This window comes from Rhinoderma darwinii, chromosome 2, assembly GCF_050947455.1.
Source record: "Rhinoderma darwinii isolate aRhiDar2 chromosome 2, aRhiDar2.hap1, whole genome shotgun sequence".
Lineage (NCBI taxonomy): Eukaryota > Metazoa > Chordata > Amphibia > Anura > Rhinodermatidae > Rhinoderma > Rhinoderma darwinii.
In genome coordinates, this window is record NC_134688.1 from 232,415,477 (window position 1) to 232,559,655 (window position 144,179).

Here is a 144,179-nt window from a genome sequence, read left to right on the forward strand (position 1 = left end):
TTTGACCTCTGTATTTGCTCTCATGAAGTTTTCTCTTTATGGTAGACTTAGTTACTGATACACTTACTTCCAGGAGAGTGTTCTTTACTTGGGTAGATGTTGTGAAGGGGTTTTACCTTCACCATGGAAAGGATTCTGCGATCATCCACCACTGTTGTCTTCCATGGACGTCCAGGCCTTTTGGAGATCACGAGATCACCACTGTGCTCTTTTTTTCCAGAATGTACCAAACTGTTGATTTGGCCACTCCTAACATGTGTGCTATCTCTCTGATGGATTTCTTCATTTTTTTCAGCCTAATGATGGTCTGTTTCACTTGCATTGAGAGCTCCTTTGACCTCATGTTGTGGGTTCACAGTAACAGCTTCCAAATGCAAATGCCACACCTGGAATCAACTCCAGACCTTTAACCTGCTTAATTGATGATGGATTAACGAGGGAATAGCCTATACAGCCAATTAAATTGCTTTTGAGATAATTGTCCAATTATCTTTGGTCCTTTGAAAAAGAGGCAGCTACATATTAAAGAGCTGTAATTCTTCAACTCTTCCTCAAATTAGGATGTGAATACCCTCAAATTAAAGCTGAGAGTCTGCACTTTAAGCCCATATTGGTTATATACAGTGAAGGAAATAAGTATTTGATCCCTTGCTGATTTTGTAAGTTTGCCCACTGTCAAAGACATGAACAGTCTAGAATTTTAAGGCTAGGTTAATTTTACCAGTGAGAGACAGATTATATATATAAAAAAAAGAAAATCACATTGTCAAAACTATATATATTTATTTGCATTGTGCACAGAGAAATAAGTATTTGATCCCCTACCAACCATTAAGAGTTCAAGCTCCTCCAGACCAGTTACACGCTCCAAATCAACTTGGTGCCTGCATTAAAGACAGCGGTCTTAAATGGTCACCTGTATAAAAGACTCCTGTCCACAGACTCAATTAATCAGTCTGACTCTAACCTCTACAACATGGGCAAGACCAAAGAGCTTTCTAAGGATGTCAGGGACAAGATCATAGACCTGCACAAGGCTGGAATGGGCTACAAAACCATAAGTAAGACGCTGGGTGAGAAGGAGACAACTGTTGGTGCAATAGTAAGAAAATGGAAGACATACAAAATGACTGTCAATCGACATCGATCTGGGGCTCCATGCAAAATCTCACCTCGTTGGGGTATCCTTGATCCTGAGGAAGGTGAGAGCTCAGCCGAAAACTACACGGGGGGAACTTGTTAGTGATCTCAAGGCAGCTGGGACCACAGTCACCAAGAAAACCATTGGTAACACATTACGCCGTAATGGATTAAAATCCTGCAGTGCCCGCAATGTCCCCCTGCTCAAGAAGGCACATGTACACGCCCGTCTGAAGTTTGCAAATGAACATCTGGATGATTCTGAGAGTGATTGGGAGAAGGTGCTGTGGTCAGATGAGACTAAAATTGAGCTCTTTGGCATTAACTCAACTCGCTGTATTTGGAGGAAGAGAAATGCTGCCTATGACCCAAAGAACACCGTCCCCACTGTCAAGCATGGAGGTGGAAACATTATGTTTTGGGGGTGTTTCTCTGCTAATGGCACAGGACTACTACACCGCATCAATGGGAGAATGGATGGAGCTATGTACCGTCAAATCCTTAGTGACAAATGGCTCGTGGCTGGGTCTTCCAGCACGACAATGACCCGAAACATACAGCCAAGGCAACAAAGGAGTGGCTTAAAAAGAAGCACATTAAGGTCATGGAGTGGCCTAGCCAGTCTCCAGACCTTAATCCCATCGAAAACTTATGGAGGGAGCTAAAGATCCGAGTTGCCAAGCGACAGCCTCGAAATCTTAATGATTTACAGATGATCTGCAAAGAGGAGTGAGCCAAAATTCCATCTAACATGTGTGCAAACCTCATCATCAACTACAAAAAAGTCTGACTGCTGTGCTTGCCAACAAGGGTTTTGCCACCAAGTATTAAGTCTTGTTTGTCAAAGGGATCAAATACTTATTTCTCTGTGCACAATGCAAATAAATATATACAATTTTGACAATGTGATTTTCTGTTTTTTTTAAATATAATCTATCTCTCACTGGTAAAATTAACCTAGCCTAAAAATTCTAGACTGTTCATGTCTTTGACAGTGGGCAAACTTACAAAATCAGCAAGGGATCAAATACTTATTTCCTTCACTGTATATACAGCACTAGCACCAAGCTCAGTACATATATACATCCCCAGAACCAAGCTCAGTACATATATACAACGACAGAACCAAGCTCAGTACATGTATATAACTCCAGAACCAAGCTCAATATATATATATATATATATATATATATATATATATATATATATACTGTACTGTTCAAACGTTAAGGGTCACTTAGAAATTGCCTTACTTTTGAAAGCAAAGCACAGTTTTTTTCAATGAAGATAACATTAAATTATTCAAAAATACACTCTATACATTGCTAATGTGCTAAATGACTATTCTAGCTGCAAACGTCAGGTTTTTAATGCAATATAGGTGTATAGAGGCCCATTTCCAGCAACCATCACTCCAGTTTTCTATTGGTACATTGTGTTTGCTAACTGTGCTAGAAGGCTAATGGATGATTAGAAAACACTTGAAAACCCTTGTGCAATTATGTTAGCACCGCTGTGAACAGTTTTGCTGTTTAGAGGAGCTATAAAACTGACCTTCCTTTGAGCTAGTTGAGAATCTGGAGCATTACATTTGTGGGTTCGATTAAACTCTCAAAATGGCTAGAAAAAGAGAGCTTTCATGTGAAACTAGACAGTCTATTCTTGTTCTTAGAAATGAAGTCTATTCCATGCGAGAAATTGCCAAGAAACTGAAGATTTCCTACAACGGTGTGTACTACTCTCTTCAGAGGACAGCACAAACAGGCTCTAACCAGAGTAGAAAGAGAAGTGGGAGGCCCTGCTGCACAACTGAGCAAGAAGACATTTACATTAGAGTCTCTAGTTTGAGAAATAGACGCCTCACAGGTCCTCAACTGGCAGCTTCATTAAATAGTACCCGCAAAACGCCAGTGTCAACGTCTACAGTGAAGAGGCGACTCCGGGATGCTGGCCTTCAGGGCAGAGTGGCAAAGAAAAAGCCATATCTGAGACTGGCTAATAAAAGGAAAAGATTAATATGGGCAAAAGCACACAGTCATTGGACAGAGGAAGATTGGAAAAAAGTGTTATGGACAGACGAATCGAAGTTTGAGGTGTTTGGATCACACAGAAGAACATTTGTGAGACGCAGAACAACTGAAAAGATGCTGGAAGAGTGCCTGACGCCATCTGTCAAGCATGGTGGAGGTAATGTGATGGTCTGGGGTTGCTTTGGTGCTGGTAAAGTGGGAGATTTGTACAAGGTAAAAGGGATTTTGAATAAGGAAGGCTATCACTTCATTTTGCAACGCCATGCCATACCCTGTGGACAGCGCTTAATTGGAGCCAATTTCATCCTACAACAGGACAATGACCCAAAGCACACCTCCAAATTATGCAAGAACTATTTAGGGAAGAAGCAGGCAGCTGGTATTCTATCTGTAATGGAGTGGCCAGCGCAGTCACCAGATCTCAACCCCATAGAGCTGTTGTGGGAGCAGCTTGACCGTATGGTACGCAAGAAGTGCCCATCAAGCCAATCCAACTTGTGGGAGGGGCTTCTGGAAGCATGGGATGAAAATTCTCCCGATTACCTCAGCAAATTAACAGCTAGAATGTCAAAGGTCTGCAATGCTGTAATTGCTGCAAATGGAACATTCTTTGACGAAAGCAAAGTTTGAAGGAGAAAATTATTATATCAAATAAAAATCATTATTTCTAACCTTGTCAATGTCTTGACTATATTTTCTAGTCATTTTGCAACTCATTTGATAAATATAAGTGTGAGTTTTCATGGAAAACACAAAATTGTCTAGGTAACCCCAAACTTTTGAACGGTATTATGCAAATGTTATTTTTCGCTGATTTTCCTAAATAGTCGATGCAAATGACAGTCAGTATAATCTTCAAGCCATCAACCGTTGGAGTATAATGCGAATTTTATTGAACACATCTCCTAATGATAACCGATTTTTTTTTTAGAAGTAAAAAACTCAAAATGCACTGTTTCAAATTATTATGCACAACAGAGATCAAAACATTTTAAAGGTTGTAAAGGGAACTAAAATGGTAATTTGTTGAATTTGCAGGATCAGGAGGTCATATTTACAGAAATCAAAAGCTCTTTCAATCAAAAAAAACTTAGCAGGCCAAGTTCCATGTTAACAGAGGACCCCTTCTTTGATATCACCTTCACAATTCTTGCATCCATTGAATTTGTGAGTATTCTGCATGAATATCTTTGCAAGATGTCAGAATAGCCTCCCAGAGCTTCTGTTTTGATGTGAACTGCCTCCCACCCCCATAGATATATTGCTTGAGGATGATCCAAAGCTTCTCAATAGGGTTGAGGTCAGGGGAACATGGGGGCCACAGCATGAGTTTCTCTCCTTTTATGCCCATAGCAGCCAATGACACAGAGGTATTATTTGCAGCATGAGATGGTGCATTGTCATGCATGAAGATAATTTTGCTACGGAAGGCACGGTTCTTCTTTTTGTACAACGGAAGAAAGTGGTCAGTGATAAACTCTACGTACTTTGCAGAGGTCATTTTCACACCGTCAGGGACCCTAAAGGGGCCTACCAGCTCTCTACCCATGATTCCAGCCCAAAACATGACTCTGCCATCTCCTTGCTGACGTCGCAGCCTTGTTGGGACATGGTGGCCATTCACCAACCATCCACTACTCCATCCATCTGGACCATCCAGGGTTGCACGGCACTCATCAGTAAACAACACAGTTTGAAAATTAGTCTTCATGTATTTCTGAGTCCACTGCAACTGTTTCTGCTTAGGGGTGGCCGAATAATAGCTTTATGCACACTTTCAAACCTCTGGAGGATCCTACACCTTGAGGTTCTTGGAACTCCAGAGGCACCAGCGGCTTCAAATACCTGTTTGCTGCTTTGCAATGGCATTTTAGCAGCTGCTCTCCTAACCCTATTAATTTGTCTGGCAGAAACCTTCCTCATTATGCCTTTTTCTGAACGAACCCGTCTGTGCTCTGAATCAGCCACAAATCTTTTCACAGTACGATGATCACGCTTAAGTTTTCTTGAAATATCCAATGTTTTCATACCTTGTCCAAGGTATTGCACTATTTCACGCTTTTCAGCAGCAGAGAGATCCTTTTTCTTTCCCATATTGCTTGAAACCTGTGGCCTGCATAATAATGTGGAACGTCCTTCTAAAGTAGTTTTCCTTTGATTGGGCACACCTGGCAAACTAATTATCACAGGTGTCTGAGATTGATTACAATGATCCAAAGAGCCCTAAGACACAATACCATCCATGAGTTTAATTGAAAAACGAATAATTAAATGTTTATGACACTTAAATCCAATGTGCATAATAATTTGGAACACGGTGTATATATACAGCACCAGAACAAAGCTCAGTCCATATATACAGCACCAGAACAAATACAGTTCAGTACAGAGATCATTTGCAAATTCAGTTTAACCCTGCTGTATAAATTTGTACGACATAAAACGACAACTCCCAGTATAGCCTGAACAATGGTTAGGATACACTGGGAGTTGCTGTTTAACAAAAAAGAATACTACCATCCGTCATCTCGCTGCTGATCATACAGTGACTACAGTACTGATCAGTCACAGGGAGAATAAACTTTTACATTGAGTGACTCACAGGTGATGTCTCAAGTTCTTTTTCATTCTTTTTCTCTTTTCTTCTCCATCCGGTCCAGACCTCTTTGATGACTTCTCTCGGGCACGGCCCATTTATGCAGTTCACAGCTCAGATGTCTTTGGCTCCTCACTTTTTCAACATTTCCGCACCTGTAAACAAATATTAAATTCTCATGATGCTACACTCTATGCTTCTAAATATAATAGTATCATACAATGAATATAATAGTACTATACACTGTACTCCTGAATATAATAGTATTATACACTGCGCCCCTGAATATAATAGTACTATATACTGTACTCCTGAATGTAATATTACTACACACTGCGCTCCTGAATATAATAGTACTATACACTGTGCCCCTGAATATAATAGTACTATACACTGCGCCCCTGAATATATATATATATGTGTGTGTGTGTGTGTGTGTGTGTGTGTGTGTGTGTGTGTGTGTGTGTGTGTGTGTGCATGTCTGTGTATATGTGTGTATAGGAGACAGCATATCTATAGCACTACGACCCTATACACTATGGATAGGATTAGATACAGTGGCTCAGCACAGTATCACACATGATAGGATTAGATACAGTAACTCAACAGACAGTATCACATTATAGGATTAGATACAGTAGCTCAACAGACAGTATCACACATGATAGGATTAGATACAGTGGCTCAGCAGACAGTATTACACATGATAGGATTAGATGTAGGGACCAGCTCGCTGACATTGCGGTTCCAACGCTGGACCCAGAAAAGGTAAGTATAAGAATTGCTTTGCTTTTTTATGTGTTAGTAATTATTTTGTGTGTTTGTGTTATTTTACAGGTTCTGTTGTTGGACTACGTTGGATTCGAAGACTACTTCAATGACAGCGTTTTTTCATTCTCAATAAAATGGTTAATGAGGGTTGTGTTCGTTTTTTTATTTCAATAAAATATTTTTTCTATGTCCTTGTATTTTTTTAAACTTTATTATTACCACCTTATTAATAGCTGCTGGCTGATTGACAACATCCATTACTAAGGCGAGGCTTAACTCTAACCCCCATTACCCCGGTACCCACCCCCACCAGTGGTACAGGGAAGAGCCAGGTACAAACCAGTACCCGACTATCTATAGTGATCTGTAGTGATGATCGTGTACTGGGTCAGCCACAGGCTGGTAATATCAGCCTGGGAAAGGACAAAAACAGTGACCCTTCCCCCCCTGGCAATGCTAGGCTGCTGCTGTTGTATCTGGTGGGGTCCCCCCCCCATTTTTCATAACCAGCCAGATACAAGAAAGCAGCAGCAGGTTAACATTACCAGGGGGAAGGGCCAAAGTTTTTGGCCTTTCCCACCCCAATAATACCAGACTGCGGCCGCCCCATTACCCGACCATCACTACAGATGGTCAGGTACTGGATCGTACCTGGCTTTTCCCGACACCCCTGGTGGGTACCGGGCTAATAATGGGGGTTAGTAATAGCCTCTTCACTGGCTAACACTAAGCCTCGCCTTAGTAATGGACGCTGTCAATCAGCCGGCGGCCATTACTAAGGCGATATTAATAAAGTTTAAAAAACAAACAACTTCTCAAAAACTCGGCTTTTTCTCTATCAGTGTATCTATCTAACCATTCATTTAACCGGGGTTTTGTCCTTTTGCATTTGTGCGAAAGGACTGCGCCTTATCACGCCCCTCGAACCTCCTTCCTGTACACGCTACCTGTGGGTGACCCGCCCCACACTTAGGGAATTTGTATGTAAGTTTAAACAATCATGTGCTGCTACAATTTCTCTCATTATATCCCCAACATACTAACCTGCTCCTGCCTGCTACACCCCCCCCCCCCAAATTTTGCTGCCCACGCTAGCTGACTCAAACCGGTCCCTTCCCATCAATATGGACCATAGATCCAAATCTTTCTGGCCAAGATACACCACCTTCTTACCCACCATCTTTTTCCTGAAGGCTTTATCATAATCAACCCAACCTGTGCCCCCATAAAATGCTTGCACATCCACTATAAGGTCCATGTACTTTAGCAAATTGGCGCACTGATCATGTTTTACCTCCACTATCACACATCAATAAACCAAAAACACCCTAATCTATTCCACCAAGTATCTCCTCCTTTCTGTTTGGGTCTGCCCCTCTTTCTTCACCGCTATCGCCTCCCTAGCTCAAAAATGTAAACGTATTTCCCCTTCTTAATCTTTTTTCAACAACTTCTGGGGGAGGTGAGAGTAAGTGGGTGACAGTGAGCATGCACATGTATTCTGCCCCTTAATTGTCATTACTTTATCCACTAACCGCTCCCTGTTCCCCGCCCCTTCCCCCGACCCTCGCCTAACCTTTCTTCTTCTAGACTTTCCCTGCATAGCTTTTAAACATCTGCGAAAAACGTTAAACATTTTACCTACCCCTTTACCCCCTCCTCCCCCCGACTCCCATTCGTCTGTATCAGACTCAGACTCACCCAGTCCATGGACTCACGCCTCCTCCGCTTGCACAGCTCGATTCTCCCCTGTTGCCACCCCGCTGCTTGCTTGGTCACTATCCCACTCCACCGTATTTCCATCTGCTACTGTTCCATTTCTTGCCTGCTCAATTAGACCTGGGGCAGCTCGTTGGGCATACTGTGGCCAAACTACCCACCTTGGGGAATGGGACCAAGCTTATATGACCTAGTAACAGGCCCTCTCTAATCGGTTCCCGACCGCTGGCTGTGTATTTACGGTCGGCGGTTAGGGTCCTTAAAACCCGCGCCATAGACTATTTGTAGTTTTAGCTTGCTGCCTCAGCGATCAGGCAGCTGAATGTCGGGTCTCCGGCTGTCAATGACTGCCGGGAACCCTGAGGAGAGGATAGAAGTAGCTTTCGCTGCTTCTATCTTCTCTTATCTCTTCTACACAGCGCTCAATGAGCGTTGTGTATATGAATAGAGGCAGTGGCAGGGGCGTGGCCAACAGCTAATGGCGCCGGTTGCATAATCCCGGAGCTCCATACCCTGTCACACAGCAACAGTTGCAAATACCACTCACAGGTGCCAACCTATGGGGAAAAAGAGACCCCAAGGGTCTTGACTCACTCCTGCAGTGCCTCATCTGGTCGCTCCTGCTCCATCGACGTTGATTGGCTACTTTTTGCGGAGACAGTCCACTCCACTCCCCCACCTACATCAGCCGCCATCTTTGGCCTCCTCGTGCCAGCAGACGGAGGAGCTTTCCCTGCAGATAGATGTCATCGCTTCCCAGCCTCAGGGTAAGTCACAGGGTCTGAAGGCTCCAGCGATTCCCCCTGGCTCCCCTATATTGGCCAGTGCTTCGCCCGACAGTCAGGGGAGAGACAGACCTCACTTGGATGGGGCTGCAGCCGCCATGCCACGTGGTGCATCACTGCCAGAGGGGGACCCTGCCCTTATGCTGACTATTCCACAAATGTCATAGTCCCCGGACCAGGTAGCTCCTCTATTCTTGGCTGCACCTAAACCCCAGAGGTCCTCAGCCCAGCATAGGGAGATACCGTGTTCCACCTACAGATCTTCCCAGCGGCTGGTGGTGGGGGATTATTTAGGGGCACACCGTATTTAACCCCATATGCTCAGATCCCTCCCGTGTATGCCTCAGATTCGGATCAGGATGATCCTGTTTCGCCACCTCGGATATGCCTCAAATGTGGAGGGAATGCTTTTCACAATTGCCTACTAAAGAGGACTTCAAAAGTATGATACAGGAGGTGAAGGAAACATTTTTGTTCAGAATTGGGGTGGTTTCTCAGCATATGCACCAAATTGCTACAAGGGTGGAGACTTTGGAGGACTACCATGATGCTACTAGGCGCCATGTTTCTGTTCTACAATCTACTATGTCCTCCCAGCTTGCGTCCATTAGAGACATGCAATTACATCTAGAGGATCTGGATAACAGAGGACGTCATCACAACATACGGATAAGGGGTATACCTGAGCCCTCAGAAGCAGAGGGCCTTCATCTTATGCTAGAGACTATCTTTAACGACATTTTGGGTGCACCCCCTTCTCATAAGATACCGCTTGACAGAGCACATTGGGCATTGAAACCGAAATCAATCACATCTCAACCCAGAGATATTATTTGTTGCGTTCAAGATTTCCGTACTAAAGAGTACATTATGCTCAAAGCCAGACAGCGTAAAAACTTAGCTTATGGAGGCGCCCCGATCCAGTTGTTTCCAGATCTCTCCTGGATTACACTACAGAAAAGACGACTGCTTCCTCTCCTTGCTACTGCAAAGGATTTGCCTGACACAGCTTCTGTGTTGACGCCCGTGGTTAATCAGCCTGCATCTGTTCCTAGGTCTGCTAGAGTGACTCGATCTGCTACCACTCAGGCTGGTAGGCTGAGGAGTGGGAGAGCCTATCGCAGCCTGGCCAGACGGTTCTAGCTCCCGCCCTTGGTCTACTTATACCTTCATTTGCTACTTGTCCTTTGTCTGTGATTCTCCTGTTTCCTGGATCTGCTGTTCCTGCTGTTACCATTGACCTCTGCTTCATATTGACCCTGGCTTGACTGACTATTCTCCTGCTCTGCATTTGTTACCACGTACACTCCTGGTTTGACTCGGCTCGTCCACTACTCTGTTGCTCATGGTGTTGCCGTGGGCAACTGCCCCACTTCCCTTTCTTCTGTGTACCCTTGTTTTGTTTGTCTGTCGTGCACATATTGAGCGTAGGGACCATCACCCAGTTGTACGCCGTCACCTAGGACGGGCTGTGCAAGTAGGCAGGGACTGAGTGGCGGGTAGATTAGGGCTCACCTGTCTGTCTCCCTATCCTGACATTACGTAATCACAGGCCCATATACCTTTTCTACCCTGGTCCCTGACACACTATGGACCCCCTTGAGGCCCTGGCTCAGCAAATGCAGGGTCTCTCCCTGCAGGTCCAAGACCTGTCTCAGAGGTGCAACCAGCGTGATGCTACCCAGGTAGTGCCCTCCACCCCACCTTTTGAACCCCACCTCAAGTTGCGTGACCGCTTCTCAGGGGACCGGAAGACTTTTTCCTCCTTTTGGGAAAGTTGTAGGATCTATTTCCGTTTAAGGCCCCACTCCTCAGGTTCTGAGAGCCAACGAGTGGGTATAATTATGTCCCGGCTCCAGGACGGCCCCCAGGAATGGGCCTTCTCCTTGGCCCCTGATGCCCCTGAACTCTCTTCTGTTGACCTTTTTTTTCGGCTCTCGGACTCAACTATGACGAGACTGACAAGACTGCCTTTGCCGAGAGTCAGCTGGTGACCTTACGTCAGGGTAAGAGACCCGTTGAGGAGTACTGTTCTGACTTTAGGAAGTGGTGTGTAGCTTCTCGGTGGAATGACCCTGCCTTGAGGTGCCAGTTTAGATTACATAGTTACATAGTTACATAGTTTGTACGGTTGAAAAAAGACACATGTCCATCAAGTTCAACCAAGGGATGGGAAAGGGGAAGTGGGATGGGAAAGGGGAAGTAAACAATTTCTACACATAGGAGCTAATATTTTTTTGTTCTAGGAAATTATCTAAGCCTTTGTTAAAGCCATCTACTGTCCCTGCTGTGACCAGCTCCAGCGGTAGGCTATTCCATAAATTCACCGTTCTCACAGTAAAGAAGGCTTGTCGCCTCTGTAGGTTGAACCTTTCTTTTTCCAGACGGAGGGAGTGCCCCCTTGTTTTTTGAGGGGGTTTTACATGGAACAGGATTTCACCATATTTTTTGTATGTGCCATTCATATATTTATATAAGTTAAAGAGTACATTGGGTCAGATTGGGTCTGTCCAACGCTCTGAAAGACCTGTTAGTTAGTTATCCCTCTTCTGACTCTCTAGATCAGGTTATGGCTTTAGCGGTACGTCTTGACCGACATTTCAGGGAACGACGACTTGAACGTTTTTGTGCCTTCTCCTCTGGCTACCCTATGATGGCTCCCGAGGTTCCGTTGCTTCGTTCTTCCACGGAAAACTCAGATGAACCAATGCAACTCGGGGCCTCCGTGTCTCCCCAACAACGTAGAGAGTTCCGCAGGAAGAATGGTCTCTGCTTCTACTGTGGGGATGACAAGCATCAAATGAACGACTTTCCCAGGTGTAAGAATAAGAAGCCGGAAAACTTCGGGGAGGTCACTTGGGTGCACAGGTATTTCCCGTATACATGAAACCTGATAAGATCTTGCTTCCCTTTCAGGTCTCTTTTTATGGTAGGTCTGCCACGGGCAGTGCCTTCGTGGATTTAGGGTCTTCTGCCAATATTATGTCTGTGGAATTTGCTATGTCTCTAGCTATGCCATTGATTGATTTGCCTAAACCTGTCCCGGTAGTGGGTATCGACTCCACTCCACTTGCTAATGGTTATTTTATGCAGCATACCCCTGTTTTTGAACTCATTGTGGGCTCCATTCACTTGGAGCAGTGTTCTGTGTTGGTGATGCAGGGATTATCGTCCGATTTGGTTTTAGGCCTTCCTTGGTTGCAGATGCATAATCCCACGTTTAACTGGAATACTGGGGATCTTACTAAATGGGGTAATGAATGCATGACGTCCTGCTTTTCTATTAATTTGCTTTCTCTCGCTGAGGAGGTGAACACTCTACCTGAGTTTATTCAGGATTTCGCTAATGTCTTTTCTAAAAAAGCTTCAGAAGAGTTACCTCCTCATAGAGAGTACGATTGCGCAATCGATTTGGTACCAGGAACTAAGCTCCCTTTCGGTAGGATATTTAATCTCTCTTGTCCCGAACGTGAAGCCATGAGAGAATATATCCAGGAAAGCCTGGCCAAGGGTTACATTCGCCCCTCTACTTCTCCCGTAGGTGCTGGCTTCTTCTTTGTAGGGAAGAAGGGTGGTGGTCTTAGGCCGTGCATCGATTACCGAAACTTGAATAAGGTCACTGTAAGGAACCAATATCCCCTTCCTCTGATTCCTGATCTTTTCAATCAGGTTCAGGGGGCCCAATGGTTCTCTAAGTTTGATCTTCGGGGGGCTTACAACCTTATCCGAATTACAACCTTATCCGAATCAGAGAAGGGGATGAGTGGAAGACTGCGTTTAACACGCCCGAAGGTCATTTCGAATACCTCGTCATGCCCTTTGGGTTGTGTAATGCTACCGCAGTCTTCTAGAATTTCATAAATGAGATTTTAAGAGACTAACTGGGCGTACTTCTTGTAGTATACCTTGATGATATTACTTGTGTTTTCCAAGGACTGGTCCTCCCACATTGAGCATGTCAAGAAGGTGCTCCAGGCCCTTCGGGAAAACAAACTCTTTGCTAAAACCGAAAAATGTGTGTTTGGGTGCAGGAGATACCATTTTTGGGTCAAATCCTCACTCCTAATGAATTCCGCATGGACCCTGCCAAGGTTCAGGCTGTGGCTGAATGGGTCCGACCTGCCTCCCTGAAGGCTTTACAGTGCTTCTTGTGGTTTGCTAATTATTATAGGAGATTTATTGCTAACTTCTCGGTCATCGCTAAGCCTCTTACGGACCTTACTCGCAAAGGTGCCGATCTCCTCCACTGGCCTCCGGAGGCGGTCCAGGCTTTTGAGGTCCTTAAGAGGTGCTTTATCTCTGCCCCAGTGCTGATTCAGCCTAACCAGATGGAGCCATTCATCGTGGAGGTTGATGCCTCCGAGGTGGGAGTGGGTGCTGTCTTGTCCCAGGGTACTAGGTCTCTCACACATCTCCGTCCCTGTGTCTACTTCTCCAGGAAGTTCTCCCCCACGGAGTGTAACTATGAGGTTGGCAACCGCGAACTCTTAGCCATTAAATGGGCATTTGAAGAGTGGCGCCACTTCCTGGAGGGGGCTAGGCACCAGGTAACGGTCCTTAACGACCACAAGAATCTGATTTTCATAGAATCTGCCCGGAGGCTAAACCCGAGACAAGCTCGATGGGCGTTGTTTTTTTACTAGAGTCAACTTTGTGGTCACCTATAGGGCTGGGTCTAAAAATATTATAGCTGATCCGCTGACGCGTAGCTTCATGGCCAGCCCTCCTCCGGAGGAGGATCCTTCTTGTGTTTTGCCTCCAGGGGTAATCATATCTTCTTTTGATTTTGACTTAGTCTCTGAAATTGTGGCTGATCAAGGTTCAGCTCCCGAGACCCTTCCTGAGAACAAGCTGTTTGTTCCCCTGCAATTCCGGCTAAGGTTACTCAGGGAGAATCATGACTATCTGGCCATCCAGGCATCCTGGGTACCAAGCACCTCATTTCTAGAACCTATTGGTGGCCTGGGTTGCTTAAAGACGTTAAGGCCTACGTCACCGCTTGTGAAATTTGTGCTAGGTCCAAGACTCCCAGGTCCCGACCAGCGGGCTTACTATGTTCTTTGCCCATTCCCCAGAGACCTTGGACCCATATCTCCATGGATTTTATCACTGATCTGCCTCCATCCCAAGGCAAGTCGGTGGTGTGGGTTGTAGTAGACTGCTTCAGTAAGATGCGCCACTTTGTGCCCCTCAATAAACTACCCAATGCTAAGACGTTAGCTACCTTGTTTGTCAAACACATCCTGCGTCTCCATGGGGTTCCTGTCAATATTGTTTCTGACAGAGGGGTACAATTTGTTTCATTGTTTTGGAGAGCGTTCTGTAAGAAGTTGGAGATTGATCTGTCCTTCTCCTCGGCCTTCCATCCTGAAACTAATGGCCAAACTGAGAGGACTAATCAGTCTCTAGAACAATATTTAAGGTGTTTTATCTCTGACTGCCAAGATGATTGGGTCTCCTTTATTCCCATCACTGAATTTTCCCTCAATAACCGGGTCAGTAACTCGTCAGGGGTCTCCGCCTTTTTCTGTAATTTTGGATTTAATCCACGGTTCTCCTCAGTTTCACTTGGTGGTTCCAACAATCCCAAGGTAGATGTCGTTCATCGGGAACTGTGCACAGTCTGGGCCCAGGTTCAGAAGAACCTTGAGGCGTCCCAGAGCATACAAAAATTTGCTCCCCGGTATATAGGGCCGTATAAGGTCATTGAGGTCCTTAACCCTGTCTCCTTCCGGCTGGAGTTACCCCCGTCTTTTGAAATACACAATGTGCTCCATGCCTCCCTCCTTAAACGCTTTTCCCCGTCCTTGGCTACCTCGAAGAAACCTCCGGTCCCTGTTCTCACCCCTGAAGGGGTAGAATTCGAGGTGGCCAAGGTTGTGGACAACAGGATGGTCCAAGGCTCCCTCCAGTATCTGGTCCATTGGAGAGGATACGGGCCTGAGGAGAGGACTTGGGTACGCACCCGGGATGTTCACGCTGGGTTATTGCTCAGGAAGTTCCATCTTCGGTTCCCCAACAAGCCAGGTCCACCTAGGAAGGGTCCAGTGGCCCCTGATAAAAGGGGGGGTACTGTAAAGGATTTGCCTGACACAGCTTCTGTGTCGACGCCCATGGTTAATCAGCCTGCATCTGTTCCTAGGTCTGCTATAGTGACTCGATCTGCTACCACTCAGGCTGGTAGGCTGAGGAGTGGGAGAGCCTATCGCAGCCTGGCCAGACGGTTCTAGCTCCCGCCCTTGGTCTACTTATACCTTCATTTGCTGCTTGTCCTTTGCCTGTGATTCTCCTGTTTCCTGGCTCTGCTGTTCCTGCTGTTACCATTGACCTCTGCTTCATATTGACCCTGGCTTGACTGACTATTCTCCTGCTCTGCATTTGTTACCACGTACACTCCTGGTTTAACTCGGCTCGTCCACTACTCTGTTGCTCACGGTGTTGCCGTGGGCAACTGCCCCACATCCCTTGCTTCTGTGTACCCTTGTCTTGTTTGTTTGTCGTGCACATATTGAGCGTAGGGACCGTCGCCCAGTTGTACGCCGTCGCCTAGGACGGGCTGTGCAAGTAGACTAGGACTGAGTGGCGGGTAGAGTAGGGCTCACTGGTCTGTCTCCCTATCCTGACATTACAGCTACCTTGTGTGACCATAATATCTACAGATGGGGTTTCCCATTCTCCCTTACTGCTCGAAGAGATGGTGCCTCTGCAACCTTGCGATACCCGGGGGATTTGCCTCACTTCTGTGATACCCTTGGTATACCTACACCCAAGATGCAGAATTGGGAGACTCCTCTGCCACCTTCTCCTCTGCCTCCAGTCTGGCAATCTGTCAAAAACAAGCGGAGACTCTCTCCACGACAATCACCAAGTCGCAGATCCCCGAGACCTGATCCGAGTTGATGGACGCTATGCTGTTTAATGGCACCTGTGTGATTTATGTGAAGGATTCTGGTCATTTTATGCCAGATGTTCTCTTCACCAGCTGAACTGTTTTAGGCTGATTTAACCCCTTCCCTCTTTAGCCACTTTTGACCTTCCTGACCGAGCCTCATTTTTCAAATCTGACATGTGTCACTTTATGTGGTAATAACTCCGGAATGCTTTCACCTATCCAAGCGATTCTGAGAGAGATTGTTTTCTCATGACACATTGGACTTTAAGTTACTGGCAAAATTTGCTCGATACGTTCAGTATTTAATTGTGAAAAACACCAACATTTAGCGAAAAATTGCAAAAATTAGCATTTTTCTCAATTTAAATGTATCTGCTTGTAAGACAGGCAGTTATACCACACAAAATTGTTGCTAATTAACATCCCCCATATGTCTATTTTAGATTGGCATCGTTTTTTGAACATCCTTTTATTTTTCTATGACGTTACAAGGCTTAGAACTTTAGCAGCAATTTCTCACATTTTCAAGAAAATTTCAAAAGGCCATTTTTACAGGGGCCAGTTCAGTTGTGAAGTGGCTTTGAGGGCCTTATATGTTAGAAACCCCCAAAAAGTCACCCCATTTTAAAAACTTCACCCCTCAAAGTATTCAAAACAGCATTTAGAAAATGTCTTAACCCTTTACACATGTCACAGGAATTAAAGCAAAGTAGAGGTGAAATTTACAAATTTCATATTTTTTTGCAGAAATAAATTTTTAGTACAATTTTTTTTATAACACAGAAGGTTTTACCAGAGAAATGCAACTCAATATTTGTTGCCCAGTTTCTGCAGTTTTAGGAAATATCCCACATGTGGCCGTAGCGTGCTACTGGACTGAAGCACCGGCCTCAGAAGCAAAGGAACACCTAGTGGATTTTGGGGCCTTATTTTTGTTAGAATAAATTTTAGGCACCATGTCAGGTTTGAAGGGCTCTTGCGGTGCCAAAACAGTAAAAATCCCCCAAAAGTGACCCCATCTGGGAAACTACACACCTCAAGGAAATTATCTAGGGGTACAGTGAGCATTTTGACCGCACAGGTTTTTTACAGAAATTATTGGAAGTAGGCCGTGAAAATTAAAATCAACATTTCTTCAAAGAAAATGTAGGTTTAGCGATTTTTTTCTCATTTCCACAAGAACTAAAGGAGAAAAAGCACCGTAAAATTTGTAAAGCAATTTCTCCCGAGTAAAACAATACCCCACATGTGGTAATAAACGGTTGTTTGGAGACACGGCAGGGCTGAGAAGGGAAAGAACGCTATTTGGCTTTTGGAGCTCAAGTTTAGCAGGAATGGTTTGCGGAGGCCATGTCACATTTACAAAGCCCCTGAGGGGACAAAACAGTGGAAACCCCCCACAATTGACCCCATTTTGGAAACTACACCCATTGAGGAAATTATCTAGGGGTATAGTGAGCGTTTTGACCAAACAGGTTTTTTGCATAAATTATTGGAAATAGGCCCTGAAAATGACAATCTAAATTTTTTCAAAGAAAATGTAGGTTTAGCTAATTTTTTCTCATTTCCACAAGGACTGAAGGAGAAAAAGCACCGTAAAATTTGTAAACCAATCTCTCCCGAGTAAAACAATACCTCACATGTGGTAATAAACGGTTGTTTGGAGACACGGCAGGGCTGAGAAGGGAAAGAGCGCTATTTGGCTTTTGGAGCTCAAGTTTAGCAGGAATGGTTTGCGGAGGCCATGTCACATTTACGAAGTCCCTGAGGAGACAAAACAGTGGAAACCCCCCACAAGTGACCCCATTTTGGAGACTACACCCATTGAGGAAATTATCTAGGGGTATAGTGAGCGATTTGACCCAACAGGTTTTTTGCAGAAATTATTGGAAGTAGGCCCTGAAAATAAAAATCAACATTTTTTCAAAGAAAATGTAGGTTTAGCTTATTTTTACTCATTTCCACAAGGACTGAAGGAGAAAAAGTACCACAAAATTTGTAAAGCAATTTCTCCCGAGTAAAACAATGCCCCACATGTGGTAATAAACGGCTGTTTGGAGACACAGCTTGGCTTAGAAGGGAAAGAGCGCTATTTGGCTTTTGGAGATCACATTGAGCAGGAATGGTTTGCGGCGGCCATGTCACATTTGCAAAGCCCCTGAGGGGAAAAAACAATGAAAACGCCCAAAAAGTGACACCATTTAGGAAACTACACCTCTTGAGGAATTCATCTAGGAGCGTAGTGAGCATTTTGACCCCACAGATGTTTCATAGAATTGATTAGAATTGGGCAGTGAAAATAAAAACAATCCTTTTTCTTCAATAAGACGTAGCTTTAGCGCAAATTTTTTCATTTTCGCAACAAATAAAGGAAAAAAAAGAACCCAACATTTGTAAAGCAATTTCTACCGAGTACGGCAATACCCCATATGTGGTCATAAACTGCTGTTTGGGCACACGGCAGGGCTCAGAAGGGAAGGACCGCCATTTGGAGTGCAGATGTTGCTGGATTGGTTTCTGGGCGCCTGTGGGCCCAAAACAGTGGAAACCCCCCAGAAGTGACCCAATTTTGGAAACTACACCCCTCAATGCATTTACCTAGGGGTGTAGTGAGCATGTTAACCCTGCAGGTGTTTTGTAGAAATTAGTGTGAACTCGATGTTGCAGAGTGAAAATGGGATTTTTTCCACAGATATGTGGACAATATGTGGTGCCCGGCTTGTGCCACCATAACAAGACAGCTCTCTAATTATTATGCTGGGTTTCCTGGTTTTAGAAACACCCTACATGTGGCCCTAATCTCTTGCCTGGACAGTCGACCAGGCTCAGGAGTGAAAGCGTACCATGTAAAATTGAGGCCTAATTTGGCGATTTACAAAGTATTGGTTCACAACTGCAGAGGCTCAGATGTAAAATAATAAAAATAAACCCCTGGGAAGTGACCCCATTATGGAAACTGCACCCCTCAAGGCATTTATTAAGGGGTGTAGTGAGCATTTTCACCCCACAGGTCTTTTCCATAAATGAATGCGCTGTGGATGGTGCAAATTAAAAATTTATATTTTTCCCTAGATATGCCATTCAGTGGCAAATATGTTGTGCCCAGCTTATGCCACTGAAGACACACACCCCAAAAATTGCTAAAAGGGTTCTCCCGGGTATGACGGTGCCATATATGTGGAAGGAAACTGCTGTTTGGGCACGCTGTAGGGTTCAGATGGGAGGAAATGCCATTTGGCTTTTGGAGCGTGGATTTTGCTTGGTAGTAGTTTTGTTTGGAGTCTTAGGGTATGTTCACACGGCCTATTTACGGACGTAATTCGGGCGTTTTTGCCCCGAATTACGTCTGAAAATAGCGCCTCAATAGCGCTGACAAACATCTGCCCATTGAAAGCAATGGGCAGACGTTTGTCTGTTCACACGAGGCGTATATTTACGCGCCGCTGTCAAATGACGGCGCGCAAATAGACGCCCGCGTCAAAGAAGTGACCTGTCACTTCTTTGGCCGTAATTGGAGCCGCTATTCATTGACTCCAATGAATAGCAGCGCTAATTACGGCCGTAATTGACGCGGCGTTCAAGCGCCTGCACATGCCGTTACGGCTGAAATTACGGGGATGTTTTCAGGCTGAAACATCCCCGTAATTTCAGCCGTTACGGACCCCCGCCGTGTGAACATACCCTTACTGGTGTTTCCGTTTATAATGTAGGGCATATGTAAGCCGGGCGGAGTATATAAGGGGCATAGTCAGGTGGTATAATAATGGGGTAAAAAAAAACAATAAAATAATCCATAGATGTGTGTTACGCTGTGAAGCAATCCTTTCTGCACAGGCCGGTGTCGCACTGATATATGGCGTCCTTTATTATCCCCCTTTTGATCCACACTCCGCGCCTTTGTAGTTTGGGGAATTTTGCTAGGAAGTGTTGTCCTGGTATAATACGGGAACCGTCGCTTCCAGCGGATATGTTTGGGCCCTCCCTTTCCTGGTTCCCTAATTTTAGGTCCTTGATAAATCGCCTCTTCAAACAGAAGAAATGTTCCCCTCGGGCACAACTGCATATTTTTTTATTTCCTGACTTATTGGAGCCATAACTAATTTTATTTTTCATAGACGTAGCGGTATGAGGGCTGGTTTGTTGCGGGATGAGCTGTAGTTATTATTGGTATCATTTTGGGATACATGCAACTTTTTGATCACCTTTTATCCTATTTTTTGGGATGCCAGGTAAACAAAAAAATGCAATTCTGGCACAGCTTTTTTCGTTTTTTTTTATACAGCGTTCACGACGCATTATAAACTACATGTTAACTTTATTCTGCGGGTCAGTACGATTCCGGCGATACCTAATTTATAGCACTTTTTTATGTTCTACAACTTTTTGCACAATAAAATTACTTTTGTAAAAAGAATGTATTTTTTCTGTCGCCAAGTTGTGAGAACCATAACTTTTTAATTTTTTTGTCGACGGAGGTGTATGAGGGCTTGTTTTTTGCGGGACGAGCTATAGTTTTTATAGGTACCATTTTTGGATACGTGCGACTTTTTGATCACTTTTTATTCTAATATTTGTAGGGCAAAGTGACTAAAAAACAGAAACTCTGGTAACGTTTTTTTCGTTTTTTTTTACGCTGTTCACCGCGTGCAATAAATAATATAATATTTTGATACCTCAGGTCGTTACGGTCGCGGCGATACCAAATACATATGGTTTATTATTATTTTTCAATAATAAAGGACTTGATAAGAGTAAAAGGGGGATTGTGTTTTATTTGATTACTTGAAACTTTTATTGTTTTCAAACTTTTATTATTTGCACTTTTTTTTACACTTTTTTATACTTTTTTTACACTTTTTCTCAAGTCCCACTAGGGGACTTGAAGGTCCAGTGGTCAGATTTTTTTTTTTCTAATACATTGCACTACCTATGTAGTGCAATGTATTAGATCTGTCAGTCATTCACTGACAGCAAGCCGATTAGGCTTCGCCTCCCGGCGGGGCCTAAATCGGCTTCCGTAATGGCAGAGCAGGAGACCATTGTGTCTCCTGTTGCCATAACAGCAGTCGCCAGTCCTGATTGCCTGTCAGGGCTGGCGATCTGCTAGTAACCGCTACGATGCAGCAATCGCTTTCGATTGCTGCATCGAAGGGGTTAATGGCAGGAATCGGAGCTAGCTCCGGTTCCTGCCGTTACAGGTGGATGTCAGCTGTACAGTACAGCTGACTTCCACCGCTGATGACGCCGGATCAGCTCCTGACCCGGCGCCATCTTGCCGGCAGCTACGGAAGCCGATCAGGCTCCGCCGCCGGGCGGATCTTGACATGCATCGGTGCTAGGTATTAGGCCTCCGGTTGCCATTGCAGCCACCGGAACCCCGGCAATTTTATTACTGGGGTTCCGATGAGCTGCAAACACCTTAAGTGCAGCGATCGCGTTTGAGCGCTGCACTTAAGGGGTTAATGGCGGGGATCGAAGCTAATTTCGGTCCCCGCCGTTACAGCCGGATGTCAGCTGTAAGATACAGCTGAGATCCGGTGAAGATGGCACCGGCTCAGCTTCTGAGCCGGTCCCAAACATTCGGCGTACATGTACGGCAAGATGCGGGAAGTCAATGCTTTCCATGACGTACATGTACGGCAAATGTCGGGAAGGGGTTAAGCTTATATTTCTTGTTTCATCTTGTTTTTCTTTATTCCTTTAAAGTAAATTGTGGCAGGGTAGGATCGGCCAAAGACAACTTAGCTCACCAACCTCTTTCTTGGCCTTTGAGTAATTATACGTACTCTTGTATAAGTTTAAAGGATTTGCCAGACACAGGTTCTGTGTCGACGCCCGTGGGCAATCAGTCTGCACCTGCTCCTATGTCTGTGAGACTGACTCCATCTTCCACCACTCAGGATGGCAGGCTTAGGAGTGGGAGAGCCTATCACAGCCTGGCCAGACGGAGCTAGTTCCCACCCACTGTCTATTTATACCTGCCTTTCCTGTTCCTCCTTTGCCTGTGATTCTTCTATGCTTGTTTCCTGGCTTGCTGCTCCTGCTTGTACTACTTATCCTCTGCTTGTTATAGACCTTGGCTTTCTGACCACTCTCCTGCTCAGCGTTTTGTACCTCGCTCTCTCCTGGTTTGACTCGGCTCGTTCACCACTCTTGTTGCTCACGGTGTCTCCGTGGGCAGCTGCCCCGTTTCCCTACCTTCTGTGTACCCCTGTCTGTTTTGTCGGTCTTGCACTTACTGAGCGTAGGGACCGTCGCCCAGTTGTACCCCGTCGCTTAGGACGGGTCGTTGCAAGTAGGCAGGGACTGAGTGGCGGGTAGATTAGGGCTCACCTGTCTGTCTCCCTACCCTGTCATTACAATAAGGTTATTTGATTGCTGGGACCCGACCTCCTCCTTGATTTGGGTATTATTTTTGCAGTTCTCCCTCTGTTTTTGGAGAGAGTTGCAAAGTGTAATATTGTATTGCAAGCTTTTATTTGCTTTAAAAATGCCCACTCCAGGGTAACATACATTCTGTTCTTTAACTGATGTGCATTGATTTCATGTATTTTCTTTTGTTATTGCTGATATTTGTTTTGTTTCCCTGGTTTGTTTCTCTCCCAGTGTTTCTCCCTTCCTTTATACCTCTCTCCACGCTAATAGATGGGATGACTTTGTGTCTTCTGCAGATCTCCTTGGATGAAGGGTATCATAGAGAACTGTTTGCTATGAGACCTGACAGAAACCGGCCTCTACGTACCTGTGAGCTGTATACATTTGCACTTTCTACATTACTTATTTTTCTCCCCTACATCTATGACCATGGTTACATTTGTCACACTTAATGTAAAGGGCCTCAACTCCAATGTGAAGAGACGCTTACTTCTTAGAGAGCTGAAGTTGCTTGGAGCGGAGGTTGCCTTTCTACAGGAGACACATTTAGATTCTTCTGGTTCATTTCGTTTTGCTCGGGGGGTGTATCCTGTTGTGTACTCTGCCTCTTCCGGTCGTAAGAGGGAGGGGGTTGCTATTCTGATTTCCACTACGTGTCCCATACAGGTTCATACCTCACATTTAGATCCTGGGGGTAGATATGTTTTCTTAGAGGGGACTCTGTATGGCCAGCCCAATCTTTTATGTAATGTCTAATCTCCTAATACTGTGCAGATCCCATTCCTACGTAGAATTTTCTCCAAACTACAAAACCTCCCTAGGGGAGCATGGTTGGTAGGTGGGGACTTCAATATCCCGTTTTCCACGATTATGGACAGAGCTTCTCTTACGCACACCACTCCATCTCCCACCCTCGCGGGACTTTCTACTCGCTTCAGGCAGCTGATTAGTGAAAATCACCTCTATGATCTGTGGCGAGTTGATCATCCTGGCGATAGGTCTTATACTTTCTTTTCCCATACACATAACACTCACACACGCCTAGATTATTTCTTTGGTAATGTCCCTGCCCTCCGTTTACTTCAGACGGCGGTCATTGACCCCATCTCCTGGTTAGACCATGCGCCAGTCTCAGTAAATTTGCAGATAGGTAGACCCTCCACGAGAATATGTCATTGGCGTTTAAATGAAACTTTAATTAAATCCCCCACCTTTAGGGACGGCCTGGCCGCTCACATGCGTGAATTTTACGAACTTAATGAGGGCTCGGTTCCATCCATTTCCATTCTATGGGAGGCCCATAAGGCGGTGATGAGGGGGCATTGCATGGCTATGGTTTCCAGACTAAAATGGGACTCTAAGGCCAAAGGGGAGGCTCGCCTTTGGAAAATTACTAAACTGGAGGGGGAAATGGGGATTCAGACAACAGTGCCAACACTGCGGAAGTTGATAGAGGCTAGGGCGCAGCTTAAGGGTTTGAAAAATCACTTTTATACACGAAACAGAGATATTATGACAAGGGCAACAAAGCCCATTCGCTTCTAGCCTGTCTATTGAGGGATCAGTCGACTGCTCGCACTCCGCAGGCGGTTCGAGATAGCACAGGCCTCCTCCAACATCACCCAGACACGATAGCCATACACTTCCATGATTACTATAAATCCTTATATTATTTGCCAACCACATTACCCTCTAATCCTGACCGTTGGTGGGAAACGCTACAAACTTACCTCTCATCATGTAATCTCCATAGATTAAAAGACACAGAGCTTTCTTCTTTGAATGCCTTGATCTCTCCGGAGGAGTTGTCTGATATACTGAAGGACCTCCCTGGTGGTAAAGCCCCTGGGCCGGATGGCTTCACGTATGAGTATTATAAGACTTTCGAGGAGATCCTGGTTCCAAAGATGGTTTCCTTGTTTAACGCCTTCCTACAGGGTTCTCCCATCCCTCAAACGGTCCTGCATTCTCACATTACACTGATTCCTAAACCGGGTAAAGACCACACAGATTGCTCAAATTATAGACCCATAGCTCTTTTGAACTCTGATTTAACATTTTTTACTCGTCTCCTTGCAAATAGACAATGTCTGGCTCCCATCTTTGATTCATAAAGATCAGGTGGGCTTTGTGCCCCTTAGACAAGGGGGAGATAACACACGGAGCCTTCACAAGCAAGAGGAATCAGCGATCCTTCTTAGTCTGGATGTGGAGAAGGTGTTTGATCGCTTGGGATGGCCATTTATGTTTGAAACTATGAAGTCATTTGGGATTTTGGGTCCTTTCTTGACGGCTCTGCGTGGTCTTTACTCCAATCCAATGGTGGTGATTAAACTTCCACACTCCACCTATGCCCCGTTTCAGATTTGGAATGGTACGCGAAAGGGATGCCCCCTATCCCCTCTTTTATTTGTACTCTGTATTGAACCCATTGAAGCTCAAATACGGCAATCCATAGATATAGCAGGGGTCATGATACAAGATAGAGAGTTCAATGTCTCCTTATTTGCAGATGACGTTCTCTTGACTATCACTAAACCTCATACCTCCCTTCCTACCCTTACTACCGTTCTCCATAGATAAGGGCGGCTTTCAGGTTATAAAACGAATACCTCTAAAACGGAAGCGCTCCCTCTTAATGTCCCACAACAAGAACAATTGCTCCTCAAACACAACTACACCTACAGCTGGAAGGAGGCCTCCCTGACTTACTTGGGAGTCCTGCTCACTCCCTCTTACACATCGGTTTACAAGGCTAATTTCCCTCCTCTTTTTGTAGAACTGCGTAGACTTATGGCCAGGTGGGGTTCTCTCCCCATGTCCTTTTTTGGATGCATTGCAGCGGTAAAAATGACCCTGCTCCCAAAATTATTGTACTTCTTTGAGACCCTACTAGTGGCAGTACCTATGGGGGAACTGAAGGCAATGCAGTCTTCCATTATCAGGTTCATATGGCACTCTAGCAGACATAGAATCCCGAAATCTGTTTTATTGTCTGATCGATCTGCAGGGAGGTTGTCTGTTCCTGACATTGTGAAGTACTACTGGGCGTCCCATCTTCGCCGCAATCCAGGAGAAAACAGCTCCGTCGTTTCAGACGTAAATGCTCCTCCTCGCATTTTGCGAGGCGTCATTGACGCCCGTAATCTTGAGCTGTTCTTCATTGAATTCAATGAAAAACGGCTCAAATTACGTTTCAAAGAAGTGTCCTGCACTTCTTTGACGAGGCAGTCATTTTACGCGTCGTCGTTTGACAGCTGTCAAATGACGACGCGTAAATGACAGGTCGTCGGCAGAGTACGTCGGCAAACCCATTCAAATGAATGGGCAGATGTTTGCCGACATATTGGAGCCGTATTTTCAGACGTAAAACGAGGCATAATACGCCTCGTTTACGTCTGAAAATAGGTTGTGTGAACCCAGCCTATAAAGGTGTGACACTGTTTTTGGAAGAAAGCAGCCATGCTTTTCTAATTCTGGACTACCACTTTAACTGTGCTGCCAGCCAAAGCATATTAAACTAAAGTTATAAGGGTATGTGCACACACACTATTTACGTCCGTAATTGACGGACGTATTTCGGCCGCAAGTACCGGACCGAACTCCGTGCAGGGAGCCGGGCTCCTAGCATCATAGTTATGTACGATGCTAGGAGTCCCTGCCTCTCCATGGAACTACTGTCCCGTACTGAAAACATGATTACAGTACGGGACAGTTGTCCTGCAGCGAGGCAGGGACTCCTAGCATCGTACATAAGTATGATGCTAGGAGCCCGGCTCCCTGCACTGTGTTCGGCCCGGGACTTGCGGCCGAAATACGTCCGTCAATTACGGACGTAATTAGTGTGTGTGCACATACCCTAAGATGTAAACTTGAAATAAAGTGAGCAGGAGAAATACATTTAAAAGCCCCATCATGTCTTATGAAATATGTATAATAACACTCATTCGCGCAGAGTTCTCATGTTCCCTTCAGCTTCCCCTCTGCGCACCAATAACACACTGATAAGATGGCAGCTTCTGAGTGAATTCCATCTCCAGCACTGTTGTTAACTGGACAAATAGACAATCCATCAGTTATATCTGAAAGTGCAGGTCCACATTTTATTTCCTGCATACATGTGTAAAAATGTCTATTTGAGTCTCAGTAGTAGGCAACTTAATGAGAAATCCAGAATTATATTTTGAACAGATTTTGACATTTTCTTTGTGTTTTTTTTCTTTTTCTTCCCAATGAGAACATTCAGGTCTGACACAGTATTTACTCAAGAACGCCCTGAGGACAAATGAACAGCAAGATACTGTAGAAGTTGCCTAACTGTTTTAGCAGCATGCCTGTCCAGGTCAACAGAGGCACAAACAGAAGAGAAATGGTTTGGATCCTCAGAAAAGATCACATTATAAGGTATCGTGCACACTTCCTTCACCGTTTTAGCGGCCGTTTTTGACGTATCCGTGTGCCCGTTTTGTTGTCCTTATGGTTTGTGTGTTTCTGTTTCGGAGCGCCGAGCATGGTACTGTCCAAGGTGCTGAAAGAGCATGGTTGTTCAGCGCTAGTCACTGTACAGGGTGCTGATAGAGTTAAAGAGGCTCTGTCACCAGATTTTGCAACCCCTATCTGCTATTGCAGCAGATAGGCGCTGCAATGTAGATTACAGTAACGTTTTTATTTTTAAAAAACGAGCATTTTTGGCCAAGTTATGACCATTTTTGTAGTTATGCAAATGAGGCTTGCAAAAGTCCAAGTGGGTGTGTTTAAAAGTAAAAAAAAACACAGAAAAAGGCCATACTTACAAATGGACACAGCCAGGTCAGAAATAGTGTGTACGTCATGAGGCACAACGTGTATAGCCAGGTAGAAGCCTATTTGTGACGCCTTGATAATTCATAGAGCGGGTGTTTTTGTATATGTCCCTGTGTTTTTATCGGTTCTGTTTGTGCATCAGGAACGTTCTGTTCCAGTTTAGGAGTTAGGGACTCGCAAGTCTGGGGATCCTTGTCGTGGATTGCGAGCTTGCGTCCTTTTGGCCAGAATGATTACCAATACCCCAGGTATTTTTCATTATTATGTATATTCGCTTCTCTTGGACACAGCCGGGTCTTTGATGCTGGGAGAGCTTGGTGTGCTGTTGTTTGGCATAGCAAGCAGGGTAGCCCGCTCTATGAATTATCAAGGCGTCACAAATAGGCTTCTACCTGGCTATACACGTTGTGCCTCATGACGTACACACTATCCCTCCATGTTTCACTCACTTGCACCCCATTATCCATTTATTTCTATTGAGGCACTTCACTCATTACTGCCCCCTATATTTCACTTATAGTATTACACTTGCACACACACTATTCATTTATTATTTCTTACTACACATCCCATGCACCACACACCACTCCCCTCAAGACTAGTGGGAGTGGCTATTATTATTTAAAGCACCTGCTCGCCCTTTCATCAGCATTTCTGACCTGGCTGTGTCCATTTGTAAGTATGGCCTTTTTCGGTGTTTTTATCAGTTGTGTTTAAAAGTAAAAGTCCAAGTGGGCATGTATTATGTGCGTACATCGGGGAGTTTTTACTTATTTTACTAGCTGGGCGTTCTGACGAGAAGTATCATCCACTTCTCTTCAGAACGCCCAGCTTCTGCCAGATCATGCTGTGACGTCACTCACAGGTCCTGCATCGTGTCAGACGAGCGAGGACACATCGGCACCAGAGGCTTCAGTTGATTCTGCAGCAGCATCGGCGTTAGCAGGTAAGTCGATGTAGCTACTTACCTGCAAACGCCGATGCTGCTGCAGAATCAACTGTAGCCTCTGGTGCCGATGTGTCCTCGCTCGTCTGACACGATGCAGGACCTGTGAGTGACGTCACAGCGTGATCTGGCAGAAGCTGGGCGTTCTGAAGAGAAGTGGATGATACTTCTATACACAACGCCCAGCTAGTAAAAGTAGTAAAAACGCCCCGATGTACGCACATAATACACGCCCACTTGGACTTTTACTTTAAACACCCCCACTTGGACTTTTGCAAGCCTCATTTGCATAACTACAAAAATGGTCATAACTTGGCCAAAAATGCTCGTTTTTTAAAAATAAAAACGTTACTCTTATCTACATTGCAGCGCCTATCTGCTGCAATAGCAGATAGGGGTTGCAAAATCTGGTGACAGAGCCTCTTTAATGGGCTGCACTGATCGGCGGTAACTCTTTCAGCACCCCAGCCAGTGACTAGCGCTGAAGAATGACCATGCTCGGCGCTCGCAAAATACAATTTTAATGAAATTAAAAAATCAGTTCTTACCCAGAACTCCCTGCATTTTCCTCCTGTCCGGCGCCCTGGGATGACGTTTCATCCCATGTCACCGCTGCAGCCAATCACAGGCTGTAGTGGCGGCCACGCCAGACTGGATGACGTCAGAAAGCCGGCCTCCTGGGATGACGCTTCATCCCACCTGACCGCCTCTGCAGCCAATCACAGGCTGCAGCGGCCACATGGACTGCCACGTCATACAGGAAGGTCGGACTGAAGGAAGAAGATGGACTCGTCACCAAGACAACGACCGGGGTACGTATGAACTTCTTTTTATTTTATTTTTATTAGCAGCCTCTTCTCTCTATCAGTGCTGGATAGAGAGAAGTGGCTGCCGATTAGTGTAATATCTCTAATGTACTTCTGCCCGCCCGCTCGTTGCTAGGCAACGGCTCCGTCACACACGGACGGCACATGGTTGCCTTCCGTGTGCCTTCAGTTTTTTTTGACGGCCCCATTGACTTGCATGGGCCTCACGGTCACGGAATCTCAGACCAAAGTAGGACATGCTCTACTTTTGTCGGAACGGAGCAACGGGACCGTTAAAAAACTGAAGTGTGCATGGCCCCATTGAAATGAATGGGTCAGGGTGCTAGCCGTTAAAAAAACGGCTAGCACCCTGAAGAAAAAGACTGAAGTGGGCATGAAGCCTAAGATTTACTATCAATAAACAAATGCTATTAATACATTTCGCAACTTATCTGAATAAAACAGTGGTTTGAAAAAACATTTAGACTGCGCCGGCTATTTGTCATTCGAGTAATCCACCAAACCTTGTATTAATAATGTTCAGATTCTTGGGAAATTGTTTTGGACACAAGGATAGATGGCAGGATGTAAAGCAAGAAGAGTTGAGGGTTAGGATACATTCACCTGTTGCGTAAATACTGCAGAATTTCCATGCAGAAATTCAGGAGCCGTTTTGAATGAGAAATTGACATGCTTCAGTTTGAGAATCCACACGGCAGTTCAGTTTCCGCACGTCTTATCTGCAATTTCTTTTACGCAGCATGTGGATGACATTTGTTCAAACCTTATTCACTTTGCGGTTACTATAATACGCTGCGGATTTTCTGCATGGGAATTCCGGACAGAAATTTCGTAGTACTTATGCTATGAACTAAATAAAGAGAATACCGAAAACATCATAAATGACAAATGGCATAACAAATACACACAATATTTAATATAGTTATATATTATTTACTAAATATTTAAGTATTTATATTGAATTACTAATTGACTAACTAAGAAATCTGTGTTTTCTTCAAATTAATTCATTTATTCATGTTGTATCATATCATTTCAGACACTGGGAAACTAGATGCACTGACTGGTATTATATTATAAGGTTTTAAAATAAATGAATTGTCAAACAAGTTCATTATCATTGTTTAACCCTTTACAGCTGCAGTCAGTTTTGGCCTTTCTGACAAAGCCCTATTTTTCAAATTTGACGTGTCCATTTATGTGGGAATAACTTTTTGAGTTATCCAAGCAATTCTGAGTGTTTTGACATGACATATTATACTTTATGTTAGTGGTACATTTTGGTCGATTCATTCTGTCTTTATTTGTGAAAAACACCAACATTTATAGTAAATTTAGAAAAAAATTATTTTATATGGCATTGGTTATATTCTTCCAGCTTAATGTTGAATTTCTTTGAACGGTCTACTATATATATTGTATTACAATCTCTTTTTATTCAAAAATATTTTTGACACTTTTGATAAGACATTGTATAAAGACTTGTTGATATATTAGGCTATTATATTCACACACAGAAATAAATCTGAGAGCATTATATACAAAGCCAAAAATATTAATTAGATAATAGGGATCCATCTTAGACACCAAAAATACAAGTCATGTATTATCTCAGTTTTCCAGGACTTGAGAACACTTCTTAAGATATTAATAGTAATAACTCTTAGTTACTGCTAGGTGGACTAATTGTCCCACTTTTGCTTGTTCCCTTCTGTCTTTTAGATATATTATATAATAATTATTTTTTTTCAGGAGTGAAAAACTTGCAGACATTCCAAACTAGACTTTTTTCAAAGATAGAATAAAAGGCTAAACAAAGAGCCTAAGCATAACATGTGACCATGTTGAATTGATAAAATACTCTGATAAAGATGCTGCCTCTTTTCCTTTGTTTTAGCATAATTTGCATAATCCAGAATTTTACATTTGCACAATTTCACCGCATATAAAAGGAAGAATAATAGTTTGTATAACATAGTTGTAGAACATGTTTCTCTCGCACCAGAGGCAAGCATTGTCATATATGCTGCTCTATATTTCCAGATGTTCTCCATTTCTATTTATTTAATCTTTTCAAGATAACATTTATACAGATTTATATACCATTTTTTAATATGTTTTTAAGCACTGGCAGCTGTGTCATATGAGATCTCAGCTTTAGGTCACTTGTACATTCTTCAGCATTCTCTGTAGTGGATTTGTTTCTTCTGTCCACCTTGATACAGGGATCTTGCTTTCGACCTACAAGGAGTGGTTCTTCAAGACCTGCTGAAGGTGCAAAGTAAGATTTCTGGCCAGCTAACAAATAACGTTTCCTCCTGTTGATTTTATATTGGCGGATTCTCTCTTCTTCTGCTATAGGATCTTCAAGAACTCCTTCCCATCTCAAGCTCTCATTTACTGGACTTTCCTGGACTATTGTAGACAAACTGCCAGATTCAATCTCCTCGTTATTTAATTCATCTGATTTGTCCTTTGAGTCACTTAAAGTAGCTCTTTTTAGCTCCAACGATGGAGGAATGTTTGGCCAACTCTTAGTATTTTCACTGATGTGCTTTTCTGCAAAAGTAATATTAGAATATAAAATATAAACTTGATCATATTGATTAGTATATGCAATTAACACGTTCATACCTCATATAAACTGCTGGAAAATGCAATATATTATACAAACTACAACTGTTTGAAAAGTTAATTGGGGAAGATTTATGAACTAGTACAAATTAAAAATGTCATGTCTGCACTGATCTTTTTAGAATAACAACTAGAATCGGAATCTAAAAGTATGCCATTAATACGTTAGTGATCACCCATTAGTGTTTTTACGGTGACCACTAACGGGCTTTATTCCGATACAATTGCCTTTTTACGGCGCTGCATCAGAATAAATGAATAGAGCAGGGAACAGTTAAATCTCCCTGCTCCTCAGCTACCAGAGGAAGCTCAAACGGGCGAGATGTAAATAAGTATAGTTAATCCCTCAGATGCGGCACTCAATATGGAGCGCCGCATCTGAGTGATTTTGTATGGAGTGGGGGAGTTCCCTCTCTCACCCCACCATCACCTTGCGATAAGATCCCAGGGTATCGGTGTCTTCTATGGCAGCCGGGGGCCCAATAAAGGCCCCGAGGTCTGCCTCTAGTTAATGCCTGCTAGGATGCCTGTCTGTTTTACATGGACAGGCAAGAAATACACTGCAAAACAGAAGTATTGCAGTGTATTATAAAAGCGATCAGGTGATCGCACAGTAAAGTCCCCTAGTGGGAGTAGTAAAAAAAAAGTTTAATAAAGTTAATAATAAAAAAAATAAAAATCCAAAGTGGAAATTTTTTTAAAACCCACTTTTTTTCCCTTACAAAATGCTTTATTAAAAAAAACAAAAAAAATGTAAACAAAAGTTACACATATTTGGTATTGCCGCATCCGTAACGACCCCAACTATAAAAGTTATTACATTATTTAACCCGCTCGGTGAACGCCGTAAATAATAAAATAAAAAGCAATGCAAGAATTGCTGTTTTCTGTGAATCCTGCCCTAAAAATTTTTGGGATAAAAAAAGTGTTCAAAAAGTCGCATGTATTCCAAAATGGTACCAATAAGATCTACAAGTCGGCCCGCAAATAAAAGACCGCAAAATGTGTTTTTTACTGTGTAAAAGTAGTAAAACACACAGATATATATAAATTTGTGAATATACTCCAAGGAAGCAAAGAAAAATGGGGGTTTCCAGAAAAGCGCAGCTGATATCCAGAGGGTTTAAGATCAAAGTTATTTATTATTAATTGAATAAAAAAATAATTAAATAAAATCCATAAGTGATGAGGCTATCGCTTTTCAACACCAGTCTGGTGTCTTCATCAGGCCATTACAAACAGGGAAATAAGCACACTCATATATACACATAAAAAAAAACACTTTAAAAAAACCCTCGAAAAAGTGATGGGTCATGGGCACTCTGATGTCATACAGGTTCAAAGGTTTCAACTTTGACAGGCAGCTGAGAGGACCAATAGTGTGGCTGGCTGTCAGCAGGTGAAAGTGCAGTAATATACTTATATATTGTTCCAAACATAACACCAATCCTGAGTGTTTACAAAAGAAATAAGGTAATAATTTGTTGCCAAAAACGCTTCCTGTGCCATTGGTGTAATCAGTTATAATTCTTACTGATTATAATCACGGAGTTTATTACATATCATAGATTTATTTTATCAATTATATTCACTTTATTCTGTGTTCCCTCACAGTTCCATTACTGCAGCACTTTCCTATCTGGAAATGACCTTAGGTGAGGTGTACACAGTGGGGGTGGGGGATTTGTCTATGTCTGCCAAACCTCTATCCCCCTTTCCTCTGATTAACCAGCTCCATTATCTTTGAGTATTGGCTATATTCATCTCGTGATTGTCTATGAACTCCATCTACTATCCCCATGGTCGGGGCCGGCTCCAAGTTTATGTGGCATCTTGGGCAACACAGACTTAGTAGGCCCCTTTGCGGGGGAACTCACAGCTGCAGGAAAATTGCAGTTTGTGCCTCTATATAGAAGTTAGGCCTCGAGTTTGTGCCCCCATATAAAAGTTAGACCCCCAGTTTATGCCCCCATATATACAGTGCCCTCTGTAGATAACGCCACATAGCCCCCTGTAGATAATGCCATACCCCTTGTAGATAATGCCACACACACACCCCTGTAGATAATGCCGGCACACAGCCCCCTGTAGATAATGCCACACAAAGCCCCCTGTAGATAATGCCACACACAGCCCCCTGTAGGTAATGCCACACACAACCCCCTGTAGGTAATGCCACACACAACCCCCTGTAGGTAATGCCACACACAACCCCCTGTAGGTTATGCCAAACACAGCCCCCTGTAGGTAATGCCACACACAGCCCCCTGTAGATAATGCCACACACAGCCCCCTGTAGATAATGCCACACGGCTCCCTGTAGATAATGCCACACAGCCCCCTGTAGATAATGCCACACACTGCCCCCTGTTGATAATGCCACACACTGCCCCCTGTTGATAATGCCACACACTGCCCCCTGTTGATAATGCCACACACTGCCCCCTGTAGATAATGCCCTACACTGCCCCCTGTAGATAATGCCACACCCCTCTGTAGATGCTACATCAGGCCCCCTGTAGATCATGCCACACACAGCCCCCTATAATGTCACACACTGCCCCCTGCAGATAATGCCACACATTGCATCCTGTAGATATTACCACACACTGCTCCCTGTAGATATTGCCACACACTGCTCCCTGTAGATGCAAAGCACAGCCCCCTGTAGATAGTGCCACATCCCCCCTGTAGATAAAGCCACACACATCTCCTTGTAAATAGTGCCATTCACACTCCTCCCTGTAGATAGCACCATTGGAGCTACCTCTAACAGCGGAATCCCCGGCCAGAGCATTTGCGACGCTCTGGCTGGGGATTTCGGTCCCAGAGGAGCACTTGACGTCACAGTCTATACATGGACAGTGATGTCAGGGGCTATGCGGAATCCCCCGCAGGAGCGTCAGCATTGGAGCCATGACGGCAGCATAAGGAAGCACCCGGCGGCCGAGTGAGCCCACCAAAGGGCAACGGGTGCTGTTGCCTGCCCTAGGTCTGAGCATCTGACTGACTGCGGAAGGCTCTATGGGGAAGAGGTATACTGCAAGTGTGGGGGTCTGACTCTGACTGCTAAGGGGTCTGAGCACTGAGAAGTCATAGATGCTGAAACACCCCCTTGCAGATAATCCCCCATAGAGCCCTTTGCAGTCAGCGTGATGCTTAGACCGCCCCTTGCAAACAGCCAAAATTCCCCCTTGCAAACAGCCAAAATCCCCCCCTGCAAGCAAATCCCCCCCTTGCGAACAGTTTAAATCACCCTTTTGCTAACAGTCAAAATCACCCTTTTGCTAACAGCCAAAATCCCCCCTTGCTAACAGCCAAAATCCCCTCCCCCTTGCTAACAGCCAAAATCCCCCCCTTGCTAACAGCCAAAATCCCCCCCTTGCTAACAGCCAAAATCCCCCCTTGCTAACAGCCAAACCCCCCCTTGCTAACAGCCAAACCCCCCCTTGCTAACAGCCAAAATCCCCACCCCCCTGCAAACAGCCAAACCTCCCCCCCCCCCCCAATCCCTAGCGTCGGCCGGCGATGACTTTTTTTAAGCTAATAAGGGGCAGGGGAGGGCAGTAGGCTGAGTGCAGTGAGCGGCGCTCAATAGTTTTAAGACAGCACTCACCTCATTCTCAGCCCGGCTGCCTCTCCTCGGTGTCTTCTCTCTGGCGCTGCTGCTCCGCTTGTCACGTTGGGTGCGTGGACCCACTGGGCTGTACCGCCTAGACGGTATGGCAGCTGGCCAACAGGGCGCAGGTCACAGACTATAGTTCGTATAGTGTACCTGTGGCAGCTCGGACAGTAGCAATGACAGGCTCGGCTGGGACTTAGGCAGCAGGAAGACGTCAGGCGTGGTGTAGAAGGACAGGCGTGGAATAAAGTACAGCACGACTACAGCTCAGCATGGCACTTGACCAGGTAGCACGGGATACAGGATACAGGTATAGGAACGGGGAACACTAGGAAACACTAGGAGACCATTTGCTTAGACAAACTAAGGGTACGCCAACAACGCTCAGGCATGGGAGGAAGGGGCTGGGCCAGGGGCGTAACTAGGAAAGACTGGGCCCCATAGCAAACTTTTGACTGGGGCCCCCCCTCCCCTGGGTGTCACACAACCCCCCCCCCCTTGTAGATAGTGCCTTTTTTACAAACCCCCCCTTTTGATAACGCCATACAGCCCCCTTTGTAGATATCTACATAGGGGGCTGTATGGCGCTATCTACAGAGGGGGCTGTATGGCGTTATCTACAGGGGGGACTGTATGGCACTATCTACAGGGGGGACTGTATGGCACTATCTACATAGGGGGCTGTATGGCGCTATCTACAGAGGGGGCTGTATGGCGTTATCTACATAGGGGGCTGTATGGCGCTATCTACAGAGGGGGCTGTATGGCGCTATCTACAGGGGGGGCTGTATGGCACTATCTACATAGGGGGCTGTATGGCACTATCTACATAGGGGGCTGTATGGCGCTATCTACAGAGGGGGCTGTATGGCGTTATCTACAGGGGGCTGTATGGCACTATCTACATAGGGGGCTGTATGGCACTATCTACATAGGGGGCTGTATTGCGCTATCTACAGAGGGGGCTGTATGGCGTTATCTACAGAGGGGGCTGTATGGCGCTATCTACAGGGGGGAGCTGTATGGCATTATCTACAGAGGGGGCTGTATGGCGTTATCTACAGAGGGGGCTGTATGGCGTTATCTACAGAGGGGGCTGTATGGCGCTATCTACAGAGGGGGCTGTATGGCGTTATCTACAGGGGGCTGTATGGCGTTATCTACAGGGGGGCTGTATGGCGCTATTTACAGGGGGGCTGTATGGCGCTATCTACAGGGGGCTGTATGGCGCTATCTACAGGGGGCTGTATGGCGCTATCTACAGGGGGCTGTATGGCGCTATCTACAGGGGGGCTGTATGGCGCTATCTACAGGGGGGCTGTATGGCGCTATCTACAGAGGGGGCTGTATGGCGTTATCTACAGGGGGGCTGTATGGCACTATCCACATAGGGGGCCGTATGGCACTATCTACATAGGGGGCCGTATGGCGCTATCTACAGAGGGGGCTGTATGGCGTTATCTACAGGGGGCTGTATGGCGTTATCTACAGAGGGGGCTGTATGGCGTTATCTACAGGGGGGCTGTATGGCGTTATCTACATGGGGGGCTGTATGGCGTTATCTACAGGGGGGCTGTATGGCGTTATCTACGGGGGGGCTGTATAGCGTTCCCTACAGGGGGGCTGTATGGCGCTATCTACAGGGGGGGCTGTATGGCGTTCCCAACAGGGGGGCTGTATGGCGCTATCTACAGGGGGAGCTGTATGGCAGTATCTACAGGGTGGTTGTATGGCGCTATCTACAGAGGGGGCTGTATGGCGTTATCTACAGGGGGGCTGTATGGCACTATCTACATAGGGGGCTGTATGGCGCTATCTACAGGGGGGCTGTATGGCGCTATCTACAGGGGGGCTGTATGGTGTTATCTACGGGGGGGCTGTATGGCGTTATCTACAGAGGGGACAATATGGCGTTATCTAGAGGGGGGGCTGTATGGCGTTCCCTACAGAGGGGGCTGTCTGGCATTATCTACAGGGGGCACTGTATGGCGTTCCCTACACTGGGGGTCTGTAGGGAATGCCATACAGCCCCCCCTGTAGGGAACGCCATACAGCCCCCCCTGTAGGGAATGCCATACAGCGTCGTCGTCCCCGTAGGGAACGCCATACAGCGTCGCCCCCCCCCCTTGTAGGGAACGCCATACAGCGTCGTCGTCCCCCTTGTAGGGAACGCTATTACAGCGCCGTCCACACCCCCTGTAGGGAACGCCATACAGCCCCCCCCCCTGTAGGGAACGCCATACAGCGTCCCCCCTCCCAAAAAAACGCGACCTACAGTGTGTCCTAATAAACGACATGCATCCCCTATCCATAGGAGAAAGTCCCCTGAAGTTCTCCATGACTAACCTCTGACTTCCGGCGTCTGTGTCGGCAGCTCACTAAAAATGAAAGGCGCGCTGGTCACACATGCGCACAAGCGGGACCGGCGCTCCATACATTTCTCCGGAGCTGCCGACACAGACCCCGGAAGTCCGAGGTTTATGATGGAGAACTTCAGGGGACTTTTAGTCCCCCATTCTCCCTATCGCTGCAGGCGATCACACATGTATCCCCTGTCCTGTGGATAGGGGATACATGTCTTTTGTTTAATGGCAGAGCGGGGAGATACCTCCCTGCTCTGCCGTAGTGTTCAGTGGCGTCCTGCTGTATCAGCCATAGCGGCTGCTAGCGGAGCATGCGGCCATGGTGGGGGCTGTGCCGGCAGGCGACACGGGCCCCCTCATGCCGCGGCCCTGTAGCAGCCGCTACTGCTGCTACGGCGGTAGTTACGCCACTGGGCTGGGCCCTTCTTATAGTCCAGGGTACTCAAGGGCTAATTTCTCCGGCCAAGGTAAGCGGATGTGAGCGGGAGACTGGGGCCAGCGCTCGCAGACCCAAGGCTGTGGCTATCAGGAGGTGAGTGAGCATGGCGCCCCGCGGCCATGGGCATGACACCGCTCTGGCTCCCTCACTGAGGGGTGTGTTCTAGCAGACGTGTCTATCGCCACACATAGCTAAATAAGGGATCTTAAAAGGAATATCGCGGCCACGGCAGGGGGAAGGTAGGAAAAAAATATGGGGGGGGACACATATTTTACTGGGCGACCGGCCCGACCCTGGACTCCCCGGGGAAGCCGGGATAGCAGCCATGAGGAGAGCCATGACGGCAGCATCAGCACCCGGCGGCCAAAAGGGCCCCCCTGAGGGTAGTGGGGTGCTGACGCCGGCCCTGCCCATGGTTGTCAAACTATGTTTACCAGCCCTATTGCTATTATTGTTCAGAGATTGGACTTTTTACCATCAATCTGATGAGCCTCACTGTTTTAATATATGGCTCTCCTCATCCACCACCTTTGTTCTGCCTTCTATTCTCTCTGGTTGCTTCACAACTGGACACAAGGGACATTTCAACCGTATTCACCTCTGTAACTTTTAGAAGGGGTTAACTTTTAATTTGTTTAGTCTTGTGATTTTATCTTCCTCAATACTCAGTTTTTGTAGTCATCTTTTTCTTCCGTTTTTATTGTGCTGGTGTTTTCCTTTGTATTTATGTAGAACATAAGCTAGGGAATTGTTCTTGTAAAACTAAACCCTATGAATCTATAACATTTAATTTTAAAGTAAAAAGACAAAATAAAAAATGGATATAATCAGAAAGCAACCTTTTTAATAAAGTATTAAGTATCTTTGACAAACACCCAAGTAAGAAATTTGAGTTGAAATACTAACATTAATAATAAAGTGCAATCCAATAGGGTAAAATTCACAGGAAAAAATGTAGCTGGAAAACATAATAAATGATGTGATCGCCACCTGCTGGTCTAACAAAGAAACATGTTGGACAGTTTCCTTCCAAATTGCAAATTTGAGAAAAAGTCATATATAGTATAATAGATATATAAATTAGGTTCTTTGGGCTTAACATGTATAAATAAATCTATGTAATGTACTTACTCTTTATATATTGACCTTATGGGTATATTCACACATGGCAGATTTTTTTGTAGAAATTTCTACAACTGTTCTGTACATCTGATTTGGGTTTGTAAAAATCCATGCATATGCTGCAGAAACAACCCCATGCAGAAAGTTTGCAAAGTGAACACAATGGGGCAGATTTACCAATTTTCAAAGACATGCTATCCAGAAGTATCTCTATGAAAATAAACTGGCAATGCAGCATCAGAATGCGTTTATGAGGGATCGGACCTGTCAAACCAATCTGATTAGCTTCTATGAGGAGGTAAGTTCTAGACTGGACCTGGGTAAGGCTGTGGATCTTGTGTATCTAGACTTTTCAAAGGCGTTTGATACTGCGCCGCATAAAAGGTTGGTACACTACTGTTCAAAAGTTTGGGGTAACCCAGGTAATTTTGTGTTTTCCATGATTCCATGAAAGCTCACACTTGCTGTATATTTATCAAATGAGTTGCAAAATGACTAGAAAATATAGTCAAGACATTGACAAGGTTAGAAATAATGATTTTTATTTGAAAGAATAATTTTCTCCTTCAAACTTTGCTTTCGTCAAAGAATGCTCCATTTGCAGCAATTACAGCATTGCAGACCTTTGGCATTCTAGCTGTTAATTTGCTGAGGTAATCGGGAGAAATTTCACCCCATGCTTCCAGAAGGCCCTCCCACAAGGTGGATTGGCTTGATGGGCACTTCTTGCATACCATACGGTCAAACTGCTCCCACAACAGCTCTATGGGGTTGAGATCTGGTGACTGCGCTGGCCACTCCATTACAGATAGAATACCAGCTGCCTGCTTCTTCCCTAATAATTTGGAGGTGTGCTTTGGGTTATTGTCCTGTTGTAGGATGAAATTGGCTCCAATCAAGCGCTGTCCACAGGGTATGGCATGGCGTTGCAAAATGGAGTGATAGCCTTCCTTATTCAAAATCCCTTTTACCTTGTACAAATCTCCCACTTTACCAGCACCAAAGCAACCCCAGACCATCACATTACCTCCACCATGCTTGGCAGATGGCGTCAGGCACTCTTCCAGCATCTTTTCAGTTGTTCTGCGTCTCACAAATGTTCTTCTGTGTGATCCAAACACCTCAAACTTCGATTCGTCTGTTCAAAACACTTTTTTCCAATCTTCCTCTGTCCAATGTCTGTGTGCTTTTGCCCATATTAATCTTTTCCTTTTATTAGCCAGTCTCAGATATGGCTTTTTCTTTACCACTCTGCCCTGAAGGCCAGCATCCCGGAGTCGCCTCTTCACTGTAGACGTTGACACTGGCGTTTTGCGGGTACTATTTAATGAAGCTGCCAGTTGAGGACCTGTGAGGCGTCTATTTCTCGAAATAGAGACTCTAATGTACTTGTCTTGTTGCTCAGTTGTGCAGCGGGGCCTCCCACTTCTCTTTCTACTCTGGTTAGAGCCTGTGTGTGCTGTCCTCTGAAGGGAGTAGTACACACCGTTGTAGGAAATCTTCAGTTTCTTGGCAATTTCTCGCATGGAATAGCCTTCATTTCTAAGAACAAGAATAGACTGTCGAGTTTCACATGAAAGCTCTCTTTTTCTAGCCATTTTGAGAGTTTAATCGAACCCACAAATGTAATGCTCCAGATTCTCAACTAGCTCAAAGGAAGGTCAGTTTTATAGCTCCTCTAAACAGCAAAACTGTTTACAGCGGTGCAAAAATAATTGCACAAGGGTTTTCAAGTGTTTTCTAATCATGCATTAGCCTTCTAAGACAGTTAGCGAACACAATGTACCATTAGAACACTGGAGTGATGGTTGCTGGAAATGGGCCTCTATAAACCTACAGTGAAGGAAATAAGTATTTGATCCCTTGCTGATTTTGTAAGTTTGCCCACTCTCAAAGTCATGAACAGTCTAGAATTTTTAGGCTAGGTTAATTTTACCAGTGAGAGATAGATTATATTAAAAAAAAACAGAAAATCACATAGTCAAAATTATATATATTTATTTGCATTGTGCACAGAGAAATAAGTATTTGATCCCCTACCAACCATTAAGAGTACAGCCTCCTCCAGACCAGTTACGCGCTCCAAATCAACTTGGTGCCTGCATTAAAGACAGCTGTCTTAAATGGTCACCTGTATAAAAGACTCCTGTCCACAGACTCAATTAATCAGTCTGACTCTAACCTCTACAACATGGGCAAGACCAAAGAGCTTTCTAAGGATGTCCGGGACAAGATCATAGACCTGCACAAGGCTGGAATGGGCTACAAAACCATAAGTAAGACGCTGGGTGAGAAGGAGACAACTGTTGGTGCAACAGTAAGAAAATGGAAGACATACAAAATGACTGTCAATCGACATCGATCTGGGGCTCCATGCATGGATCTGGGGCTCCATGGGGTATCCTTGATCCTGAGGAAGGTGAGAGCTCAGCCGAAAACTACACGGGGGAACTTGTTAATGATCTCAAGGCAGCTGGGACCACAGTCACCAAGAAAACCATTGGTAACACATTACGCCGTAATGGATTAAAATCCTGCAGTGCCCGCAAGGTCCCCCTGCTCAAGAAGGCACATGTACAGGCCCGTCTGAAGTTTGCAAATGAACATCTGGATGATTCTGAGAGTGATTGGGAGAAGGTGCTGTGGTCAGATGAGACTAAAATTGAGCTCTTTGGCATTAACGCAACTCGCCGTGTTTGGAGGAAGAGAAATGCTGCCTATGACCCAAAGAACACCGTCCCCACTGTCAAGCATGGAGGTGGAAACATTATGTTTTGGGGGTGTTTCTCTGCTAAGGGCACATGACTACTTCACCGCATCAATGGGAGAATGGATGGAGCCATGTACCGTCAAATCCTGAGTGACAACCTCCGTCCCTCCACCAGGACATTAACAATGGCTCGTGGCTGGGTCTTCCAGCACGACAATGACCCGAAACATACAGCCAAGGCAACAAAGGAGTGGCTCAAAAAGAAGCACATTAAGGTCATGGAGTGGCCTAGCCAGTCTCCAGACCTTAATCCCATCGAAAACATATGGAGGGAGCTGAAGATCCGAGTTGCCAAGCGACAGCCTCGAAATCTTAATGATTGCAGATGATTTGCAAAGAGGAGTGGGCCAAAATTCCATCTAACATGTGTGCAAACCTCATCATCAACTACAAAAAACGTCTGACTGCTGTGCTTGCCAACATGGGTTTTGCCACCAAGTATTAAGTCTTGTTTGCCAAAGGGATCAAATACTTATTTCTCTGTGCACAATGCAAATAAATATATATAATTTTGACTATGTGATTTTCTGGATTTTTGTTATATAATCTATCTCTCACTGGTAAAATTAACCTAGCCTAAAAATTGTAAACTGTTCATGACTTTGACAGTAGGCAAACTTACAAAATCAGCAAGGGATCAAATACTTATTTCCTTCACTGTATGTAGATATTGCATTAAAAACCAGACGCTTGCAGCTAGAATAGTCATTTAGCACATTAACAATGTATAGAGGATATTTCTGATTAATTTAATGTTATCTTCATTGAAAACAACTGTGCTTTTCTTTCAAAAATAAGGAAATTTCTAAGTGACCCTAAACTTTTGAATGGTAGTGTATATAAAATGAAAATGCTGGGACTGGGGGAAAATATGTGTAATCGGGTCAAAAACTGTCTCAGTGATAGAAAACAGAGGGTGGTTATTAATGGTACATCCTCAGAGTGGGTCGCAGTTACCGGTTGGGTTCCACAGGGGTAAATATTGGGCCCTCTTCTTTTTAATGTGTTTATAAATGACCTTGTAGAGGGTTTACAGAGTATAATTTCATTATTTGCAGATGATACTGTAAAGTAAAATATCCTACAGAGGAGGATAATGTGATACTACAGAGCGATTTGATGTAGCTGGTATTTTGGGCAGAGAAATGGCAAGTGAAGTTTAATGTGGATAAAAGTTAGGCTATGTTCACACGCTTACTAAAAAAAAAGTCTGAAAATTCAAAGGAAAACAGCTCCTGATTTTCAGCCATTTTTTTAGCAACTCACGTTTTTTGCCGCTTAACGGCCGTTTTTGGAGCTGTTTTTCTATAGAGTCAATGAAAAACGGCTCAAGAAGTGACATGCACTTTTTTTTGCGGATGTTTTTCAAAGCTTCCTGTCGGAACAGGACGCCGGTTTTCCCATTGAAATCAATGGGCAGATGTTTGGAGACGTTCTGCTCCCGATTTTTCGGCCGTTTACGGCCTGAAAAATGACTGAAAATAAGTTGTGTGAACATACCTTAAGGTTACCACTTAGGCCAAGGAAACAGATTTTACAATTATGCATTAAATGGTAAAACACTTGGTAAATCTACTACTAAAAAAAGATTTTGGGATATTGGTGGACAGTACATTTACCTTCAGCAACTAGTGTCAGGCATATATTAATATATCCCATGATATATCATGGGATATATCAAAAAAGGGATAGATACTAATGACAAGAATATACTTTTGTCTCTATGCAAATCACTATTCAGACCACACATGGAATGTTGTATACAATTTTGGAAACTTGTTTTTCAGAAGGACATGGCTGAACTAGAACCGGTGCAAAGAAGGGAGACCAAGGTAATTATGGGAATGGGTAAATTGCAGTATCAAGAAAGGTTATCAAACTTGGGGCGATTCAGTTTAGAAAAAAAGACTACTTCAAGAGGCTCTGTCACCACATTATAAGTGCCCTATCTCCTACATAAGGAGATCGGCGCTATAATGTAGGTGACAGCAGTGCTTTTTATTTAAAAAAACGATCTATTTTTACCACTTTATTAGAGATTTTAGATTTATGCTAATGAGTTGCTTAATGCCCAAGTGGGCGTATTTTTACTTTAGACCAAGTGGGCGTTGTACAGGGGAGTGTATGACGCTGACCAAAGTAAAAATACGCCCGCTTGGGCATTAAGCAACTCATTAGCATAAATCTAAAATCGCTAATAAAGTGGTAAAAATAGATCGTTTTTTTAAATAAAAAGCATTACTGTCACCTACATTATAGCGCCGATCTCCTTATGTAGGAGATAGGGCACTTATAATGTGGTGACAGAGCCTCTTTAATGTGTGTAGACGGCTAATTACAATGTACAAATATATAACTGGACAGTACAGAGATCTTTTTAATGATATTTTTACACCTAGGCCTGTAACAAGGACTTGGGGGCATCCTCTATGTCTAGAAATAAGAAGGTTTCACCATCATCACAGATGGGGATTCTTTACTGTGAGAGCAGAGTGACCATGAAACTCTCTGCCAAAGAATATTATGATGGTTGGTTCGTGGAACAAGTTTAAGAAGGGCCGATCTTTAAAATTATAATATTACAAGTTATGGGTACTAGATTCTGGAGATTTTTATTCATTGAAAACCCGAGTCGTGCTTTCTCTCACCCAAGTGCATAAAAAGTGCAGGGGGTGCCACACAAAAAGGGCACAAGGATGCGGTCTATCGCAGCCCTTCTCTTAAAAGTGAGAGGCACCGCATAACCATTCCCCGACCCTCCAAACCATAGGCCAAGAGGATCGAGGATCAATGATCCCCCCTTGCCGAAGCTTAGGGAGACCCAAAAACACTGCAAGGCTTCTACCTTGGAGCCTGCATCCGGTTGCACCTCCCCTCCCGCACCTCCCCAGAAGGCCACACATTTTCCCCCTAGACCTTGGAAGGTTCCCAGAAGGGCACCGCATCCAAAAATCCTGTGACAAACACACAGTGAAAAAACAAAGTTAACTCCTTAACGCCGAAGGACGGATATATCCGTCCTCAGCAGCTGCTAGTTCGCGCAGGAGGACGGATATATCCGTCCTGTGATCGCGCGGGTACTGACAGCGTACCCATGCGATCAGCGGCAGGAGCACGGCTGTTATACACAGCCTGGCTCCTGCTGCAACTGCCGGAATCGAAGCGCGCTCCGATTCCGGCAGTTTAACCCATTAAATGCCGCTGTCAATAGTGACAGCGGCATCTAATGTGTTTGACAGAGGGAGGGAGCTCCCTCTGTCACCCGATCGGCGCCCCCGCAAACAAATCGCGGGTCGCCGTCTGGTTTCCATGACAGCCGGGGGTCTAACAAAGACCCCCAGGTCTGTCTTCAGCATCTGCCTGTTAGGCGATGCCGGAGGCATGACCTAACAGGTTGCCTGTCAGTTTTACACTGACAGGCAATAATGCTTTGGTATACGAAGTATACCAAAGCATTATATATGCGATCGGCACATCGCATAGTGAAGTCCCCTGGTGGGACTAAAAAAAATATGTAAAACAGTTAAATAAAGTTTGTGAAAAAAAATAAATAATAATTACAGTCAAAGTCAAATAAAACTACTTTTTTGGCCCAAAAAGTGGTTTTATTTAGTAAAACGGTCAAAACAAAATCATACATACACATATATGGTATCCCAGCGATCGTAACAACTTGACCAATAAAATTAACATATTAATTAAACGGCCGGATGAACGGCGTCCAAAGAAAACGCAAAAAACAACGTCAAAATTCTCTCTTTTCTCCCATTCCCCCCATAAAAAATAAAATAAAAGTTAATCTATAAGTCCCATGTACCCCAAAATTGTACTAATGAAAACTACACATTGTCCCGCAAAAATCAAGCCTACGTACGGCCACATCGACGGAAAAATAAAAAAATGACGGCTCTTGGAATGCGGCGATGCAAAAACAAGTCATTTTTTTCTAAAAGGGTTTTTATTGTGCAAACGTAGAAAAAACATATAAAACCCTTACATATTTGGTATCCCCGTAATCGTGCCGACCCATAGAATAAAGTTAACATGTTATTTCTGCTGCTGCATAGTAAACGGCGTAAATTTATAACGTGAAAATTAATGCTGGAATAGCTGCTTATTTTAAATTCTCTCCTAAAATAAAGTTAATAAAAGTTAATCAATATGTTATAAGCATCTAAAAATGGTACAATTACAAAATACAACTCGTCCCGCAAAAAACAAGCCCTTATACGGCTATGTCGACGGAATAAAAAAAAGAGTTACGACTCTTGGAATGCGACCGTGAAAAAACAAAAAATAATCCTTGGTCATTAACATGCAAAATGGCCCGGTCATTAAGGGGTTAAATAAGTAGATATGTGGTGTGATTCTGGAGATGGGACGCTGATCCAGGGCTTAATTCTGAATGCCATACTTGGAGTCGGGGAGGAATTTTTCACCTAATGAGGCAATTGGCATTCACCTCATGGGGATTGTCTGGATTAACACAGTATGATTATATGTTGTACTTGATGGACCGGTGTCTCTTTTCAACCTTATCAACTATGTATCTTCTCCTGACATGTTTCTTTTAGTAAAAACTAGTATTCTCCATGAAATAAGAATTCTGGAACATATTTTCTTAGAACTCTGTATTGTGCCGTTTGTCTGTTATTCCTGCTAGAACTGTATGAATAAATTGACAACTAGATGTTACCATTCCCCTTGTCAAAGGGGCGTTACTCTACACAGTCTCACTCTGTCAGCACTGATTGGACATTAACAATCTGTGTAAGGACACACCCCAACTGGTAACACCCAGTTGTCAATTTATTCCTAAAAAACTGTAAAAGCATGAAATGTAATTATAAATATAAAAAACACATATTTCAAGTGCTTTGTACCTGTACTTTTTATTCTGCTCTAGACAGGGGCAGATTAGGGTGCGATAGGGACAATTTTGTGATTGTAATTATTGTTGAATTGTCTTTTTTTTAGATTATGTGTTCATTACAGCACTTTAGGTCCTTTAATTCGTAGATTAAATTATTCCTAAATCTCCCTCTGGATCGGAAACTCGATTCAAGGTTCAGATCAGTATCAGTGGACACGCTAGAAAAATAGGAAACCATGCCGAGATACCTGACATGGTTGACTGCATAACGGCTTCCTCAGGGGACTGGTATCTTTTGACAATCATCCTGTCCACTATCAGAGTCTCCTATTCATCTATTTTATGACACCAGACGGCATCGGTACCTTCGGTCACCTGTTGAATCAGTCCTTTCTGACTATCTAGAACTTCTTTAAAGATATCCTTTCACGGTCAATAACAGGCTTACTGCATTCTTTTGTTTCTTGCTGACTTTTTAGATTTTACTGCTGTAATGTCCGTGGCTGCGGGCTGTCAGCTCCAGCCTCCCGCTGACAGCCACAGCCACGAGTCGGCAAGCTCTGGCCCCAGCCTCCTCCTCAGGAGACGCCAGCGCTTGCATCCACTCACCTCCGCTGGAGCCCGCAGGGTGCGCGCGCACGCTCGTCCCCGCTCTTAAAGGGGCAGCGCGCGCACCGGACATCTTGAACGACCTTTGACCCGTGAGTACCCTGGTCTATAAGAGGGGTCCAGCCCCCTAGTTCGATGCCTGAGCGTTGTTAGTTTTCCCAGTCTGTCTTGCAAATGGTCCCATAGTGTTTCCCGTTCCTGTTGTTACCCGTACCTTGTTCCCCGTTCCTGTTTCCCGTGCTGTGCCCTAGTATCAAGTCGTGCCACGTCCTGTGTCATCTGCCACGTCCTGTGTCATCTGCCACGTACAGAGGAATCTGCCACGTACAGAGGAATCTGCCACGTACAGAGGAATCTGCCACATCCTGTGTTATCTGCCACGTCCGGAGGAATCCGCCACGTCTGGCGCAACTTGCGGCTCCTGTGTCATCCGCCACGTTTGGCGCCATCTGCTGCACCCATCTCATCTGTGCCAGAGCTGCGGCCACCATCTGGACTATTCAGGTACCCTTGTGCGGGACATTGTATTTCTGGGGTGTCCTGTTGTTTGGCCAGCTGCCTCCCCGCTGCGGCGGTACGGCCTAGTGGGTCCACTAACCCGCTCCGTGACAGTACGCTCAGGCCATGGATCCCGCTGGTCAACCTGAGACGTTGACTACACAAGCCATTCTGGCTGAGATGGAGGATCTCCAGTCACGACAAGACCAGCTCCTCCTGTCGGTGAACGCCATAGCCCATCGGCTGCTTGCTCCAACCACAGTGATCACCGCACCCGTTCCTGCGGTTCCGCCTGCTACACTTCCTGTCTGTACCGGTATCAACCCCCTGTGTTTCTTGCCGCTACCTCCACGCTATTACGGAGATCCGAGGTCCTGCAGGGGATTTTTGAATCAGTGCCTGATTCATTTCAGACTACATGCCAGGTCCTTCTGTTCGGATGACGTCAGGATCGCCTACATCATCTCTCTCCTTACCGGCAAAGCCCTGGAATGGGCCAATCCTCTGTGGGAACATCAGGGACCAGAGACCCGGGACTTGCAGTGCTTCTTACAGACCTTCCGCTCGATCTTTGAGGAACCTGGCAGAGTTTCTTCGGCTGCTGCATCCTTGCTGACCCTACACCAGGGAGACCTCTCCGTGGGTGAGTATGCCATCCAGTTCCGTATCCTGGCTCCTGAATTGACCTGGAACAACGAGGCTTTGGTGGCTACATTCTGGCAGGGACTGTCTTCAGGGATCAAGGACGAGCTGGCTGCTCGTGATCTGCCATCCACCCTGGACGATCTCATCCTACTCGCCTCCCGTGTCGACATGAGGATCCGGGAACGTTCCCAAGAGGTTCTCCGGGGGAGAGAACTTCCCAGGCTGGATTCTGCTGTCCTGCAATCCCCCTCAGTCGTCCCACCAGTGGATCCGATGCAGAGTAATTATGTTAAATTGTCTACCCAGGAGAAACAACGCAGACGCACTTCTGGACTTTGTTTGTATTGCGGCCAGGGAGGCTATATTGTGCGTCTGTGCCCCCAGAGGCTGGAGAGACCCCATTGCCTAGGATTGGTTGGAGAGACAACCCTAGGTAGAACGGAATCTAACAGAAGATTCGCTTCCAAATTGACTATTCCTGTGACCCTGGTATCCGGCGACAGGACGCATCAAGTCTCTGCCTATCTGGACTCTGGCTCTGCTGCAAATTTCATCCAGAAAGAGCTTGTGGATCATCTTCAGCTGCCCACAGTTCCCCTGGAGACATCTTTTGCTGTTGCCTCAGTTAATGGACTGCCTCTGCCTGATCCCATTATCTCTAAAACCAAGCCGTTGAAGCTCCAGGTTGGAGTACTTCATTCCGAATTTATTTAGTTCCTTGTTTTGCCCAAGGCCATCAATCCTGTTCTGCTGGGCCTGCCTTGGCTTCGACTACATGCCCCAGTCCTGGACTGGAATTTAGGAGAGGTTCTCCAATGGGGCTCCAAGTGCCATGGTCGTTGTCTGTTGCAGATCCATCCTGTCAAGCCTTCTCTGCCTCAGTCGCTGTCGGGACTGCCTCCCCATTTTGCTCAGTATGCAGATGTTTTCAGCAACAAGGAGGCTGAGATGCTGCCTCCACATCGCACCTATGACTGCCCCATTGAACTGGTCCCTAATGCCAATCTTTCCCGTGGATGGGTATATCCTCTCTCCTTGCCTGAGTCTCTATCCATGTCGGCCTATATCAAGGAGAATCTGGAGAGGGGTTTTATACGAAAATCTTCCTCCCCGGCCGGGGCTGGATTCTTCTTCGTTAAAAAGAAGGATGGATCCCTTCGTCCCTGCATTGACTACAGGGGCCTCAACCTGATCACAGTCAAGAACAAATACCCGTTGCCACTCATCTCTGGGCTATTTGATCGCATACGAGGGGCCAACATTTTTTCTAAGCTAGACCTGCGTGGGGCTTACAATCTAGTCCGGATTCGCCGGGGTGATGAATGGAAGACGGCATTTAACACCCGGGACGGGCACTATGAATACCTGGTGATGCCCTTCGGACTGTGTAACGCTCCCGCAGTGTTTCAGGAGTTCGTTAACGACATCTTCCGAGATCTACTCTATGTCTGTGTTGTTGTTTATCTCGATAATATTTTGATTTTCTCCCCAGATCAGACGACTCATTGGAGGCATGTCCGTCAGGTTCTACTACGATTGAGGGAGGATGATTTATACGCCAAGCTGGAGAAGTGTGTCTTTGAGAAGAGTTCTCTGCCCTTCCTGGGCTACATCATCTCGGATCAAGGCCTCAAGATGGATCCTGAGAAAGTGAAGGCTGTCCTGGAGTGGCCACGTCCCCAAGGCTTAAGGGCCATACAGCGGTTCCTGGGATTCGCCAATTTCTACCGGCAGTTTATTCCTAACTTCTCTTCTCTGACGTCTCCCATCTCGACCCTTACCAAGAAGGGTGTGAACGCCAAAGTGTGGACTCCAGAGGCAGAATCCGCATTTATTAGCCTCAAGAGAGCCTTCACTTCAGCCTCGATCCGCCATCATCCTGACGTATCTCGGCAGTTCTCACTGGAAGTGGACGCTTCCTCTGTCGGTGCAGGTGCACTTCTGTTCCAGAGGAGCTCCAAAGGAAAGGCAGTAGTATGTGGCTACTACTCTAGACTGTTTTCTTCTGCTGAGCGAAATTACTCCATTGGAGATCGGGAGCTGCTGGCCATTAAATTGGCTCTGGAGGAGTGGAGACATCTTCTGGAGGGCGCTGCTCACCCCATCATGATCTTCACTGACCACAAGAACCTCACTTAGCTTCAGTCCGCTCAAAGACTTAATCCTCGTCAAGCCAGGTGGTCGCTGTTCTTCACCCGTTTTCTGTTTGTGCTCCACTACCGTCCCACGGACAAGAATGTGAGGGCCGATGCCCTATCCAGATCGTTTGAGACGGAAGACACGGTGGAGTCCCTTCAGACCATCATAGACCCGTCCTGCATTGTCACTGCTAATCCTCTGCAGGTTAGAGACATCCCTCCTGGGAGGACTTTTGTTCGGTTGGCAGACAGGAGAAGAATTCTCAGCTGGGGACACAGTTCTAAACTTGCTGGGCACGCCGGTGTCCGTAAAACCCGAGACCTGATTGCTCGTCACTTTTGGTGGTCCACGCTACCTAAGGATGTTCTGGACTTTGTCTCTTCTTGCACGGTGTGTGCCTCTAACAAAGTGACTCACTCCAAGCCTGCCGGTCTGCTTCAACCTCTGCCTGTACCCAATGCCCCCTGGCAGCACATTGTGATGGACTTTGTCACAGACCTCCCCACCTCAGCAGGATGTAACACTGTCTGGGTGGTGGTGGACCGGTTCTCTAAGATGGCTCATTTTATCCTGCTGACCGGCCTACCTTCTGCTCCTCGTCTGGCAAGTCTCTTCATTCAGCACATCTTCCGCTTGCATGGCTTGCCTCTTCACATTGTGTCCGACCGGGGGGTTCAGTTTACCTCTAGGTTCTGGAGAGCCCTCTGTAAACTCCTGGATGTGAAATTGGACTTTTCCTCTGCCTATCACCCCCAGTCCAATGGGCAAGTTGAGAGGATCAACCAGATCATGGAGAATTATCTCCACCACTTCATCTCTTCACAGCACGATAACTGGGTACAGCTTCTACCATGGGCCGAATTTTCTTACAACAACCACACAAGTGAGTCCACCACTTCCACTCCGTTTCACATCGTGTACAGTCAACATCCCAGAGTCCCTCTTCCTGTGTCGACTTCATCTCAGGTTCCCGCTGCTGACTCTGCATATGGGGACTTCCTGCAAATCTGGCAACAGACCTGGTCCTCTATTTTGATGGCAGTAGATCGCATGAAGCGAAAGGCAGATGCTAAGAAAAGAGAGCCGCCTCAGTATCTTTTCCGGGGACTAAAGTCTGGCTGTCCTCTCGGAACATTCGCTTGATGGTGCCCTCATACAAGTTCGCTCCCAGGTTCCTTGGACCATTCGAGGTCCTGCAGCAGATCAACCCTGTCGCCTACAAGCTTCAGCTGCCTCCTACCCTCAGGATTCCCAACTCCTTCCACGTCTCCCTCCTGAAGCCTGTGATCCTAAACCACTATTCCAAGACTCCCAGCCCTGCGGTTGCTCCCAGCGGCTATTCGGACATCTTTGAGGTCAAGGAGATCTTGGACACCAAGAGAGTGAGAGGAAAGACCTTTTATTTGGTGGATTGGAGGGGGTTTGGTCCCGAAGAGAGGTCCTGGGAGCCAGAGGAGAACCTCAATGCCCCTACTCTTCTAAAGAAGTTTCTCTCTCGCTCTGGTCCCAAGAAGAGGGGGCGTAAGAGGGGGGACACTGTAATGTCCGTGGCTGCGGGCTGTCAACTCCAGCCTCCCGCTGACAGCAGCAGCCACGAGTCGGCAAGCGCTGGCCCCAGCCTCCTCCTCAGGAGACGCCAGCGCTTGCATCCAGTCACCTCCGCCGGAGCCCGCAGGGTGCGCGCGCACGCTCGTCCCCGCTCTTAAAGGGGCAGCGCGCGCACCGAACATCTTGAACGACCTTTGACCCGTGAGTACCCTGGGCTATAAGAGGGGTCCAGCCCCCTAGTTCGATGCCTGAGCGTTGTTAGTTTTCCCAGTCTGTCTTGCAAATGGTCCCATAGTGTTTCCCGTTCCTGTTGTTACCCGTACCTTGTTCCCCATTCCCGTTTCCCGTGCTTTGCCCTAGTATCAAGTTGTGCCACGTCCTGTGTCATCTGCCACGTCCAGAGAAATCTGCCACGTCCTGTGTCATCTTCCACGTCCTGTGTCATCTGCCACGTCCTGTGTCATCTTCCACGTCCTGTGTCATCTGCCACGTCCTGTGTCATCTGCCACGTCCTGTGTCATCTGCCACGTCCTGTGTCATCTGCCACGTCCTGTGTCATCTGCCATGTCTGGAGGAATCCGCCATGTCCTGTGTCATCTGCCACGTCCGGAGGAATCCGCCACGTCCGGAGGAATCCGCCACGTCCTGTGTTATCCGCCACGTCCGGAGGAATCCGCCACGTCTGGCGCAACTTGCGGCTCCTGTGTCATCCTACACGTTTGGCGCCATCTGCTACACCCATCTCATCTGTGCCAGAGCTGCGGCCACGATCTGGACTATTCAGGTACCCTTGTGCGGGACATTGTATTTCTGGGGTGTCCTGTAGTTTGGCCAGCTGCCTCCCCGCTGCAGCGGTACGGCCTAGTGGGTCCACTAACCCGCTCCGTGACAACTGCGCATGTCTTCATACTTTGTAAAATTCTTTTGAATTTCTTTTGACGTTTGAAGCTCTTTTGACTGTGCACACGATCGTACATTTTTCAACATTTGTTGCAACCGGTTTCTTATGCGCATGATCACGCACTTTCTAAAATTTGTTGAAATTTGCTTCTTATGTATCTGACGTAGGTTATTGTCTTGTAACAATTTATCCCATTCAAATAAGCAGTATGACATAGGTTATTGTCTTGTAACTATTTATCCGATTCTGGTAAGCAGTATGACATATCAGTTTGGATAAATAAACAGACTTTAGGATACATTGTATTTTCAAATATTTTATTATAGATTAAAAGAGCAGCACCATGTTTTGTTTTAATCTCCCATTATCTAATTAATTCATTTAACAGATAACAGCAGATAATACTCACCTCTCCCTGCTCCTCTTTAGTGTGGTGTATGTACGCAGTGTGCAGCAGCGAGCACAATGTCCCGAACTGCGATTGTCAGGCCAGTGACCAGGGTGGAAGAGAAGCCGGAAGCAAGAGAGGTGAGTATATAGAGGGGTCTGGTCTGAGGTTTGAATATTTAAGGGGTTTAGTCTGGGATATTAAATTTATTTAGGGGTCTAGTCTGGGGTCTGAAATATATTTATGGGACTGGTCTGGGGTCTGAATTAATTTATGGATTCAGGTCTAAATTAATATTGGGCCTTGTGTCTGAATTTATTTATGATTTTGTCTGGGGTCTGAATTTGTGTTCCTATTGAGGGTGTGGATGGGTTCTAGACGAGAGGAGCCAAAGATGGCAGGGCAGCAAACTCTTCAGTCTTCAAGAGAACTCTCCATGGCCATATGATTAATTGGTTATATTGGTCTTTGTATAGTAGTATCATATATATCGTTTCCTGACTGAAATAGCAGGTTTACACCTGTCCCTGGCTGTGTAATCAGGTGTTTCTATGATCCACTTTTATTTTCCTTCTTGTATTGATTTAAAGAGGCTCTGTCACCAGATTCTCAAATCCCTATCTCCTATAGCATGTGATCGGCGCTGCAATGTAGATAACAGTAACGTTGTTTTTTTTTTAAAAACGATCATTTTTGGCCAAGTTATGAGCAATTTTATATTTATGCAAATGAGCCTTTCTAATGGACAACTGGGAGTGTTTTCTCGTATTACCAACTGGGCGTGTATTGTGTTTGTAACATCTGGTCGTGTTTACTTGTTTTACTAGCTGGGCGTTGTGAATAGAAGTGTATGATGCTGACATATGATGCTGACAAACACTTCTATTCACAACGCCCAGCTAGTAAAACAAGTAAAAACACCCAGATGTTACAATCACAATACACGCCCAGTTGGAAATAAGAGAAAATACGCCCAGTTGTCCATTAGAAAGGCTCATTTGCATAAATATAAAATTGCTCATAAATGGGCCAAAAATGATAGTTTTAAAAAAAAAAAAATGTTACTGTTATCTACATTGCAGCGCCGATCACATGCAATAGGAGAAAGGGATTTGATAATCTGGTGACAGAGCCTCTTTAAGGGAGTAGCAAGGGTATGACCAAACAAAGAAAAAATTGCTGCAGGGCGCACCATTTAAATCCTAGACTCGTCCCTGGCTCTAGGTCAGGTTTTTTGAACTACGGTCCTCAAGTACCCACAACAGGTAATGTTTTCCACAGTATTGTACTGACAATAAGATATTCTGTATATCAAGAATTGCCATCCTCAAATAATAACCTGTTGGGGATACTTGAGGACTGGAGCAGTCCATGCTGCAATATCATTTAAGATAAAATATTTTGGGTAATGTAGTATATGAATAAAAACATGCAGGTAAGTATACCCTGCATTGCATCAATCACTGCAAAAGGTTCAAAAGCAATGTACAACCTTTGTAGATAATCTTTTAAAATTAAATCTCAGTTTTATGTGTTCACAAACACTTTTTCAATTGACTTTTATAAAAAAATAATAATTCTGATACCGCTCAGGGCCTGTTCACATCAGCGTTGCCTTTATGTTAAGCGGTTCCGTCTGAGGTTTCCATAGGGTTAACCCCTCAACGAAAAGGCAAACGGAAATCTTAGCTTCCGTTTGCATCACTATTGATCTCAATGGTTACGAAAACGTTGCTGAAGTTTTCAGTTTGTTTTGACGGAATCAATAGCGCAGACAAACGGAAACCTTTAACAACATTTCCGTCACCATTGAGATCAATGGTGATGCAAATGGAAGCTAAGGTATTCGTTTGCCTTCCGACGGAACCCCTCAACGTAAAGGCAACGCTGATGTGAACATAGCCTTCTGTGTATTCTCTATACATAGAAACGATACCATTGGATATTAGCCAAATCTGTCAGTTCAGCTGAACGGACCGATGTAGAGTGGGTCCTGTGTGTCTCAAATACCCAGAATAATCAGAATATCGATCACATAAAGGTTAACCCCTTAGTGACCACCAATACGCCTTTTCACGTCGGTCACTAAGGAGCCTTAGGCTAGGCTGACGCCTTTTCACGTGAGCCTAGTCTAAGTTCTGCACGGGTCTCCCGTGCAGGCTGGAGCCGGGGCTCAGCTGTCTGATGTTTACTTCGATCGCGGCCGTTTAACCCGTTAAATGCCGCCGTCAATAGCGACCGCGGCATTTAACTTTGTTTACAGAGGGAGTGCGCTCCCTCTGTCACCCATCGGTGGCCCGCGAATACAATCGCGGGTCTCCGATGGGTTGTCATGGCAGCTGGGGGCTTGATAAAAGCCCCCTGGTCTGCCCTGGACATATGTCTGTTTGGACGCGCCGGAGGCACGTCCTAAAAGATTGCCTGTCAGATTTAGGGCAAAGCCCCACGTGGCGGAATTGCTCTGGAATTCCGCTGTGGACACTCCGCAGCATTAATCCGCAGCGGACCCGTTTCTCCATTGCCTTCCACTTCTTTTTAGTAGGGTTCGTATAGACGATGCGGAAAATTCCGCTGCGGAGCATAGGCTGCGGTGCGGAATTTGGTGTCCGCAGCATACAATGGATGTTGCGGACCTGTGGCGGACTGGTTGCGGACTCATTGCGGAAGTTCTCCATTGACTTCAATGGAGATTCAAAATTCTGCAATGAAGTCCGCAGATGTCATGTACATGGTTATGTGTGCTGCGGAGCGTATTGGTTTTTTAACATGACATTTCTTCATTCTGTCTGGACCTATGCATTTCTAGGTCTACAGCCAGACTGAGGAAGTCAATGGGGCTCCCGTAATTACGGGTGACTACGTGTGTGCACCCATAATTACGGGTGACTACGTGTGTGCACCCATAATTACGGGAGCGTTGCTAGGCAAGGTCAGTAAATAGTCACTGTCCAGGGTGCTGAAAGAGTTAAGCGATCGGCAGTAACTGTTTCAGCACCCTGGACAGTGACTACCGATCACAATATACATCAACATGTAAAAAAAATAGAAGTTCATACTTACCGAGAACTCCCTGCTTCTTCCTCCAGTCCGGATTCCCAGGATGACGTTTCAGTCTAAGTGACGGCTGCAGCGGTCACATGGACTGCCGCGTCATCCAGGGAGGTCGGGCTGGATGCCGAAAGTGGGACGCGTCACCAAGACAACGGCCGGTAAGTATGAAATTCTTTTACTTTCACTAGGGAAAGTGCTGTCCCTTCTCTCTATCCTGCACTGATAGAGAGAAGGGAAGTACTTTCACCTCAATACACAACGGCCAGTCCGCATCAATTTACTGCACATTTTGGGCAGATCCACAACAGAATCTGCAACGCAGATTCTGTGCGGCATTGATGCAGAAAGTTGCGGAAGAAATACGCCACGTGGGGCCATTCCCTTAGGGTATGTGCACACACACTAATTACGTCCGTAATTGACGGACGTATTTCGGCCGCAAGTCCCGGACCGAACACAGTGCAGGGAGCCGGGCTCCTAGCATCATACTTATGTACGATGCTAGGAGTCCCTGCCTCGCTGCAAGACAACTGTCTCGTACTGAAAACATGATTTCAGTACGAGACAGTTGTCTTGCAGCGAGGCAGGGACTCCTAGCATCGTACATAAGTATGATGCTAGGAGCCCGGCTCCCTGCACTGTGTTCGGTCCGGGACTTGCGGACGAAATACGTCCGTCAATTACGGACGTAATTAGTGTGTGTGCACATACCCTTACACTGACAGGCAATAATTCTCTGGTATACGAAGTATACCAAAGCATTATATCAGCGATCTGAAGATCGCACAGTAAAGTCCCCTAGTGGGACTAATAACATAAGTAATAAATGTGAAATAAAGATTAATAATAAAAAATGACAGTAAAAAAAAAAAATAAAACCCATTTTTTTCCATAAAAAGTGGTTTTATTTAGTTAAAGTGTAAAAAAAAAATTAAAAGTACACATATATGGTATCGCCACGACCGTAATGACTCCATTAATAAAGTTAATATGTAATTTAAACCGCAAGGTGAACACCGTAAAAAAAAAATTCAAAAAACAATGGCGAAATTGCAATTTTTTCCCATTGCCCCCCAAAAAAGTCATAATAAAAATGAATCAATAAGCCCCATCCACCCCAAAACAGTACCAATAAAAACTAAGTCTCGTCCCGCAGAAAACAAGCCCAAAAAATCACTACATTGATGGAAAAATAAAAAAGTTACGGCTCTTGGAAAGCGACGATGCAAAAGCAAATAATTTTAGTTCAAAAGTGTTTTTATTGTGCAAAAGTCGTAAAACATAAAAAACCTCTACATATGTGGTATCGCCGTAATCGTACCGACCCATAGAATAAAGGTAACATGTTATTTACGCCACACAGTGAACGGCGTTAATTTAAAAACGCATAGAACAATGGAGGAATTTCAGGTTTTTTTTTAGAATCCCCCCCAAAAAAGTTAATAAAAGTTAATAAAAAAATTATATGTACCCAAAAATGGTGCTATTAAAAAGTACAACTAATCCCGCAAAAAACAAGTCCTCGTACAGTTATGTAGACGAAAAAATAAAAAAGTTATAGCTCTTTGAATGCGACTATAGAAAAACTAATAAAATGGCTTGGTCATTAGGGCCTAATATGGGCTGGTCACTAAGGGGTTAATTAAAAATGTTTGTAAACACATAAAACATAGATTTAAAGGGAATGTGTCGCTAGAATTTTTTTTTATTTTTTTTAGTTAAACAGTTAGTGTATAAATATAGTGTATAAATGATTGTTCTAATTTTTTTACAAGTCAGGAAATATTATAAATTAGATTCTAATTTATAACATTTCCCTGTGCTGGTCACTAGAGGAAGCAATTCCCAAAATTGCAGCATTGGCATGTGGTAAAGCAACCACATTGCTTTATGCTGCAAAATTTGAGAAGACACACTCGCTCTAGCGCCCTCAAACAATCCCCCCTCCTTTATCTTGTCTAGTGCCAGGAGAAAGGAGGGGATTGAATGTTCAAACCTCCTACACTGTGTGTCGCCATTTTTTGAGCTAACACACAGTGTAGTAGGCTTATGTACAGTGGTAATCACACAGTAAAACACGAATAAACACAGACATAACTTACCTGCTCCTGCTGCCGCCGCTCACTCCGGTCCGTCCGCTCCGTCTGCTCCCTCCGCTCCTAGTGCTTGCTTCAGAACACATGTCCGGAAGCCGCGACCGGAAGTAGTAATCTTACTGTCCGGCCGCGGCTTCCGGTCCACAAGAAAATGGCGCCGGATGTCGCTCAGCCGAATACCTTCCATTTGGACTGTGTGGGAGCGGCGCATCCGTTCCCACACAGACGGCGTACACCATAGTGAATGCGAACTGCTCCCGTTCGCATTCTCTATGGGGATGTATGTGCCGTATTCCATGTCTGTATGTGTCATTAATCGACACATAAGGAGATGAAAAAAAAAATGGCAGCCCCCATAGAGAAGAAAAAGTTAGAAAAAAAAACAAAAAAAAAAACACAAACACACAAATAAAGAAACATTTTTTTAATAAAACACTAAAAGCAAATTGATATAAAAAAAATTGTTTTCGCGACACCCTTCCTTTAATAAAAAATAAATTGCCTAAAAAGGTGTACATAGCCTTTAAGGGCTCATGCACACTTTTGTATTACAGCTCCATACAACCTTATTTCTGTCGGATTCCATTATAAAGCAGTGCCCAATATAACGGTTTAACTGACCTTATCTGATCAAGGTTGTAGTCAGACAGATTCGTAAAAGCTTAGCTGAGCTCCAATAATGAATTTGGGGAGCTTCTAAAGGAGATTACTGTAAAGTACCTGGTATAAAGAATACATTTCCTGGAATGAAAATCTCATAAGGAAGCTCTGTGCAGATATTAAGAAAAAAATAAATGTAATCCCTGAAGCCCGCAGAATTGGGAATCTATTATACGGGCTGTAATTTAGGATTAGAAAATGACAATGCATTTGTAAAGTTGTTGAACTTTTTATGTCGATTATTTCTATATGTAAATTGATGTTCAAATGTGAACATACACTTTGAAGCATTTTGGAGTATACCCAGGTAACAGCGGGTGTCTGGTTCATTCAGCACTATTTATCACCCCTTTGGTATTTATATGTGGCTGGGAAGTGTCCAAAACAAGCACTTTTACCTTTTGTTTCAAGTCAGCGGTTACTGTTGGTTAGTAAACTGTAAAGAGTAGGACTCTCTCCTTGTGCCTATACAGTGTTACATGTTTGGGGACAAATTGTCTGTAATGTCTGAAATGCAATTAATATGTGTGAATTCTCAGATTGTAAAGTGGTCTAGAATATAAAGGATTTATATAAATAAAGGATAATAACATTACCTATAAGATTCTAAAGGCCCTTTTACATGGGCCAATGATCGGGCAAACAAGCGTTCATAAGAAAGCTGGTTACTGATCACTGCCCTGGTGTACACAGGGCAATGATTAGATGATGTACGAGCAAACACGTCTTCATCGGATGATCAGCTTTTTTAAGCGGCCAGTAAAATGGCCACTAGCCGACAGCACATCTCCTTGTGTTAACAGGGAGATGTGCTACCGACAGGACGCAAATGTATAGGAACGAACGATCCTAGTAACGAATGTTCGTCCCCATACATTACCGATTATTATTGATCTGAGTGCTGTATCGTTAATCGCCGCTCGTTTCACGGCTCATAATAGTCCTTTAGACTTGTTGTTTGTTCATTTGTTTTGATTACTTGTCATTTTACTTGTTTGTTACTTTCTCAAATCTAAAAGTACTGCAGAATGTGTTAGCGCTATATAACGGTTATCATTTTTTATTATTATTCAGGCCACTACGGTCATGTGCTGTGTCATCAGTTTGCATGACATGACAACAGGAACAGTCATAAACAGAGGACAAGAGGGGAGCCCCAAGAGCAATATTGTGGGAATGGGTGATAAACACAAGAATGAGTATATTCAAAAGATTAGAATAGAGATTTCTTTTTAAGACACCTGGAAAAATACCTGTTTGTGAGGAAAAAAAATGCTTTTATTTATATATATATATATATATATATATATATATATATATATATATATATATATATATATATATATATATATATGTGCATACACACGTGTGTGTGTGTGTGTGTGTGTGTGTGTGTGTGTGTGTAAATATCAATTACATTTTATACAGTCCACAAATTAAGCCGTCAGTTTCTGCAGGACTGTATAAAATGTATGTCTCCTCCTAGCCAGGGGTGGATCCAAGTTTGAACCCTGGGGCGGAGGGGGGGGGGGTTTTCTTTGGTCGCTCCACCAGCCACTCGCTTAACCCCTTAATGACCGGGCCTGAAAAGGCCTTAATGACCAGATCCATTTTTCTGTTTTTGCCTCTCTGCATTTCAGCAGCCATAACTTTTTTATTTTTTCATTGACATGGCTGTATAAGGCCTTGTTTTATGCGGGAGAATTAATATTTATTTTTTTCACAGTTTGGGGGCAGAAAAAAATAATTTTTACGGCATGAATATAGGAAAAAGCGATTCTCTGCATAGTTTTTATCCCGTTCACGTCTCACACTAAATAAATAATTTGTCAGGTTATTACGGTCGTGTAAATACCTAATATGTGTAGGTTTTTTGTTTTTACGTAATGTAGGGACAATAAAATATATTTTATGCAAAATAATGACACTTTTTTTGGGACATTTTTTTTAATTTATTTATTTCTTTTTGATCCCATTAAGGGTATGTTCACACGGCCAAATTACGGACGTAATTCGGGTGTTTTACGCCTGGAATTACATCCGAAATTACGGCTTGAATGCGTTGACAAACATCTGCCCATTGAAAGCAATGGGCTGACGTTTGTCTGATCACACGAGGCGTATATTTACGCGTCGCTGTCAAAAGACGGCGCGTAAATAGACGCCCGCGCCAAAGAAGTGTCCTGTCACTTCTTGGGAAGTAATTGGAGCCGTTATTCATTGACTCCAATGAAAAGCAGCGCCAATTACGTCCGTATTGGACGCGGCCTTCAAGCGCCTGCACATGCCGTTACGGCTGAAATGACGGGGCTGTAGTGTGAACATACCCTAAGGGATAACTTTATTTATAACTTTATTTTTTACTTGTAATGTATTAGCATACTCCTGTATGCGAATATATCATACTGTGTCACTATGACACAGGCTGCTGTTAGGGCAGCACGTATTTTGCCCTAACAGCAGGCAAACTGAACAGATAGCCCTGGGGTCCTTTCTAGGTCCCCAGGGCTGACTGCAGGACAACTGTCCCGTACTGTAATCATGTTTTCAGTACGGGACAGTAGTTCCACGGAGAGGCAGGGACTCCTAGCATCGTACATAAGTATGATGCTAGGAGCCCTGCTCCCTGCACTGTGTTCGGTCCGGGACTTGCGGCCGAAATACGTCCGTCAATTACGGACGTAATTAGTGTGTGTGCACATACCCTTAGTAAAAACACAAGCAGCTCAGCAACAACATTGACAGCGCGTTCATTAACTGCATGCAGTCGGACATTATGAAGATGCAGTTGACTGCACAAAAAACACATTGTAATATAATAGTAGCAGTCTGTCCAGAACACAAATTTCATAATGCCTTGCTGCAGTTTAAAAACGAAACATAAACGTACTGTGATCGTACCCTAAATACTCAGTTGTCAATTAGGCCAGAGACTTTCTGTAGTGTTAATGATTGATTTTAACCCTCTTAATAACCGCCTATACGTGTTTTCACGGTGGCCATTAAGGGTACCTATGCCAGAGCACCGCCTTTTCACGGGAGGCGCCTAAACTCCGTGGACTCAGCTACGGAGGTAGCCGAGGCCTCGGAGCACAGACCAAGGACCGTTTTGTCCAGTCCCCGGTCACGTGATCGCTGTTATACAACGAATAACGGCGATCGCTGTAAAAACAGCGGCGGTTCGTACTCTCTCATCTCTCACAGAATATATTCTGTGAGATGTGAGAAATGGTCTAAATAAGGGCCAGCACTCCTCTATTACACCCCCGATCGAAGTAAAAAAACAAATGCTAGAATCACTATTTTTTGGTCACCACCCCTCCCAAAATATAGAATAAAAAGTGATCAAAATGACGCATGTACTCCAAAATAGTACCAATAAAATACGACAACCTGTCCCGCAAAAAACAAGCCCTTACACAGCTTTTTTGACTGAAAAATCAAAAAGTTATGACGCTCAGAATACGGTGACACAAAAAATAAAAATTATTTTATAAATAAGTGATTTTATTGCGCAAACGCTGCAAAACATAAAAAAACTATATACATATGGTATCGCCGTAATCGTATCGACCCGCAGAATAAAGTATAATGGTCATTTATAGCCCAGGGTGAACGCCGTAAAAAAAAATAATAAATACCATTGTCAGAATCTATGGTTTTTGTTCACCTTGCTTGCCAAAAAATGGAATAAAAAGTGCTCAAGAAAAAAAAATTAAATAAAAAAAAATCGCATGTACCCCAAAATATTACCAATGAAAACTACAGGTTGTTCCGCAAATAAGCCCTCACACAGCTCTGGTGAAGAAGAAATAAAAAAGTTCTGGCTCTCAGAATATAGCGATGCAAAATGTGCAGTGTTCCAAAAGCGGATAAGATTTATCAGTGCGACGCTGGCCACATATCTGCGGATTATTATTTATTTACCCCACCCCATTATTATACCCTCTTATTATGCCCTGATGTACCCCGCACAGCTTACATATGCCCCCACATTATAAACTGAAATACCAGCAAAACCCCAAACAGAACTACTACCAAGCTACATCTGTGCTCCAAATGCCGATTTCCCTTCTGAGCCCTACAGCGTGCCCAAACAGCAGTTTACGTCCACAGATATGAATAGCCATACCCGCGAGAACCCGGTTAATATTTTATGACTTATTTGTCTTCAGTGGCACACACTTGGCATATCGGCGGAAAATTTTAATTTTCACTCCGCCCCATCCTTTGCGCATTAACCCCTTCGCGCAGAAAGACTTAATAGCATGTCGGGGTGTGGGTGATGTATGGAGCGGGCTCACGCGCTGAGGATGTCAGCAGTGTATTACACCTGACACCCAGGACTAACGGCCAGGAACAGCAATCGCGCTGTTACAGGAGCCTTTAAAAATTACAATATACTGCAATACATTAGTATTGCTGTGTATTGTACCAGTGATCTAATGATCGCTGGTTCAAGTCCCCTAGGGGACTAATAAAAGGTGTAAAAACAAAAGTAAATTATTATTAGTGAAAAAATTAAATTAATATTTAAAGTCCAAAAAAAACAACCTTTTCCCATTTTTTCTCTAAAGTAATGTAAAAAAATACACAAAATTGCTATCGCTGTGTCTGTAAGGGTATGTTCACACGGCAGCGTCCGTTACGGCTGAAATTACGGTGCTGTTTTTAGGAGAAAACAGCACCGTAATTTCAGCCGTAATGGGATGTGCAGGCGTCTTTCGCTGCGTCCATTACGGAAAAAATTGGAGCTGTTTTTCCATGGAGTCCATGGAAAACGGCTCCATTTACGTCTGAAGAAGTGACAGGTACTTCTTTGACGCGGGCGTCTTTTTTACGCGCCGCCTTTTGACATCAGCGCGTAAAAAAATGACCGCCGGCACAGAACATCGTAAGACCCATTCAAATGAATGGGCAGAGGTTTGCCGACGCTTTTCAGCCGCATTTTCGGACGTAATTCGGGGATAAAACGCCCGAATTACGTCCGTAAATAGTGTGTGTGAACCCAACCTAAAAGTCCAAACTATTACAATATAGCATTATTTAAGTCGAACGGTGAACGGTGTAAAAAATAAAGAATTTAAAACTGCAAAAATCGCTGTTTTTTGGTCACCTTGTCTCTAGCAAAAAATGTAGTAAAAAGTGCTCAAATAGTTGTATGTGCCAAAAAATGAAAACTACAGCTCGTTCTGCAAAAAAAGAAGCCATCACACCACTCTATTGACGGAAAAATAAAAAAAAATTATGGCTCTTGGAACGTGGGGAGGGAAAAACAAAAGAGAAAAAAGCAAAAATGGATAAGTCTGGAAAGGTTTAATTACTTTCTGATGAAAAAACATTTATGACCACATGTGGGGTATTGCCGTACTCGGGAGAAATTGCTTTACAAATGTTGGGCGGCTTTTTCCTCCTTTATCCTTAGTGAAATTGAAAAAATTCAACATTTTAGTGGAAATAATGTTGATATTCATTTTCACGGCCTAATTCTAATAAATTCTACTAAAGAACTGTGGGGTGTAAATGCTCACTATGCCCCTAGATAGATTTCTTAAGTGGTGTTGTTTCCCAAATGGGTCACTTTTTTGTGGTTTACACTGTTTTGGTCTCTCAGGCACTTTGCAAATTCTACATGGCACCCGAAAACCATTTCAGCTAAATTTGAGTTCCAAAAGCCAAATAGCGCTCCTTCCCTTCTAAGCCCTGCTGTGGGTCCAAACAGCAGTTTATTACCACATATGGCATATTTCCGTAATTGGGAGGAATTGTTTTACAAATGTTGGGGTGCTTTTTCTGCTTTATTCCTTGTAAAAATGTAAAAAAAAAAAATCACGTTTTTTCAGAAAAAAAGTGGATTTTTACCTTTACATACTAATTACAATGAATTCAGCAAAACAATTGTGCGGTCAAAATGCTAACTTTCCCCCTAGAGGGGTGTAGTTTCCAAAATGGGGTCACTTTTGGGGGGGGGTTTCCACTGTTTTTGTCCCTCCAGTACATTGCAAACGCGACACGGCACTGAAAACGATTCCAGCAAAATCCAAATGGTGTTCCTTCTCTTCTGAGCCCTGCTGTGGATCCAAACAGCAGTTTATTACCAAATATGGGGTATTACTATAAATCGGGAGAAATTGCTTTACATATGTTGGGGTGTTTTTTCTCCTTTATTCCTTGTAAAAATGTAAAAAAAAAAATAATGTTCAGAAAAAAAGTAGATTTTCATCTTCACATACGAATTCAAATAAATTTAGAAAAAAAACTGGGGTAAAAATGCTAACTACACCCCTAGATAAATTCCTTGCGGGGTGTAGTTTGCAAAATGGAGTAACTTTTGGGGAGTTTCCACTGTTTTGGTACCACAAGACCTCTTCAAACCTGACATGGTGCCTAAAATATATTCTAAAAAAAAGGATGCCCTAAAATCCACTAGGTGCTCCTTTGCTTCTGAGGCCTGTGCTTCAGTCCATTAGCACACTAGGGCCACATGTGGGATATTTCTAAAACCTGCAGTATCTGGGCAATAAATATTGAGTTTTTCACGGGTAAAACCTTCTGTGGTACAGAGAAATATGTATTACAAATGGATTTTGGCAACAAAAAAAAAAATGAAATTTCACCTCTACTTTGCTTTAATTCCTGTGAAACGCCTAAAGGGTTAAAACACTTTCTGAATGCTGTTTGAATACTTTGAGGGATGCAGTTTTCAAAATTGGGTGATTTATGGGGACTTTCTAATATATAAGGCCCTCAAAGCCACTTCAGAACTGAAGTGGTGCCTGAAAATATAGCCTTTTGACATTTTTTTGATAATATGAGAGATTGCTGCTAAAGTTCTAAGCCTTGTAACATCCTAGAAAAATAAAAGGACGTTCAAAAAAAGATGCAAATATAAAGTAGACATATGGGAAATGTAAACTAGTAACTATTTTGTGTGGTATTACTATCTGTTTTACAAGCAGATACATTTAAAAAAATGCTTATTTTTGCACATTTTCTCCAAATCTTGGTGTTTTTTTACGAATAAATATTGAATTTATCGACCACATTTTTTCTCTACCATAAAGTATAATATTTAACGTAGATTTATTTATTTTTAGTATATGCCAGTGGCTACATGGGCAACGTTTCGGTCGTGAGACCTTCGTCAGGCACTGAGCCGTACTGGGGACTATAATAGAATATGGCTGCTCACCGCTCTCTATGGCGCCATAGAGAGCGGTGAGCTGCCATATTCTATTATAGCAGTGCTAAGAGAATCGCTAAATCAGTCCCTAGTGCGGCTCAGTGCCTGACGAAGGTCTCACGACCGAAACGATGCACATGTAGCCACTGGCATATACTAAAAAGAAATAAATCTACGTTAAATACTACAAATGTGTGCCGAATACAATTCTTTTGACCTATAACTGGGTTAGGACCCTATTTCGAGCACCTGAGAAAACTGGTGCTGTCTGAACAAAACCATAAAGTACAATATGTCACAAGAAAACATTCTCAGAATCGCTTGGATAGATAAAAGCATTCCGAAGTTATTACCACATAAAGTGACATGTCAGATTAGAAAAATCGGCTTGGTTATTAAGGCCAAAACAGGCTCAGTCTTGAAGGGGTTAATTATTGAGCGACAGCTGCAGTCCACAATATTGACTGCAACTCAATGTATTGCTTTGTACTGCAGCTATAGCTCCATAGTTAAAATAAATTAGTTGTCACAAAAATCTCTATGTAGGCCAGGTCTAATTTATAAATTTTAGGGGAATAACAGAAAAACGTGTATGAAAAAAACAGAGCAGTGGGTTAGAGTCCTCTGCTTTTCGCTTGCTATGTGGTCAACTGTACAAAGTTATTTGCATCTTGCATGCCGTATAAATATTTTTTATTCATCATGCTTATATACTAAATGTGGATATCACACTACGTATAATCACAAATGAGAGTGACCATAGACACATTAGTCAAATACAGTTGTCTTAACTCCTTAATGACCGGGCATGTTTGTACCTTAATGACCAAGCCATATTTGTCAAATCTGGTATGTCTGACTTTATCAGAGAATAACTCTGTGAAAGTTTTGAATATCCAAGTAATTCTGACATTGTTTTTTCGTCACATGTTGTACTTTATTTTAGTGGTAAAAGTAGACTGATACGATTTGCGGAAATTAATTAAAAAATAGAGAAATTGAAGAAATTTTGTAAAAATTATCATTTTTCCCTATTTTTAACTGCAATATGTCACATATGTACATACATACTGTACAATTTTTTTAATTAAATATATATTTCTATCTCTTTACTCCATTTTGGCAGCACTTTTGAAAAAAAAAATTTTTTGGGGAGCAATTTGGAAGACTTACAAGTTTAGTAATCATTTTATACATTTTGAAGTACATTTCATTTTCCTGCACCAAGCCAGGTTTTCAGAGGCTCATAGGTGTCAGAATGGTGGAAACCCCCACAAGTGACCCCATTTTGAAAACTACACCCCTTAAGGTATTTATTAAGGGGTGTTGTAAGTATTTTGACCCCACAGTTTTTTTGTAAGAATTCATGCAAAGCAGGCGTAAAAAAATATAATTTCACTTTTTTCATAAAAGTATCACTTTGAAGACCGATTTCTTTGTAAAGTGACCATGAGAATGAAGAAACACACCCCAAAATATATCACCCTGTTTCTCCTGTTTTCAAAAATGCCCCCATGGTGACCCTAATGCATTGCTTGGACACACGACAGGGCCCGAAAGGGAGGGAGCACCCGGAGGCTTTCAGGACGCATATTTTGCTTGAAAATGTTTTAGGCCCTACTGTATATTTGGAGAGGTTTTGAGCTACCAGAGCGATAGAATCTCCCCATAAACGACCCATTTAGAAAACTAGACCCTTTAAGGTATTTATCCAAGGGTGTAGTGCGTACTTTGACCCCACAGTTTTTTGCTAAATTTAATGCATAGCAGGTGAAAAAAAAACAAAAAACACTTTTTTCATAAAAGTATCACTTTGAAGACCGATTTCTGTGTAAAGCGACCATGAGAATGAAGAAACACACCCCAAAATATATCACCCTGTTTCTCCTGTTTTCAAAAATGCCCCCATTGTGACCCTAATGCATTGCTTGGACAGACGACAGGGCCTGAAAGGGAGGGAGCACCCGGAGGCTTTCAGGACACATATTTTGCTTGAAAATGTTTTAGGCCCCACTGTACATTTGGAGAAGCTTTGAGCTGCCAGAATGATAGAAACTCCCCATAAACGACCCCATTTCGAAAACTAGACCCCTTAAGGTATTTATCTAGGGGTATAGTTAGCATTTTGACCACACAGGTTTTTCGCTAAATATATTGGAATTAGTCTGTAAAAATTAAAATGTACTTTTTTTCTGAAACAACATATACATTTTTATTATTTACAAGGAATAACGAAGAAAATGCACCCCAACATTTGTAAAGCAATGTCTCCCGATTACGACAATACCCCATATGTGGTAATAAACTGCTGTTTGGACCCACAGCAGGGCTCAGAAGGGAAGGAGCGCCATTTGGATTTATGATTTTGCTGGAATGGTTTTCGGTGCCATGTCGCATTTGCAATGCACTGGAGGGACCAAAACAGTGGAAACTCCCCAAAAGTGACCCCATTTTGGAAAAACCTTCAAGGAATTTTTCTAGGGGTATAGTGAGCATTTAGACCCCACGGGTCTTTTGCAGAGTTTATTAGAATTAGGGCGCGAAAATTAATATCAAAATTTTTTCCACTAAAATGTTGCATTTTCTCATTTTCACGAGGGATAAAGGAGGAAAAAAACAACCATTTTTTATAAAGCAATTTCTCCCGAGTACGGAAATACCCCACATGTGGCCATACGGTTTTTCATTAGAAATGAATTAACCCTTTCAGGACTGATCCAGTTTTTGCTTTCTTATTTTAGATTTTCCCTCCCCGCTTTCCAAGAGCCACAACTTTTTTATTTTTCCATCAATAGAGCGGTGTGAGGGCTGATTTCTTGTGGGAGGAGCTGCAGTTTTTATTGGTACCATTTTTTGGTACATAAAAAGTGATTCAAAAGTTGTATTACATTTTTTTTTTAGAGCGAAGGTGCCCAAAAAAAAAAAACTGCGATTTTGGCGGTTTCAATTATTACATTTTTTTTTAAGGTGTGCACTGTGAAAATTAAATAATGGTATATTGTAATAGTTCAGACTTTTACGGACGTAGCGATACCAATTTTGTTCATTTTTTTACATTACTTTAGAAGAAAAATGCGAAAAGGTGTTTTGTTTTTTTAACTTTAAAAAAAAAAATTCTCACTACTAATAACTATAATTCTTCTACACATTTTATTAATCAATCCCCTTAGGGGACTTGATCCAGCGATCATTGGATCGCTGGTACAATACACTGCAATACTAATGTATTGCAGTATATTGTTATTCATACAGGCTTCTGTAACAGAGCGATCGCTGTTCCTGTCCGTTAGTACCGGGGGGGCCTGCTGTAATACACAGCCGACACCCGCAGCGTATGGAGCGGGTTCAGAACGTGAGCCGGCTCCATACATCAACCGCCGCACCATGACGGGCAATTAAGTCATAGTGCGCAAAGGGGTTAATGCGCAGCGGATGGTTCAAAGTGAAAATTGCAATTTTCCACCGATATGCCATTTTAGTGCATAGTATGTTTTGCCCAGTTTGTGCCACAGAAGACAAATACCTCATAAAACGTTAAGCGGGTTCTCTCGGGTATGGCGACGCCATATGTGTGGGCGCAAACTGCTGCTTGGGCACACTGCAGGGCTCAGAAGGGAGGGAGCGCCATTTTGCTTTTGGAGCGCAGATTTTGCTTGGTAGTTTTTCTGTTTTGGGTTTCGCTGGTGTTTCAGTTTATAATGTGGGGGGCATGTGTAATCTGTGCGGAGTACATCAGGGTATATGTAAGGTGTGAGGAGTACATCAGGGTATATGTAATCTGTGTGGAGTACATCAGGGTATATGTAAGCTGTGCGGAGTACATCAGGGTATATGTAATCTGTGCGGAGAACATCAGGGTATATGTAATCTGTGCGGTGTACATCAGGGTATATGTAAGCTGTGCGGAGTACATCAGGGTATATGTAAGCTGTGCGGTGTACATCAGGGTATATGTAAGCTGTGCGGAGTACATCAGGGTATATGTAAGCTGTGCGGTGTACATCAGGGTATATGTAATCTGTGCGGAGAACATCAGGGTATATGTAATCTGTGCGGGGTACATCAGGGTATAATAAGAGGGTATAATAATGGGGTAAATAAATAATAATCCGCAGAAATGTGGCCGGTGTCGCAATGATAATTGGTGCCCGATCCTATCCGCTTTTGGACATTCTGCACATTTTGCATCGCCATATTCTGAGAGCCAGAACTTTTTTATTTTTTCACCACCGGAGCCGTGTGAGGGCTTATTTGTTGCGGGACAATCTGTCGTTTTCATTGGTACCATTTTGGGGTACATGTGATTTTTTATTTTTTTTTTTTATCACTTTTTGTTCAATTTTTTTTGCAATCCTGAGCAAAAAACAGGAATTCTGACACCGTTTTTTAGGTTTTCTTATTGCGGCGCTCACCGTACGCTATAAGTGACATTTTACTTTATTCTGCGAGTTGGTACGGTTACGGCGATACCATATGTATATAGGTTTGGTCCTTTTTTTTAGCGTTTGCGCAATAAAATGACTTATTTATAAACAAAAAAAATGTCTGTGTCACCATATTCTGAGAGCCATAATTTTTTTATTTTTTAGTCAAAAAAGCTGTGTAAGGGCTTGTTTTTTGCGGGACGGATAGACGTTTTTATCGGTATTATTTTCGGGTACATGCGACTTTTTGATTACTTTTTATTCTTTATTTAGGGAGCGGTGGTGACCAAAAAAATTGTGATTCTGTCGTCGTTTTTTATTGTTTTTTTTTGGGGTGTTCATCGTGCGGGGAAAATAACATTACAGTTTTATAGTTGGGGTCGTTACGAACGCGGTGATACAAAATATGTGTACTTTTTTAACGTGTTGATTTTTTTTCTATAATAAAAGTCTTATTATAGGAAAAAAAGCATTTCGTGTTTATAGAACTTATAACTTTTATTTTTACACTTTTTTTAAAACATTTTTATTACTTTTTTTTACTTTTTTAACTTGTCCCACTAGGAGACACTTAGTCTTGCAGCTTTGATCGCTGCTAGAGTACATTACACTACACACGTAGTGTAATGTACTCTAACTGTCATTGTGACGTGACTGTCACACTGACAGGAAGCAGAGGAGGAACGGCCGGAGGCTGTTCCTCCGAGGCTTCTGTACATGGCAACCCGGAGGTCATTATCTGACCTCCGATTGCCGTGACAAGCATCGGTAGCCCCCACGATCACTTCGTGGGGGCTGCTGATGTGCTTCAAACCACTTAAATGCGGCGACGGCAATCCGTCGCCGCACTTAAGGGGTTAACTGCCGAAATCAGCGGCGATGGTCCGCTGTCCGGCAAGACTGATGTCTCAGCTGTCGGGGACAACTGTCAGCGCGGGTCTGTCACTCTGTGTTTACACAGAGTGACAGTTTGAAATGCGGACGAAAATGCACGTCCTGGTGCGGGAACTAGCAGCCGACCAGGACGTGCATTTTCGTCCTTGGTCGTGAAAGGGTTAAGCAAGTGAAATGCTGCACGATCGGGTTGAGATCTGGTGATTGACTTGGCCATTGCAGAATATTCCACTTCTTTGCCTTAAAAAACTCCTTGGTTGCTTTGGCAGTATGTTTTGGGTCATTGTCCATCTGTACTGTGAAGCGACGTCCAATCAACCTTGCTGCATTTGGTTGAATCTGAGCAGAAAGTATATCCCTAAACACTTCAGAATTCATCCGGCTGCTTCTGTCTTTAGTCACATCATCAATAAACACTAGTGACCCAGTGCCTTTGGCAGCCATGCATGCCCATGCCATCACACTGCCTCCACTATGTTTTACAGAGGATTTGGTGTACTTTGGATCATGAGCCGTTCCAAGCCTTCTCCATACTTTATTCCTCCCATCATTCTGGTACAGGTTGATCTTAGTTTCATCTATCCATAGAATGCTGTTCCAGAACTGGGCGGCTTCTTTACATGTTGTTTGGCAAAGTCTAATCTGGCCTATTTTTGGGTTGATTAATGGTTTGCGCCTTGTGGTGAACCCTCTGTATTTGCTAACATGAAGGCTTCTCTTTATCGTAGACTTAGATACTGATACACCTACTTCCAGGAGAGTGTTAATCACTTGGGTAGATGTTGTGAAGAGATTTTTCTTCACCATAGAAAGGATTCTGCGATCATCCACCACTGTTGTTGTCCGTGGACGTCCAGGCATTTTGGAGTTCACGAGATCACCAGTACGCTCTCTTTTTTTTCAAGAATGTACCAAACTGTGGATTTGGCCACTCCTAACATTTGTGCTATCTCTCTGACAGATTTCTTCATTTTTTTCAGTCTAACGATGGTCTGTTTCACTTGCATTGGAAGCACCTTTGACCTCATGTGGCTTCACAGCAACAGCTTCCAAATTCAAATGCCACACCTGGAATCAACTCCAGACCTTTTACCTGCTTAATTGATGATGGATCAACGAGGTAATAGCCCATGCAGCCCATTAAATAACTTTTGAGATAATTGTCCAAATACCTTTGGTGCCTTGAAAAAGAGAGGCAGCTACATATTAACCCCTTCCCTCTTTGCCCACTTTTGACCTTCCTGACAGTGCCTCATTTTTCAAATCTGACATGTTTCAATTTATGTGGTAATAACTCCGGAATGCTTGTACCTATCCAAGCGATTGTGAGATTGTTTTCTCGTGACACATTGGACTATATGTTACTTGCAAAATTTGCTAGATACATTCAGTATTTAATTGTGAAAAACACCAAAATTTAGTGAAAAATTGCAAAAATGTGAATTTTTATCAATTTAAATGTATCTGCTTGTAAGAAAGGCAGTTATACCACACAAAATTGTTGCTAATTAACATCCCCCATATGTCTACTTTATATTTGCATAGTTTTTTGAACATCCTTTTATTTTTCTAAGACGTTACAAGGATTAGAACTTTAGCAGCAATTTCTCATATTTTCTAGAAAATTTCAAAAGGCTATTTTTACAGGGGCCAGTTCAGTTCCAAAGTGGCTTTGAGGTCCTTAGATATGAGAAACACCCAATAAGTCACCCCATTTTAAAAGCAGCACCCCTCAAAGTATTCAAAACAGCATTTAGAAAGTTTATTAACCCTTTAGACGTTTCAGAGGAATTAAAGCAAAGTAGTGGTGAAATGTACAAATTTCGGGGTTTTATTATTCAGAAATTCATTTTTAATCAATTTTTTTTGTAACACAGAAAGTTTTACCAGAGAAACACAACTCAATATTTATTGCCCAGGTTCTGCAGTTTTAGTAAATATCCCACATGTGGCTCTAGTGTCCTAATGGACTGAAGAACCGGCCTCAGAAGCAAAAAGTGTACCTAGAGGATTTTGGGGCCTCCTTTTTATTAGAATATATTTTAGGCACCATGTCAGGTTTGAAGTGCTCTTGCGGTGCCAAAACAGTAGAAACCGCCCACAAGTGACCCCATTTTGAAAACTACACACCTTGAGGAAATTATCTAAGGATAAAGTGAGCATTTTGACCCCACAGATTTTTTTGCAGAAATTATTGGAAGTAGCCCGTGAAAATGAAAATCTACATTTTTGCAAAGAAAATGTAGGTTTAACTATTTTTTTTCATTCCCACAAGGACTAAAGGAGAAAAAGCACAACAACATTTGTAGAGCAGTTTCTCCTGAGTAAAACAATACTCCACATGAAGGGAAAGAGAACCATTTGGCTTTTGGAGCTCAAATTTAGCAGGAATGGTTTGCGGAGGCCATGTCACATTTGCAGAGGGGACAAAACAATGAAAACGCCCAAAAAGTGACTCCATTTAGGAAACTACACTCCTTGAGGAATTCATCTCTGAGTGTAGTTATCATTTTGACCCCACAGGTGTTTCATAGAATTTATTAGAATTGGGCAGTGAAAATAAAAACAATAAGATGTAGCTTTTCTTCAATAAGAAGTAGTTTTAGCGCAAATTTAAAAAAAAAATAAAAGCAGAAAAAGAACCCCAACATTTGTTAAGCAATTTCTCCCGAGTATGGCAATACCCAACATGTGGTTTTAAACTCATTTTTGGGCACACGGCAGGGCTCATAAGGGAAGGAGTGCCATTTGACTTATGGAGTACAGATTTTGCTGGATTGGTTTCTGGTCGCTATATAGCATTTGCAAAACACCTGTGGGACCAAAACAGTGGAAACCCCCCAAAAGTGACCCCCATTTTGGAAACTACACCCCTCAAGGTATTCACCTAGGGGTGTAGTGAGCATGTTAACCCCGCAGGTGTTTTGTATAAATTAGTGTGCACTCTATATTGCAGAGTGAAAATGGGATTTTTCAATAGACATGCCAATATGTGGTGCCCAGCTTGTGCCAACATAACAAGACAGCTCTCTAATTATTATGCTGTGTTTCCCGGTTTTAGAATCACCCTACATGGGCCCTAATCTTTTGCCTGGACATTTGATAGGGCTCAGGAGTGAGAGAATACCATGTGAAATGGAGGCCTAATTTAGCGATTTACACAGAATTGGTTCACAATTGCAGAGGCTGATGGGAAATAATATAGGAAACCCCCCCAGAAGTGACCCCATTTTAGAAACTACACCCCTCAAGGCATTTATTAAGGGGTGCAGTGAGCATTGTCACCCCACAGGTCTTTTCCATAAATAAATGCGCTGCGTATGGTGCAAAGTAAAAATTCACATTTTTCCCTATAATTGCCAATTCAGTGGCAAGTATGTCGTGCCCAGCTTATACCACTGTAGACACACACCCAAAAAATTGGCTCTCCCAGGTCTGGCGGTGCCATATATGTGGAAGTAAACTGCTGTTTGGGCACACTGTAGGGCTCAGATGGGTGGGAGCGCCATTTGGCTTTTGAAGCGTAGATTTAGCTTGGTAGTAGATTTGTTTGAGTATTACTGGTGCTTCTGTTTATAATGTGGGGCATATGTAAACTGGGCAGAGTACATCAGGGGCATAGTCAGGTGGTATAATAATGGGGTAAACAATAAAATAATCCATAGATGTGTGTTACACAGTGAAGCAATTCTTTCTGCACAGGCCGGTGTCGCACTGATATATGGCGTCCTTTATTATCCCCCTTTTGATCCACACTCCGCGCCTTTGTAGTTTGGGGAATTTTGCTAGGAAGTGTTGTCCTGGTATAATACGGGAACTGTCGCTTCCAGCGGATATGTTTGGGCCCTCCCTTTCCTGGTTCCCTAATTTTAGGTCCTTGATAAATCGCCTCCTCAAACAGAAGAAATGTTCCCCTCGGGCACAACTGCATATTTTTTTATCAACACAGCCAAGTCTAAGGACGTCGCTATCGTCCGAAACGTGTAGGCTTCACAGGATCATTCCTCCCATTACCCACACACCAGGACCATACTCCAATGGACTTTTTAATAGAATCTTATTAAACTTGGAAATTCCTTCCGTTTTACTTCTACCAAAGCGCTGGATCCAACTTCCTTTTTTCCTCTGCTTCTGCTACGTGTGCCGACACGAAAAGGATCCAGGCGCAGACAGCGACACTCATATTGTGTCAGGTGAGCTGGAGGATTCCTCCCTTTGTTTTCTAAAACTGTGTCTTTACTTATCCCCCTTGTGGTCCACACTCCGCACCTTTGCAGTTTGGGGAATTTTGCTAGGAAGTGTTGTCCTGGTATAAGACGGGCACCCTCGCTTCTAGCAGATATGTTTGGGCCCCCCTTCCTGGTTCCCTAATTTTAGGGCCCCGATAAATCGCCTCTTCAAAACAGACGAAATGTTCCCCTCTGATCAGCACAACTGCATATTTTTTCTTTCCTGACTTATAGGAGCCTTAACTAATTTTATTTTTTTCATAGATGTAGGGGTATGAGGGCTGTTTTTTTGCGGGACGAGCTGTAGTTATCCTATTTTTTGAGAGGCAAGGTGACCAAAAAACCGCAATTCTGGCACAGTTTTTTTTTAGGGTTTTTTTATACAGCGTTCACCATGCGTTATAAATTACATGTTAACTTTATTCTGCGGGTCAGTACGATTCCGGCGATACCGAATTTATAGCACTTTTTATTGTTTTACAACTTTTTGCAGAAAAAAATTACTTTTGTAAAAAGAATGTATTTTTTCTGTCGCCATGTTGTGAGAACCATAACGTTTTAATTTTTTCCTCGACGGAGCTGTATGAGGGCTTGTTTTTTGTGAGACGAGCTATAGTTTTTATAGGTACCATTTTTGAATACATGCGACTTATTGATCACTTTTTCATTCAATTTTTTAGGGGGCAAAGTGACCAAAAAAACTGAAATTCTGTATAAATAACATAATATTTTTATAGTTTAGGCCATTACGGTCGCGGTGATACCAAATATGTATGGTTTATTTTTATTTTTTTCAATAATAAAGGACTTGATAAGGGAAAAAGGGCAATTGTGTTTTATTTTATTACTTAAAACTTTTATTATATTTTTTACCACTTTTTTTTACACTTTACTTTAGTCCCACTAGGGGACTTGAAGGTCCAACTATCAGATTTTTTTTTTCTAATACATTGCACTACCTACGTAGTGCAATGTATTAGATCTGTCAGTCATTCACTGACAGCAAGCTGATTAGGCTTTGCCTCCGGGCAGGGCCTACTCGGCTTCCGTAATGGCAGACAGGAGGCCATTGTTAGGTCTCCTGATGTCATAATAGCAGTTGGCAGTCGTGCGATCTGCTAGCAACCATCCGATCGCTGCATCTGAGGAGTTAATGGCAGGGATCGGAGCTAGCTCCGGTTCCTGCCGTTACAGGTGGATGTCAGCTGTAACATACAGCTGATATCCACCCCTGATGACACCGGCTCATCTCCTGAGCCGGCGCCATCTTGCCGGCGGCTACTGAAGCCTTTCAGGCCCCGCCTCCGGGCGGGGGCTGGAAGTTTTCCGTGCTAGGCACTCTGGGAGGCAGATACAGCTGACATCCGGGGATGATGGCACCCATGGCCGGCCTTGGATACGTTCGACCAGTGCGGTCACACAGGGCACCAGCCGCCACACTGCAAGAGGGGCGCCAGCGGGTGTGTGTATCCCCGCGCCATTGCAACTACCAGCGGGGATACACACACTAACCGCCTTTCCACCCGGGCGCTGCTTAACTTAGTGGCCGTCGCTACCGCTGTAGCAGCCATAGCGGCTGCTAGCGGTGACACTGGGCATGAGGGCGGTGGCGCCGCTAGCAGCCGCTACGGCTGCTATAGCGGTAGCGACGGGACAATAGCAGAGCAGGCAGGTATCTCCCTGCTCTGCTTTCTACTAGCCCCACTGTAGCTCCCTGAAGTAGCGGAATCTAGTGGTCGGGGATTCCGCTCCTGGAGCGCTGCTTGATGTCTCTGTCCATATATATGGACAGCAACATCAGGGGAAACTCCTGAAGTGGAATCCCCGGTCACAGCGTTGCAGACGCTATGACCGGCGATTCGTCTCCAGGAGAAGCCAATGACGTCATGGACACAGACGACAGGAGCTTCTCCAGGAGTGGAATCGACGGTCACAGCGTCAGCAACGCTGTGGACGGGGATTCAGCTTCAGGAGTTTCCCCTGCTGTCACTGTCCATATATGGACAGAGACATCAAGTAGCGCTCCAGGAGCGGAATCCCCGGCCACATGGGGATTCCGCTCCTTCAGGGAGCTACAGTGGCGCGATCTATACTGGAAGGGGTTGGGGGGGTTTATCTACAAGGGGGCTGTGGGCAGTGTGGCACTACCTACAAAAAAGGACAACTGTGCAGGAGCACACAAAATACCCAGCTTTCCCAGCTATCAAATAAATGTGTGGAAATAAACTAAGATATAACTTTTATTTAATCTAGCTAAAAGGATTAATCCTTTAGCTAGACTAAATAAAAGTTATATCTTAGTTTATTTCCACACATTTATTTGATAGCTGGGAAAGCTGGGTATTTTGTGTGTTCCTACACAGTTGTCCTTTTTTGAATGTCTATTGCCCGCCAGCTATCAGGGTCATTTCGTAGTCCTTGCACTACAAGGGGGCTGTGGGCAGTTTGGCACTATCAACAAGGGGGCTGTGGGCAGTGTGGCACTACCAACCAGGGGGCTGTGGGGCACTGCGGCACTCCCTTCCAGGTAGCTGTGCGGCGCTCCCTACCAGGGGGCTGTGCGGCGCTCCCTACCAGGGGGCTGTGCGGCGCTCCCTACCAGGGGGCTGTGCGGCGCTACCTACAAGGGGGCTGTGTGGCGCTACCTACAAGGGCGCTGTCTGGCGCTACCTACAAGGGCGCTGTCTGGCGCTACCTACAAGGGACCTGTCTGGCGCTAGCTACAAGGGGGCTGTGTGGTGCTACCCACAAGGGGCTGTGTGGTGCTACCCACAAGGGGACTGTGTGGCGCTACCCACAAGTGGCTGTGTAGCACTACCGACAGGGGGAATCTGTGAGCGGTCGGCTGATGGTCATTTTTCTGTGAGTGGTGGGCTGATGGTAATTTTACTGTGAGTGGGGGCTGATGGTCTTCAAGTGGTTTCCGCCTCTGACCTCCAATTGAAATTAATAGGAGGCAGAAAATACCTGCGGCGCTAGTTTGGAGCTTTTTTTCCCTGTGTCTTTTGCATTTGCTTCAACAGCTTAAAAAAAAAAACACAACAAAAAGGTCACACAACGTTGTCAGTTGCTAAAGGAATTTTGAGGCAGATTTTTTTTGCCTTACAAAAAACGTGTGTAAACATACCCTACGAGTGTAGTGCTTGTTCTTAGCCGTTTTCGGTCTTTCTCTAAACAATTTTTGGTAGGGGGGCCCTGAGCAAATTTTATTTTTCCAGTGCTGCCTCGAGTCTGAAAAGGTTGGGAAACTCTGTACTAGGCTACAGGATCCCGTCATGGAGCAGCTCTGTTCGTCATGGGAACGGGGCCTAGGTGAGTACAATTTTTGTTTTTGTTTGGGGGCACTGTCTACAAGGGGCAGGTGGGAGACTGTATGGCATGGTCTACAAGGGGGAGGTGGGGGACTGTGTGGCACGATCTACAAAAGGGAGGTGGGGGATTATGGCACTGTCTACAGGGAGGCTATATGGCAAAATCTACAGGGGGCACTATACTGTGTGGGGGCCACTAAGCGGACATTATACTGTGTAGGGGTACTACAGGTGGCATAATACTGTGGGCACAATTAGAGGACAAAATACTTATTAAACTTATTAAATTTAAACTTAGTAAATATTATCATTATACTGTATGGGGGCATTATAATTTTTTTACTGATGGGGTGGGGTTCTGAAAGATCATTTCACACAGGGCGCCATCTATCCTAGGGCCGGCCCTGATGGCACCGACTCAGATTCTGAGCCGGTGCCATGCATTTGTCGTAAGTATACGACATTTTGCGGTTAGCACTGGCTTTCCATGTCGTATACTTACGACAAATGTCAGGAAGGGGTTAAAGAGCTGTAATTTCTAAACCCTTCCTCAAATTAGGATGTGAATACCCTCAAATTAAAGCTGAGAGTCTGCACTATAAGCCAATATTGATTATATAACTGTATATTCAATATGTTTTGGTCAACAGCTAAAATACCAAAACTTGTGTCACTGTCCAAATAATTCTGGATCTAACTGCAGTTGGGTAGTTAACATAAGTTATCATATTAGATCAAGTGAGATTATCACTCAGAAATAAAAATGGTTTCAAAAGAAACTGAGCTCAATAATAGCTGTATAAATCCGTCTTCAGAATACTCTCTCTAGTGGCAGTACAATTTTTATATAAAGAACTAAGCAGGTTGTTTAGCGAGAGCAGGACATTCAGAGCTCTATACAAAAGAAAAAGAGCTCCAACCCCTAGAATGTTTTTTTTTACATTGGTCTTTATTGAATATCATCTTAACAAAAGTACAATCCTAAGCACAAGAAAGAGCAATGAATACACCACAGCTCAAATAGGTATTGCAGCATCGTGTATAAAAAAAAAAAAAAAAAAAAAGCTGAGAATTTGATATTTAGGCTACATTTACACAAGCGTGACAGATTTACGCTCGTAAAACCTGTCTGTATGTGTGTGTAGCGTTATGCATCAGTGTGCTTTGCGTGTGGCATGTTTTTCACGCACTCACAAGCACTTTTTTTTCAATGTAATTGATGCGTAAAACACGGACAGCACACGGATGTGCATCTGTGTGCTGTCCGTGGTTTTCACGCACCTATTGAATTCAATGGGCGGCTAGGTGAGCGAAAACGCACCAATATAGGACATGTGAGTTTCACGCAACAGGCACTCGCTGCATGAAAACTCACGCAGGTGTGAAGATTCCCATTGAAATCGATGGCTGTGTGTGCTGTGCGTTGTTTTAACCCACAGCACACGGACTAGATTCACGTTCGTGTGAATAAGCCCTTAGTGTGATGTCAAGGAGCGGTTAGATCCCCAACCCAACCGGAGGAATGCCATAGGAAGTTTAGAATGGTTGTAACAAACCCAAGACTCCCCCAGGAATAATACTAGTTAACAATTCTTCATTTATGTCTGAAATAAAAGCTTAACCCCTTCCCGCCGCAGCCATTTTTCCGGTTTTAATTTTTGTTTTTTCCTCCCCACTTCCAAAAGCCATAACGTCTTTATTTTTCCGTCGAAATAGTACTATGAGGGCTTGATTTTTGCGGGACGAGTTGTAGTTGTTCGTAGCACCATTTATTGTGCCATATAATGTACTAGGAAATGGGAAAACAATTATTTGTGGGGTAGAAAATGAAAAAAACAGCGATTCCTCCATTGTTTTTTGCGCTTAGTTTTTACGAAATTCCCTGTGCAATTAAAACTACATGTTAACTTTATTCTATGGGTCAATACGATTATGGCGATACCAAATATACATAGTTTTTTCTATATTTTACTACTTTTACAAGTAAAAACCGAAGTGTAAAAAATAAAATTTATTTTGTGTCGCCAAATTCTGAGAGCCATAAGTCTTTTATTTTTCCGTCGATTAAATGGTATGATGGCTTATTTTTTTGCGGGATAAGCTGTAGTTTTTAATGATACCCTTTTGGGGTACATGCAACGTTTTGATCACTTTTTATTTCATTTTTTGTGGGAGATGAGGTGACCAAAAAATAGCGATTCTGGCGTTTACATTTTAATTTTTTTACGGCGTACACCGTGCGGGTTAAATAATGATATATTGTAATAGTTCTGACTTTTACGGATGCGGCAATACCAATTGTGTTTATGTATTTTTTTTTTTTACTATGCTCTAGGGGGAAAATGGGAAAAGGGGGGGGGGGAATTTTTGAACTTTTAATACTTTTTTTTTTTTATAGTAATGTATTGCAGTATATCGTGATTCTGACAGGCATCTAATAAGCCCTGCTGGAGGCAGCGCTTAATAGGAGCACAAAGATGGCGGACCTGGGGGCCCACATTAGGCCCCCAGGCAGCCATAGCATCCATCGCCACCACGCGATTGAATTACAGAGGGCGCGATGAGCTGTTAGAGGGGGTCGCCCCCCTCTTTCTAACGATTTAAATGTCACGGTCGCTATTGACAGCAGCATTTAATGAGTTAAACGAGCGGGATCGCGCTCGATCCTGCTCGTTACTCTGAAGTGTCGGATGTTACATACAGCCGACACCCGCATCGTATGGAGCGGGTTCACTCCGTGAGCCCGTTCCATTCTTCCCCTACCCGACATTTGACGTATGGATACGTCAAATGTCGGGAAGGGGTTAATAGGCACTCTTTATTAGTCAATGTCTGAAGCTATGCTAAATCTTGAAGTACAGGAAATACTAAGGGCTTATTCAGACGAACCTTTAATACGTCCGTGCAACGCGCCTCGCACGGACCTATGTTAGTCAATGGGGCCGTTCAGACAGTCCGTTATTTTCACGCAGCGTGTGTCCGCTGCGTAAAACTCACGACATGTCCTATATTTGTGCGTTTTTCGCGCATCACACACCCATTGAAGTCAATGGGTGCGTGAAAATCACGCGCAGCACACGGAATATATAAAGTTCCCCAAAGGTCATTTTTGACATTTGAGGGACAGACCATAGTAATAAAAAAATAGTAAAGTCAAGTGCAATAATTACATAAAATACCCATCCTAAAAAAAAAAACGTTCCCCCCCCCCCCCGCCAATCATTGTTGTAACGCTAGCGCTGACCCAATTACCCTAATATAGACATGTAATATATTAACATTTACAGTAGACAATGACGATCACAAATAAAAAGGTCTATTTTAGGGTAAAACTATGTTATTACCAAAAAAATATATAGCTGAAACGTAAAAAAGCTTATTTTTTTTACTATTTTCAAACTTTATGAATAAAAATTCTAAAATAGCAAAAAAGGTGAGTATAAAAACGATAAAAAAAGAAACCTGCATGGTCTACGGAAAAAAACGTCGCAAAAATCACGTAGTTAGCCCAACAAATAAAAAAGTTATAGCCATTTAACTAACATGTGCTAAAAATGGCTAAACGGTGTCTGGTCCTGAAAACGTAAAATAGCCCGGTCCTGAACTAGTTAAAGTCAACACTTTGTGGAGCCACATTGTGCGGCAATTACAGATGTAAGTAAGTCTCTACACATCTAGACTGGGATTTTTGTCCATTCTACCATGCAAAACTGCTTGAAACTCCATCATCTCCCGACTGGATCAGGCCCCTGCTCCTCTTCAGGTTGCTGCTGCCGCTCTACTGCCTATTACTCCTTCGGTCTGTTCCAGATCCTCAGTTTCGCTGCCTCTACCACCTCGCTATGACGGTGATCCTAGAGCCTGCAGAGGTTTCCTCAAGCAATGTACCATCCATTTTAGACTGCGTGCTCACCTCTTCCCCTCTGACGAGGCCAAAGTAGCGTTCATCATTTCCCTTCTTGCTGGTAAGGCCCTGGCATGGGCAAACCTCATCTTGGAACGAGAGTGCCCTGAATTCTCGGACCTGGCGTTATCCCTAGAGACTTTTCGCACCGTGTTCGAGGAGCCAGGCCGAATATCCTATGCAGCGGCCACACTGCTAACTCTCAAGCAAGGAAAGTCCACGGAAGGAGAGTATGCGCTCTCCTTCTGCACACTGGCAGCAGAGTTGGCTTGCCAGATGAGGCATTGGTGGCGACATTTTGGCAGGGACTGCCCTCATACATCAAGGACGAGTTAGCAGCCCGCGATCTTCCTTCTATCCTGGATGCTCTTATCCTATTGGTTACCCGGATTGACATGAAGTGCTAAGGAGGTTCGGCGGGAGAGACATTCCCACAGACTGGCACCCTCGTTCCAGAGACCACTATTGCACCCTCCTATCGCCCTACCTAAGGCACCTGAGGTAGACTGAATCAGATTGTCCGAATAGGAGAAACAGCGCAGACGCTCTTCAGGCCTGTGTCTGTATTGCGGCCTTAAAGGCCATTTAGTTTGCCAATGTCCATAGAAGCCGGGAAACTCCAGCGCCTAGGTTTGGTTGGAGAGACAACCCCCGGTGGGACGATGCCAAATGTCAAAGCCACTCCCAAGTTATCTATTCCTTTGACCATCATCTATGGGAAGACATAACACCCCCTCCTCTGCCTATCTGTAATGTCCGTGGTCGCTGACCACGAACTCCTTCAATCCAGTCGACGCCCTTCTCTCCATGGATGTCTGCACATACGGCCGTCCTTTTCCACAGTGACCACCAAGGTGCGCTCGCGAGCTCAGTTCAGACAAGAAGCCAGAGTGCACAAATGTGGGAGATTGAGCCGATTGCTTCCAGAGCACCCTGGGCTATAAGAAGGTCTAAGCCCCTTCCTCCCACGCCTGAGCATTGTTGTCGTATCCTAAGTTTGTCTTGCAAATGGTCCCCTAGTGTTTCCTGCTCCCAGTGTTCCCTGTTCCTGTATCCTGATCTATTGCCGTTCTGAGCTGTTGCCGTGCTGTGCTGCATACCACGCCTGTCCTGCTACTCCACACCTGACGTCTACCTGCTGCCTAGTCCCAGGCAAGCCTGCCTTGCTACTGTCCGAGCTGCCACAGGTACCCTATATGAACTATAGACTCTGACCTGCGCCTTGTTAGCAAGCTGCCATACCGCCAAGGCAGTACGGCCCAGTAGGTCTACGAACCCTACGTGACACTATCTGGATTCTGGAGCAGCTGCAAATTTCATCCAGCAGGAGCTAATGGATCGTTTACATCTACCCACTGTTCTTCTGGCTGTTGCCTCTGTGAATGGACTACCATTGCCTGACCCTATTGTCTCCATCACTAAACCACTGACGTTACAAATCGGAGTTCTCCACACGGAACAGATCACCTTCCTCGTTCTGCCTAAAGCTATCAATCCTGTCCTGCTGGGTCTGCCTTGCCTTCTTCTACACGCCCCGGTTCTCGACTGAAATTCTGGAGAGGTCCTCCAATGGGGACCCAGATGCCTTAGCTGCTGCCTGCCACAGGTTCGTCCTGTTTTGCCTCCACTGCCTCAGTCACTCTCCGATCTACCCTCTCATTATGCTAGTTTTGCGGACGTCTTCAGTAAGAGGGAAGCAGAGACTCTTCCTCCTCATCGCATCTACGACTGCCCTGTTGATTTACTCCAGGACGTCTCACCGCCTCGAGAGCAAATTTATCCTCTTTCCCTGCTGGAGACCATGTCCGCCTACGTTAAGGAGAACCCTGAGAAAGGGTTCATCCGGAAACCTTCCCCCCCCCCGGCCAGGGCCGTATTCACCGTTGTGAAAAACAAGGACATCTCTTCGTCCATGTATTGACTACCGGGGTCTAAAACTATTTACTTAAAAATAAGTATCCCCTATCCCTCATCTCAGAACTTTTTGATAAAATTTGTGGGGCCAAGGTATTCACAAAGCTGGATCCGTATCCGCAAAGGAGACGAATAGAAAACCGCATTTAACACCCGAGACGGCCATTACGAATACCTTGTGATGCCCTTTGGACTGTGTAACGCTCCAGCTGTGTTCCCGGAAAACATCATTTACAAATTCCTGGACCTGCTGTATGTCTGTTTGGTGGTCTATCTGGACGACATCCTGATTTACTCACCTGACTTGATGACACATTGGAAGCAATCGCCTATATGCTAAAATTGAGAAATGTGTGTTCGAGAGAAACTCTCTGCCCTTCCTGGGCTACATTGTATCCGACCGTGGCCTCAAGATGAACCCAGAGAAGGTGAGATCCGTCTTAGAGTGGCCACATCCACAGGGTCTTCGGTCCATACAAAGATTTCTGGGATTCACAAACTTCTATCGCCAATTTATCGCAAACTTCTCATCTCTGACTGCTCCAATCTCAGCCCTCACCTAGAAGGGAGTGAACACCAAGGTTTGGCCTCCAGGAGGCAGAATAGGCATTTACTAAGCTCAAGAGCACTTTCACCTCAGCATCTGTTCTCCATCACCCTAATACTTCTGGGCAGTTCTTTCTGGAAGTGGACGCATCTTCTGTTGGTGCTGGAGCACTACTATGTCAAAAGAATTCTAAGGGTAAGATGATGGCATGTGGCTTCATCTCTAAATTATTCCCTCCGGCAGAGCGCAACCATTCAATTTGGAATTGGGAGTTGCTGGCTGTCAAGTTGGCATTAGAGGAATGGAGACACTTGCTGGAGGGCACGGTTCACACGATTATCATTTATACAGACTGTCACGACGCGGGGTGTGGACCCACTGGGCCGTACCGCGTAGCGGGGTAGCAGCTGGCCAACTAGGTACAAAACAATGTCTATAGTTCAAAACGGGTACCTGAGGCAATAGTAGACAGTGGCAGGATCACGACTTGGCTTTCACAGCAGGTGACGCCGCGGAGAGGCACGACTTGGCTTTCACAGCAGGTGATGCCGTGGATGCGGCAGAAGACACGACTTGGCTTTCACAGCAGGTGATGCCGCGGATGCGGCGGAAGACACGACTTGGCTTTCACAGCTGGTAACGATAGTACGGGATACAGGGTACAGGCAGCAGGAACGGGCAACACTGGGAACTGGAAAACACTGGGAGACCTTTAGCAAGACAGACTAGGGTATACAACAACGCTCAGGCAAGGAACCAGTGGGCAGAGCTCCTTTTTATAGTCCAGCAGCCATTTGGGCTAATAACTGATTACGCGTACTGGCCCTTTAAGGCCGTGCACGCGCGGGCGCGCGCGCCCTGCGGGGAACGGCGCGAGGACCCGGAAGACAGTGCCGGCGACTGCAAGAGGGAGGAGGACGCCGAGCAGAGAGGTGTCCATGGCCGGGATCGTCAGGGGGTGAGTTAGAACGGCGATCCCCGGCCATGGACGTAACAGTATCCCCCCTCTTACACCCCCTCCTCTTGGGACCAGAGCGGGAAAGAAGTTTCTTCACAAGGACCGGGGCATCGATATTCTCCTCTGGCTCCCAAGACCTCTCCTCTGGGCCAAATCCCCTCCAATCCACCAAGTAAAATGTCCTGCCTCCTACTTTCTTGGTGGCCAGGATCTCTCTCACTTCAAAAGTTCCGGATGAACTGCCAGGAGCCACTGCGGAACTGGGAGTCCTGGAGTAGCGGTTTAGAACCACGGGTTTTAGCAGGGAGACGTGGAAGGAATTAGGGATCTTGAGGGTAGGAGACAGTCGAAGCTTGTACGACACGGGATTGATCTGCAACAGAATCTCGAAGGGTCCAAGGAACCTGGGGGCAAACTTGCAAGATGGCACCCTCAGCCGGATATTCCTGGAAGACAGCCAGACCTTTGTACCTGGAAGAAACTGGGGAGGTTCTCGTCTTCTAGTGTCTGCCTTTCTCTTCATGCGGTCCACCGCCAGCAGAATAGAAGACCGTGTCTGCTGCCATATTTGCAGAAAGTTCCTGAAGGTAGAATCAGCTGCAGGCACCTGAGACATAGTAGAGCCGGGCAGGGGTATTCGAGGATGTTGGCCATAGACTATATAAGAACGGACTGGAAATGGTAGACTCACTGGTATGGTTATTATAAGAGAACTCCGCCCACGGAAGCAGCTGCACCCAGTCATCATGTCTTCTGGAAACAAAGTGCCGTAGGTAGTTCTCCATAATTTGATTAATCCTCTCAACTTGCCCATTGGACTGAGGGTGATAAGCTGAGGAGAAGTCCAATTTTACCCCGAGTAGGCCACAGAGTGCTCTCCAGAACTTAGAGGTGAACTGGACTCCTCGATCCGAGACAATATGCAGAGGTAATCCATGCAGCCGGAAGAGGTCAGCCAGTCAAGCGGCAGAAGGCAGGCCAGTCAGGGGAACAAAATGAGCCATCTTTGAAAAACGATCCACCACCACCCAGATCACACTGCATCCTGCAGAGGGAGGCAGATCCGTAACAAAATCCATAGCAATATGCCGCCAGGGGGCCTCGGGCACCGGCAGTGGTTGGAGCAGACCGGATGGTCTGGAGTGGGAACCCTTGTTGGCTGCACACACCGTACAGGAGGAGACAAAGTCTATGACGTCTTTGGGCAGCGTGGGCCACCAGAACTGACGGGCAATCAGGTCTCGGGTCTTACGGGCACCCGCATGTCCTGCCAGCTTGGAACAGTGACCCCAGCGAAGGATTCTTCCTCTGTCTGCCAGCCGTACGAAAGTTTTTCCTGGGGGAATGCCTCTAACCTGCAGAGGGTTGACAGGGTAGATGCAGGAGGGATCGATAATATTCTGTGGGGGCTCCACAGTGTCCTCTGTTTCAAAAGACCTAGACAAGGTATCGGCCCTCACATTCTTGTCGGCAGGTCGGTAGTGGAGTTCGAACTGGAACCGTGCAAAAAACAATGACCATCTGGCTTGACGAGGATTCAGTCGTTGAGCCGTCTGTAGATAGGTCAAGTTCTTGTGGTCCGTGAAGACCAGGATAGGATGAGCTGCGCCTTCCAGTAGGTGTCTCCATTCCTGCAGAGCCATCTTGATGGCCAGTAACTCCCGGTCCCCAATCGAGTAGTTGCGCTCTGCAGAATTAAACAGCTTGGAGTAGTAACCACATACCACCGTCTTGCCTTTCAAACCCCTCTGGTACAATAGAGCCCCAGCACCAATAGAGGAGGCGTCCACTTCTAACGAAAACTGCAGAGACACATCAGGATGGTGCAGAATGGAGGCAGACGTGAAGGCTTTCTTTAAGGTTTCAAATGCGATCTCCGCCTCTGGAGTCCATACTTTGGCATTCATACCCTTTTTAGTAAGGGTGGAGATGGGAGCTGTCAGAGAAGAGAAGTTGGGGATGAATAGTCTGTAGAAGTTGGCGAATCCCAGGAAGCGTTGTATGGCCCTTAAGCCTTGGGGACGTGGCCACTCCAGGACAGCCTTGACCTTCTCAGGATCCATCTTGAGACCCTGATCAGAGATAATGTAGCCCAGGAAGGGAAGAGACTTTTCTTGGAACACACACTTCTCCAACTTGGCGTAGAGATGATTCTCTCTTAATCTAGACAACACCTGGCGGACATGGCCCTGATGAGTCACAAGATCTGGGGAAAAAAATCAAGATATCATCGAGGTACACCACAACACAGACATAGAGGAGGTCACGAAATATGTCATTCACAAATTCTTGAAATACTGCGGGAGCGTTACACAGGCCGAAGGGCATGACCAAATATTCGTAGTGTCCATCACGTGTGTTAAAGGCAGTCTTCCACTCGTCTCCCTGACGGATCCGGATTAGATTGTAGGCCCCCCGCAGGTCAAGCTTGGAAAAAAAAATTCGCCCCCCGTATACGATCAAAGAGCTCAGAAATCAACGGCAAGGGGTACCTGTTCTTCACCGTGATCTGATTGAGACCCCGGTAGTCAATGCAGGGTCGAAGGGATCCATCCTTCTTTTTGACAAAGAAAAACCCGGCTCCGGCCGGGGATGAAGACTTTCGTATGAAGCCCCTCTCTAGATTCTCTTTAATGTAGGCCAACATAGACTGTGTCTCTGGCAAGGAAAGAGGGTATACTCTACCGCGAGGAGGAGAAGAGTCAGGAACCAAGTCGATAGGACAGTCATATTCTCGATGTGGTGGCAATATCTCTGCCTCCTTTTTGTCGAAGACATCAGCGAACTGAGAGTAACAAGGAGGTAGCCCAGACGATGACTGAGGCGAAGAAGGCTGGGATGGAAGGACATGACCCAGACAGCGGTCTAGACACTTGGGACCCCACTGAAGAACCTCTCCAGAGTTCCAATTCAGGACTGGGGCGTGAAGACGGAGCCAAGGCAAGCCCAGCAGCACGGGGTTGACAGCCTTGGACAGGACATACAGAGAGATCAGCTCGGAATGAAGAGCTCCCACCTGGAGTCTCAACGGCTTGGTCACAGACAATACTGGGTCAGGCAAAGGCAGTCCATCTACCGAGGCAACAATCAATGGTCTCTCCAGCAAAACAGTGGGCAACTGAAGAAGATCCACAAGGTCTTGACAGATGAAATTGGCTGCGGAGCCAGAGTCCAGGTAGGCAGAGACTGGATGAGGTCTCCCGCCAGCGACAATGGTCACCGGAATGAACAGCTTGGACGAGAATTCTCTATCAAGTGCAGTAGCGCCCAGGGTTGTCTCTCCAACCAATCCCAGACATTGGGGTTTCTTAGGCCTCTGGGGACACAGACGCACGACATGGCCAGCGAGGCCGCAATACAGACAGAGTCCAGAGGTGCGCCTGTGCTGTTTCTCCTGATCAGACAGTTTAAGCCAATCCACCTGCATCGGGACCTCGGTCGCAGCAGAGGAACAGGGCAAGAGGGGTTGCTGGAAGTTGGGCGCCAGTCTAGGAAGCCGTCTCTCCTGAAGAATCTCTTGGGATCTCTCTCTGAGCCTTATGTCCACGCGGCTAGCCAGCTGAATCAGATCATCCAGGGCAGCTGGGAGATCTCGAGCAGCCAGTTCGTCTTTGATCTCAGGCGATAGGCCATGCCAGAAGGATGCTACCAAGGCCTCATTATTCCAAGACAATTCTCCTGCCAGAGTCCGGAACTGGATGGAGTATTCGCCCACGGAGGCGTCCTCCTGACGCAGGTTAAAAATAGCCGTAGCAGCCGATGAGGCTCGTCCAGGCTCCTCAAATACGGAACGGAACAACCGCACAAACCCAAGGAAGTCTCTGGTCACGGGTCCCTGTCGTTCCCAGATTGGATTCGCCCACGCCAGGGCCTTGCTGGCGAGTAGGGATACAATAAAGGCGATGCTGGCTCCGTTCGAAGGAAATGCTTGGGCGTGTAGAGTGAAATGGATTTGGCATTGGTTCAGGAACCCCCTGCATGAACTTGCATCTCCATGAAACCGAGGTGGCAATGGCAGCGAGAACCGAGAGTCCGAACTGGAGCTGCCAGGAGGTGTAGCTGGAGGGTTGATCGGAGGAGTTTCACTAGGAGCGATGACGGAAGAAACTAGTGCACCAAGATGCTGCGCCATGGAGTCTACTGCCACAATGAGTTGATCCTGTCGCGCTTGCAGATCCTGCAGGTCTGCCTGCATGGCTTGGGAGGATGACAGACTCTTGACTTGGCCAGCGGGGTCCATGGCCTGAGCGTACTGTCACGACGCGGGGTGTGGACCCACTGGGCCGTACCGCGTAGCGGGGTAGCAGCTGGCCAACTAGGTACAAAACAATGTCTATAGTTCAAAACGGGTACCTGAGGCAATAGTAGACAGTGGCAGGATCACGACTTGGCTTTCACAGCAGGTGACGCCGCGGAGAGGCACGACTTGGCTTTCACAGCAGGTGATGCCACGGATGCGGCGGAAGACACGACTTGGCTTTCACAGCAGGTAATGCCGCGGATGCGGCGGAAGACACGACTTGGCTTTCACAGCTGGTAACGATAGTACGGGATACAGGGTACAGGCAGCAGGAACGGGCAACACTGGGAACTGGAAAACACTGGGAGACCTTTAGCAAGACAGACTAGGGTATACAACAACGCTCAGGCAAGGAACCAGTGGGCAGAGATCCTTTTTATAGTCCAGCAGCCATTTGGGCTAATAACTGATTACTGGCAGCTGGACGCGTACTGGCCCTTTAAGGCCGTGCGCGCGCGCCCTGCGGGGAACGGCGCGAGGACCCGGAAGACAGTGCCGGCGACTGCAAGAGGGAGGAGAACGCCGAGCAGAGAGGTGTCCATGGCCGGGATCGTCAGGGGGTGAGTTAGAACGGCGATCCCCGGCCATGGACGTAACACAGACCACAACAACCCTACGTACTTACAGTCAGCACACCGACTAAATCCTCTCCAAGCCATGTGGTCGTTGTTCTTCGCTAGATTTAAATTCTTGCTTCACTTCCGTCCTGCTGATAAGAATGTGAAGGCCGACGCCCTGTCTCGATCTTTTGAGACTAATGACTCTGAGGAAATTGGTCAATATATTACAGACCCATCTAGGATTATTGTCGCTAGCCCGTTGCAAATTAGAGACATTCCTACTGGAAAGACTTTTGTCCGCCTTGCAGGCAGGAAGAAAATTCTCCGCTAGGGACACAGCTCCAAATTGACGGGGCACTCAGGTGTTTGAAAGACTCAGGACTTCATAGCCCGACAGTACTGGTGGCCCACACTGCCTAAAGATGTTGTGAACTATGTCTTTGCATGTACGAACTGTTCCTCGAACAAGTCTTCCCGCTCCAGACCTACTGGTCTGCTCCTACCCCTGCCCATTCCTGACGCTCCTTGGCAGCATATCGCTATCGATTTTATCACTGACCTTCTTCCTTCAGCTGCGTGTACTACGATCTGGATAGTAGTAGATCATTTCTCTAAAATGGCACATTTTATTCCACTGACTGGTCTTCCATCTGCTCCTCGCCTGTAATGTCTGTTTATTTCGCACATCTTCCGGCTACACAGACTTCCTCTACATATTGTCTCAGACTGGAGTGTACAGTTTACATCCAAGTTCTGGAGAGCCCTGTACAACCTGATAGATGTTAAACTGGACTTCTCTTCTGCCTATCACCCTCAGTCCAATGGTCAAGTGGAGAGGACCAACCAAATTTTAGAGAATTATCTTCATTTTGTTTCCGTCCAACACAACAATTCGGTACAACTCTTGCCTTGGGCGGAATTCTTGTACAATAATCACTTAAGTGAGTCTGCTGCCTCGTCTCCTTTCTACATTGTGTACAGCCAGCATCCTCGAGTTCCTCTTCCTGAGCCAGCCATGACTAAAGTACCCGCAGCTAACTCTTCTTTTGGCTCTTTTATTCACATCTGGCAGAAAACGAATGAATGAAAAAGCATGCTGATAAAAAAAGAAAAGTTCCTCTTCAATTCTCTCCTGGAATCAAAGTCTGGCTGTCCTCGTGAAACATTAGACTCAAGATGCCTTCCCATAAATTCGCTCCCAGGTTTCTCAGCCCTTTCGAGGTTCTACAACGGATTAACCCTGATTTCTATAAACTTCGATTGCCTCCTACTCTCAAGATTCCCAACACGTTCCAGGTGTCCCTCCTTAAACCTGTGGTTCTGAACCGCTACAGCAAAGCTCTGGCTTCTGCAGTTGCCCCCCAGTGGTTCTTCTGATGTATTTGAGGTGAAGGAGATTCTGGATCGCAAGAGAGTAGGGGGGAGGACTTTCTATTTGGTGGACTGGAGAGGGTGTCGTCCTGAGGAGAGGTCTTGGGAGCAAGAAGAGAACCTTAATGCACATACCCATTAAAAAATTCCTCTTACGCGCAGGTCCCAAGAATAGGGGGCATAAGAGGGGGTAGAGTTATGACTGCCGCTCACCTTCGGCGAATGGCCGCGACTGCAAATTCCTGGCCATCGGAGATGCCAGCTGGTGCAGCCTCCCCATCCTGGACTGGGCGATAGGGTGAACGCGTGCTCCTCCTTGGCCTTAAAGGGCCAGTGCGCGCACTCTCTAAAAAGCTCCCTAACCTATCCCCAGAGCACCCCGGACTATACTTCCATTCCTTGCCTGAGCATTGTTGTTTTCCCATGTTCGTATTGCAAATGGCCCCTTAGTGTTATCCTGCTCCCGGTGTTCCCGTGCCCTGCTACCTGTATCCAGTGCTGTATTTAGTTCCTGAGCCTGTCTAGTGTTGGTGTAGTGCTGTGCCGCCTGCTGTTATACACCACGTTTGGTGTCATCTGCCATTCCTGGTACCATCCGCCACGTCTGGAGCAACTTGCCACATCTAGCCCCATCCGTGCCGGAGCCTCTGCCATTGTTTGGACTATCTCTGGTACCCTTGTGCTACGAACTCTTATATAGACTGTGCATAGACTGTGACTTGGCCAGCTGCCTCTCCGCTATGGTGGAGCGGCCTTGTGGGTCCACATACCCCTAGCCAATTTTTCAGAGAGATGTGCGGTTTTTCAAAGAAAGAGCCCTTTCTGATGGATACCCATAATGACGCACAGTTCTTGTAAATACACTTCCAAGAATATCTATCAGAACATTGGCAATGAGCGATCCAACGCAGAGGTTGATGTCAATTTTCAGAGTCCAGATTGTTTGCTATTAAATAGTGCTGTTTCATTAATTTGACGACATCGGTTTTATGAGTACCAGCTATAATAGGCTGGAGTATCAAGCTGTCTTATAGTAAGAATGTCCTTTGTTGCCCATAGCAACCAATCAAAGCTCAGCTTTCATTTTACCTGAGCTCATTAATATATGAAAGCTGTGGGGTTGCTATGGGCAACAAATGACATTCTTACTATAAGACAGCTTGATAAATCTCCCCTAACGTCACTGAGGAGGCAGGGGGACATAATCTTCAATTGTTCAATCAGGGGGACATAAACTTCACTTGATCCGATGGCCCTTATGTAGGAAAACTGTTGCAACCAATCTGATTACTGTTTTTAGTTTCGCACTTGCTTAGAAAAAAAAATTTACTCTGAGATCTGATTGGTTTCTATGGGCAATACATTCAGTTCTCGTCTGCATTCGTTTTCATACATGAGGCCCAGTATGTGCAGAGGTGTGGCAACCCTGGTGAGGTGGTAATGTAGCTTTTGCACTAGGATGGGGAGAGTCAAGCTACACCACTTAGTTAAAGAAAAACTGTAATTAACATTATGCTGCCTTCAACATGACAGTGACAGACACGCTTATTTCAGTGGTCTGTAACTCATTGGCTTAAAGAGCCTCTGTCACCACATTATAAGTGCCCTGTCTCCTACATAAGGAGATGGGCGCTATAATGTAGGTGACAGTAATGCTTTTTATTTAAAAAAAACAATCTATTTTTACCACTTTATTAGCCATTTTAGATTTATGCTAATGAGTTGCTTAATGCCCAAGTGGGCGTATTTTTACTTTAGACTAAGTGGGCGCTGCACAGAGGAGTGTGTGACGCTGACCAATGAGCGTCATGCACGCCTCTCCATTCATTTACTCAGCGCATAGGGATCCTGCTAGATCCTTATGTGCTGTCTTATAGTAACACATTAACAATACTGAAGTGTTTAGACAGTGAATAGACATTCCACGGGATGTCTACTCACAATGTCTGCACTTCATTACTGTTTCTATGGTAGTTACAGCAGAGGAAGCGTAATCTCGTTGTAACCTGTCATTTACTCCTAAGCTCCTCCTCCGACTGTAAATAATGGTCTGCAAAAATTTTGCGCCTTTTATCGTAATAATCCGGTGTCCCTCTGTGCGCACACCCCAGAAGAGGACATCAATGCACAAGCGCAGGATTTAGTGTGCTGGGGAAAGCGAGGAGCTGTCAATCACAAGTAAGGAGGCAGAGTAAACTCGGAAAGACTTGAAGAATGAAGGTTTGACTGTTTTCAAATGAAGATTTGACTCTTATGCTAATTAGCATACGGTGTGGGAGCACTAAGAGACTGAATACCCAAGCTACAGAGCCGAATAAGAAGACAATTGTAGGTTATATAGAAATGATTTTTCACCCACTACCACCAGGTATTGCTGGTTTAATAGGTGAAATGCTGGTGACAGGTTCCCTTTAAGTTAAGCTTTGCCCACTTCCAGCTAGCCCCACCCACTCTCCACTGACTGACAGATGTCTCCCTATTACTGTGCATAGGGAGACATCTGTCAATCAGTGGAAAGTAGGCGGTGCTAACGGCAGCTCATGAATATGACAGACTCATCTCTGGCGGCACTGCCAAGGCTCTGCAGGTAAGTTCTCATAAATGGCTTAACTTAGGTAAATAAGTAATCGCTGTAAACATTGTGGCTGTCACTAGTCTATGCTGCGCCCAGTCAGGACAGCATTATGTCAATGACAGGTTTACGGTTAGCAAGGAAAGAGTTGCCAAATTATGAGCTGCACCTTTTTGTACATTGTGAATAGCAATTGTAAAGAAATTAAATATCTTGTATGGGAGACAATGTAATAGCTAAATGTAATCCCCCTAACTTATGCTTGTCTAAGTAGGTTTTTACTACAAAGCGATTGTCTGCACAAGAGTAAATATCAGATCGTTGTCTGAGGAATACTTTTTGATCCATGTAATTTGTGATCAAGTTGCAATACCTCAACTACGTATACAAAAAGATCTGAGATAAAATAAAACGTGTATATGTGTATACAGCGAAGCTGATATTTATAGCAGAAGGAGATTTTCCTTTTTCTGTAGATGCTTCTGACTGAAAGCAGATACTGCCATACGATTAATTCTTTCGTAATGTCCCTGTAATGAAAAAGGTATCTAACTGTATGTAACTGGCCACTATTTAGTTAATTCATAGAATAAAGACCATAAGCAATTGGCCAGAAATTTTTATTGCATGCTGTTTGGGGCACTATATCATGGATAGCAGAACCATAAGCTGGGGGTTATAAGTTGAAGAGACGGAGTGTGACTTTTGATACAGTAGGCCTAGCTCCAAAGGGTAAGCAGCTAGACACCCGTCTATCCAGACAAACCATCCCCTATAGTGAGCGGAACAAAGCAATGATGTACATACATTCTCATTTTTATGATACTCCCCACTTTTTCACCTCACTGTCCAATAAGCAACATCACATTTGCCTAATAAGTTGCTGGGTGTCTCTAGGAACCGGAGCCCAGGACTGAGGATATAAAATATGACTGGTATAATTTAAAAAAAATGTTCACATGGTGGGGGTCAGATCCTTCTGAGTGTGTATCCATTGTTTCTCTACCCTCAAGGAAGCAGAAGAGACTACATACAGATTGTGGCTTCTGTTATTTCCTACTGTTATTTTATAACGGTTTTGCATATTTAAGTATGTCATCCTATTTGGTCTCTTTTTATACTTTTTTTTTTTTGTATGCACTATTCCTTTTCTATTAAAGCTTAAAACTTTAATAATTTTGGTCATTCTATGCTCTAAATGGGGGGGGGGGGGCACAACCTTTTTTGGTCTGAGGGCCACATTTGCAGGTTGTGCTACTTCAGGGGGCTGCTATAAAACTCTGGATGCGTAAAGGGGTATTTCATCTCAGTCATTTATGGCATAGCCACAGTATATGCCATAGATTATGACAGCCGCAGGTCCCACCTCTGGGAACCCAACCTATCCCCAGAATAGGGTCCCCCGACCCCTGCCCCGCCTGGTGAGGTGGCCACAGGTTTCCTCATTCAGGCGGAGAGTCAATGGAGAGGCGTGGCAGGGATTGTGGAAACAGCCGAGCTTGCTGTTCTACTGTTTCCGTAACTCCCATAGAAGTAATTGAGAGTTACTGTACAAAAATAGCATAGCACAGCTAGCTCAGCTGTTTCTGCAATTATCTATTAAATAGAATGTACTGAATTAGTATTATGACCACCTTTTACTACCATGTTTTGGTTTAATGTGTTGTCTAGGATGACGTTGTAAAAGAGCACCTGTGGATTCATAATAAATCTGTATGCACTTATACTTTGGGTCGACTAGAAATTTGAGAATTAATTTGACCTCTGATGAGAATGTGAGGTTACGAAGTTGTGTGCAGAAGCTTCTGGTAACAGAGAGGCTTTTAGCATATATTTGAGGTGCCCACTTTTGCGTTACCAGGTGCACGTGTTGGTGGCCCCCTGAATGGAGGTCTTCTATACATGATGCATGATGAGGACACTGTCGTTTATATAACGGCGGGTGGGATCTCATTCACACCTGTGGGACACTTTGGCTTAACGGTTATCTCATAATCAGCTCCTTGATCATACAACCCAATGGCACATATTTTTTACATACAGTTTCTCTTGTGTAACTGCTATTTTATATTGATTAATTGGCCAGTGATCACAGTTTTGAACTATAACATGTTAATTTTGTTGTATAGTTGGATGTTTAATTCCATTATTTAGTTCTTATACAGTTCTCATCCTAGAAAAATATGACAATGGCCTCTTTGTAGAATATTTATCCCCATTGTTGGTGGAATTCACAACAATGATGTCGCCCTAATTACCAGGGTACAATCTTGTATTTCTATTGGCTGTTGCTCTGGAGGCTGGGCGCATGCACCACACATTTAGATTGATGCGTGCAAAGTCACAGTCTTTTACCAATAATATATGTCTACATTATAATAAGGATGTATTTCACACTTTCATAAGCTATGTATGCTCACTTATTAATTGAAATAATAAAAAAAAAAAAAGTAAATGAGCGTTTTCCTTCACTACAGAGGAAATTGCTTATTAGTTAATATGGGTGCCAGTCACACAGCTACAGGTTATGTCTTTGTAACAGGCGCCGTTCAACAGGGCTGCCATAAGGAATTTTTGGGCGCCATACAACTGCCCCACCCAGGTAAGGAAGTTTGAGGCGGGGGGACGGGTAAGGACAAAAAGGTCAGGGGCTCTGTGGGGGAGGGACGGGCAGAACCGAAGGTGGCAAAGACTTTGTAAGGGGAAGAGGGGCACCATCTAGCTGAGGGTCTGTGGGAGGATGAGAGACAAGGTACCAGGGGCTCTCTTAAAGGGGCATAAAGGAACCACAAGGCGTCAGGGGTTATGAGAAGGGAGGGGCGGGAGAGAGAAAGTTATCAATGCTTTTTAAGCGAGGCAGCAAACAAAGTACAGTCTAGCAATCCACTTGGGCAGAGAAGTAGACAAAGTGGCAGTGAGGGACGGGAGACACAAGGGGCTCTATGAGGGAAGGGCAGAGTAGGTGCCAGCTGCTCTGAGTGGGCAAAGGGGCTGAGAGGAACCATTCGGAAAAAGGCCCCGTGGAGTGGCACACTGTTTGATGCGATTGTCTTATTACTTGTTAAAAGCTGAATACCTGCAAAATTGTGCAGCCATTAACAAGGAATTTGGATACTACGACGAACAGCATTTTAATCCCTCTGTGGGGCTTTACCCTAAAGCTGGGTTCACAAGACAGTCAAAATGAATTTTGTTTTATACCACAAACCAGAGCAAAATGGCACGGTTTTGGCCGTGGTTTGAGCTAACCCAATCTTAAAAAATAATAAGAATAATTAAAATTTTTCAAAAAGCAGTCAGTCACATTTGGACTGGAGCTCTTCATGTGCCTACTGCTGCTGCTGCATTCAGTAAACCAATAAACACTTTCCCTTACTGCAGGCTCCACTCACACAGGCAAAGTCTGTCAATGTGTGACAGGGGCCTGTAATAACCAATAAGCGCTTTCCCTTGCAGTAAAGAAAGGCACTCTTGGTTTACTGAGCGGCATTCCAGCGTCCGGCCTCAGCGATCTACACGCACACACACGCACACGCACACGCACACACACAGTAACTACATGAGGATTGGTAGGTTTTGGCTGGAGGTATTCCCTAATATGCACCTGTTCAAGCCAAAATCCACAAACTTAATGAAATATATGTAACATAATAGTCCTATCATAATTGTGGAGATTATTTTTGGGAATATCATTTTCTTATTTTGTTATTGGTGTAATAATCTTTCCACTCAATATCCTGATGTGGCCTCAAAGATTTTACCGTTGTAAATTTATACCTCCAAATAATGGAATCTCATGTATATATTTAAGCCTTACCCACATATATTTACAAAACCTCCCAGAAATGTCCACTTTCAGTCACATTTGCATAAATCTGTATGGTAAATTGTTACTCAAAAGTGTTTTTTTGTTTTTTTTTTAAATAAAGTATGTTTGCTTATAACTACACCACCAAGATGGTTATCAAGGGATTGCTTATTTTACATTTGGAAAAATATCTAGCTTGGTCATAATCCCTTTAAATAAAAAAGGTATAATAGTCTTAAGGAGCTTCCAGAAGAGTAATTTAATAACAAAAGTATTCAATCTCTAATGGCTGTTCTTTAATATAAACAGTACTTCTCACGTTTCTCAAGTGTCTAATATTTCTAGAAAAAATACACAGAGATTGTATGGTTTCATGTTGGATTTATGCTGACCATAAACATTACATAACAATCATGTATATAATTATGTCTATTGCCAGCTTTAAAAGGTATCAAAGGTTTTTTTTTTATCGGATAACTAATCTGCTCATGTATGAAAATATAAAGAAAAGTTCATTATGTACAAGAAACTGACTTATCCTTTTATGTGGCCAGCAGCTACTTACTTTGGTTGCTCTCTGAGCTGTTCTAAATTTACAGAATTAACTATTGCAAGGCTTTAAGTGCTATATTTTTATATAATTGTTTTTCCAAGTAAAAAAAGACCAACTAATTAAATTGAGATGGATATATATATATATATATATATATATATATATATATATATATAAATATAAAACACACATAATAGCTGGCTTCTGGCGGGCAGATGTTGGTGAGTGAAGACACCGGCTACGCCTATCAGCTTCAGTCACCTACACAGTGCTGACATCTAATTTTCAGGTGTCGGCACAATGTAGGGAACTTCCCCCATATTGCCACTGTAGGGAATCAGTAGTTTAAGGCCTCATTTACACGAGCGTAATATACGCGCTTACAACGCGCGTGCTTTTCACGCGTGTCGTACGCACCTATATTACTCTATGGGGCAGTGCAGACAATGCGTGAATTTTGCGCAGCGCGAGTGCGTTGCGTAAAACTCACAACATGTTCTATAATTGTGCGTTTTTCGCGCATCACGCACCCATTGAAGTCAATGGGTGCGTGAAAACCACGAAGGTCGCACGGAAGCACTTCCGTGCGAACTGCGTGATTCGTGCAAGAGCTGTCAAACTGAATGTAAACAGAAAAGCACCACGTGCGAACGGAGTGTCTTAGAGATGAGCGAACAGAACTTCACCGGGTTTGGCCGAACTCGTTTTGACCGAACCCGGCAGGAGACAGTCACTGTCCAGGGTGCTGAAATAGTTAAACTGGTTCAGCACCCTGCACAGTGACTTCCGATCCCAATATACGTGAACGCGTAAAAAAAAAAAAAGTTCTGACTTACCGATAAAACTCCCGGCTTCTTCCTCCAGTCTGACCTCCCAGGATGACAATTCAGTCCAAGTAACAGCTGCAGCCAATCACAAGCCAAGCACAGGCTGCAGCGGTCACATGGACTGCCGCGTCATCCAGGAAGGTGGGGCCAGATGTCAAGAGAGGCGCGTCACCAAGGACGAGTCACCAAGGCAACGGCCGGGAAGTTCTCGGTAAGTACGAACCTCTTTTTTTTTTAAACAGGTTACTCCATATGGTGATCGGAATTCACTGTCGAGGGTGCTGAAAGAGTTACTGCCGATCAGTTAACTCTTTCAGCACCATGGACAGTGACTGACGTCGACTAGCCTCATCTCCATGATGGCGGCTGCGCGAAAATCACGCAGCCGCGCATCATACACGGATGATGCACGGAGCTGTCAAGTGCCTTTTGCGCACGCAAAACGCTGCGTTTTTTCCACGCTCGTGTAAATCAGGCCTAAAACACAGTCCTATTGATGGAAGCACATCAGGGCTAAAAATAGGTATGTAATCCTGATATATTCAAAGTGATTATTTAAAGTGGTTTCCGCAATATGCCATCAATGTGTGATCAGTGGGGATGCGGCCACTGGGACTCCCACCAATCACATGTACAAAGGTGACATGGTACCCCTTCACATTTTTCAAAGACACAGTGCCACTCTATCGAAGAGCAGTATCTAGTGTTGCAGTTTAGACCTACACCCTTTGCTTTCATGATCAGTAGGGATCCCAGCACTCAGACGCCCAATAATCACACAGCAATTACATAATGATAGGATTTCAGCTAAGTTCACACTCAAAAAATTCCTTAAGGCGGGATTCACACGACAGGGTTTCCCGGCCGGGTGCCGGCCGTTCATAAATCGGCCGGCACCCGGCTGCATTAGGAATAATAGACCCCTAATGGGTCTATTCACACGACCGAATTTTTGACGGCCGGGAAAACCGGCCGTCAAAAAATAGGACATGCTCTATTTTCGGCCGGGTGCCCGGCCGCCCGGCTCCCATAGAAGTCTATGGGGCAGGGCAATATCCGGCCATCACCGGAATGTGTCCCGAGTGATGGCCGGGTCTACCGTCGCTCGCGCACTCTCTCTCCTCCTCCTCACAGTGCAGAGTGCATGTGAGGAGGAGGAGGAGGAGGGTCTTTTATTGCTCGCTGTAGGAGTCGGAATCCCCAATCCCCGGCCGGGGATTGGGGATTCCGCTACAGGAGAAGTGCGTGACTACACTGTCCAGATATGGACACAGCGAAGTCACTCACTTCTGCAGCGGAATCCCCGACTCTATGGCCGGGGATGCCGCTACAGGAGAAGTGCGTGACTACACTGTCCAGATATGGACACAGCGAAGTCACTCACTTCTGCAGCGGAATCCCCGACTCTATGGCCGGGGATGCCGCTACAGGAGAAGTGCGTGACTACACTGTCCATATATGGACACAGCGAAGTCACGCACTTCTGCAGCGGAATCCCCGACTCTATGGCCGGGGATGCCGCTACAGGAGAAGTGCATGACTACACTGTCCATATATGGACACAGCAAAGTCACGTACTTCTGCAGCGGAATCCCCGACTCTATGGCCGGGGATTCCGCTACAGGAGAAGTGAGTGACTACACTGTCCATATATGGACACAGCGAAGTCACGCACTTCTGCAGCGGAATCCCCGACCTGTGGCAGGGAATTCCTCTTCAGGAGAAGTCAGTGACTACACTGGCCATATATGGACATTGAAGTCAGTGACTTCTCCTGGAAGGGGGATGGGTGCAACCTACAGGGGGCTGGGTGGCATCACCTACAGGGGGCTGGGTGGCATCACCTACAGGGGGCTGGGTGGCATCACCTACAGGGGGCTGGGTGGCATCACCTACAGGGGGCTGGGTGGCATCACCTACAGGGGGCTGGGTGGCATCACCTACAGGGGGCAGGGTGGAATCACCTGCAGGGGGCAGGGTGGAATCACCTGCAGGGTGGGTGGCATCACCTACAGGGGGCTGGTGGGTGGCATCACCTACAGGGGCAGGGTGGCATCACCTACAGGGGCAGGGTGGCATCACCTACAGGGGCAGGGTGGCATCACCTACAGGGGGCTGGGTGGCATCACCTACAGGGGGCAGGGTGGAATCACCTACAGGGGGCAGGGTGGAATCACCTGCAGGGGGCTGGTGGGTGGCATCACCTACAGGGGCAGGGTGGCATCGCCTACAGGGGGCAGGGTGGCATCACCAACAGGGGGCTGTGTGGCATCACCTACAGGGGGCTGGGTGGCATCACCTACAGGGGGCTGGGTGGCATTACCTACAGGGGGCAGGGTGGCATCACCAACAGGGGGCAGGGTGGCATCACCAACAGGGGGCTGTGTGGCATCACCTACAGGGGGCTGGGTGGCATTACCTGCAGGGGGCTGGGTGGCATTACCTACAGGGGGCTGTGTGGCGTCACCAACAGGGGGCTGTGTGGCATCACCAACAGGGGGCTGGGTGGCATTACCTACCAGGGGGGCTGTGGCATTATCTACAAAGGGCTGTGTGTGGCAACAAATTTAAATGAAATTCATCCGATTTTAAAACGGACAGGGAAAAAAACGGATGCAAATCGGGTCCAAATCAGCCGGTAAAAACGGCAACTCGGCCCGGAACGGAATCGGAACGGATGCAAATCGGATGCAAACCGGCCGGGAAAAATCGGCCAAAAACGGCCGATTTTCCCGGCCGACACTCGGACCCTGTCGTGTGAATGAGGCCTAAAAGAAAATCTGCCACATATTTATGCTGCACTGTCTGAGGGAAGCAAAAAGAAGCGACAGACTGACAAAATTTTAGCGTGCTATCACTTATTAAATCATGTGCCATAGTTTATGAAAATTTAGTACTTATACTTGTGGCGCGAGGCCAGCGCTGCAATCTTGAGTCCAAGAATATTCATATATTCACACTCCCCCCTGCCCTCCAGCCACTGGTTGACACTTTCCACTTGCAGCGCTGGCCGTGCGTCGCAAAAACTACAAAATTTTCAGAAACTATGGCATATTATCTAATAGATGACAGCACGCTGAAATCATTGCGTCTGTCAATTCTTTATGCTGCCCTAAGACAGGGCAGCATAAATATGGGACATATCCGCTTCAGCTCTTCTGTAGTCAAGCATGTGTACCCTACACACAATGGGGCAGACTTACTAATACTGTTTAAGATTTAGACAGTATTAGTAATGATCAAAGCGGTGCACACCGTGTGGTAAATTTGGTGCAACTTACTAGACATGTTAGACATTTTTCCCTTCTTTATACCACCTCCTAGTTAGCTTCGTTTTTTGTGAGAAAATGTTGGCATACGGTGGCACATTGTAAACCACGTCCCTTTCAGTTTGATCACACCCTTTTAAGGCTAACCACGCCCCATTGTCGAGCACTGCGCAATGTTTCTGAGACAGTTAATAAATGCAGCCCCAGGTCTGCCAGCTTTGTGCTCCTATTAAATAGAAGCCACGATATACTGCAATATATAAGTATTGCTGTATATTGTGCAAGCGACCAAACGATTGCTGGTTCAAGTCCCTTAGGGGGGACTAATGAAAAAAGTAAAGAACATAATTTGTATCACTGCGTCCGTAAAATTCCAAACTATTAGAATATAACATTATTTAACTTTTCTTTTGTAATTTTTATGAACGTCATAAAAAATACATTTAAAAAAATGCCAGAATTGCTGTTTTTTTGGTTACCTCGTCTCCCACTAAAATGGATTAAAAAGTGATCAAAAAGTTATATGAACCCCTAAATAATACCATTAAAAACTACTGCTCATCCCACAAAAAACAATCCCTCACACCGCTCAATCAACTGAAAAACAATGAAGCTCTGGGTCTGACACTAAATAAATATGTTTTTTAACAAAATGTGTCTATTTTGTAAACGTAGTAAATCATAAAAATAACTATATAAGTTTGAAATTGCCGTAATTGTATTGGCCAACAGATTAAAGTTAACATGACGTTTTTACTGCAGGACGAATGGCGTAAAACCAAAACACAAAAAAAAATGGGGAAATTGATGTTATTTCAGCATTCTATGTTGCCAAATAGTTTTTCTAATTTTTCCAGTACATTATATGGTGCCATTAAAAACTACAGCCCGTCCTACAAAAAAAAAAAAAAACCCTCATACAGCTTTGTCAATGAAAAAATACAAAAGTTATGGCTCTTGGAGGGCGAAAATAAAAAAAGGCATTGCCATTAAAGGGTTAAATCATCAGGCATGCGTGTAATGCATGGACGTGTTGGGTCTTCTAGGATGAGAAATACACTTTGATCTGGGTAATAGATGAGCTTCCTGAATGGAGAACCTCCATCTAGTAAGTTAGAACTCCTTGATAGGATATTTGAGAATGGTTTTATTTAAAACCATGCATCTTTAAATCTTTTGAATGATTAAAGTGGTTTTTCAGGAGTCAAACCCATCGCCCCCTGCCAATTAAAAGAATGAAGGGGCCGCAGGGCTCCAGCGAGAATGAGATTGAGATGCAGTATTAGGCATAAGAGTCCATATTGATGAGCCTCTACGTCTGGGTAAAAAATGATGGGGCTACAACACTCTAGTGAGCACGGCGGCCCCATTATTCTGCTGATCGGCGGGGTCTTGGGGGTCATACCCTTACTCATTAAACATTGGTGTCCTATGGCAAAACCCCTTTAAACGAGTTCAAATCAACATCGACTGGGTGAAGAAAAACAGTTGTCAACATACTTAGAAGTTTATCTGAGCGGTTGTCACCATATATTCTACACTCAGGCGGCAGCCACCTGCACAAACTACAGTAGGATGGAACAGATGGCCCTAATAATAATCAATAATAACTTTCATCTGCCCCTTGCACCCTAGACTGACTTTTGTAAGTAAAGCTGGCTAATAGACATGCCATAGCTGTCAGCTCATCAACCCTTCCATTAACATGCACTCCCCCTGAGAATTAACAAAACACTACACTAGTGTCAATAAAATAACATTATGCAAAGCAATGAATTGAAACAGTCAATGCTACTATGGATATGTAACCTTCTTATCAGTGGAGAGTGGTATTCTAATAACAAAGGGAATATAGTATAATTCCAGGATCAGAACATAAAGACAAGTAGAACTAGCAGAGCTGCTGATAGCTGAGAGTACTAGCAGCTCACCCGCCTCATCTGCAGTGGATGGAGTGCTGGAGACGTGTCCTCTCTTTTTGCTAGCTTTGGTGTGGACTTTCTCCTTCTTCTTCTTCTTGGGTAATCTGTTCCTCTCAGCAGAAGCTGCGGTCAGTCTAGGGGTCTCCTTCCCTTGTTTACTTCGCGCCTTTGCTCTGATGCGCTGAGCGTCCCGAGAATCCCCCATAGTGTCCCAGGGAAAGCTCAGCCCATGTAACTCAATGTATGGAGCTCGATCTTCCTATAGCGCCTCATTTGCTTGCGGTAGATGGAACACATGGAGCAGCAGGACGCGTCTCCCTGGCAACAGGGCTGGGAGCTGTCAGTGTCTACCGTTCCCCCAGCGATAATCAGAAGGGCAGGAAGACGGGGTGTGCCGGCCGCCCAGCTGTATATAGTTATTGCCGACATTCCATAACCGCCCTTATCAGCTATATTCAGTCCTCTGAAAACCAGCAGATGTATCTGCGTGCTTATGATCAATTCTACTTCATTCACCAAAAGTGCACGCAGGAGAAAGGCGCTGATACGTCATTAAAATGCCAAATTGACACATTGGATTAATCTGGATCCCAATAACACTTCTTTTTAAAAAAGAAATAACCCCTTCCTGTCATAAACAACTTTAAAATGTTAATTTTCGTTTTTTCCTCGCGACCTTCCAAAAGCCGTAACTTTTTTATTTTTCTGTAGATATAGTCCTGTGAGGGCTTGATTTTTGCCAGACGAGTTGCAGTTTTTCGTAGCGCCATTTATTGTGCCATATAATGTACTAGGAAATGGGAAAAAAAATTATTTGTGGGGTAGAAAATAAAAAGAACTGTGATTCCTTCATTGTTTTTTGTGCTTCCTTTTTATGGAATTCACTGTGAAATTAAAACAACATGTTAACTTTATTCTGTGGGTCAATACGATTACGGCGATACCAAATATATATATAGTTTTTTCTATTTTGTACTACTTTTACAAGTAAAGAACAAAGTGTAAAAAATTAAAATTTATTTTTTTAATGATATCATTTTGGGGTACATGCGAGGTTTTGATCACTTTTTATTCCATTTTTTTGTGGGAGATTAGGTGACCAAAAAATAGTGATTCTGGCGTGTACAATTTTATTTTTTTTATGGCGTACACCGTGCGGGTTAAATAATGATATATTGTAATAGTTCAGACTTTTACGGATGCGGCGATACCAATTATGTTTAATTATTATTATTTTTTTACTATGCTCTAGGGGGAAAATGGGAAAAGGGGTGTTTTTTTAACTTTAAATTATTTTTTTTACAATAAAAAAAACATTTATTTTACAAATTTTTACTTTTTTATTAGCACCCCAAGGGGACTTCAACCAGTGATCGTCTTTCATCTTTATCTCTGACAGGCTCCTATTAAGCCCTGCCAGAGGCAGGACTTAGTAGGCGCACAAAGATGGCGGACCTGGGGCATTCATTAGGCCCCCAGGTAGCCATAGCAACCATCGCCACCTCGCGATTGCATTGCGGGGGGCGCGATGAGCTGTTAGAGGGGGGTCACCCCCTCTAACGATTTAAATGCCGCAGTCGCTATTGAGTAATCGGGTTAAACAGGCGGAACCTTACTGTGAAGTGTTCGCTGTAACATACAGCCGACACCCTCATCGTATGGAACGGGTTCACTCCGTGAGCCCGTTCCATACTTCCCCTACCCGGCAATGACGTATGGATACATCAAATGTCGGGAAGGGGTTAAATAGGTTTTGTTTGTTGTTTGCCTGATTCTGCACACACGAGACAGGGCCGTATTTGCCACTAGGCCCGCGGGGTGCAGTGCCTAGGGCGTCCAGCAGGGTGACGCGGCTGCGGGATCCACTTTTTTTTATTTTTTAAATAAAAACTTATCTTGTGACCTGACCAGCCAGAGGTCAGGTAACTCACAGGGCAGGGGGGAGGGATGGGTAAGTGCGCTTCTTAGGCTTAAGACACGCCCTCTGTTAGGTCCCATGCAGTGGCGGAACTACCGCCGTAGCAGCCGTAGCTACGGGGCCCGCGGCATGAGGGGGCCCATGTCACCCACCGGCACGGGCCCCCACCATGGCCGGAGGCTCCACTAGCAGCCGCTACGGCTGCTACAGAGCGACACCACTGAGCACTACGGCAGAGTAGGGAGGTATCTCCCCGCTCTGCCATTAAACAAAAGACATGTATCCCCCATCCACAGGATAGGGGATACATGTGTGATCGCTGGCATTGATAGGGAGAACGGGGGACTGAAAGTCCCCTGAAGTTCTCCATCATAAACCTCGGACTTCCGGGGTCTGTGTCGGCAGCTCCGTAGAAATGAATGGTGCGCCGGTCGCGCTTGTGAACATGCGTGACCAGCGCTCCTTTCATTTTTATTGAGCTCTGCAGACGCCGGAAGTCAGAGGTTAGTCATGGAGAACTTCAGGGGACTTTCGGTCCCCCGTTCTCCCTATCGCTGCCAGCGATCACACATGTATCCCCTATCCTGTGGATAGGGGATACATGCCATTACCTACAGGTGGGACGGGACTCTGCATGCCGTTACCTACAGGGGGGGGCTCTGAACGGCGTTACCCACAGGGGGGGGACTCTGCATGGCCTTACCTACAGGGAGGGACTCTGCATGGCGTTACCTACAGAGGGGGGGACTCTGCATGGCGTTACCTACAGGGGGGGGACTCTGCATGGCGTTACCTACAGGGGGGGGACTCTGCATGCCGTTACATACAGGGGGGGACTCTCTGCATGGCGTTACCTACAGGGGCGGACTCTCTGCATGGCGTTACCTACAGGGGGGGACTCTGCATGGCGTTACCTACAGGGGGGGGGGCTCTGCATGGCGTTACCTACGGGGGGGGGACTCTGCATGGCGTTACCTACAGGGGGGGACTCTGCATGGCGTTACCTACAGGGAGGGGGACTCTGCATGGCGTTACCTACAGGGGGGGACTCTGCATGGCGTTACCTACAGGGGGGGACTCTGCATGGCGTTACCTACAAGCGGGGAGTCTGCATGGCGTTACCTACAGGGGGGGACTCTGCATGGCGTTCCCTACAGGGGGGTACTCTGTATGGCGTTACCTACAGGGGGGGACTCTGTATGGCGTTACCTACAGGGGGGGACTCTGTATGGCGTTACCTACAGGGGGGGGACTCTGTATGGCGTTACCTACAGGGTGGCACTCTGTATGGTGTTACCTACAGGGGGGGACTCTTTATGGCGTTCTCTACAGAGGGGGCTTTATGGTGTTATCTACAGGGGGGGCTTTAAAAAAGGCACTATCTACAAGGGGGGGGTTGTGTGACACCCAGGGGAGGGGGGGCCCCAGTCAAAAGTTTGCTATGAGGCCCAGTCTTTCCTAGTTACGCCCCTGGTCCCATGTTAAGGACTGTAAAAACTCTCCGTAATTACGGACCGTAATACGGTTCGCAATTACGGACCCATTCACTTCTATTACTTCTAGTGATTACGGGCACGACCGTGTGCATGAGGCCTTAAAGGGAATGTGTCGCTAGAGATTTTTTTTTTTTTTAGTTAAACAGTTAGTATATACATGATTACACATTGTTCTAATTTTTTTAATTTTTTCACAAGTGAGGAAATATAAATTAGATTGTAATTTATAACATTTCCATGTGCTGGTCACTAGAGGGAGCAATTCCCAAAATTGCAGCATTGGCATGTGGTAAAGCAACCTCTTTGCTTTATGCTGCAAAATTGGAGAAGACACACTCGCTCTAGTGTGCTCAAACAATCCCCCTCCTTTATACTGGCTAGTGCCAGGAGAAAGGAGGGGTTGAATGTTCAAACCTCCTACACTGTGTGCCGCCATCTTTTGAGCGAATGCACAGTGTAGGAGGCTTAGATACAGTAGTAATCACACAGTATAACACGAACATATACAAACATAACTTACCTGCTCCTGCTTCCGCCACTGCCACCGCTCCCTCCGCTCCTAGTCCTTGCTTCTGAACATATGGACAGAAGCTTCGACCGGAGTAGTCATCTTACTGTCCGGCCGCGGCTTCCGATCCACATGAAAATCGCGCCGGATGTCGCTCGGCCGAAGACCTTCCTTTTGGACTGTGTGGGAGCGGCGCATGCGCCGTTCCCACACAGACGGCGTACGCTATAGTGAATGGAACGGCTCCCGTTCGCATTCACTATGGGGATGTATGTGCCGTATTCCATCTCTGTATGTGTCGTTAATCGACACATACAGAGAGGAAAAAAAAAATGGCAGCCCCCATAGAGAAGTAAAAGACAGAAAAAAAAAAAAGTAAAACACAAAAACACAAATAAATAAAATTTATTTTAATAACATACTAAAAGCAAAAACATATAAAAAATTTTTTTTTCGTGACACCTTCCCTTTAATGGATTGGCCAGAACTGCTGACGTGAGCAGCTGTGGCCAATCCACGTATAGTGGGCATGTTTTAGACTCGGATGGCAGAGTAGAGCAGGACAGGATGGCACGACCGCAGTGAGGTAAGTAAATGTTTAATAATGTAGGGTTGAATACCATTACTTCATGTATTTTGATACTAAGCTGTGCAGTCGCGGGGCTGCAGCTGTGTAACACAGCCATTGCCCCGCTCCTAACAAGTGTGCGTGCGCGGTCAACATGAGGTGATGCGGCCAGCGCTGCACTAATGAACGCCGGCACTGAAGACAGAGAACATCGTGGGCGCACTTCAAAGCAGCCCCATGTTCTGTCTTCATTAGTGCAGCGCTGGCCGCATCACCTTATGCTGACCGCACGCACACACACTTGTTGGTCAGGAGCGTGGCAATGGCTGTATTACACAGCCTCAGCCCCTCTCTAACGGCGGAGATCAGAGAAACCTTTGATCTCTGCCGTTATTCTCCTGAATGCTGCAATCAAAGCTGACCGCAGCTATCAAGGGTAAAATGTAAAGGGAGATGCCCCTTGGATCGCGTCACAGGGATTCCCTGTGACGCGATTGAGGGACATACCATATATGGGCAGACAATCCAGGGTCCATTGAAGGACCCCAGTGCTGTCTGACCATATTTCCTGTTGTTAGGGCATACTGAGGTATGTCCTAACAACTGCCTGTGTACTATCAGTTCACAGGCTAATGTACTGGCATACACTACCGTTCAAAAGTTTGGGGTCACCCAGACAATTTTGTGTTTTCCATGAAAACTCACACTTATATTTATCAAATGAGTTGCAAAATGACTAGAAAATATAGTCAAGACATTGACAAGGTTAGAAATAATGATTTTTATTTGAAATAATAATTTTCTCCTTCAAACTTTGCTTTCGTCAAAGAATGCTCCATTTGCAGCAATTACAGCATTGAAGACCTTTGGCAATCTAGCTGTTAATTTGCTGAGGTAATCGGGAGAGGTGAAGTGAAGAGGCTACCACTAACCCCTCCATTATTACCCCGAAACCCACCGCCACCAGGGGTGCCGGGAAGAGCCAGGTAAGATCCAGAAGTCAACCAACTGACATGATGGTCGGGCACTGAGGCGGCCACAGGCTGGTATTAGGCTAGGAAAGCCCAAAAGCAATGGGCCTTCTCACCCTGGTAATGCTAGGCTGCTGCTGCTTTATTGTATGTGGCTGGTTATGAAAAATGTGGGGACCCCATGTAATTTTTTTTAAATAAATAATTGAAAAAAACAACATGGGTCCCCCTATTTTTCATAACCAGCCAGATACAACACAGCAGCAGGCTAGCATTACCAGGGTGGGAAGGGCCACTGTTTTTGGCCTTTCCCAGGCTAATAACGTCAGCTTGCGGCTGACCCAGTACCAGACCATCACTACAGATCACCAGTTAACACTAAGCCCCGTCTTAGTAATGGACGCGGTCTATCAGACTGCCACCATTACTAAGGCAGTAGCAATAAAGTTAGAAAAAAAACACCCAAAACATGAATAATATTTTATTGAAACAAAAGCCCCTGACACAACCCTCGTTAACCATGTTATTGAAAATAAAAACGCCGTAATCAAAGTAGTCCTGGAATCCGACGTAGTCCAATGACCAAACCTGTAAAAAAACACAAAAAAGAACAAAACACATTTGTAACACTAATAAGTAAAAAAGCAAAACCATTGTTATACTTACCTTTCTGGGTCTGTGACAGTAAACTAAGCAGCTCTAAGCTGTCATTGGTTAGTTTACATCACATGGTCCCTTGTTACCTCAATTCATTGAGCTACTTTTAATAGTAAGGCAATGTACTGAGGAAACCGGCAGGGCGTAATTTGCTCCAGTCGGGAAGGGGGCCACTGCAGGAGTGTTTTTTTTTTCTTCTAAAAAATAATAAACTATGACCTGATCAATTATACAGGAAATGGGCGCCAGTGTTCATGTGGGGGGCAGGGGAGGGAATGTTAATGGGTAGCATTGATCATTTATTTTAGTGTATGTCCATACATAGCGTAAACACCTCAGATTTTCCGCAAGGATTTCATTACATAAAATCTGCAGCATAATACAGTAGCAGCAAAGTGCATGAGATGTGAACAAATGTAATCCACACGCTGCATAAAAAAAACCCAACGAAAAAAACGTTTTTTTGAACAATTGTTTTTGTTAAACTTTTTCAAATATGGGTTAGAGGAAAAAAAGGGGGGATAATAAAACAAAAGTAAACAAATATAAGGGGAGCGGAAATCCCCAGAGACATGATGTGGATACAACTAGATTACGAGTTTTAAAAGTTGCACATCAAAAGGAGTCAAAGTATTTTGCAGTATCGTCCAGGTTAAGAGGTGGGACGGGAAGGAAAGGAAGGGAATAATCATGAACAAGTTAGCCTGTCTTTAGAATGATATCACCCGTCTCTGTGCAGTTTTTTAATCCGCCAGATGTCAATTTAGGCTGGGTTCACACGAGCACATTAACGTCCGTAATGGACGGACGTATTTCGGCCGGAAGTCCCGGACCGAACTCAGTGCAGGGAGCCGGGCTCCTAGCATCGTAGTTATGTACGACGCTAGGAGTCCCTGCCTCTCCATGGAACTACTGTCCCGTACTGAAAACATGATTACAGTACGGGACAGTTGTCCTGCAGAGAGGCAGGGACTCCTAGAATCGTACATAACTATGATGCTAGGAGCCCGGCTCCCTGCACTGAGTTCGGTCCGGGACTTCCGGCCGAAATACGTCCGTCCATTACGGACGTTAATGTGCTCGTGTGAACCCAGCCTTATGCTGCGGGATCGCTGGTTTTCTGTTGCAAGTTTTCTCTAGTGAATTCATTGGGGCGGTAAAACCCGCAACAATTAGCACACGTTACGATTTTTGCGGTGGAAAATCTGCGTTATTGGGAGCGTCAGCCCTGAAAGTGCCTAGGGCAGCACCAACTCCAAATACAGCCCTGACAAGAGAAAGTAAACTTCTCAATATGTCCTATAGGTAACTGAAAAATTGGTATAAGAGAGTTCAGGGATGGAAAGTGCCAGCCAGACTATAGAATATTTAAAAATGGAGAAAAACGTATGAAAGTAAAATAGGTTGTAAGGCTCTGTTCACATCTGCGTTCTCAACAAGGAAAAAAGCACGGCACCACATGGTGCAGGTAAACCAGGGATAGATGGACATATAGGTCAAGATAAGGTTATGCTCACCTATTCTGGTTGTGCCTGTTCAGACACAACTCTGATGTAAACGAGGAGAAGTGAATATAGGTGTGAGCTGCCAAGGTAAACCGGTAAACAGAGAATGTCACCACAACAATTAGAATAATATTCCACAAAAATTATGACCCATAACTGGCGCTGCTACAAAGTGACACAAGGGATTTAAAGGATAAAAGGTATATTTAATAATAGGGCTACGCGTTTCAACGCCGGACTAGCGTCTTCCTCATGCCACCTTACAAAAGCCATACATTTTTTATTTTTCCATCGATAAAACCATAGGAGGGCTTGTTTTTTGCCAAACAAGGTGTCGTTTTTCATTGCACCATTTATTGTACTATATAATCCACTAGGAAATTGAAAAAAAAAAATTTGTGGGGTGGAATAGGAAAAAAACTGCGATTCCTCAATCTTTTGAGGTGTTTCGTTTTTTTTTTGTTTTCACCATACGGTAAAAATGGCATATTAACTTTCTTCTACCGGTCAATACGATCACGGTGATACCAAATTTATTTCGTTTTTTTATGTTTACTACTTTTGCAAGAAAGAAACTAATTGTTTGTGTTTTGTCGCCGCATTCTGAGAGCCATAACTTTTTTATTTTTTTGTCAATTGAGCGGTATGAGGGCTTTTTTTTGCGGGACGAGCTGTAGTTTCTATTTGTGCCATTTTTGGGTACATGAGACTTTTTGATCATTTTTTATGTAATTTTTTGTGGGATGTGAAGTGACCAAAAAAACAGCAATTTTGGTGCTTTAATAATTTTATTTTTTACGGCGCTCACTATGCCGGTTAAATAATGTTATAATGTAACAGTTCAGACTTTTACAGGCGCAGTGATACCAATTTTGTTTATTTTTTACATTACTTTAGAAGAAAAATAGGAAAAAGTTTTATTTTTTTTACTTTTAATTTATTTATTTTTTTACTTTACTAAAAACGTTATTTAACTTCCTTTTACACATTTCATTACTCCCTCTAGGGGACTTGAACCAGCGATCACTAGTACAATACACTGCAATACTAATGGAGTGCAGTATATTGTAATTTTTACAGGCTCCTGAAAAGTACTGCCTCTGAAGAAAGGCAGTCCACTAGGCTCTTGGGCTGCCATGACAACCATCGGCACCCCCCATTCTCATTGCAGGGGGGGGCAATGAGCTGACACCCCCTGCATATGGAGCAGGCTCAGTGGCTGAGTAAGGCTCCAAACATCACCCCCTGCACCACGATGTGCTATTACGTCGTGACGCGTGTGGGGGTTAATGGCACCATTATATACACACAATTTATTAAATTTGATTAAACTTTTTGGGGGGTAAATGATAAAAAAAACAGCAGTTCCTTTCTTTTTTGCATCTTAAAGTTACGTCATTTACCGTGTGGTATAAATACCATAACTTTATTCTGCAGGTCTTCAAAACCAACAAAGAAATGGGTATGTATATGGCAGCTAAATAATGAAAACATGACAAGTAGCACAAAAATCTTTTATTTCAACAGAAGTACCACATGTACAGAATTAAAATAATTAAAAATAGCAAAAACACGCTAAAAATAACTTTTAAAGGGGGAGTTGGTCACACTGATAAGTAACCAAACAAAAGCCCCCACAGTACACCAGAACCCCTCAACATATGTAGCAAACCATAAATAAATCAAACCAAGGAGTAATAAATACCAGAATATGTGAAAATATGCAGCGTAGAATCCTAGGAGGGGAAAGGAGGACTGAAAGCCCCAAGCGTATCGCCACAATGTGGCTTTCTCATGGGTATTTACCCTCTTTTCATGTCTTCATTATTTAATAATATAATAATAATAATCTTTATTTATATAGCGCCAACATATTACGCAGCACTTTACAATTTAGAGGGAACATGAAACAAACAATATCAGACATTACATAGTGACAAAGTTAATTTACAATTCAAACCTGGGGAGTGAGGACCCTGCTCGCAAGAGCTTACAATCTATGATCTATACATTATTTAGTTGCCATATACATACCCATTTCTTTGTTGGTTTTGAAGTTTGTGGTTCATAGGGTATGTGGCACTCTTATTTTTACAGTGCCCGCCACCGATAGTTGTTTTATTCTGCAGGTCGTTACGATTACAGCGATACCAAATTCATATAGTTTTACTACTGTTTGCACAATAAAGACACTGTATTTTTCAAAATCTTTATTTGTGTCACCAAATATTCTAAGAACCGTAACATTTTTATTTTTCAGCCGACCGGTAATTTTTAATGGTACCATTTTAGGGTACATACTACTTTTTTATCGTTTTTAATTGCATTTTTTCAGAGGCAAAAGAAACAAAGAACAGCAATTTATTTTATTTTTTGTTTTTTTACATTGTTTAGCTTGCTGGTTAAATAACATAATAGTTGTAAAGTTCGAGTTGCTCTGGACACAATAATATCAAGTGTGTAGATTTTTTTATTTTGTTTCATAATAAAGCATTTTGTAACGGGAAAAAATAGATTTTTCATTTTTTATACTTGGGAATTTTCATTTTGTTATTATAAACTTTATTGATCTATTTTTTACTTTTCTTTAGTCTCGCTGTGGGACTTCACGGCATGCTTCTTTATTGCAGTGTATTATTCATGTCTGTGTAAAATGAGAGGCATTCTATTATATTAGTTAAGTTATAATAATACGTCTAATTATATTATATTATGATAATCATACACTGTTGGCAGACCTGGGGGCCCCCAGCTGCTGTGGAAACCATCGTACCGATGGGGTGACAGAAAGAGTCCCCTCTCTCTGAAACCAATTAGATACCAAAGTCGCTATAGGGGTTAAGAGTGAAGAACAAGGAGATTCCATAGACTCCACACCCCAGTCTAGCCAACACCAAATCATTATTCTCTGGTGTGAATCATAATAAACATATTGGTGTAGAAAATACTGGAATATGTCATTTATGAACTGTTAAAAATCAGCTTGGGCCTTGCAAAGCTCGAATGGCAAGTATTCATAGTGACCATCCAGAGTATTGAAGGTGGTTTTCCAGTCGTCTCTCTCACCCCTTGGTAAAGAGGCAGGCCCCCTTCATGCAATCAAACAGCTTAGAACTCAGGAAGCCAATATCTATTCTTTACCGTGATCTTATTTAGGGGGGATTCACACGAACGTGTATTGGGTCCGTGCGGGCCGCGTGGTTTTCACACGCCATGCACAGACCAATACAAGTCTATGGGGCAGTACAGACAGTCCGTGCTTTTTGCGCAGCGTTTGTCAGCTGCGCAAAAAGCGCAACATGCTCAATATCTCTGCGTATTTTGCGCATCATGCACCCATTGAAGTCAATGGGTGCGTGAAAACCACGCAGGTCGCACGGAAGCACTTCCGTGCGAACCGACTGAAACAGCTCACCAGCTGTCAAAAGGATGAATGTAAACAGAAAAGCACCACGTGCTTTTCTGTTTCCAAACATCCAAACGGAGTGTCTTTGAGATGAGCGAACCCGGACAACCGAACCGAACTTCACCGGGTTCGGCCGAACTCGTTTTGGCCGAACCCGGCAAAAAAATTTCCGGTACGCGACGTCAGGAGATAGTCACTGTCCAGGGTGCTGAAAGAGTTAAACTGTTTCAGCACCCTGGACAGTGACTTCCGATCCCAATATACATGAACGTGTAAAAAAAAAAAGTTCTGACTTACCGATAACTCCCGGCTTCTTCCTCCAGTCTGACCTCCCGTTATGACAATTCAGTCCAAGTGACAGCTCCAGCCAATCACAGGCCAAGCACAGGCTGCAGCGGTCACATGGACTGCGGCGTCATCCAGGGAGGTGGGGCCAGATGTCAAGAGAGGCGCGTCACCAAGGACGCGTCACCAAGGCAACGGCCGGGAGGGAAGTTCTCGGTAAGTACGAACGTTTTCTTTTTTTTTAACAGGTTTCTCGATATTGTGATCGGAATTCACTGTCGAGGGTGCTGAAAGAGTTAACTGCCGATCAGTTAACTCTTTCAGCACCCTGGACAGAGACTGACGTCGACTAGCCTCATCTCTATGATGGCGGCTGCGCGAAAATCACGCAGCCGCGCACCATACACGGATGACACACGCAGCTGTCAAGTGGTTTTTTGCGCGTGCAAAATGCCGCGTTTTTTGCGCGCGCAAAAACGCAACGTTCGTCTGAATCCGCCCTTAAACTGCGGTGGTCAATGCAGGACCTCACAAACCATCTGTTTTGTATTATTATTTTACCAAGACAGAAACCTGGCAGGAGGTAAGAAGAAATTCCAAATTCTTTTAATGGTTGGATGTGCCGATACAGTATTTGTTTTTTCAATTCGCAAAACATCTGTTCCTATGTCGATAAGGATGACTAAAAGTAACGGTCTTTAACACCTTCAGGACTGAGCCTGTTTTGGCCTTGTGGACGCAGCCTATTTTTTCAAATCTGACGTGTCACTTTATGTGGTAATAACTTGGGAATGCTTTTACCTATCCAAGCGATTCTGAGATTGTTTTCTCATGACATACTGTACTTTATGTTAGTGGAAAAAAATGTATCAATAAGTTCAGTATTTGTTTGTGAAAAACACCAAAATTTAGAGAAAATGTGCAAAAATTAGCATTTTTCTACATTTAAATGTATCTGCTCGTAAAACAGATAGCAATACCACACAAAATAGTTATTAATTAACATTTCCCCTATGTCTACTTCATTTTGGCATCATTTTTTTGAACATCCTTTTTCTTTCTAGGACGTTACAAGGCTTAGAACTTTAGCAGAAATTTCTCACATTTTCAAGAAAATTTCCAAAACCTATTTTTATAGGTACCAGTTCACTTCTAAAGTGGCTTTGAGGGTCTTATATATTAGAAACCCACATAAGTCACCCAATTTTAAAAACTGCACCCCTCAAAGTTTTCAAAAAAGCATTTAGAAAGTTTCTTAACCCTTTAGGTATTTCACAGGAATTAAAGCAAAGTAGAGGGGGAATTTACAATTTTTTTCTGTAACACAAAAGATTTTACCAGAGAAACGCAACTCAATATTTATTGGCCAGATTCTGCAGTTTTTAGAAATATCTCACATGTGGCCCTAGTGCGGTAATGGACTGAAACACAGGCCTCAGAAGCAAAGGAGCACCTAGAGGATTTTGGGGCCTACTTTTTATTAGAATATATTTTAGGCACCATGTCAGGTTTGAAGAGGTCTTGTGGGGCCAAAATAGTGGAAACACCCCCAAATAGACACCATTTGGCAAATTACACCCCTCAAGGAATTTATCAAGGGGTATAGAGCATTTTAACCCCACAGGTTTTTTGCTGAATTTAGTGGAATTGGTCTGTAAAAATTAAAATATAATATTTTTTCCAATAAAACATAGAAATTATAAATTTTTACAAGGAATAAAGAAGAAAACGCACCCCAAGATTTGTAAAGCAATTTCTCCTTATTATGGCAATACCTCATATGTGGTAATAAACGGCTGTTTAGACCCACGGCAAGGCTGAGAAGGGAAGGAGCGCCATGTGGCTTTTGGAGCTCAAGTTTCCTGGATTCGTTTTCGGGTGTCATGTCGCATTTGTAAAGCCCCTGAGGGGCCAAATTAATGGACATCCCACAGAAGTGACCCTATTTGGGAAACTACAGCCCTAAAAATAATTTATCTAGGGGTATAGTGAGCATTTTGATCCCATAGGTTTTTTGATGAATTTAGTGTAATTAGGCCGTGAAAACTTCTATTACTTTTTATTCTTTTTTTACGGCGTTCACCGTGCGCTACAAATGACATATTTAATTTATGCTGTGGGTCGATGCGATTACGGCGATACCATATGTATATAGGTTTTTCACGTTTTATGGAATTTGCACGATAAAATCACGGGTTTAAAAAAAATATTTCGTTTTTGTGTCGCCATAGTCTAAGAGCCACAACTTGTGTGAGGGCTTGTTTTTTTTGGTACAAACTGTAGTTTTTATTGGTACCATTTTTGAGTACATGCGACTTCTTGATCCCTATTTATTCCATTTTTTTGGGAGCTGAAGTGACTAAAAATAGCGATTCTGGTGTAATTTTTTTATTATTTTTTTGATGGCGGTCACCGTGCGGGATAAATTGCATTATATTTTTATAGTTCAGGCCGTTGCAGGGTATTATACCTGTCAGTTTCACACTGACAGGGGGCATATTAGGTCCTGCCTCTGGCAGAACCTAATCGCTGTAATGGCAGGAAGGAGGTGAAGGGAAAGTGAGCCCTAATCTACCCACCGCCCTGTCCCGGCCTACTTGCAACGACCCGCCCTAGGCGACGGGGTACAACTGGGCGGCGGTCCCTACGCTGTCTAAGTGCACGGGAGAACAAACAGGGAACACGCAAGGGAAGGGGCAGTAGCCCACGGAACGCCGCGAGGAAACGGAGCGGTGAATGAGTTGTCAGGACCAGGATGAAGTGGAGTATACCCAAGTGAGCACGGAGGAGGAAGCAAGCCGGAGGCAAAGCAAAGCGGGTTAAGCAGAACAGCAGCAAGGCAGAAGCACGGCAGAAGCAGGCTGGAGCAAGCAGCAGTGGGGCCAGGAATCCAGAAGAATTACAAGCACTGAGGAGGAGAACACAGCAGGTAATAAAGTACAGGGGGCGGAGCTAACTCCGACTGACCAGGCCGCGATAGGCTCTCCCACTCCTGAGCCTGCCACCCTGGTTGGTGGGAGATGGTGTCAGTCGAACAGGTCTGGCCTCAGGTGTGGATTGATTAATCCCAGGAGTATACCTAGACGTAGTACCTGGCAGATCCCTAACAGTACTCCCCCTTTTATGAGGGGCCACCGGACCCTTACTAAGAGGACCCGGTTTAGTAGGGAAGAGAAGGTGGAACCTCCTGATCAATACCCCAGCGTGAACATCACGGGCAGGTACCCAAGTCCTCTCCTCCGGCCCGTACCCTCTCCAATGGACCAGGTACTGGAGGGAGCCCTGGACCATCCTACTGTCCATAATCTTGGCCACCTCGAATTCCACCCCCTCAGGGGTGAGAACGGGAACAGGAGGTTTCCTCGAGGGGGACCAGGATGGGGAGCAGCGTTTAAGGAGGGAGGCATGGAAGACGTCATGTATGCGAAAGGATGGGGGCAGCTCCAGACGGAAGGATACAGGGTTGAGGACTTCAATGATCTTATAAGGCCCAATAAATCGGGGAGCAAACTTCCTGGACGGGACCTTAAGGCGCAAGTTCCTGGACGACAACCAGACCAAATCCCCGATGACAAAAAGGGGGTTAGCAGAACGTCTACTATCCGCCTGAATCTTTTGTGCGCTCTGGGACGCCTCTAGGTTCTTCTGAACCTGGGCCCAGACAGTGCACAGTTCCCGATGAACATCCTCTACCTCAGGATTATTGGAACAACCAGGGGAAACGGAGGAGAACCTTGGGTTAAACCCGAAATTACAGAAAAACGGGGAGACCCCTGACGAGTTACTGACCCGGTTATTCAGGGAAAATTCAGCAAGGGGAAGGAATGAGACCCAATCGAATTGACAGTCAGAGATGAAACACCTTAAATATTGTTCCAGGGACTGGTTAGTCCTCTCCGTTTGGCCATTAGTTTCGGGATGGAAGGCGGAGGAGAAGGACAGATCAATCTCCAACTTTTTACAAAAGGCTCTCCAAAATAAGGAAACAAATTGTACCCCTCTGTCAGAAACGATATTGACTGGGGCCCCATGGAGACGCAGGATGTGTTTCACAAACAAAGAAGCTAACGTCTTGGCGTTAGGTAGCTTCTTAAGGGGCACAAAGTGGCACATCTTGCTGAAGCGGTCTACTACCACCCACACCACCGACTTGCCCTGAGATGGAGGCAAATCGGTGATAAAATCCATGGAGATATGGGTCCAAGGTCTCTGGGGAATGGGCAAGGAACGTAGTAGGCCCGCAGGTCGGGACCTAGGGGTTTTGGACCTAGCGCAAACCTCACAAGCGGCGACGTAAGCCCTAACGTCTTTAGGCAACCCAGGCCACCAATAGTTTCTGGTAATGAGGTGTTTGGTGCCCAAGATGCCAGGATGACCAGATAGAGCGGAGTCATGGTTTTCCCTGAGTACCCTTAGCCGGTATTGCAGGGGAACAAACAGTTTGTCCCCAGGGACGTTCCCGGGAGCTGCACCCTGATCAGCCGCGATATCAGAAGCTAAATCAGAATCCGTGGCAGAAACGATTATATCAGGGGGTAAAATACAAGCAGGATCCTTCTCGGAAGGAGGATTGGCCATGAAACTACGTGACAGGGCATCAGCCTTAATATTCTTGGACCCAGCCCTATAGGTAACCAAGAAATTAAATCTGGTAAAGAATAGTGCCCACCGAGCTTGTCTAGGATTAAGCCTCCGGGCCGATTCTAGGAAAACCAGATTCTTGTGATCCGTAAGGACCGTTACCTGGTGTCTGGCCCCCTCCAGGAAGTGCCGCCACTCTTCAAAAGCCCATTTAATGGCTAGAAGTTTGCGGTTGCCAATATCATAGTTACTCTCCGTGGGCGAAAACTTCCTAGAGAAGTAAGCACAGGGGCGGAGATGGGTGAGGGAGCTGGTACCCTGGGACAAGACGGCCCCACTCCCACCTCGGATGCGTCAACCTCCACAATAAATGGCTCCTCTTGGTTGGGCTGAATCAGCACGGGGGCCGAGATAAAGCACTTCTTGAGGGTCTCAAAGGCCTGGACAGCCTCAGGGGGCCAATGGAGGACATCAGCACCCTTGCGAGTAAGGTCCGTAAGAGGCTTAGCGACGACCGAGAATTTGGCAATAAATCTCCTGTAATAGTTGGCGAACCCTAAAAAACACTGTAACGCCTTAAGGGAGGCAGGTTGGACCCATTCCGCCACAGCCTGAACCTTGGCAGGGTCCATGCGGAATTCATGAGGAGTGAGGATTTGCCCTAAAAATGGTATCTCCTGTACCCCAAAGACACATTTTTCAGTCTTAGCAAACAGATTATTCTCCCGAAGGACCTGGAGCACCTTCCTGACATGCTCCACGTGGGAGGACCAGTCCTTGGAAAACACCAGTATGTCATCAAGGTACACAAGAAGAAAATTACCCAGGTAATCTCTCAGGATTTCATTAATAAAATTCTGGAAGACAGCAGGGGCATTACACAACCCAAAGGGCATGACCAGGTATTCGAAATGACCCTCGGGTGTGTTGAACGCAGTTTTCCACTCATCCCCCTCTTTGATGCGGATAAGGTTATATGCCCCCCGTAGATCGAACTTAGAAAAACATTGGGCTCCCTGAACCTGATTAAAAAGATCCGGAATCAAAGGAAGTGGGTACTAGTTCCTTACGGTGACCTTATTCAGGTTACGATAATCAACGCACGGCCTAAGACCACCATCCTTCTTCCCCACAAAGAAGAAGCCAGCACCTACAGGAGAAGTCGAGGGGCAAATTAAACCCTTGGCCAGGCATTCTTGGATATACACCCTCATAGCTTCACGTTCAGGACATGAAAGATTAAATATCCTACCCTTAGGAAGCTTGGCACCAGGCACCAAATCGATGGCGCAATCGTAATCTCTATGGGGGGGCAACACCTCGGAGGCCTCCTTAGAAAACACATCGGCGAAGTCCTGAACAAACTCAGGAAGCGTGTTTACCTCCTCCCGGGGAGAAATAGAGTTAACAGAAAGACATGACATAAGACATTCACTACCCCATTTGGTGAGATCCCCAGTATTCCAATCAAACGTGGGATTATGCAACTGCAACCAGGGAAGACCTAATACCAGATCAGACGATAATCCCTGCATCACCAGTACAGAGCACTGCTCCAAATGCATGGAGCCAACCAGGAGTTCAAAAACAGGAGTATGCTGAGTAAAATAACCATTAGCAAGGGGAGTAGAGTCGATACCTACTACAGGGATAGGATAAGGTAAATCAATAAAAGGCATTTTTAGAGACATAGCAAATTCCACAGACATGATATTAGCAGATGAGCCAGAATCCACGAAGGCACTGCCAGTGGCAGACCGGCCAGCAAACGAGACCTGAAAGGGAAGCAAAATTTTATTGCGTTTCACATTAACGGGAAATACCTGTGCGCCCAAGTGACCTCCCCGATGATCACTTAGGCGCAGAAGTTTTCCGGCTTTTTATTCTTGCGCCTGGGACAGGTGTTCAGAAGATGCTTGTCGTCCCCACAGTAGAAGCAGAGACCATTCATTCTGCGAAACTCCCTACGTTGTCGAGGGGACATGGAGGCCCCGAGTTGCATAGGTACCTCCGAGTCCTCCATGGAGGGGCGAGGAGACGGGACCTCGGGGGGAATCGCAGAAAAGTCAGAGGGGAGCAGATTGAAGCGTTCAAGCTGACATTCCCTGAGACGTCGGTCAAGTCGTACTGCTAGGGCCATAACCTGGTCAAGGGAGTCAGAAGAGGGGTAACTAACCAGCAGATCCTTCAGGGCGTCAGATAATCCTAACCTAAACTGGCACCTTAGGGCCAGATCGTTCCACCGAGAAGCTACGCACCACTTTCTAAAATCAGAACAGTACTCCTCAACCGGTCTGCTACCCCGACGTAAGATCACCTGCTGACTCTCGGCTAAAGCAGTCCTGTCAGTCTCGTCGTAAATGAGTCCGAGGGCAGAGAAAAAGTGATCAACAGAGGAAAGTTCAGGGGCGTCAGGAGCCAAGGAGAAGGCCCACTCTTGGGGCCCTTCCTGGAGTCGGGATATGATGATACCCACCCGCTGGTTCTCGGAACCCGAGGAGTGGGGTTTAAGGCGGAAATACAGTCTGCAACTCTCCCGGAAGGAGAGAAACGTCTTACGGTCCCCTGAGAACCGGTCAGGTAACTTGAGGTCGGGTTCTAGAGGTGAGGTGAGGGGAACTACTACGGCAGCGTCACCCTGGTTGACCCTCTGGGCCAGGGCCTGGACCTGTAGGGAGAGGCCCTGCATCTGCTGGGTCAGGGTCTCAAGGGGGTCCATGATAGCGTCAGCGTAGGGGAAATGGTAGACTAGGTAAGGGGCTTGTAATTATGTAATGGCAGGAAGGAGGTGAAGGGAAAGTGAGCCCTAATCTACCCACCGCCCTGTCCCTGCCTACTTGCAACGACCCACCCTAGGCGACGGGGTACAACTGGGCGGCGGTCCCTACGCTGTCTAAGTGCACGGGAGAACAAACAGGGAACACGCAAGGGAAGGGGCAGTAGCCCACGGAACGCCGCGAGGAAACGGAGCGGTGAATGAGTTGTCAGGACCAGGATGAAGTGGAGTATACCCAAGTGAGCACGGAGGAGGAAGCAAGCCGGAGACAAAGCAAAGCGGGTTAAGCAGAACAGCAGCAAGGCAGAAGCACAGCAGAAGCAGGCTGGAGCAAGCAGCAGTGGGGCCAGGAATCCAGAAGAATTACAAGCACTGAGGAGGAGAACACAGCAGGTAATAAAGGACAGGGGGCGGAGCTAACTCCGACTGACCAGGCCGCGATAGGCTCTCCCACTCCTGAGCCTGCCACCCTGGTTGGTGGGAGATGGTGTCAGTCGAACAGGTCTGGCCTCAGGTGTGGATTGATTAATACCAGGAGTATACCTAGACGTAGTACCTGGCAGATCCCTAACAATCGCCTTCCATAGATGGCAGACCGGAAGCCTTTATTAGGCTTCTGTGTAATGTCCGTGGCTGCGGGCTGTCAGCTCCAACCTCCCGCTGACAGCCGCAGCCACGAGTCGGCAAGCGCTGGCCCAGCCTCCTCTTCAGGAGACGCCAGCGCTCGCATCCACTCACCTCTGCCGGATCCCGTAGGGTGCGCTCGTACCCGCTCTTAAAAGGGCAGCGCGCGCATCAGACCTTATGGACTACCTTTGACCCGTGAGTACCCTGGACTATAAGAAGGGTCCAGCCCCCTAGTTCTATGCCTGAGCATTGTTGTGTTTACTTAGTCTGTCTATGCAAATTGGTCCCCTAGTGTTTCCTGCTCCCAGTGTTTCCTGTTCCTGTATCCCGATCTAGTGCCGTGCTTGCTATTGTCGTGCCGTGCTGGATACCATGCTTGACTGCCTACCCAAGCCTGTCGTCCACCTGCTGCCTAGTTCCTGCCAAGCTACTGTCCGTGCTGCCACAGGTACCCTATATACCATAGACTGTGACCTGCGCCCTGTTGGCCAGCTGCCTTACCGCCAAGGTGGTACAGCCCAGTGGGTCCACAGACCCTTCGTGACATTCTGGTTGCCATAGCAACAATCGGACCCCCGCAAACGCGTAGCGGGTTGCCAATATTGTTGTAACAACTTAAATGCGGCAGTCGCTATTGATAGCTGCATTTAAGGGGTTAATCAGTTCGGATCACCACTGTGATCCGACCCCGATGTTTTCCCCCAATATTAAGGCTGCTAGTAGCAGCCCTTACCGGGCGATGCCGGGCTGCGGGGAGCGCCTGTGTGCTCTGTTAGGAGCACACATAGATTAATGGGCTGCAAGCACAAGGACCAGTGCTGCAGCCCGTTACTCTACGTGGGGTGGTCGGGAAGGAGTTAACCACACTTAATTTGCTGACATTTCCATCTCTGACATCTATGGCATATACACAGGAGACTAGCTTATTCATCGACCGGGATCTGTGGACGAATCTTCATTCCTAAAGCTGCTGCCCATGGACGTCATCAGAGCAGTTAGTCATCATGGAGATGTGACATCCTCGGCTGTGAGCTGAACGTCGAAGGCTCTGAGCAGGAAAGTAGTGCTGTTACTGGAAGAAGTGAGTAACATAAATAAAGTAGAGCCAGGTGCATAGGTAAAATATCTGCAAGTATACTGCACAGACAGGGTGCGTACAACAGAGCCACCCAACACACTTTTTTTTTCTTAATAGTCTCTTTGTCGGTAGGGTAAATGTAGGTTGTATAGTTTGTTCAATGCTTATTCAGGAAACTCCTGCTGAACTAGTAGATAAATTGTCAATATTAGGCTATGTTCACATCTGCGTCGGTGTTCCATTCACGGGTTCCGTCAGACCTTTCCGACAAGGAAACCCATGAATGGAAACCAAACTGAAACCATAGCTTTCCGTTTGCATTACCATTGATTTCTATGTTAAGGTGGGAATATCCCTTTCTCTCTTAGATACTGCAATCAATAGCTCCCTTCCCCAGAGGGGGCTCCCTCTGTCACTCCATCGACACTCCTACAACCCGGTCGTGGGGTTCATATGGGTTACCATGGCAGTGCTTAAAAGTCTTCCTGTCAGTGTAAGGCTATGTTCACACTGCATTTACGGCTTATTTAACGTATACCCCGGAAAAGGCTTCCAACATACTGTTAACTGGACGTTGTGACTGATGCCTATCAGTAACATTCATCACCCATAAGCTAATATAGCCTCCATTTAACATACAGTAAATGTCATGAGAGATTTTCATGATGTGTATGTTAAATGGATGTCATTATTGTTACGACCAGTGGGTTGTGTTCCTCTAGACTACTCTGCCGGTTTGGCTTGGGGCCACCTCTAAGGGTGTTATCTAAGTAGCCTCCCTGGTCTTCACCCTTTAACACCCCCCTTTCGGGGATCTTGACTTCGCTGCGGGGAGGCTACCAGGTCGTTGCCTCTTGAGGTGGTCAGTTAGACACAGGCGGACAGCGAATTGCTGGACACAGGCTGATAGCTGATGGCTGGATACAGGCTGATAGCGGATGTCTAGACACAGGCTGATAGCGGATGGCTGGACACAGGCTGATTGCGGATGGCTGGACACAGGCTGATTGCAGATGGCTGGACACAGGCTGATTGCGGATGGCTGGACACAGGCTGATTGCGGATGGCTGGACACAGGCTGATTGCGGATGTCTGGACACAGGCTGATAGCGGATGACTGGACACAGGCTGATTGCGGATGGCTGGACACAGGCTGATTGCGGATGGCTGGACACAGGCTGAATGCGGCTGGCTGGACACAGGCAGATAGCGGCTGGCTGGACACAGGCAGATAGCGGATGGCTGGACACAGGCAGATAGCAAATGACTGGACACAGGCAGATAGCGGATGGCTGGACACAGGCAGATAGTGGATGGCTGGACACAGGCAGATAGCGGATAGCTGGACACAGGCAGATGGCAGGACACAGGCTGATGGCTGGACACAGGCTGATGGCTAGATATCGTCAGGTAGCGGATAGCTGGACACTGGCTAATAACAGATAGATGGATACAGGCAGACAGCGGATAGCTGGATACAGGCTGACAAAGGATAGCTGGATACAGGCTGATAACAGATAGCAATAGCAGACTGGAATCAGATGCACACAGGAACCTTTGCAGGACACAACTAGGTTGTTCACATGTTGCTCAGGAACCAGGTGGATTGTGGAGGTGCCTCCAAAAGTCCTGGAGTAACAGGGATTGGATATCAAATTTTTTAATTGCACGTGCGCTGTCCCTTCAAGAGGCAGACAGAGCACGCATTGGTGAACATGTAACCGCAGACAGGGGAAGGCAGCATACGCCAGCAGCCTGAATGGGGAGCAGGACCAGACTGCCAGCAGAGAAGTTACGAGACCCGGCGTACCCCACCTCATTGCATCCATAGGCTCCCATGTTTTTTGATTGGATGCCTCTAGGTACAATAGCTTTTCTATCCAGCAAAAAATAGGCATACATTTATTGGATGAATGGGGGCCTATGTATACGCTTAACATATATGCCCGGAGCTTTCTCCTCGTATAGGTTAAACATACACTGTAAATGCAGTGGGCACACAGTCTTGCACTGACAGGTATAATGAATTACAAAGTATGATATTTGTGCTAAAAAACATTATCAAAAACATTTTCCAAAGTAAGAAAAAAGCAAACAAACCTTTTTTTTCCTGATAACAGTGCTTTTATTACATGTTATTTATATTTAACAACGTTAAAAAAAAACCTTAGGCCTCATGCACACGACCGTAGCCATGTGCACGGCCGTGATTTTCGGGTCGGCCGGCAGCGGATGTGTAACCCGTGAGCTGCCCGCAAATCGCGGGCCGTGCACATGGCCGCGGCCATTATTTTCTCTGAGCCTGGACCATGCACGGACCGTGGAAACCAGGAATGAATGGGGGCGCAATTCTCGGGGGATTTGCGGCCGCTTAAGAATTGTTGTTTTTTGTTAACCCCCCAAAATAAATAAAAGTGAATCAATAAGTATTGAATAAAATAATGGCAATAAAAATACAAATACAAATCGTCCCACAGTTCCCGGATCAAACACAATTCAGGGAGCCGTACTCCTAGCATCATAGTCATTCGTGACGCTGTGAGCCACTGCCTCCCCGTGGAAATACTGTTCCTTATTGAAAAACATGATTACAGTAAGGGGCAGTATTAATGTGGGGAGGCAGTGACTCACAGCGTCACAAATGACTATGATGCTAGGCGTATGGCTGCTTGAACTATGTTCGGTCCTGGAAATGCGGCCACCATACAGTCTGTATCTCGCGGACCGAATACGGCCGTGTGAAAAAGGCCTAAATTAGTGTTAAATACACAGTGGCAAGAAACTTTAACTTGACTTTTTCAATGGTCTTCAATGTTTTAAGTCATAAGTTATCAGAGTCAAGATAAGGGCTCATTTACACGAGCGTGATATACGTCCGTGCAACGCGCGTGATTTTCACGCTTGTCGTACGGACCTATGTTAGTCTATGGGCCAGTGCAGACAGTCCGTGATTTTTGCGCAGCGTGAGTCCGTTGCGTAAAACTCACGACATGTCCTATATTCGTGCGTTGTTCGCGCATCCCGCAACCATTAAAGTCAATGGGTGTGTGAAAATCACGCATGCCACACGGAAGCACTTCCATGGGACGAGTGTGATTCGCGCAACAGCTGTCAAACTATGAATGTAAACAGAAAAGCACCACGTGCTTTTCTGTTCACAAACATCCAAACGGAGTGTCATAATGATGGCGGATGCGCGAAAATCACGCAGCCGCGCATCATACGGGGCTGACACACGGAGCGCATGCAAAATGCCGCCTTTTTTGCGTGCGCAAAATGCACACGCTTGTGTAAACCCGGCCTAAGAATTACTACATATGTACGTTAACGGAAAAATTTAAATGTTCTGGCTCACGGAGTGCAATGATAAAAAAACAAAAACTGTGCATCCTGATGGCCCAAAATAGGCTGCATCTTTTTTCTCTAGTTCAGCGTACAAATGCCTCATTGCTATTTACTTTTTTAGGACGGGTTCACACTGTGAATTTTGTTGCGTTTTTAAACATGCGTTTTATAGTTTTTGGCGATGAACTCCAATTGATAGACATGGGAGACTATCTACTATAAAAAATAAAAAAAAGTGTGTGAAAAACGCAACAAAAACACAGAGTCTAAGGCCTCATGCACACGAACGTGCTTTTGCGGCGTCAATTCCCCCAAAAATCCATGGGAGAGCCTCGGCCCCATTCATTCCTATGGGGCCGTGCACACGACCGTGGTTTTCACGGTCCGTACATGGCCCAGGAGCCCGCACCGCAGAATGAACGGGCAAGTCTTATTACAGCCGTGTTCTGCGGTCTGGGCTCATTGTAAATAATGGCCACGGCCACGTTCACGGCCCGCGATTTGCAGGTGGCTTGCGGCTGTCACTCCGTGGCCAGCCGACCCAAAAATCACGGCCGTGCGCATGGCTTCGGTCGTGTGCATGAGGTCTAAACCCTGCCTGGGTGATGTTATTCCCAGGTGCCCACTGCGCATGGCACAGTTACTGGGTCTTGCCAGATCTGCTGTGCTTGTGACTAATGTCACAGTAGAGGGTTATTTTTACCTGTAACTGGGGCACCTATGTTTTCCCCACACGTGACGGATTTATTGAGGATTTCTCCACAGCCAATCTGAAGCAAAATCTGCAGGAATTAAAGGGAATGTGTTGCCAGCAAAACATGTTTTTTTTTTTTTTTAGTTAAACAATTAGTGTGTAGGTGATTAAACATCGTTCTAATTTTTTTATTTTTTTTCACGAGTCAGAAAATATTATAAATTTGATTCAATTGGATTCTAATTTATAATATTTTCCATTGCTGGTCACTAGATGGAGCCATTCCCAAAATTGCAGCATTGCATGTGGTAAAGCAACCACATTGCTTTATGCTGCAAAATTGGGTAAAAATCCCTCGCTCTAGTGAGCTCTCAGAATCCCCCCCTCCTTTATCCTGGCTACTGCCGGGAGAAACGAGGGGTTTGAACGGTCTAACCTCCTACACTGTGTGTCGCCATTTTTTGAGCTAACACACAGTGTAGTAGGTTTACATACAGTAGTAAACACACACTGAAACACAAACATACATAGAAATCCCTTACCTGCTCCAGTCGCCGCGGCTCCCTCCGGCCCGTCCGCTCCGTCTGCTGCCGCTGGTCCAAGTGCACAAGTCCGGAAGCCGCGACCGGAAGTAGTAATATTACTGTCCGGCCGCGACTTCCGGTCCACAGGAAAATGGCGCCGGACGTCGCGCATTTCAAATTGAACTGTGTGGGAGCGGCGCATGCGCCGTTCCCACACAGCGGCGTACATGATAGTGGATGGAACGGGCTCCGTTCGCAGTCCCTATGGGACTGGAGCTGCCGTATTCCATGTCTGTATGTGTCGTTATTCGACACATACAGAAATGGAAAAAAAAATGGCAGCCCCCATAGGGAAGAAAAAGTGTAAAAATAAAAAAAAGTAACACACAAACACACAAATTAATCCAAACGTTTTTAATAAAGCACTAACATCTTTAACATATTAAAAAAAAAATTGTGGTGACACTATTCCTTTAAGTGCGGATTTTGCTGCGGGTTCTCCACAGATTTCTACATTAAAAGGGTGAAATAATCTGAACATCCGCAACAGAATGAGCATACTGCGGCTATGAAAATCCGCAACATGTTCTGATTTCCGTGAAGAAATTATTCTGCAGTCTATTAAGATTTGTTCAAATCTCATTGTAACACCGATGGCGGGCCCCGTATCTGCCAGTCGTTCCCGCCACCGGCTCTCATACCTCTCTTGGCGTTCTCCGTCTTCTGCGGCTCATGTCTGCTGAATCCCTAGTCTGTACGCTCTGGCTGCCTCTTAAAGGGCCAGTGCGTGTAAAATTCGAAAGTTACCCAATCACCCCTGCTGTTTCCCAGGACTATTTGAGGCACCACCTCCATCTCCCAAGTACCTGAGCAATATTGTTGCTAACCCTGTGTTAGTCTGCAATCGTTCCGTAGCCTGTTCCTGAAAGCTGTGTCTGTGACAAGTCCAGTATGTGCAAAAAAAGGAAGGATGTCACAGCTCCGGAGACACAAGATATTTGCAATATACTGTAGAACCTGATCCAAAGTCCCATTGGTATGATACACAAACATGAGACAAGCCAGCACATCCAAAGAAAAGTAGAATTTATTCACCCACACACGCTTGAGAAAGGTCCTGTTGGACTGAAATGTCGCATTTGTGGGTGAATAAATTCCACTTTTCATTGGATGTGCTGCCTTGTCTCTTGTTTGTAAGTCCAGTATCTGCATCCTGTGTCCATGTCAAGTCCAGTGTCCGTGACGAGTCCAGCGTCAATGACAAGTCCAGTATCTGTGTCTATTGTCCGTGTCAAGTCCAGTGTCCGTGACGTGTCCAGTGTCTAGGGCTGGGTGATTAATCAAATTAATTTTATTAACTCGCCCTCAAGGGTTCTCACTATTCTGTTTTTTTACAGAACCGTTGAATCGATTCTGTAGTGGCGCCGTCGCGCCGTGCTGAAGGAGGAAGTTCGGCCCAGCCGCCTCATCACTGGCTGGTCTGCCCCATCCAGTCCCTGCTTCCCCATGGAACTGCTGTTCTGTACTGAACAAAATGATACAGTATGGAGTGCTCTAGATAGCCCCCCCTTGCATATCCCACCACCACCTCACCCTGTAGATCGCGCCGCTGTAGCTCCCACTAGGAGCTGAATCCTCGGCCAAAGCATCGGCAACCTCTGGCCGGGGATTCAGCTCCTAGTGGCAGCTAAAGTGGAGTGATCTACAAGGAAGGGGGGTGCAATCTACAGGAGAGGGGGGTTGCGATCTACAAGGGAGGGGGTTCTGCGATCTACTAGGGGGTGTGGCACTGTCTACATGGGCACTGTGGCACTATATTGGGGGTGGCACAATGTGGGCACTGTCTTTACATGTTGGCTCTGTGGCACGGTCATTACATGTGGGCACTGTAGCACTGATGTGGGCACTGTCTTTACATATGTGCACTGTGGCACTGATTTGTGCACTGTGGCACTGATGTGGGCACTGTATGTGAGCACATTGGCACTGCATGTGGCCACTTTTTTTTACGGCCATGAAAAAAGGACAGATGGACTGGAAATGGATGAGAATTTGGAGACACTGATGCAAAATGGACATAAAAAACGGACAAATAATCAGTTTTTAATGGACATCTTTTTTCACTGTCAGGTGGCTGTAGCCTAAATGACTATGATGCAAGGAGTCCCTTTCATATGTATCGTAGTCGGGCCAGGAAATCCGGCGAACACACGGAACGTTTTTCACGGTCGTGTGAATCGGGTCTTAATGTAATTTATTTAAAACCCCATTGTGGGGCCGGTACTGCACAGGTTCCTACTCAGACTTCAGACACTATAATGTAATCTCTCCCTAAAGTGCCCACTTGGCGCTATCTGCCTGGCCCTACTGCAATTTAGATTGCTCTCACCTGTAATGTGGGAGACCGGCTGTGGGGGTAACGGACAGAGGTTGGATGTTAGTGCATGCAGTATATAATGGATTATAGATTCTGTTAAGCTGTTCCCTGCCAGGGAACACAGAAGTTATAATCAATTAGATAGACATTTTTCCAATTGTAGTTATGATAAAAAAAAGTATTTGAAGAGGTTAAAAGTTGTGAAGTTACGTACATTAATTATAGCAATATATGTTATTTATATAAAGAAAAGTTATTAAAGTGTAGCTAAACGTTTAACAAACTTCTGACATGTCATAGTGACATGCAAGAAGTTTTGATTGGTGGGGGTCCGAGCACTGAGACCCCCACCAATCGCTAGAATGAAGCAGCTGAAGCACTCGTGTGAGCGCTCAGCAGCTTCGTGTCTGTTCGGCTTTTTCCGGAAATAAATGTATCTGTGTACGGGCTCATACACTTTCTATTGATATTTTTTAATACCCTTAAAGAAAAAGAAAAAAAATATGTTATAAAAACTCAAATCATTATTTGGCTATGTTAACAAATACAAAAGTAACGTCCATTAAACCACCACATACGCAAAAGCCCAAAAAGTGCCTGGTCATTGAGGACCGAATTACTCTGGTCGTTAAGTGGTTAAGAACCATATCTTTGCAATAAAGATGTTCTAATTCTCTATTGTCTGGCCTTGACCAGGCTGCACTTCTGATTCTCAAATACAGAATCATGTGCATTTTTCCAGATACAGCCCTTGGCATTATTTGAGAAATTCACATTATTTAACAATACCTTCACTCGATGGAAATTATCAATGGTAAACTTAAGGGTTTTGCCTTGGGTTACAATAAACACATTTTCATCAGCTATAATGTACAATGCACCTATAGAAGAATCAAGCAATGTCTATGTGGGGGTTTGCTAAATGCTTTTATGATAATTTTGTCTTCGGATAGATAAATGGCCGTAATAGCAATTAAAAGCAACTCCACTCTTCAGTCATGAATGAGGGTTGCCATGAAATCCTGGTGCTGTTGCTTGTTCTACATCCCTGCTATTCATTCCAAGTCAAGGAGTTGATTCATCCTTTTGGGGCAACGTGCACATGGCCTGAACTACAGTGTTGTAAGTTATGCTGTGTTTTTCCTTCTTTTTGGCTTTTATATATATATATATATATATATATATATATATATAAAATAAAAAAAATACAGTTGGCTTAAATGCATTTAAACGGAAGACATGGCTGATCATTTTTATGCGTAAACAGTTCTAAAGTACATTACATTTCTTTACATTTATTTTAATTGATCTTTGAAATGGTATCTGAAAAATTAGAACACATTACTGCACATAATCAGGAGGTCTTCAAAAGGCGCAAGTTAGCTATTCTGATGTCACAATGGATTTCCAGTGAGAGCACGGAATTTTATGAGCATAGCATAACTATAATCTAAAGAGCAGTCTCATACAATCTTTGTGAAAGAAGGGCATCCGAGGCACACTTCAGGAGTTCACACATTAGAAAAAACAAAACAAGTAGTAAGGAAATCCAATAATGTAGAGAAAGAAAAAAGTAATATGGAAAAGCCACGTGGCATGGAGAAAATCAGCACCATGGTACGACAATGGAAACATTCATTAGTGTCCGACAGGCAAAACAGTAAAAGTTGTGCAAAATTCACATATCTACAAAACATACTGTTATAATGAATTAGTGTAAATCAATTGTCAAGTAGGGTGCGTGGACCCACTGTACCATACCGCCTTAAAGGGATGGTAGCTGGCCAACAGGACACAGGTCAAAGTCTATAGTTCGTATAGGTGTACCTGTGGTAGCTTCAGACAGTAGCAAGACAGGCTTGGATGGGACTAGTTATTCCTATAGATAGTAAGAAGCGGCCGTACTGCTGACTGCAAGGAGTGAGGGGAGGCCGACATGACAGGATAGGAGGGAACAGGTGAGGAAAGGGTTAAGGTTATGTGCAGGGAATGAAGGGGAGGGGATTGGAAGTGAGGAGGAGTAGGTCTCGGGCTTCCCGCTGTTTTCCTCAGTGCGAGGGAGACAGTGAGAAGTGAGACATCACAGGAGCAGGAGCAGGAGCAGCAGGAGGAGCAGCAGCAGGAGCAGGAGCAGCAGCAGGAGGAGCAGCAGCAGCAGCAGCAGCAGCAGCAGCAGCAGCAGCAGCAGCAGCAGCAGCAGCAGCGTGTGTTCTTACCTGATCGTGGGAGATGGCGTCCTTCAGTGAACTTGTGGAGCGGCTCCGGGCGGCAGCTGATAATCAGGACGTCGGCTGGTTTGAGGAGCAGGTGACGAGACTTGTGGGGATGACTGTGCCCCAGGCTGCTGGGCCCCGGCGCTCTCATCGCGCGGTGTCCAGGGAGGGGGGAGGGGCGGCTTCCTATCTATCATCCCCTGCTGTTTTGTCCTTGGATCTAGGCAGCCCTCTGATGCTCAGCCCTCCGGATAGTGGAGTGAGCAGGCCCGTGCCCCAGGCTGCTGGGCCCCGGCGCTCTCATCGCGCGGTGGCCAGGGAGGGGGGAGGGGCGGCTTCCTCTCTATCATCCCCTGCTGTTTTGTCCTTGGATCTAGGCAGCCCTCTGCTGCTCAGCCCTCCGGATAGTGGAGTGAACAGGCCCGAGGTAGTTACGCCGGGGGTGGTGCCTGCTCGCAGGTCACGGCGTACACGACCCCCAGCGAGACTTAGCCCAGAGGAAATCCCGCGGGTTCGGCGCCGCCGGGGAAGCCCCTCCAGGGTCGCTGCAGGCCGGTCCCCAGGGAGAGCGGCATCCCCTAGGGGGTCCCGGCCTGGCAGAAATCCCCAGCCGCGGCGGTGCTTGGCGGTCAGGGGGGGGTTGGCTCCTGGCTTCCCCAATACCCCCCCCCATCTAGTGTGGTTCATGATGCGGTGATGTCGGCAGCCCCGCCTGGTGAAGTGCCAATCAGGGGGCTGGCTGCTGCGAGATCTGAGTCCGGAAGACTGGCGAGTCCGGTGGGATGTGGAGTGCGGTCGGAACTGTGGATACCGCATAACGGGCAGCAAGTGGCTGGCCCTATCAGCGTCGGGGCCAATATGGAGGCCGGCCCTTCGGGACAGTCTGGTCGGGGATCTCCGTGTTCGCATTGTAGGTGCGGGCAGCGGTCGCAGATAACGGGTGACACGTATGAAGGAGACGTGGTTGAGGATCGGCGTGGGCAAGTTCGTCCGGCTGGCGGGATCACAGCGCCTGAGCAGCCAGGTGGGTGCTCTTCTTCTTTTCCTACTCTTACTCCGCGCATGGGGGGTGGCGCGGGGGATGCGGCGGGTTCTGGGGCAGTCGTCGGGTCTGCCGGGGGAGGTGGTAGCGGTCTCGATGACATAGTGGGATGTTTGCGTGAGAAGGTTAGCAGATTGGATAGGTCGCAGGCCCCGGTATCGGCGGGGGTGTCCCCGGTTGCGGTTTGGTCGGCGCCGCCGTTGGTAGTGCAGCCGCATGATAGGGTGCAAGTGGGGGGCTCGGCGGGGGCGGTGGCTGTGTCAGTGCAGACAGACGGGGCTCAAGAGGCTGACAGGGTGCGCTTGGATGATAGAGCAAGAGGGGAGGTGTATGTCTGTTTTGAGGGGCCGTTGGGGGCGCATTTAAAACAGGAAGTTCGGGAGCGTATTTGGAAAGACGAATATGTGGAGATATTTTCCCTTCTTCCGTTGGTAAAATTTAATTTGGACAAAGGGAAGAGGGATGAGAGCAAAAAGGAAGAGGAGGAACGTCGGCGTTATCGGCTTATCCCACAAACTTTTGTGAATTGGCTGCAGGCCTTTGCGATCTTGGCTAGTGTGGTGGGGGAAAAGGCGCCGGAAAATTGTTCCGCGCTTTTTTGCTATATGGATGCTATCGGTGAGGCGCATCGGGCTTATGGCGGTATGGCGTGGCTGCGTTATGATGAACAATTTCGGCAGCGGAAGGCGGTTCGGCCCGGCATTAGATGGGATCAGAAGGATATCGCATTATGGTTGAGGGTGACGGCTCCGGTTAAGCCGGGACAGTCCTTTCCAGGGAGCGGAGGGTCTGCAGGGCAGGTCGGTCAGTCTGGTCAAAGTTCTGGTTCAAAACTCGGTTTTTGCTGGCAGTTTAACGACGGCCAGTGTAAATTTGGGGCAACGTGTAAGTTCAAGCACGTGTGTTCCCATTGCAGCGGGTCATCTCATGGCGCATCAAGGTGTTTGCGAAAAGGCAAGAAGGGAGGGGGATCAGGGGGTTCAGCTGGTCAAGGGGGTGACGCCGGTGAAGCTGGAAAGGATGGCCCCCCTTTCTAGGTAGATACCCGGATAGGGATGGGGCGCAATTGATTGCGGATGGTTTTAGCGTGGGTTTTGTAATTCCTTCTCCTCCTTATGATATTCCAGTGACTCGCCGGAATCTCCGGTCCGCTTACCAGCATGCGGTTGTGGTGACTAAAAAACTTCTTAAGGAAGTGGGTTTGGGTCGCATGGCTGGGCCTTTTGTTGAACCACCGGTGTCGGATCTTGTTGTTTCCCCGTTGGGTGTGGTGCCGAAGCGGGAGCCAAACAAGTTTCGGTTGATTCATCATCTTTCTTTTCCCCGGGGTGCATCGGTTAACGATGGTATTGATCCGGTATTGTGTTCGGTGGTGTACGCGTCATTTGATAAAGCGGTGGCGCTGGTGCAGGAAGCGGGCGCAGGTGCTTTGTTGGTAAAAACCGACATTGAGGCGGCTTTCCGGTTGCTGCCGGTTCATCCCAAGAGTCAACCGTTGTTGGGTTGTTTTTGGGAGGGGAAGTTTTTTGTGGATCGTTGTTTGCCAATGGGCTGTTCCCTGTCTTGCGCCTACTTTGAGGCTTTTAGTTTTTTTTTTTTTTTTTTGTTTTTTTTTTGGAATGGGTAATTAGGGATGTCGCAGGTGTGAATTCAGTTATTCACTACCTGGATGATTTTTTGTGTGTTGGCCCAGGCAGATCAGCGGTGTGCGCCAATATTTTGTTTGCCTTGCAGAGAGTCATGAAGGAGTTTGGAGTCCCGCTGGCTCCTGACAAAATGGAGGGGCCTGTTACGGTTATTCGTTTTTTGGGCATCGAAATTGACTCGGTTTTAATGGAATGCAGGCTTCCGGAGGATAAGTTGGTGGCTCTTCGTTTGGAGGTTCAGGCGTCGTGTCGGCTTAAAAAGGTCACCTTACGTAGTCTGCAGTCATTGTTAGGGAAGTTAAACTTTGCATGTCGGATCATGCCTATGGGCAGGGTGTTCAGTAGGCGGTTGGCGGCGGCGACTGCTGGTGTGAGGGCTCCGCATCACTTTGTCAGATTGAGAGGGGAGCATCGGGACGATTTGGAAGTGTGGCATCGGTTTTTGGGACAGTACAACGGCAGGTCCTTGTGGATGGCTGGGGCTTTCGATTCCGTGGATCTGGATTTATTTACGGATGCGGCTGGAGGGGGCGGTTTTGGTGCTTATTGTGGTGGCCAGTGGTGTGCTGGGGGATGGCCGGTTAGTTGGGTGGAAAGTGGTTTGACAAAGAACCTGGCCCTGCTCGAGCTGTTTCCCATCGTGGTCGCTGTGACCATTTGGGGGGATAGGCTCAGGGACAAGAAGATTCGTTTTCACTGCGATAACCTAGGGGTGGTGTTGGCTATCAATAACATCTCGGCGTCTTCTCCTCCGGTGGTTCAACTGTTGCGGCATTTGGTGTTGGTTTGTTTGTCATTAAATGCTTGGGTGGTGGCGGTGCATGTGCCGGGGGTTGAAAATTGCGTTGCTGATGCCCTTTCTCGCTCACAGTGGGATCGTTTTCGTCAGCTGGCGCCGGGAGCGGATCGGATCGGCATGGTATGTCCGGATCATCTTTGGGAGTTGGTCTCTCTGCGGCAGGAGCATTGATTGAGCGATCCTTGGCGAGTTCTACATGGGCAGCGTATAGGGCTGGCTGGGCTCAATGGGAGCTTTGGTTGAGAGGTTTGGGTGACGTCCGGTCAGACCGGGACAGGATGGTGGCCTTATTGTATTGGTTGGGGGATGCGTATGAGTCTGGTGTGTCTGTAGCGAAAGTGAATAAGTTTGTGTCCGCTGTGGCATTTGGCTTGAAATTGCATGGCGAAAAAGACGTTACCAAAGAATTTTTGGCGGTTCAAGCTTTAAAAGGTATTCGCAGGGGAAGAGGGTCGGTAGATCGGTGGCGGCCAGTTTCTTACCGAATTCTTTGCCTATTAGGAACGGCCGTGGAGTTGGTTTGCAGTTCAGCCTTCGAAGTCCGGTTGTTTCGCTTGGCTTTTTCATTAGCCTTTTTTGGGGCTTTTAGAGTGGGTGAATTGGTGTCACCAAGTGGGTTGCGCGCGGGGGGACTGAGTCAAGAGGATGTGGAGTTGTTTGCCGATAGAGTGGAGATATTGCTGCGCAGGTCAAAAACGGACACGGCGGGTAAGGGGACGCGAATTGTGTTATTTGCCATCAGGGGCTCGGCGGTGTGTCCGGTACAGTGTATGTCTGCTTTTGGGGTACAGGTGGGGGTAATGGGGGTTCCGTTACTGCGGCATGAAGACGGGTCCTTTTTATCCAGGTTTCAATTTGGGGCAGTGTTTAAACGCTGTTTGCTGGCAATTGGGTTGCAGTCAGCGGAGTATTCTTCCCATTCGTTTCGTATTGGCGCAGCAACTGAGGCGGTGCGATGGGGGTTGGATGAGGCTGGGGTCAGGCGTATCGGGAGATGGGAGTCTAACCGTTTTCGATCTTATGTGCGGCCTCACTTGCTGTCAGACTGTTAAGAAGCTGCTGGGAGGTATGTGGTGCTGGTGGAAGATGGAGTGTGATTGGGAGTTGTAAGAAGTGTGTGTTTATTTCTTTCACAGGTTCGCGTCCTTTGCTGGTGTGGATCCTGGGGCACTCCTTTGTGTACTGGGGCGCATTACGGGCGGAGGTTCGCCCGGATGGTCGTCAACTAAGGATTCCGCGGGAGGATGCTATCCTGCATTGGCTGGGTTTTCGGGGAATGGTTTGGTCAAGGGTACTACCGGAATTCCAGGTGTATACGCAGCTAGACCGGGTTCCCGAAATTTTAGTTTTACATGTTGGGGGGAATGATTTGAGTGTTCGCCCTTTTCGAGATTTGGTGAGGGATATTAAGCACGACTTGTTGTGTTTATGGGCATTACACCCGGGCCTGATTATAGTATGGTCAGATATTGTACCAAGAAAGACATGGCGCTTGGCCCTATCCGTGGAGAGACTTAATAAGGCCAGAATAAAAGTAAACAGGGCTGTGTCGGCATTTGTGGCAAGAAATGGAGGTGTTGTGGTCAGGCATAGGGATCTGGAAGGGGGGGTAGGTTGTTATTGGAGACAGGATGGGGTGCATTTGAATGAGGTGGGGATGGATTTGTGGAGTTTGGCCCTAGCAGACGGGATTGAAAGAGGTGTGTTGGTGTGGAGGAGCTCACGGCCTTGAGGCGGTCAAGGTCCATGTCGCAGTGGCGGGGGGAGTCCTTGAGGTTGGTCAGTAAAACTGGTGGGGGGGTCGCATCAGGGGTATGCGTCCCCCAAAAATAGGTGGAAGGCTTCTTAGGGTGTTACCCCTTTGAAGTGCTTTATGGAAAAGCCATCTGCAAGAAGGTGCCTTCGAGCCGGTTTACGGCTGGAGGTAAAACAAGTGGTGGTGGCAGATGGCTACGTTTTTTATAAGTCGTGGTAACCTCAAGGGCTTCCCCTGGTCAATTATAAGGTGTTATTTATATTGACCCTGTTAAGGGTTTGGTATGTGTATTCTGGTAGAATTTCCAATGTTTGGGAATTCTAAGTTATTTAAAGTTTGGGTTATAAAATTTTCTAATTTTATAAAATTTATAATAAACGGCTGCTGTGGCCATTAAAATCCAACCTGGTGTCGTGTGTTATTATTCTAAAAGGGTAAGGAATAATTTTGGATCACTCGACTCTACTTATCCAAGTCATGTCTCAAATGAGAACGGAACAGCCTATGGCTCCCAAATAGACATGATATAAACCAAAATCGAACAAAAGGAGCATATAGACTAGAATATATATATTGTATCAAAAAAGATGTTTATTTATTAATTTAAGCAACAACAGAGATAAAAACACAAATATATAATATATTACAAAAATACAAAAATTATATCAAACACCAAATATACAATGCCACATTGGTTTCCATGGAGTGAGATATGATATTATTTTGCTACATTAGGTAAAAGCAGCATGGCAAGGAATATACGTTGCAGATATACGTCTATTAGTAAAGGTCAGTACATATCACAATACAGGTGTATAGAATCATCACCTTGAAAAGCCTCTGACATCAAATATGCATGCATATAGTACTGAAACCTTACCAGAAAAAGAAAAGATTCAAGGTGATGATTCTATACACCTGTATTGTGATATGTACTGACCTTTAGGCCTCATTTACACGAGCGTGTGCGTTTTGCGCACTCAAAAAAATGCAGAGTTTTGCGTGCGCAAAAGGCACTTGACAGCTCCGTGTGTCATCAGTGTATGATGCGCGGCTGCGTGATTTTCGCGCAGCCGCCATCATAGAGATGAGGCTAGTCGACGTCAGTCACTGTCCAGGGTGCTGAAAGAGTTAACTGATCGGCAGTAACTCTTTCAGCACCCTCGACAGTGAATTCCGATCACCATATCGAGTAACCTGTTTAAAAAAAAAGAGGTTCGTACTTACCGAGAACTTCCCGGCCGTTGCCTTGGTGACGCGTCCTTGGTGACGCGTCCTTGGTGACGCGCCTCTCTTGACATCTGGCCCCACCTCCCTGGATGACGCGGCAGTCCATGTGACTGCTGCAGCCTGTGCTTGGCTTGTGATTGGCTGCAGCTGTTACTTGGACTGAATTGTCATCCCGGGAGGTCAGACTGGAGGAAGAAGCCGGGAGTTATCGGTAAGTCAGAACTTTTTTTTTTTTTACACGTTCACGTATATTGGGATCGGAAGTCACTGTCCAGGGTGCTGAACCAGTTTAACTCTTTCAGCACCCTGGACAGTGACTGTCTCCTGCCGGGTTCGGTCAAAACGAGTTCGGCCGAACCCGGTGAAGCTTTTCTGTTTACATTCAGTTTGACAGCTCTTGCGCGAATCACGCAGTTCGCACGGAAGTGCTTCCGTGCGACCTTCGTGGCTTTCACGCACCCATTGACTTCAATGGGTGCGTGATGCGCGAAAAACGCACGATTATAGAACATGTCGTGAGTTTTACGCAACGCACTCGCGCTGCGCAAAAATCAAGCATTGTCTGCACTGCCCCATAGAGTAATATAGGTGCGTACGACACGCGTGAAAAGCACGCGCGTCGCACGCGCGTATATTACGCTCGTGTAAATGAGGCCTAACTTATAGATGCATATCTGCAACGTATATTCCTTGCCATGCTGCTTTTACCTAATGTAGCAAAATAATATCATATCTCACTCCATGGAAACCAATGTGGCGTTGTATATTTGGTGTTTGATATAATTTTTTTATTTTTGTACTATATTATATATTTGTGTTTTTATCTCTTAAATTAATAAATACACATCTTTTTGATACAATATATATATTCAAGTCCATATGCTCCTTTTGTTCGATTTTGGTTTATATCGGATGGGACTAGGCAGCAGGCAGGCACCAGGCGTGGTGTAGCAGGACAGGCATGGTACACAGTGCAGCACTACTCCAACTCTATATGGCACTTGGTCCAGGATAGCACGGGATACAGGTTACAGGTAGCAGGAACAGGAAACACTGGGAACTGGTGACACTTAGGAGAACATTTGCAGAGACAAACTAGTGTAACAACAACAACAACAACGGTCAGGCAATCCAAGAAGGGACAGAGCCCTTCTTATAATCCAGGGGCTCATGGGCTAATTCGATTTTTAACTCAGGTGCGCGCGCTGGCCCTTTAATATCGGGCACAAGCGTGCGTGCGCACCCTACGGGTCACAGCAGAGCAAAACGGAAGTGGGCGCTGGCGTCTCATGAGGAGGAGATGGGGACCAGCGCTCACTGATCCATGGCTGCAGCGGTCAGGAGGTAAGCAAACCTGGCGGCCCACGGCCATGGGCATTACATCACTATAGTCAATAGTGGGCAGGAATGTGTCCTTAGTCACCAACTTGAGCAACTAAGAAATGGTGCCACCAAAGAAACCTTCACCATGACATGTGCTCCCTTTTCTAAAATGATGCAGTCGGCCTCTGCCATATTATTAAACACATAATTGGATGGGCAGGCACTCATAGGTACCAAGTAATACAGTCCAAGTCAAAATCTCTGGTTTGGGAGTGAGTCACCACAAGACATACACCAACTGAGCAGCCAGGTAATAGTGATGAGTGACAACATTCAATATGTCATAAATGTTTGTAGGTAATACCCCTGTAACCTGGCTACAAGCATAAGATAAATATTGTCCAAAACTGACAAAGGCCTTGACAAAGACCGACTCGACCATCAATATTGAATTAGTCACATTCTTTCAAAATTTGACCGAATGTGTTGGATTTTTGCAGGCCCATAATCTGACATTTATGGTATAAACAGCAAATTGCACTTTGACAGTTGTCATGACAGTATGATGATAAAAAACCCACTAATGAAAATATTTATAGTCGTTTTAAGCAGAACTGCAGTCACAGACTGAATGGCCATATATCAAGCGGCAGGTTTTTCCTTATGCCTATAGATACCTTTAGCCTGCCCCTGAAGCAGAGAGAATGTATTTATCTGTACATTTTTATGTATTTATCTGTCCCTGGCGGGCACCGCACATGTATTGCCACATACTATGAAAAATTTTAGAAATGCAAAACAAAAACACAAATGGGTATGTAAAGGGCTAAAAAATTAAGCAAATACACCACACATACATTTTTAAAACCATTCAAAATAGCAAAAACATGCTGTACCTAATCTCTAGTGGGTTGCCACCCTGATAAGCGGTCAAACAGAAGCCCCCACAAAACCACCTAATCCCCTCCGCATACGTAGCTAATGCATAAACATAAATTAAGAAAATGTTGCATCAAACTGCTTGCATAAATGCAGCATAATTGCGTAGCAGCCAAAGAGAGGGGAA

General features: G+C 45.3%; 1 protein-coding gene across 1 annotated transcript; it reads right to left on the reverse strand.

The window, feature by feature from the left end:
• Positions 1–30,850: 30,850 nt before the first annotated feature.
• Positions 30,851–106,168, reverse strand: LIAT1 (ligand of ATE1). The gene is made up of 2 exons (XM_075850405.1): positions 105,798–106,168; positions 30,851–31,443 (listed from the first exon to the last, which is right to left on the reverse strand). The coding sequence occupies exons 1-2, from the start codon at positions 105,991–105,993 to the stop codon at positions 30,980–30,982; spliced, it is 660 nt and encodes a 219-aa protein (XP_075706520.1). The 5' UTR covers positions 105,994–106,168; the 3' UTR covers positions 30,851–30,979.
• Between the last annotated feature and the right edge of the window lie 38,011 nt (positions 106,169–144,179).

Excerpts from the sequence above, each read along its gene's own strand:
- LIAT1 (XM_075850405.1), bottom strand. The coding sequence starts at position 105,993 with ATGGGGGATTCTCGGGACGCTCAGCGCATCAGAGCAAAGGCGCGAAGT. Across the intron at positions 31,444-105,797 it reads ATCCACTGCAGATGAGGCGG|AAAAGCACATCAGTGAAAAT; the intron begins GTGAGCTGCTAG and ends TTACTTTTGCAG.